At 34.7% G+C, this 127,322-nt stretch overlaps 3 protein-coding genes and 3 long non-coding RNA genes across 7 annotated transcripts; 1 reads left to right on the top strand and 5 right to left on the bottom strand.

The window, feature by feature from the left end:
* Positions 1 to 11,967: 11,967 nt before the first annotated feature.
* Positions 11,968 to 21,991, bottom strand: LOC127851350 (uncharacterized). Of its 2 annotated transcripts, none has more exons than XM_052385076.1 (8): positions 20,754 to 21,991; positions 20,242 to 20,554; positions 17,143 to 17,198; positions 14,821 to 14,962; positions 14,135 to 14,187; positions 13,304 to 13,349; positions 13,063 to 13,121; positions 11,968 to 12,883 (listed from the first exon to the last, which is right to left on the bottom strand). In XM_052385076.1, the coding sequence occupies exons 1-8, from the start codon at positions 21,154 to 21,156 to the stop codon at positions 12,765 to 12,767; spliced, it is 1,191 nt and encodes a 396-aa protein (XP_052241036.1). In that variant the 5' UTR covers positions 21,157 to 21,991; the 3' UTR covers positions 11,968 to 12,764. The 2 variants fall into 2 exon arrangements, with proteins under 2 accessions (XP_052241036.1, XP_052241037.1); XM_052385077.1 differs by having other exon boundaries at positions 14,135 to 14,169.
* Positions 21,992 to 29,425: 7,434 nt separating this feature from the next.
* On the bottom strand, positions 29,426 to 31,744 carry LOC127851362 (uncharacterized). The gene is made up of 3 exons (XR_008035742.1): positions 31,679 to 31,744; positions 31,243 to 31,342; positions 29,426 to 30,856 (listed from the first exon to the last, which is right to left on the bottom strand). It is a non-coding gene; the product is annotated as an uncharacterized LOC127851362 (long non-coding RNA).
* A 21,803-nt stretch (positions 31,745 to 53,547) lies between these two features.
* Positions 53,548 to 54,472, top strand: LOC127850656 (uncharacterized). The gene is made up of 3 exons (XR_008035403.1): positions 53,548 to 53,625; positions 53,967 to 54,062; positions 54,343 to 54,472. It is a non-coding gene; the product is annotated as an uncharacterized LOC127850656 (long non-coding RNA).
* A 12,894-nt stretch (positions 54,473 to 67,366) lies between these two features.
* Positions 67,367 to 78,026, bottom strand: LOC127850933 (uncharacterized). Its single transcript, XM_052384335.1, has 3 exons — positions 77,800 to 78,026; positions 72,362 to 72,555; positions 67,367 to 70,629 (listed from the first exon to the last, which is right to left on the bottom strand). The coding sequence occupies exon 3, from the start codon at positions 70,546 to 70,548 to the stop codon at positions 68,665 to 68,667; it is 1,884 nt and encodes a 627-aa protein (XP_052240295.1). The 5' UTR covers positions 70,549 to 70,629; positions 72,362 to 72,555; positions 77,800 to 78,026; the 3' UTR covers positions 67,367 to 68,664.
* On the bottom strand, positions 72,412 to 93,578 carry LOC127849948 (visual pigment-like receptor peropsin). The gene is made up of 9 exons (XM_052382689.1): positions 92,922 to 93,578; positions 90,620 to 90,744; positions 90,026 to 90,056; positions 89,522 to 89,632; positions 88,858 to 88,963; positions 86,134 to 86,321; positions 85,421 to 85,525; positions 84,983 to 85,066; positions 72,412 to 72,555 (listed from the first exon to the last, which is right to left on the bottom strand). Exons 1-9 carry the CDS (start codon positions 93,576 to 93,578, stop codon positions 72,412 to 72,414), a joined length of 1,551 nt encoding a protein of 516 aa, XP_052238649.1.
* Positions 93,579 to 106,754: 13,176 nt separating this feature from the next.
* LOC127849520 (uncharacterized) lies at positions 106,755 to 107,893 on the bottom strand. Its single transcript, XR_008034890.1, has 2 exons — positions 107,795 to 107,893; positions 106,755 to 107,245 (listed from the first exon to the last, which is right to left on the bottom strand). It is a non-coding gene; the product is annotated as an uncharacterized LOC127849520 (long non-coding RNA).
* Between the last annotated feature and the right edge of the window lie 19,429 nt (positions 107,894 to 127,322).

The raw sequence follows: 127,322 nt of genomic DNA, 5'->3' as shown, positions 1-127,322 counted from the left end.
AATTTGCATTCACCATCATATTAAATGAATATTGTTGGAATATCGAATACCTATCTCACTAAGAATATAATTTCATGATGAACATTCACTTTTGATTTTTGACACCATATACAAATTCAAAATATACAATAAGATCATTGATGAAAATATATAAATAATAAATCTGCGAACAATACTTTTTACTCACGAATTAGGTAGTCATCAAGACAGCCCTGTTGACCCTTACATTGTTGTTTATGCATTACTTGTAACCCTAGCAGTGCACACGGTGTCAACAACTCTTACCTAAACATAGGTATAGAGCACTCATGCGCTTTTTCGGCATAGCTGTTTTACTCAGTTTTTCATCTTAATGACTTTTACATAACGCCAGCAGACACGCATGAATATTTTCGAATATTTCATAGGCTGATTCGAGATAAAACCTCTGAACTTTGGCTACATCACTGTGTCTGTGCTCAGCGCAAAGGATGTAGCACTGTTCAGTGTAAGGAATTCCGGACTACTATCTGAATGTTCAAACGACACAAATTGTGGCCCAGTTACAATTACGCGTTAAAATCTATTCATCAGAATTTCAGTTTTGCTTTCAAGATGAGAAAACAATCATTACCAAAATTGTATAATGTCACGATAAGAAGAAAATCGTTTAATTATCAAACCACAATGTTTGCCGTACTCCTTCAGCACGTCTGGAAATCGTTCCTGAACGCCTGGATAGGCTGCCCTTATTTACAAGTTTGCTAATTTTGAATTCAATTTTGTATCGAAAAGCATTGTGCTAAAATGTGCCATTTACAATTCGCAATGACCTTCGTCATGTGAAAGTGGGTCTTATTCCATATGCGCCCATCATATATATATTTAGCCCACTCAGCCTGTTCATCTCTCAGCCTGGTCAGGAGATACATAATGAGACAATAACATACATGTATTGAGTGATTTTATAGCGAACAGCATAGCCTCTGACCAGACTGCGCAAATGCACATGTTGAGTTTAAGAAAGGCTGGTCGAAACGCATAAGAACCATGTTCGCATTACGCGGCTATGAAAGTGTGATTTAAATGTGTCGAAAGCGTTTAAATCAAACATTAACATACGATATATTTCGATAGTGAAGAAATATACTTATAACAAGGCATATGAAGACACATATGATGTGCACTCCTGTAGTATAGTTTTTATTCTCTTACACTTATGTGTGGTTTGACACTTACAACACACATTTCATGCGGTGAATATGCAACTTATAAGTGAAAAAACCCACAAAAGTTAAACTTTTGTTTTCATTTTATTTATTTATTTAGAAAAGTAAATTGCAAACTTTAGTTCAAAGTCAGCGTTTACGCCGACTACATTTTAAAAAGATATTTCGTGTTCTATTTAGTCGTTTTCGGTTTTAGCGATTATAAAGCATTTTTGATGTTGTCTATAATATACCTTTAGTAATTGGTGAACTCATGTCCAACGTTTCATAAATTGAGAACTGTGAATATAAACAAGCTTAACCTTCTACTATTGCGTTGTTAGCACTCGTAAAAACAAAAGATCGCCGCTATCTGTTGAGAACAAAAGAACGTTTCCCAGAAATCTCCGCCGAAGAAGCATGAACGAGGCTAAGAAACAGATCATTCGTGTTATATTTAATTGTTTTTTATATTCGGTTTTAGGGATTATAAAGCATTTTTGTTGTTGTCTATCGTATCCCTGCTGTTATTGTTGAACTCAAGTTCAACGTTTTATAAATTGAGAATACAAACAAACGTAACCTTATACAATTGCGTTGTTTTCCCGAATCTATTAATAGCCTCAGATTAACAAGCGTAACCTTCTTCTATTGCATTGTTATCACTCGTGCAATTTGACTCTCCCTTGTTTATCAGCAGCCGCATCTATTAATAGCCTCAGATTATGAATGGACTGAGCAAAATACTACGTCATGAAGACGCAGCAGAAAGCGGACTATTTTAATCATTCATAAACAATCTTAATCATTCATTCATAAACAATCTCTTCCGCGACATGTATAATACAATCATTGTTTAATGATTCTTTTCTATATCAGCTCCGTTCGAAACTATTACATTTAACACGATATTCATATAATGTTTCCATTTGTGAATGAATATAGTTGGAGAACTCAAACCTGTTGCATAAATTATACAACTCTTTCTCGCGCGGATGTGGCAGGTAGTAGGCTCTCCGTAGATAAGCTGAACCGACTAGAAATTTTGAGTAACAACATTAGCTGGTCACTTTGCAACATTATCGACACATGTAACATTAAACCAGGATTTATGACTGACCACTCTCTAGTTGAACTTAAACTGCACAAAATACAACCTGAAAGAGGCCCAGGATACTTTAAAATTAATAACAGCATCTTATTAGATACACAATATCAAACACAAATAAAGCAGGAAATATTAAACACAGTTCAAAATAATAAAGATGCTAACCGAAACACCTTATGGGAAGTAATTAAAGGAAATATACGTACCACAACAATTAGATACACATCATTTAAACAAAAAGAAACACACAAACTTGAAACTGAAACCATCAAAACCATTGAAACACTTGAAAAACAATTGCATCAAACAAACACAAATGATACAACCGACATTGAAAATGAAATAACATTAAAAAAAACAAATATTAGATGGAATCTATCATACACATCTCAATGGAATAATACTTAGAGCGCGTGCACAGCATGTTGAACACAATGAAAAAAATACAAAATACTTCGCAAACATTGAAAAACGTAAGAGTGAACAAAAAACTGTACACAAATTAGTAGTCAATGGCAAAGATATGACAAACAGAACTCAAATACTAGAAGAACAACGTTTATTTTTCGAAACCCTCTATAAACGAAATTTTTTTGAAAATAACACCCTTTTTAAAAATACACATCACGTTTTAAATCAAGAAGAAAAACTATTGTGTGACGGATTACTAAATGAATATGAATGCGGATTAGCACTTAAAGAAATGAAAAATAACAAAAGTCCAGGATCTGATGGCATCACTATTGAGTTTTATAAAATATTTTGGACTGATATCAAAACACATTTAATTAATTCACTAAACTATTCATATAATAATGAAAACCTAACTACGCTTCAAAAACAAGGTATATTATCACTCATTCCAAAACCTGGAAAAAACAATAAGTTTACTAAACAATGATTATAAAATTGCAACTTAAAGTATAGCAAACAGAATAAAAAAATATTACCATCAATCTTTTCAAAATCTCAATCTGGTTTCATAAAAGGACGTTACATTGGTGAAAACGTTCGTCTTATCAAAGAATGCATAAACTATTTCAACAGTTCAAATAATCCTGGTCTAATATTCTTTGCAGACTTTGAAAAGGCATTCGATTCGCTTGATCATTCATATATGTTCTCTTGCTTAGAAAATATTGACTTTGGTGAAAGTCTCATTCAATGAGTCAAACTATTCTATACCGATATTAACAGTATAATCATTAACAATGGCTTCTTTTCAAACAGTTTTAAAATCGAACGAGGGGTTCGACAAGGATGTCCACTCTCATCATCGCTATTTATTATTTGCATCGAGTATCTATCACATCACATCCAATCAAATAAACACATAAAAGGCATATCACTTAAACCTGACAAAGAAATCAAACAGTCCCTATTTGCTGACGATGCAACTTATTTTTTAAACGACAATTACGATTCTTTCCATAACCTAATAGAGTCGCTAACCCTTTACGGGTTGACATCGGGTCTTAAACTAAACAAAAGTAAATGTACTGTGCTACGAGTAGGTAAATTAAAACAAAGTAATGTCCAATATAAAAAAGAATTTAAATTTAATTGGACATCCGATGAAGCCACAACGTTAGGAATTACTTTCACAAATAATGAAAAGGATACAGTTCTTAAAAACATACTGCCTAAATTACAGAATTTTAAAAACTGCTTAAAATCATGGCATCACCGTAAACTTACACTAATCGGAAAAAACACAGTATTGAAAACGTTTGCACTTTGTAAATTAATTTATGTATTAACAGTTCTCCCAAATCCACCAAATGATGTTATTAACGATATAAAATCAGCAATATTAATTTCATATGGGACGGTAAGCCTGATAAAATAAAACGAACTCAGTTAATGCAATCTATAGAAAATGGAGTTATCCAATTAACGAACATTGACTCATTCTTGAATGCAATCAAATGCAGCTGGGTTAAAAGATACCTAGATAATACCAATACGAGTAAATGGAAATTATTCTATCAGAAAATCCTAAAAAAATATGGTGACTCCTTACTCTTTGCATTGTTTTTGTTTACCGTATAAGCTATTTAAGTTTTATATTAGGAGGAAGTTGTATTTTATACTATATATACATTTTAGGAAATCCACATATTGGTACTATTTATACAATAATAGGGAACCCATATTTAAATTTCCAATGGCTTATCGACTCAAACGATGATATGGTTACATGCAATCAAGATTGTGCTCTATTCAGCGTAAACAGTCGTCGTTTCGGTCAGACAACGCAATATTTGATAGCGGAATAAAACTGGATTTAAGCGACTAACATGTTAACATTTTGTGAAGCCTTATTTAACGTTCATGTCGGTAACACTTATTATGTAACCGTGCAGTTTCATATGGACTGTTAAAATTTAATTGAGGCATTTTGCCACAAACATGTCTTCTCAATTAAAAAAAAGGTTATGCTAAACAATCCAGTTGCAAAATCATATATGCAGTCTTTATAAGGTCAAATATTCTGTATGCTTGATACAGTTAAAGAAATCTAAATGTCAATAATAAAACTGTAAAATATGTTTTGTTCTATTTTGTTATTAAAAGCCATTACACATTCAAAATCAACGTAAATTTCGTACAATATTTCGAAAAATGAATCTCAAACATAAAATATTTATGTTGCTTATTGCAAAGGCCAAAAGTGCAACGCTAGATGTGGTCTGGTAACAAAGATTGAATGCGCCAATGAGCGATCGCGAGTTTGACTTTATTAAGCTTCGGAAGCACGACGTAGTTCTCGTGAATACGTCGTTCTTGTGAAGTTGCCCAAAGCCAGTCTCGCCTTCGCTCGTAAATGTTCGGATATAGTGGCAAGTGCATAATTTCTGTAAAAGTGTTTATGTGGCAATGTTCTTGTTGCATTATTAAACTTTCTATGAATAAACTGTGTCATAACATTACAGGGAACCAATAAGAATATGGAGTTCTAGCGCAAAATTGTTGTACAGGGAGACAATTGTGGCAAGCGTTCGATAGTTTTCGGGATGTGGACTACTTTTGTCGAAACAATAATAGTTGCGTCAAAGCTACCTTTTCTGATATTACATTCCGTAAAGAGATGTTTCTCGTGTAATAGAGTTAATAAATAAATAATAGTCATTTTTAACTTGCAAAACATACGGGCGCTTCGACGTACGACCCTGTGTGTGTGAGGGTGTACGTGTGCGCTTATATGTGCGTTGGCGAGTACTCAGTGTTTGTTGTTGTATGTGTGTGCTATTTTCGTTCACCATGGAGATTTATTGCATTTATGACAGATGTTAATGAAAAAAGCACCATGTCAGAAAAGGGACGGACTTAGTGTGTACTTTCTTGTTTATCAGGTACTTCAGCTCCTGAGGCTTCATTATGGGAGGATCCGGATTGTGTCTCAACACTACCTTATTAACTAACTAGACTAACGAAAATTGGGACAATTATAAATCAGAACTGCTATAATAGCTTTATTTTTTTAAATAAAATATTTTCTGTTTTGTGCTGTGTGTACATGTGGGGAATATAGTCTGTTCGGTATTGCGACCACAGGCCACATTCGCATGTTCTGTTAGTTGGCATTGAATCCGCTTCTACGAGGTGAGGCGGACGGACGGATAAAGCAGCGAATATCGTAGCATACAATATTTTCATTTTATATTGCAAGCATTTAGAGCTCTTTGCTTACTTTCATTGGTAATACTTGCTATTATAGTTACTTTTATTAAAAGTAACTTACATCCGATAGACTAACGTCCATCGCATAATTCCTTGTCACAACTGTGGTATGCCCGATATGCAAACGTGCGCTTGATCTTCTATGATATAAGGTTGGTAGCCAGTAAGTCTCTACAATTAGTGCGCACAACGTTATAACTTATGCAGGCAACATGCCATTTAAATTTCTTAATTAATCTTGGATATCAGTTAACTGCGCAAGGTCGGTACAAGTAAAAAACACATTTGCGCATCTGTGTATATGTTAAAAGTTTTTGCATTGACAGATAAACGTATAAAACGTGCATCGATTCGCTTGTGCACAAAAAGAAGTAAACTCTGAGACTTTGGATTATGTGTCATGTAAAGAAGGTACCTTTTGAAGCTTAAATCAAATGTTAATTTCTCCGAAGCTTGTAACATTAAAGGTGTTTCCGCACGGTATCTAAACTACTATATGACCTCAGATCATGCGCATTGATATGCTTGATAATTGTTATAAATATAATATGTCCGTTGAGTTTTAGGTCACCACGTCTAATATTAACGTAAGATCTGTACATTGAAATTTGCTTTCAACTGAATAAGAGAACGCGCTTTCACCTACAAAGATCCAAATGATATCCATGTGACTCGGATTAAAAGTAAAAGGTGAAAGTTCGATATCACATGAACAATGTTTTCTTCATGACAATTGTTTTTCCGCAATATATCAAGACAAAAACATCAAGTCATTGAAACTATAACGATGGATACGTTGCAGAATAGGATACCTTTTGATTTTTTTGGTTAAGCCGCAGAGAAGTCACGGTTAAGGTCGGTTAATATGAAGACAACACATTTACATATGATCAAATAAATTAATATGATGCATGGTCTTAATGGTTGGATTACCTCTGTAGATTTTGTTTTACTCCAAAGATTAAAGGTGAGAGTATCAGGGGCATGTTCTATGAATAGTCTATGTTGAAAGTTTAACATTTTGTCGCTTGCTAAGTTCGGGAGTGGCATGAACGTTTTGAAAAAAGCTCTTATATGATGAGAATTAACTTATTTTCAATGATTATTGAAATATTGTTAAGTCGTGTGCTGTGGTGATTAAAATCAAAAAGTAAATCACGTTCATTGATTTGTTATACAAATATCATAGCTACAACGAAAATTTGCGATTCTGAAGCATTTTCTTTTAATTTTGTAAATCTACCAAAACGTGAAAAGGCTCCTTTAAATATGAACAGTATTTCAAAATTAAAATAAACTTCATATGTTCCGTATTGCTATGTTCCAAACCCACATAACAACGACATTATGAGTAAATGTTCTATATATAACTATTTTTACAGTGTTCTATACAAGAGGGGGGATTACGTGATAGTCTGTAGGGGGACGTCCATGCCGAGGCATGCATTTTCGCCGTTGTAAACCCTTTATTGCTTTAGTTTAATTTTTAAATGACGCTCACTTTCCTGCCATATCATTAAGAAAGCGATATGCGTTAATGTCGTATTAAAATTCACGTAATATCTCAACTTCACTCGCTGCGGATTTGCTTAGTAGATCTATAGTAAAAACTATCGAATGGGTAGTCGTTCAATGTCCTGAACACACGTACATTTACATAAACACTGTTGCGATCAGCAGACGATCTAGTCTATATATAACCCAATTGTCGTATGCACTTAATGTAGCCCGAGTATCGTTATCTTCACACATATTCTTATACTGAGTCATTAACTGCGATAACGCACGTAATCATATTATTGAAGAATTTCCTTGACCTACATGTACAAAACATAACACGGATTGTATTACAAGCATGTACAGAAAGTTCATAAATATTTGGGAACCCATAAATTAATTACCAACTACATATTCACTTAACGAATTTCTAAGAGGAATTTGTTGTTTTCGATCAATATTTTTATCTAGTCAGCATGTATTCGTTTCGTTTTAAAAACGCGGTAATGGGACAAACTGGATTGTACGCGACTTACAGGTGAACAGCACTGTTAAATGCAGCACTGTTTGAATGTGACCTCTATGTTTGTAATATTGAATCTGTGCCAAATTCCCGGTTTGTATACAAAACAACAACTATATCTTTGCAATGCCAAACGAGTGCTTTATTTTTGCATAATGCAACCACGACAAATATGCGATAATTTATGTAAACTGACCGACCAGGAAATAACAGAGACTGTTAACGCTGGGAACATGTGCACATTTGTCAGGTGTCAGTCCTAAAAAATAATGTTTGGCCTAATTCAATAGCATGTATTACAGTATCTCGTCTTTAACGTAAATTTTGGTTGGTTTAAACGATATCAGACAATTGTTCATTTGTGAAAACAATCCATAATACGTCCTTTATATCAAAATTGATGTTTAAAAGTTAGAACGTCTGGTCGAATGACTGTACACAACCTAAAATTGTATCACAATTTCCTCATGCAAAAACTGACAAAAAGAAATCCCTTATATTTTACTGCAAACTTGTTATAACGCGTATGAAAAACATTTTACATTATAGATCTACTTCGATACGCGTAAAAATAGTATTATTAAAATGTTAAGTTTAATGTATAAATGAGCTATAACTTTGTAATTGAGTCACCTTTGCTACATCTATAAATTTCTTTGTCGATGTTAAAAATGATATAGTTAAATAAGCTAGTTAATAAGAGGTTCGTTTGTAACGCATTTGTGTATGATTAGTTTTGCAAAATTCGGATGATATCCTATACATGTTGCTTTTAAAAGTTCAAATATTGTGTAGTTAAAAAATCTTGAAGTCAGACACGTGAACAAGCTTGACAATACTTGAAATGGAAAAAAACAACTTTTGTTTCTATTTTAACCACATGTGACACTAAGTTCATTTGTGTAATTAAGACTCACATCTACAATTGTATAACACAAATTAATAACATGTATCTTAAACAATTACCACACTTTAATATATGTTTGAGTTATTATAGCATGTGTTAGTCGCTGCATAAAGCAATCACATACATGAAATATATACTTTATCATAGTTTCAGTGTATGTATATAAGCGCATCATCATGAATAGGTACTATAACAATATGGCTTATACAGGGTGCAGGATAATGTGACGTTGTGGTGTTTACCATTAAACGTTAATGGAAGAAAATAGACCGGTAAGTTTTTTTTTCAAATAACCTTTTCACGCATTTGTTTCTTACGAATTTCAACTAGTGCATACAATACAGATTGTATGCTGCTTACGGCAATGTGAGAAACATCAGAATTACTTTACTTAAAAAGCAATTGATCTTGTTAAAAGATCGATGTGTATTGCACGATGTGTATTGCATGATGTGCATTACACGGTTATCACGCTGGTAATGCGGATACTTCGATACTAGATGGCACTTCGATAACAGAGAACAATCTGGAAACGCTCTTATCTCTATTTTGACCAACACCACATTACATTACCTGATTTACTGACTTACTTTATGTCGCATATAACTTACTTAAAAGGTTGTAAATAAAGACCTCATGGATAATATCAGTGCAAAAAGAACCATATAGAGTAATATAATATGTTATGTTATGTATGTCTTTAAAAATTCTCGTATCGATACACGGTGCATTTGATAGTATTATATACCTGATTGTACCTGCCATAATTTAATTGTGTCTTGAATGTACTAAACCGTTTTTCTAAGACACATATTTTGAGGACGAAAATCATCAACCAAATTTTCCACATTCCTTAAAAAGAAAAACAAGTCGTAAAGCATGACGAGGCTTTAAAATAATGAAATCATGATAAACATGAATACTCGAATCGTGTGCACAATGAAATGTCCTTTATTGATACTTTAAATTTCTATTCTGTTCATAAACTTATTGAGAATATTGGTAGTCGTTTCAGCTCATTATAGGTATGGTCATATTAATTTATTCTTGTTATACAGTCGTTTAGGTTTTAAGGTTTAAAACACCGCGCTTAGTGTTAGCTTCTTAACCACCGTGCTAAGTCACTGACCAACGTTTTGTTAATTGTGATGTTTATTTTCTAATCGTCCGTTTTGTATTTTATGTTTTTAATTCTCGTTTCTTTAACAGTATGTTTTTGACATTAATACAGAACCGCATCGTATAAAAAGTTTTCTCCACTCCTACCAGCTAAATTTTTCTGAATATTTTACACCATTTTACTCGATATATGGATACATGCGAATATTGTTTACTTGATGAGTTCTGTAATAAATGGTAATTGTTATCATACTGCTTCGTTTGTGTGTCCGATTTAAAGGGGCCTTTTCACGTTTGAGTAAATTGACAAAATTGAAAAAAGTTGTTTCAGATTCGAAAATTTTCGTTTTATTTATGATATTTGTGAGGAAACAGTAATACTGAACATTTACCATGCTTTAAAATAGCCAGCGTGTGCATCTTTTGACAATATAAAAACCCGAGATTATTAAGCGTTGCAACGCGAAACGAATTAATACTTTGGAGAGTTCTGTTGTTGTTATGTTTTGTGAAACTACGAGGATTGCTTATATAAAGTATAAAATACATCTGGCATTGTATTCGGAAGAATGGTCGAGTGGTCTAAGTCGTAGACTTTTTACTCCAGGACTCCAGGGGTCAGTGGTTCGAGCCCTGATGAGGGTTACCTTTTTTTCTTTTTTAAAATTGTATTCTTGATTTTTTACTCGAGCTTTTTGTATCCAATGTTTACATTTATCAATATAAAGCATTTAATGAAAAACTTCAAAACATGCTAAACTCTGTGAAAAGGGCCCCTTTAAAACATGTGTATGTATTTTGCATCTACATGCAACATTAGCCTTAACACCGTTAACGTTTTGTTAGGCTTTGTTTACATAAATGACATCTGTCTTTTTCGACAAAGTTCATGTGTTTATTGTAATAAACTCCGAAAGAGCTCAATTGTTTTTACAAGCAATTCTTTTATCTGTATTGATTTACAAATAATTTAAATTATAAGTATTGTAAAAGCAACAGCGGTTTATTGTAATAACATATACACAGTTCCACAATGTAAAGGCAAATTCTGAAGCAACATAAATATAAACCTAAGTGATCAAATCATACTAATAAAAAAGATATGTAAACGTGCGTACCTGCATTTATGTGAAGCTCATGTATGCAGAGCATTGTTATTGTACAAACAACCGCAAATCACACGTATTTTCATCCATGAATATATGAAGTAAAATTACAACATGCATACATATTGTCTTCATTAAACGTATCGTGCCTTATGAACAAATGCCATATTTTGAAATGATAATTGTAACGACTTAAAGGCAGCAATAATTATATACATATTTGCTAGAAGAGCACATTTCCGGGCTAAAGTTAATTTCAAAAGACGAATGCCTGCTGAGAGGACAGCTCGGATTCCTGCCTATTTTGGACAATACATAAGCGTTAACGAGTATTTGTTTACTTTGCCCAATACATTTATTTATTCGGTATATTTTGTCCTTTCTATCAAATACTTAGTGGTTGTTATAAAAATTGTTCTTATTTCACACATCAATGCTTATACCGTTTCTAAATTTCATATGTGTCGGTCAAAGATTTTAAAATTTCTTTCCAACGAATACAGAAAAAACTGTGCTGTTAGAATTAACGTTACCGATTGGCTTGACCATCGAGCATTACTACGAAATCTAAAAACATAATTTAACGCCGATCGCCTCTGTGTACCTCAACCTTACTGATATATAGTTCCCGATTACTTTGTTCAATATCAATAGCGTGCGTGTATTGTTGTTTGTACTGACATTCAATGCGTGAACACTCTTTCATTAATATACAGTAATATTTACCTGAAACAATAATGCCTGATAAATCTTTTCGAAAGGTATGAACTATAACTCGTAATCAACTATAAAGTCATGATTGTTGGTAAACAAAAGTAGCAAGACAAACAATGTGATGAGATGATGAATTTTATTTTATACACAACACTTTAAAAAGCAACATACATCGAATTTAAGAAATATTAAACTCAATCGCTCATGACTTGATAATGAACACGTTCAACCCCATACCTCTCCGTTAATGTATTTTAAGCCTCACCTGATATATTACAATTTGTTATATTCTCTATATATTACTGACCTTTATCATTTATTTGCACATTCCCATTTAGAGTTTTGATCTACAATTGGATTTCGAATGCAGACAAATAACAATGTATTACATATGTGTATGTTAAAATTATGTATATTAATGCCATTCTATATAACAAAAATATGTTCACTTGGTAGCATTAATTATGTTCAGGTGTCTTTTATAGTACCATTGTCATATCGCAAATCATAATTATTTAAATTTACCGCGTTGGACACCTGAAATATTCGGTTCATGTTTATTCATTAAATCCAAAAACTATACCGATGAACCGTGTACTCGTTTGGTAGATGTCCACTATTGTCGCTGATACATGTTGTTTAATTACATTTTCACAGTGTTAAGGCGATAGACTGGCCTGTTGGCAGCATTCCTTCCACTTCGACTACGGGATTTGCTCTTTAGAACTTTATTAATACCTATGTATGACTGTTGAATAAGGATGAATGTCAAAAAGTGACACGCCGTTTACATCAGATCCGCACTTATCACTTCCATTGTAGGTTCAGTCAATAAACACCAAAACAAATCCTACAACAACAATACCGGCGTTTTGCGAATTGCGAGTTACTCAATACCACAAAATAGTACTTTGCTGATTTATAAGTCACGCATTTGAAATCTTATTGTTAGATTCGCAGCTGCTGCAGTGAAAATACTAGGCTGCGAAGCAAAAAGGTTTTGTGTCTGACTACCACTGCTACTTTGTCCTGCTTCACCTGGTGAAGATATTAAAACAACAAAAATTGTAACATTGAGCACAATCATCTCAAACATATTAACTCAATTTTTGCATCGTTTGTTAATACCATGCATGTAATACACTTATTTAGTTACGTGAAAACAAATGCATTGACTATTGCTGTAAATAACTTAAACAACCGTCAGGAAAACCAACCTTCTGAATAGGATCTTGATCTTTTAAACATTCTTCTAAATGCCCCTTCGCCATTGAATCTGAAATGCAACACATATTTAAAATTGAAATATATTTACTCACACTCAAACACTGAATTCCCAAGTATTGCAGTCCATTTAAGTGCATTTTTTTGTAATAGTGCCAAAAGAAATTTCCCAAAGGTTTAAACCATTTTACTGTAGCTGTTATTACAAACTATATAACAAGTAAGTAGTCACACCTGAGCATGATACTGGGTTTTGAACAAACGGGAGCCTGTGCATCGCCTAAAATAAACAAAAGGTTATGTACTACATCCATGTTACTCTAACATAATATACATCATTGTAATGCGTTATTGAAACTTTTAAAGAGACTATATTTGTTGGATTTGTTGGAACATCAATTTTAATTTACGAGTGATCAAAGAAAATGATATTTTAACGAGTGGCGCAACAACGCTTTAATTAAATTCGATTGACGATTGTCTATAAACGAAACTAAATTATAGTATTTAAAATTCATTTATTTTGGATAATTTCTGTAAGACCTGTTCGAACAAGTGTCATCATTTCAAGCAAAACCTAGCTAGTTCTTTAAGATGATGGTATTGTACAAAATAGTTTCGATTTTCTTTGTTTCTTTGAAAATATATGACGACTTATAAAATGTTATCCAGAATTGTAACATAGTTACGACAAGGAACAGTATGTTATAAGGCAAGTATTAACGATAATTGAAAATTGTTTCGATTCTTATGTGAGTGTTGACATAAGTATTAAAAATAAATGTAATCATAAAGATGCATCTTGCCGGGTATTGATAGAAAACAGTCACGCGTAATTTGGGGGCAATAAGCTTAATATTTTATTTAGTTGTCATAATGTTAAACATATTTAACTTGCATTTGTCGCGAGCACTTTTCATGATAGAATAAAAACCAATGTCCTCACACTATCTTAAAGCAGTATTGCTACAGCACAAAAGATAAAGCGCTAGCCCACGGTCGGATTGCAAACGACCTCTTTAAAGATGATAAGTGCATGCGTAAGTAATTCGATTAATTACTTACTTTCTGAAACACATCTCCTTCTTCCGGTTTGCAATCTATTCCACAGTGGGGGTCTTAAATAAAAATGTGTTTATTAAAACTTCGAATTTTATCAGGTTAGTAATAATTTGAAAACATTTTTACGCTATTTGTAAAGTTGTGTATGACTTTAAATAAAAACATGTTTTAATACATTACAAGCGTCTCGGGTAATATCAATAATATATATGCATCATACAATCACCTGCAAAGACACAGCGACTGTACAGTTTAGTAATGGTTGTGAAAGCACCATTTCAAGTAAAAACAAGGGATGTGTTTGTCAGAAACACAATGCCCCCTAATACACCGCTTTTTTACCTTTGACCTTGGAGGATGACCTTGACCTTGACCTTTCACCACTCAAAATGTGCAGCTCCTTGAGATACACATGCATGCCAAATATCAAGTTGCTGTGTTCAATATTTCAAAAGTTATTGCAAAACTTTACTGTAAGGTTAAAGTTTTGGGACAGAATGACGGAATGACAGACAAAAAGAAAGACAGGCCAAAAACAATATACCCCCGATCATTCGATCCGGGGGCATAAAAAGTCGATTAATTAAGACGAATATAAGATATTAGCATTCTCCAAGCATTCTCTCCATTGAAGCATTCTGAATCTTCTTAATTTACATTACGGTTGTTTAAAAAACGTATTTACCGACCTATTTGTTATTGGTAGTTCAACCGCATCGTCATTTTCACCGTCCTCGTCACTACTTGTTGGTAGTTCAACCGAATCGTCATTTTCACCGTCCTCGTCACTACTTTCTTGGTCGTTAACGCTCGAAACACCTGGATTATCACCTTAAAGGGATCTTTTCACGTTTAGGTTAATTGACAAAATTGAAAAAAGTTGTTTCAGATTCGAAAATTTTCGTTTTAGTAATGATATTTGTGAGGAAACAGTAATACTGAACATTTACCATGCTCTAATATATCCATTATATGCATCTTTTGACGATTTAAAAACCTGAAAATTATAAAGCGTTGCAACGCGAAACAATTGAAGAATTTGGAGAGTTCTGTTGTTGTTTCATTTTGTTAAACTACAAAGACTGTTTATATAAAGTATAAAATTCGTCGCCAATATATAATTGGCAGGATGGCCGAGAGGTCTAATTGGTTTTTACTCAAGGATTCCGGGGGTCACTGGTTCGACCCCTGCAGCGGGCTACTTTTTTTCCTTTTTTAAATTTTATTCTTGTTTTTTTACTGGAGCTTTTTAGACCCAATGTTTACATTTATCAATATAAAGCATTTAATGACAAACTTCAAAACATGCCAAAATCTGTGAAAAGGCTCCTTTAAAATACATTGAAAAGCAACTCGAGCTGCATTGATCTGATTGACACACAAGTATGCATAAGGGACCTATGATTGTTTATCACGGTATATTCAATTCTTTTTTATACGAGATCGGTTTAAGCATCAGAAGGCATTTATAATTAAGCTATTAAAACCAACAGCATAGACAATGCCATAATTTAAATGTGATACTCGTAGAATCTTGTTATTGCTAAATAATACAATAATACTAAAAAGGAGTAAAGAAATCATTTTTCAGGCTGACAAAATAACTTGTGTTAGTTTTATTTTTTGTATATTATCAACTACGCTATTTTATTAAAAGAAATGAACATCTCTTGCTAGAAATTTATGTTCATATGGGCCTGATTCCTACATGAATATGTATCTACAAAGCATTATTTGAATGCAAATCAACGAAAATTTCGTAAAGTATTTTTTAAAATAAAATTAACACCTAAACAATCAGTGTTCCTTATAGCAATAGCCACAATTTCAACGCTAGATGTGGTATGATAACATTGATTTTTGTAGATACAAAATGCTCGTTTTTATTTATTTGTGACCTAAATAAATTCCATGTTTATTTCCTGCGAATATATCTTTTGATACGACGCACGAACTCTTAAATGGTTCCTTGTTAAAACCATAATAAAAACGAGCATTTTGTATCCACAAACATCTATTTTACAAGACAAGATCTGTCGTTAAAATTTCGACAATGGCCATAAGGGACAATGCTTTTTAATTGTTTAGCTTTAATTAACGAAATATTGTACGAACTTTTCGTTGATTTTGAGTAGTAATGTTACTTTAATTTGTCATAATACCAAACAGGAATAAAGAAATCAGCTCTCAGACAGACAAAATAATTTTTGTAAGGTTATTTTTTGTGCACATGGGTCTAGTTCCTATATGAATATGTATCTACAAAGCATTATGTGTATGCATATATTCCAGGGTGTCATCATTAATGTGGACGGCACAACGGGGGGGGGGGGCGAAATTTACTAATATAACATGTGTTAAAATTTTACATGGATTTGAACGTCCATTTTTGTAGAGATTTCTAGTTAAATGTTACTTTGAAATATTATTTTAAGACAAATTGAAATAACATTTTTAACACAGTTCAACCATTTCACTTAAAATTAATATTTATGTTTTCAGTATAAATTAAGCTTTCAAAATGATGTGAAAAATAACAAAAAAAAAATTAAAAATAATACATTCCTCTTTACCACATAATCGATTTGTTTGTGATATAGATATCAAACTACATATATTAACTACAAGTGTTTCTCATTTAAAAGATCTATTATACGATAAAGTAAAACAAATGCATACAACATGGCCTCATCTAAAACATTTGTAAACATAATTAAACCGGTTCCGCTGAGCCATTCGGCTGGGTAGTGATATCATACAATCATATGTGATTTTGGAAAATGTACTTACAATTGTAATACATTTGTTAATTATACTTTCGGATCTATGATGATCTTTGTTACAACTAGTAGTACTGGTAAGCACAGTTGTTTGCCAGAAAAGCTTCACATGACCTTGACATGCTTTATGCATTCGTGCTACGAACCTGTGCACAAGCCCATGATTTAATTGCAAGCGACGCGATTCAAGTTGCCTTATTCATATAGTAAATGATACAATTGTTTACTTACTTTCTGAAACCCTCCTTCTCCTTCCGATGTGTAATCGTTTCTCCAAAAAAGGATGTCTGAAAGATAATGATTTTGTACCATAATAATGATTTAATATTTTGCATAACATTAGGTTTGTCCTTTTTGATATTAATGAATAAATACAAAATAGAATGCAAATAATCAGACACTGTAAAGTATTACAAGTCATACAATAATACTATGAACATGCTCGCGTTACTCTCTTACATGATTACAAAGTAGGCACACGTTTAAAGTAAGTTGTCTGTTTATCAAGATATTCGTAAGCTGTAAACATGTTTAAACATTCTGAACCCCCTTCATTGATAATATGGTTGATTAAAGTTTGGCTTAACTAACTTGGATTCTGTTGTCTATCAATTTAGTTACTGTACAGTTTAACATGCATAGTAAATATTTGAGGACATTAGAAGACATGGACCGTTATTTTTAATGAAATGTTGCCTTTGTGGTCAGACAACCGTTGTTTATAGTTAGTTGACCTGATGTGGATACACTTGTAGGCTTGTACGGTCATTTGATCGAAATAACGTATTATTCATGTTGACATTGCATTCACAAATGTTTGCAAGTGTATCTTTCCCGTTGGTTTAAACCTATTTATTTAAGCTCGATTGCATAGAATGCCTGAAGCTTATTTGGAAAGCTCTCGAGTCCGTTTCCAGGGAATAGAACCAGTACTTGGTGTCTATGGGGGAAATCTAAAGAACGCTTCCACAGCGGGGAACGAACCCGTGACCTAACGATCGCTAGGCGGACACCATATCCACTTCACCACTGCAATCTTTTCCGTTACTGGAGAGATCAAAATTTTTATACAAATAATCGAAAATAAAATGCATGATTTTATGATTTACGATTTTTTTTTTATTATTATTTTTTACTTATATATGTTTGTAGTGTTTTATTTCTTTTGTGTTATTAATATGGTCCGTTAACCGTTTTTTTTGACAGTCAGTTTGGCTGATTTGTAAAAGCTTATTTGACCAGTTGACTTTATCTGAAGGCCTGTTCAACTGATGTAAAAAAGCTACGTATCTTGTCTGTTAAGATGACCGTTTGTTTGAATGCAGTTTGCAAAATGTTGAACGGCCAGTTGTCCTTTGTGGTCATTGACATAATTGTTTTAAACCGCATGTTGAAATTGCCTTTACAAATGTTTGCAGGTTTTTCTTTTTAGTAACCGTGCAGTTCGAATAGTATTTTAAATATTGGGGGATATTACAGTAACAGGACAGCTTGAGAGGTATGTTAGATAGTGGACAATATGGGCATCTAAGTGTAGTTTCCTTCTTTTATGATTATTATAAATATTGATTTTCTCTTATATTCGAAAGCCCTGTTATAGACAACATTCCTAATATGTCTTTGGTAAGCAAATACCTTATTCAGATAAACAAGAATACTAATGATGTTTTCATTTATGCTGATAATATTGTTTCTTACGATGACGATAATCAGAGGGATTTTACAGTATTAATATATAAGAATATATAATAATACTTCGAATCATACCTATGAAGACATATTTTTGTTCCCTGTATCGATTGTTTTATTTAAGGCATTACGACATTTTAACAAAAAATGAACAAGTTTATCGCCTTAGATAAGGCAACGTAAAACAACATTAATCATAAAGATGTAAGCTTCGTACACATCTTAATAAAAGTCAAAGTAAAGCCATAAGGGTTTAAAGCGGAAGAAAATCATGCCGAACCTGACCTTGCATTCTCGTTGTCTTTACTTAAACATAAATAATGTGTGAATAGTCTTAGCTATTCAGTGTAAAAAGAACAAACTTATCATTTCTTCCCCGGGAATCGAACTCGGAACCTCTTGGAGCAAACGACAATTCGCTACGACTGTGTAAACACAAATATTGTGTTTCACATTAAAATCTAGTTTAACAATTTTGAACACATTCTTTAAAAACGTGAATTATAGTTTGTCAAACTTCTGGCAGATGAAAAAAACACTTGTGCTCTGTACTGTATCTATTTGTTTATTTGTTATTTCATGTAACCAGAATTGTGCACATCTCTGACATTTAAACTGTAATAATTGCTTCAAAATTAAACATTGTTCCTTTAACTAAACATGGTCATATGCATTTAATGATTGCAAATTTTGCATCATAACCATCTTTCGCTTTGGAAAATAATATATAATAAAGCGTTTTAACAATCCGTTCTAAAACTATTATCTATAGACTGTGCAAGGTCTGATGAAAGTATAAATAATGCAATGCACATCTGTCCCCGGGACATCACCTTTTTTGTTAATACCCCATGCTGGTTAAAGTACCTGTTTCTCATATTGAAAATGTGCTTTCAACTATGTTTATTGAATATAGTGCCTCAAAGCCTCATGGACATCAGCGATGTTTATGCTTTTACCATGTCTGTTATTTTCATGTACGATGTAAAATGAAACATACAGATTGCGCGCGCGTTTGTGTAGTGTTTTTGAAGACACGATTTCTAGTTACTCAAGGTAGTTCAAATCATCGATATACGTTTAACACGCATTCTTGTTTTACCGGTTCCGAATGATGATAATCCATTACCGACCTTTATTTCAAAATTATTATGAAACTTATTTTTGAAATCGCCATAATGTCAAATGGTGACGCAGTCCCTTTAAGGTAACGTTGGATAAAACATATGTAGCTTTAAACATTTATTGTGTTCCCATTCTTAAATAAAAACAATAGTATGTTTGTAAAATTGTTATAATACTTGGAAAACACATATTCATTAATAAAAAATGTAGTATTTATTAGTAACTGTTTATAACTCATTATAAAAATGTGGTATTAGTATTAAATATGTCAACAAGATAACAGAGACGAGTTTAAAATCATTAAATAGAAAAGCACGCCTTTATGTAATCTATTTTTAGATATGATGTGTTGTTATTTTAAGCGTGTCGTATGTGTTTATATGACCTAGTTTACATTGTGTGCAAATATAGATTAAGTAATCGAATTTTATTCAGTTCGTTTGTCGTTTAACACTATTCCATGTGGGTGTTTAGTTATACAAAGATTTTGCTGTAAACAAATTTAAATAAGTTTACCTCGTATTTCGGCTTTCACGAAATGTGTCATTTCCTTCGCAATCGGTTTGTTCTATTAAGGGAGCCGTGGGTTGTTCTCGTAACGTATGTGGGTTTGGGTCAGCAACGACTTGTCTAGCTTCAGAAGGGTCGTTTGAGCCGCTTTCGGGTTGATCTGCTACGGGAGAAATACGTTGTTCTCCTAAGATGTGTGATCTTGGTTCGGGAAAGCCTTGCCTGGTTTCAATAGAGAAGTTGTCAGGTGACTGGCTCTGGCCTACGTCAGCAGCTGTTGACCGCTCGTTTCTAGCTTTGGTCAAATCGACAATTTGACCTATGATAAAAGAGCACCGTCATTAGATCTTTTATTATATCGATAACACTTAAAACATTTCATCAAAACGTTTATTAATTTTAATATTGACATTATTTGATTATTATATATTTTGTTTTATTCTCATTAAAATTGTAAATAACATTACAAAGTTACATGATATATCTATATAAAATGCGTGTGTCATTTGTAAACCTACCACGAACATGGTAGTCCTTGTACCAAATCTGTAAGAGGTGAATTATTGTGCAATCGTCGAGTGAATCTTTGTCAGAATTACATGCAATGTATTCCAAGACACGCTGATTTATAATGTTGCCTTCGCCCAAGCCGGATATTAAAATATTCACAGAACCTTCGAATTCTTCTTGAGTTATGTCAACATCACTACCCACTTGACTTAAACGGTTTATCAAAGGAATAAGCCGTTCTTCTATCATGTTGACGTTGATCGTGTGTGAAAGCCATTCACCTCTCTGGACAGCAGACAACCTATTCACCAATTCATTGATCCACCTATTGGTTCTTCCTTTACTTTGCTCACACAGTGCAATTGCTTTCAGTAGAACTATTATCGCTTTATGTTTCCGGGAAATTCTCATTTTAGTAGAATTTAAACATCAGATCGTTAAAACAAAAATTCTTGAAAACAATTAATTTGTTAAAAATATCGTGTACAGGCGTTTGATGCCACTCAACTGTATCTTGCATTAGTTTTGAAAGTTTAAATCGAGATAGATCAAGGTTATAATTCCACAATAGATTTTCAACATCGTTGGTATTTGACCTGTCGTCCAGATATTCATTCATCCTAAGAAAACTATTTAAAATAAATACGATTCATTAATTGAAAAGTGTGTACGCGTTTGAACAATTATGTTGTATATTAAAACTTTAATATCCGTTATTATTCAAACATTCGAAGCTTGCTGAACTATAAGTCCGCATTTGTTAGGCGTTTGCTTAAAATATCGTGACATCGGAACTAGGTCATTTGCATTTAATTTTAAAACCACGTAATCCTTTACGTTTAAACGGCAAATTGAAAACTACAAATGCAGCTATTTACAATTATAAACGAACACAATAGTCATTATGCGCAACTTCAACGAGTATTTACCATACGATTTATTACAGAGTTTACACGCACTCTGATCTTTACATTGCAGCAGATTCGATAGTTGTAACCTTGATCCAAGCATGCGTGCAAACATTTGCTCTATTTATAGTTCGTCACAATTTTGCACTATCTTCTCCGATCTGTTTTCGACAACTATTACACATAATATTCGTTCTGTCGTTGTATTACACATATATCGTTCAACATCGATTTTAGGAATGTTCAATGATCTATTTAATAATTTTGATGTCTGCCGTTAAACCTGGCACTTATTTACCTGTCACACATGATTTCATCCAAAGCAATCGTAGTTAATTTTGCACACGGTGGCAATATACTTCCGTGTAATTGAAAATTGGTATGAGACAATACTTTCATATGTAAACTAGAAATGGCGCGGCACAGGCCGACGCGTATCCCCACGCCGCATTCTTGACCAAGCGCCTCCCCAGGGTTGGTAATGGGGCCATGCATAGTTGAGATTGACCGTATTGTCATAAGAGATGCTCAGTATCAATTGGAAGTAAATCAGTGTAGAAATGAAGAAGTTAATGTAAAATAACCTAACCAAAATGAGTGAAAATCTCTAACCCGGCCCCAACCCAACCCCCATAACTTTCGACCCAGGGGTCAGATCAAAATGCCAAATAGTGCGCGGTCGCACATTTGCTCATAGCTACCATGTTTTTAAGTTTCAAGGTTCTAGTGCTAATAGTATAGGAGGAGATAGTGGCCAGGACGGTAGAACGGACGAACAGACGGCGGAGATAACCACATAATAGATTTCGAAATCTAAACACGGACCCTAAGTTCAAGGTCAATGTCAAAGGGGTCAAAACTTTTATGCGCACGGAAAGGTCTTGTCCAGATACACATGCACACCAAATATGAAAGCAATATCTGAAGGGACACAGACGTTATAAGCTTTATTTGAATCGCGGTCGCAGATTTCGAAACGTGAACACGGACCCAAGTTCAACAAGAGATGTTTAGATACAAGTGCATACCAAATATGTAAGCAATATCTGAAGGGACACAGTAGGCTTTTTCGAATTGCGGTTGCAGATTTCGAAACCTGAAAGCTGACCTTAAGTTCAAGGTCACATGGGTAAAACATTGTATGCGCATGGAAAGGTCTTGTCCAGATACACATGCATACCACATATAAAAGCAATATCTGAAGGGACACAGTAGTTATGAGCCTTTTTCGAATCGCGGTCGCATATTTCGAAACCTGAAAGCTGACCTTAAGTTAAAGGTCAAGGGTCACAGGGGTAAAATTTTTTATGCGCATGGAACGGTGTTGTCTAGATACACATGCATACCAAATATAAAAGCAATTTCGAAGAGACACAGTAGGTATGAGCCTTTTTCGAATCGCGATCGCAGATTTTGAAACCTAAAAGCTGACCTCAAGTTCAAGGTCAGGTTCACAGGGGTAAAGAATTGTATGCCCATGGAAAGGTGTTGTCCAGATACACATGCTTACCAAATATAAAAGCAATATCTGAAGGGACACAGTAGGTATGAGCCTTTTTCGAATCGCGATCGCAGATTTTGAAACCTGAAAGCTTACCTCAAGTTCAAGGTCAGGGTCACAGTGGTAAAAAAATGTATGCCCATGGAAAGGTGTTGTATAGATACACATGCACACCAAATATGAAATCAATATCTGAAGGGAGACAAGATACAAGATACAAGAAAATTTATTTAACGTCGGACATGATAAACACAAACATAAGCTAAAAGCTTTTTCCCGACAAACAAGAGTACTTGGTATACATAACAAAATAAAAGCAGCTATAAGATGAAAGCACATGGTAATCATAAAACAAAGACATGCATATTAAGACATAGTAATACAATGACGGATTTAAGACATGATATTATCACAGTTAGTACAAATTAAATAGTTAATACAGTGGGTTAAAAATTACAAATGATAAGATAAGGGGAAGTAACTAGTACTAAGTTTAAACATAAGATGTAAGAGGTATAATGTCCCTTGCATTAGAAGGATATTTTAAAGTGTTGGATTAAATTATAAATAGAGGGTAAAACAGATGTATACTTACAATGACAAAATAAATAAATAAAATATAAATGAAGAACTGTAAAGAAGAACATGAAGAAGAAAAACATGCCTACTCGAAACAAAAAGGTAGGGATGGGTAGTAGACCATTCATGGCTCTAAGACCTACATATCATCAGTAGTGTTATGGTCCTGGACCCAGCTAGCTCTCTGTGCAGTGTAACATAGTATCTCACTACCAGCAGAGAGCCATACATCAGGGCGTCATACAATGTACCTCGTGCAGGTACTGCTAGATTGGGACCATAGCCTACAAGGATGTAAGTAGACACAAAAACATGAAAACATCATGCAAACTGGTGGGGGGGGGGGAAACGCTGGGTACTTAATAATATGTGTTATAAACCGAAGCAAAAAAGCAAGCAAAATAATAAGAAAACTACAAAGCAAATCAGGTATGAAACCCAAGCAAATAAACAAAAGCAAAGCATAGTAAATACATACAACTGGGAATGCAAAATAAAGCAAAAAAGCAGGGCATGCGCTACAGGCGACACAAAGAACATTTACATTTTGGGCCTGTCCAGGTGCGGACCAGTCTTCTGAACTCGTTGTAGTTGTCCGAGCGCCTTAAATCTGGGGGGAGACTGTTCCACACTCGAGCAGCCTCAAAACGGAAGGAATTTTGTCCATACCCTGTTGTCCTTACTGAAGGCTCCTCTATCATATGATCATACCTGCAATTGTTAACAGATTTGAATTTTGCTAGGTCTTGGATATATGGTGGGGATATTTTGTGCAAGCATTTAAAAGTCTCAATGGCAATGTTTTGTAACCTGTTTAAATGGAAATTGGAGTTTAACCTTTTGTAGGAGACTATCATATGATGATGTGTAGTCATTGTAGACAATGCGCAAGGCTCTGTACTGGAGTTTTTCAAGCTTGTTTGTGCTGGCCTTGCTGCAGAAATGCCACACAATAAGACAGAAATTAAAGTTTGACTTAATAAAAGACTTAAATATAGTGAGCCAAGTGGGGACATTAAGGAACTTGCTAAATCTTTGCAGGACATTTAACTGTTTAGCGGCTTTTTGGCATATTTTGGAGATTTGTGCATCAAAATTAAGCAGATAGTCTATCTCTACGCCAAGAAGCTTGACCTGTTCTTCACATTGTATGATATTGCCGCTTATATCAAAGGACTTAATTTCTTTATTAGATTTAAGCCCTACTGAGATGACCTGGAACTTCTCAGGGTTGGCTTGCATTTGATTGGATTTAAACCAGTCTATGAGGATGCTACTTTCATTTTCAAGGGTAGATTTGACAACATTCATATTTTTATTCCAAAAAGATAAGATGTTATCATCTGCATAATTATATAATTTGGACGTATCAATCAAATAGAAAATATCATTTATAAAGATGTTTAAGACAAGGGGCCCGAGTATGGAGCCTTGGGGTAGCCCTTTGATGATGTAATCCCATTGACTGATGCAGTCACCTAGTTTGACCCGTTGTTTCCTATTTTGGAGGTAGCTGCTCATAGGTTTACAAGCATTGTCGGCCAGACCATACGCCTTAAGCTTAAGGAGTATAAGGTCATGAGGAATACAGTCGAACGCCGTAAATAAGTCCATAAGAATTGCACCTATGTACATATTTTCATCTAATGCCTTCTTCCAATATTCCACTAACCTGAGCAAGGTATTCTGGCAGCCATAGGACTTTCTGAATGCAGCCAGAAAGGGGTGAAAAACATGTTCGAAGTGACCTAAAAGCTGGTCCTGAATAACCCTTTCATAAAACTTAGACATTGTAGGGAGAATACTTACTGGCCTGTAGTTTGTTTCGCTGAAGGGATCATCTTTTTTATAAATTGGTATTACTTGGGCTAGTTTAAGGCTTTCAGGGAATTGACATTTGTTCATCGTGGTATTGCACAAGTTGCTAATGGGCAGAGAAAGAGAGGGTTTGCCTGCAATAATAACTTTGGGTGGGATTTGATCGACTCCAGTGGCCTTCTTTGGATGTAGCCTTTTTATAGATATTGATATGGTAAGTTCTGTGACTGGTTCAAATGCAAATTGTTGACCTTCTGTTTCTGTGTGGTGCTTGGTTATCTTCTCAATGGTTGGGTGGAGATCTGTGTCATGTGTGTTATCTTCTATACCTATGTTCTTTGCTATATTGATATAGAAAGTGTTGAGTGTGTTAGCTACATCATGTTGGTCTGATTTGAGTTTCCCATCAGCCGACTTTAAAATAACTGGCTTGTCTGTCTTGTTTGTGGGTTTTTGTTAGAGGAAAGATTTCATGGTTGGCAAGAAGTCCTTTGATTTAGGGCAGCCCCCGCAACTTTCCTGAAAGTATGTTGTGATGGAGTCTCTTTTGACCTGTGTTTTCATATTTCTAAGTTTTTTGTAGTTTGACCAGTTTTCATAAGTTTTCATTAGTTTTATGTCTGTTGCAAGTGTTTCTAGCTTGTCTTGTCTTGTATATTAGTTTCCTGTATTGTGAGTTCATGTAGGGCGGGGACTGCCGCTTGGTTTTGTTAACTTTTACAGGAGCATGATCGTTAACAATCTGTTTCAGGAGACTCTCATGGGCCCAGTTTATATCATCAATATCGTCGAAAACATGGGCGTCATGGAAAGGCACCTGTTCCAGGTCGTTGTTAAAAGACGATGGGTCAAAGTTTTTGTACGAGCGAAAGTTCAGGTTTTTAGTTTTTGTAGGATTACAATGTCCCTTGATGCTCATACTAATCATATTATGGCAATCACTTAAACCGCAATTGAAATTGATTGTATTACACAAATAATTTTTTGAATTTGTAAGAATTACATCTATTAAAGTTGGCACATGATTTTTAGTAAAACAAGTAGGGTTCTTCACTAAATTTACCATATCAAAACTGTCACATATACTTTTTATGGATTTACATAACAGAAGACAGAAGGTATGAGCCTTTTTCGAATCGCGGTTGCAGATTTCGCTACTGGAAAGCTGAGTTTAAGGTCAAGGTCACAGGGGTCAAAATGTGTATGCGAATGGAAAGGTCTTGTCCAGATACTCATGCATACCAAATATAAAAGCAATATCTAAAGGGACACAGCAGTTATGAGCCTTTTTCGAATCGCGGTCGCAAATTTCGAAACCTGAACGCTGACCTCAAGTTCTAGGTCAAGGTGTCAGGTGTAAAAAATTGTATGCGCATGGAAAGGTGTTGTCTAGATACACATGCATACCAAATATAAAAGCAATATCTGGAGGGACACAGAAGGTATGAGCCTTTTTCGAATCGCGGTCGCAGATTTCGAAACCTTAAAGCTGACCTCAAGTTCAAGGTCAAGGTCACAGGGGTAAAAAATTGTATGCGCATGGAAAGGTCTAGCCCAGATACACATGCATACCAAATATGAAAGCAATATCTGTAGAGACACAGTAGTTATGAGGCTTTTTTGAATCTGGGTCGCAGGAAAATCTGTGACCCCAGCCCCCATAACTTTTGACCCAGGGGTCAGATAAACAATCCAAATAGTTCACTGTCGCAAATATGCTCATAGTTACCATGTGTGTTAGTTTCAAGGTTCTAGTGCTTATAGTGTAGGAGGAGCAGGTGGCCAGGACGGACGAACGGATGACGGAGATCAATACTATATCCCCACGTTTTCTCCGAAAAGCGCGGGGATAATTAACACCAAAAAAAATATAGAAAATTATGAAACTATAGACAAAAGCTTGACTGGAGATGCCGTTTTGTACTAAATTGTTTTAGATTTTATCACGACGTCTCAATGATGACCATATTTAGATGAGATATTGAGCATAGACAATTCAATGACCCGTAACTAAAAAGGGACATACGAACACAATTCGTATGGGATGTATGTTTCTAAATAACCGATTAGACTAAGGTTCTGAAATGTTCGAGTTAAAAGTTTACTCTGTCAAACTATATCCGTAAAACACCATACTAGAACAGTATGTCGGAAAGCTTGATTTTTTTTTAACAATTTTATGGTAACTCCAAATATCTATCAATACATGTACATGTTTATTGTAACAGGGCCAAATAGTTTTGAAGTCTTAAAAAAAGATTCTTCGTTTATTGAAAACTTTATTGATTTAGTAATTAAATGCGCTTCTTGTTGAACATGATCTATTTGGTGAATATTTTATTTTGGTTAAACAATATTGCATCTAGTTGAACTCATATTTTCACAGCAAAATGATGTGCATCATATATGTTTGAACATGATTCAGCACTTCCATAACATATGTGCAGTTGTTTAATCAATGAAATCTGTAGTTAGTATAGGAGGTTAAGCACGTGCTTCTCTAAAGTGTCCACAATTTGGTTTGTATGCAGCCGAAGCTTATTTTTCTAACGATACCATCCGCCTAATCATTTATTAAACGCCACGGTGTACAACACGTATATCCGCAACTCCCCACACGTCCGCAGTTTAATAATTAAACGAATGGACAGATTTAACAAAATTTTATACATGGAGTGGAGCAGCAAATTTGCTAGCTTGAAGAATTTGTATGGCTTGCAGAATATTTAAAGATGTGCGATAAAGCAATTTAAGTATAACATGTAAAACCTTGACCGATATCTCGACAAAAACTACAAGTAAACAGTACACGATGATGGTTGGCACATAAAGGTTAATGCTAATGATACGTAAAGAGGCATTTTATCTGAAGTAGTTCATTTGTCATTGAACGTTGTTAATATATATAAAATATTAATATATAACAATCTGTTTCGGATTTTTAATGAAACAAAAAAGGAAACAGAAAAAAAACACAACAAATATCCCGTTTTTGACAATTGTGATATTATAATACTCTTTTAAATAACTAGCCTTTTATTAAACAATATTCTTGACCACTACCAAATCTTTCTTTAGCGACTGGTTTTAGAAGTAAATTTGCGTAGATGAAGCTGTGATTCTGGAAATTAAAACATCCGTTATATACAACGAATATATCCCTCAAAGCCGTTTTAAAATCGACACCCGTTACAAAAATACTCGAAGAACTATACGCATTGACCATTTACTAATAATATTATAAATTGAAAGCTTTGCTCGGAACTACACTGCATGCCTGCAATTTAATTGTGCCATATCGAGGCATCGAGTGTCCTTACACGGATCCACAAGGCATTTCACTTTGGGCCCGCGTGGTGGACACGAACTATTTCCTGAAATTTGACCATCACATCATTTCTTTAGAGCCAAAATGATCTTCTCAAAATTATTTAGCACTACTTAATTTTTCGCGAATATGATTTTGTACCAAATAAGTGTATTGTAAATACAAATCAATCAAATTAGGGTATATATTTGCTTGTATGGCAATATAGTATACTTACTTGAATAGATATGTTGTTCATTCAAGCACGGCACATTTTGTGCTCCATTAGACCAGGAACAAACGCAGTGGCAGTTGCGATTTCTGCTGTACAGGAACGAATATCATTGGTTTTGCAGTAAAGAAGATACATAGACTACTTGAGACCAACCGAATATAAGTATTCGTCCATTGGTAACAATAAATGCTTTATGTTAAAAAAAACGTACGTATTTAACAACAGAAACGGAATCCATTGAGCATTGTTTCCTGCGAATTTCAAGCAGTCGTTGTTTATGTTGTAAATAATATTTTTTTATTTACTCAAAAGCGGACATCTGTTTAATGATTTACAGCTACAACAAATTTGCAATTAATGCTGATTTATTTGCTTTTTGTCTCAGTTGGTTTCAATGTAAGACGAAAAGAACATATAATTTAAAATGTTCTAAGGCTTCACTGTTAATGTATGTCACGAATGGATCGGGTGGCTAGAGCGCATGATGAAATACGTGTGATCAGAGAAAAACATAAACACATAATTACGAATGGAATGGTAGAGGGAAAAATTCCAGGCTTGCCACAAATGGATATAGTAGAGCTATTTCTGCGCTTTCAGACATCTCAACGATTTCGATCACTTTACACTACACGTATTACATAACGATGCAAAGTAATCACGCAATATGAATATTTGTATTGTATACACTTAACTGCACGTCAGATTTGGTGGGAACACACACACACGTAGCCTGCACATACATTAAAAATTGTTAGAAACATTGTAATTATTTTAAACCAGTACATGTACAATAACGTGTGATGAAAGCCCCAGGGAAAAAACGCCGCAGTAAGTGGTGTGTTCATTGTTATGAATTAATCAACATGCTTGTCAACTTGCTTTCTTTATAGACAGATGCAAAGTTGTAAATAGCTAAATTACCTGTTAGATTGTTTACGCTAGCTATACATAAGCAAAATGTATGCAAACTTTTATAAATTAAAACGATAGATCGGATGTAATAAAAGATGATTTATAATTGTACAAACCATTACTCAAGGAAATATGGTAAAATGGGGGAAATTTATGAGATATCAAGGCAAAGCGTACAGACAAAATACATGTTGCCAATAACATTTAGTGTATGCAAATATCTTAAATGGTGTATTGTCACATTACCGTACAGTGTTTACATGTTCTGACACAAATTAACAAAATACCATACGCGTTAACAGTTTCAATGATGATTCATCAAGACATGCTTTTAAAAAGCTTATTTATTTTTAGATATCCACGGATAACTTACAAACAAATGGCATGATGGACACTTTTGAAAATAAGTTAAAAATAACAAAATCTCAGCTTTGTTTATAGTTACATGGGAAAAGTAATACATATTATAAATATTTATGAATCATCCGTGACATATAAGCGATAACATGCCATTATGCCTGCGTTCGTTACTTGGAACATCTATTACACAGCTTTATAAATGTATTAAAACAAATGATAATTAATTTCAAAATAAAAAAGAACATATTAATTGTTTCTTGAATTATTATTTTTTGCTTAAACTGCATAACATTGAAACTTAATTTATGTTGTTTTTATCAATTCCAATTTATCAGTTTTGTAACATAATGTTTATTCGCACATTTCGTGAATAAACATCTCTGTAGCTTCGTTTCTTTCTTCAAGCATATTGACCTTCCACGCGGCATTGTTTTTGTACATTTCTGGCGTCGTACCAATCTCTTTTGCAACCGTCACAGCCGTTTGACCTGGTAGAATGTGATAATGAATATGAATATGATATTTGCACATGGGGTATTTGTATATATACGCAATATGACTTTATCGAAGACGTTATATAAATGTATAAGGAAATATACATAAATATGGCCTTTCACAATCAGCCATGATGAATATATAACTGGCAACATCCCGGTATTTCTCAGGAGACAATAATATAATTTCTGAACGAGTACCTTATTTACATGTATTATGTATTACATTTATATATTGTGACCTAAGTACTGAGATATTTGTGTCAAATGACAGTTCGTCAAATATATCAAATAATGTCGATCGAATAAGACACAAAAGGCGTAAATATATGTTTTTTGTTTCCTTTTTCTGCTTACAGTTGCGCTCAACATTATCATACCTGCAAGTAAGATTTGGAGGATCGTAGCATGAGTAGCCCATACATGGATCGATAAAACAGGCCACATGCCCGTTTGGGCAAACGGCAATGCCATCGCTTTCTGTAATTTGAGTAAACGCTGTTAGATTAATAATTATCCAAGAATCAAACATACTTGTCAACATTACAACAGAAACACCTATCTGCTTGTATATTTATATAAAGAGCGTGAAATAGCGAAAACTTTTATTTATCGAGACTTAGCAAACGGTGCTCACTAGTCATGTTTAAGTGGTCTTGTCTCGTTGATAAACACACACAATAAACGCATACATATGTATGTAACTCCTTTAAAACAACCGCTAATTAAAAAGTACCCAGTGAAAAATAAAAGTTTGTTACTTTTTAACTACCAATCTGTTTAATGTTTTTCAATATATTTCTTTCAATCAATTACCTATTGTGCAAATCCCTAGGAACACAAACATCACACTAAGTAAGGAATTCATTTTGAGAAATGGAAAAAACACGGTTGACATGCGTATTAATATACGTTGACAGATGAACCGAAGTTTTTATTTATGATTGATGCAATGTTGTTTACGGTAAAACCACATCCGCGGAGATAACGTATGAAGATATATACTTTTCAATCTTGTCAGACGGTTTTATGATAATTACGACTATAATATTGATACAAATAATTAATGGCAGAGAAATACAAAATATTGAAGATCATCTCAAACAGTGTAATAACTATGCAGACAATCATTCAGACATGTAACTATTATAACTAGATTTTGTTCTATGTCGTTAAACGCGTTTTTTCAAAATTAACATTCATATTATCAATGAGGTCATAACAAAATAAAATGCTAATACCAAGCCGAACCCAGCCCTCCCGCTTACCTAACCTTGCCCCTAGCCGCCAAGCGCGGAAATAATGACACATGCTTTCCCATATCCGTCTTAGTGCTACCCGTGACAAGATGTCCATGGTTGTATTGCTGTTTCTATAATGCCTTTCCCGCAATACATAATCGCCACTTATCATTTTATGGTGCATTCGGACAATATGGGCTACAGTATGCCAATTGATGGCGAATATATGGATTCTAAATACAAATATGATACAATTAATATTAATAATATGAATCGAGCGACGAGTCAGACGGACTTCAGCCCAGTGTCGACATCACTCATTCTTACCAATTGACGGCCGAACATCAAGGAAAGTTGCTTACAAGCAACGCCACCATAATATTTTTGCAGTAAAATTTTATATGTTAGGTTATGATTTATATACTTTGTTGGAAAAGTTGGAAAGAGTAACATCCGCGTTTAACGGCCCTCGATCTTAATTTGTCAAAGCAAGCATCAACGGTTAAAACAGTTACGATGTGTTGTGAGAACAGAAACATGCAAATATGAATTTACCAAGGCACGGTTTTTATAAAATTAGCCGAAAAACGTTAAGATGAATAACATGAATGATTACTACGTTGACTTTTGCATTCGTTTAGAAACACATAGGCGCTCGTATGTTTGTATTTTATGTACGTTTTGCATTTTGTCAGGTTGCGTATGTGCTATTGTACAAGCCTGATTAGTATTCTTAGAGTTCTTATAATATAATGGAAGAGTAATGGCAGCGTTTGTTCATTTGTTCTCGCTCCAAATGTTTAAGGGTTAATCGGTCCATAGGATGGCAATGTCTAGATCAATTCCTGTTTTCTTTTGGCGACAATTTAAAATATTATTTCTTTCTTTGCAACATAACTCCTGAGTGATATTGTTTTCTTGAGAAAACGCGTATGTTATATCTATGTTTGTATAGCTTATCAAAGTAAATGCAAGAATTATCGCTTGTAAGATAATTAGAGAAAAAGGATATGTAATGTTTAATTGTTCTGACAATTAAGAGCAATATTGCTGGCAATATAACAAGAACAGTGTTTTTGTAATGTGAGCAAAGGTAATATTATTTATTCGTAATTGACAGTTTGCTTTGAGTTTTATTACTGGTCATATTTTGAAAAATACCTACACAAGGAAACTGTTATGTTATCACAAGGAAAAAGCATGATGATGATAATGATTATGATGAAGACGACAACGACGATAACGGCGACTTCGATGATGATGATGATGATGATAATGATGATGATGATGATGACGATGACGACGATGCCGATGATGATGATGATAATGATGATATTGATGCTATTGATACAATTTATGCTGCTATTGGCGATGACGTTAAAACTTAAGATTGTAGTGGTGTTGATGGTGATGATATGATGGTGATACGAATGCTGCTGCAGCTGCTGCTGATGATGATCATGGTGATTACGACGACGATGATTCTGATTATCACTATGATGAAGACAGTTACAAATAATGTATTCGCAAAAAAGTGATTACATATTAAAATTAAGCAATACAATCCTTTTTTCAACAGTATAGTTTTTGTGACTGTGAAGCTCTGGGTCAATAATGTTACTACTAGAAGAAAGACATCTTGGCATGGATCTGAAATAAAGCAAATGACACGTTATTTTTCAATATAAATGTATTTGGTACGGCCATGTTGATATTTTCCCAGATGTTACCTGTATGGTACACGTTATAAACTCATGTTTAAAGGTTAAATTTGAAGATCATCCACGCTCGACAAATTCAATTATATTGTGCAAAATTAATAAGGTAAATCACACGATGTCGACTGACTACAAACAACGTAAAAAGGACATTTACTCCTCTGGCAGCATCAGTGAAATTAAACTGGAAGGATACCACAAAATAAAATAAAAACTCATACAATTTAAAAAACAAAAACGTGTAAGGCAAACATGTCGACAGTTGTGGAGACCAATTGGCAACCAGATTGTAACGTTCCCTTCGAAATAAATTCAACATATTGTCATTAATTACACATAAGCAAATCGTGCATAAACCGTTGATAGGTCCATTGACGAAATAGAAACTAACTGAAAAGGAAGACACACGAATGAGAGATACCATCAAGGAATTTCTTTCGGGTATTAGATACGAAGTCGTGAAGACACTTTAAAATCAAATCGAATGACTGGACTCAAGGATCTTTGAACGCGAAGTTGAAATGATTGCAGAACTTGACGAAGCTAATTCTAAGCTAGCAGATTTTTCTTCAGGAACGAAACTGAAAGGAAGAAAATAGCAAATGCGGCAAATCAATATAGCCGAAGAAAAAACATCTTAATAAGCGGAATAGAAATCGCATATCCAGGAATAACAATTCATGTGATTCTATACAGCGGTTGAAACTACTAAATACATGATTGAAACATAAACAGCAAACTGGGCTGCCAAATAACCATAAGCAAACTCGATATCGCTCATCGCTTGAAAAATGGACCAGAAGGGCAGAAGGACATTATTATGAGCTTTAAGTCCAGGATTCTTCGTAAGATAAAGCTCTGATAAAGTCGTGTCTTCCGCAAAGCAGGTATATATATTAAAAAAGTTATCACGACTAAAAATTTGGAGGTATGTATGAGTCTCCAAGGCGGATGAAAGGCAGTTCATCCCAGCCCTTCCGAATTAGGTGTAGCTTATTGTTATTTTTTTAGTATTCCTAGTTGCAATTCCTGGTAAATACAATGCGAAATATTTTAAACAAGACCGTCCGTAACACCGCATGAGTATTCGTTATTCTTTAAATAAAATTTTATGAAGAACGTCGAAAATAAGTTAAAATCGACGAAACTAACCATATATGAAAATATGTCTTTTTTATAACAGTCAAACGCACTTTTATTGTGTGTATATTATATATCTAAATAATCTAAGTGTATTCAATTCTAGTTAAAACTGCTCAGGGTGCAAAATAAATGTACATTCCTTAGTTATGCAATCTCTAATGCCGTTTTATTAACAAACAAACGTGTAAATACCTTACCTACGATGTAAATCCCGAGGCACACCAACGCCACAGTAAGTGTATTATTCATTGAAAGAAATGAAAATGACTGTCGACATGCATATCTACATTTGTAAAAAGTACGAAGACAACCAATTAGACGTACAACTTTTATAACTAGATTTCTGAACATCGTTTTAAGTCGTCAAAAGCAAATTATTGCCACTGTTAACATGATTATTATCCACCAGGATATATTAACGTGAAATGCTAATAGCGGAAATTCTTTTAAAAGGCTTAAGTTAAACAACAACTTCTGTTTAATGTCAAGTTCATGTACAGCCGTGGGCTTATGTAGGCATTATCAAATTGATCAACTTAGGAGAAATATAATTTTCCTAGCTTGAGCGCAGCGAATTAAAGGAAAATTATTTTCCTTTGCATACGAAAGTCTGCTGTAGGGGTCGCTCAGTGTATTGTTTTGGCGGGTAAATATGCTCGTAGAATAGCTATTCGGCTTTGCGATACGAACCAGAGAGCACGTTAATGTTCCTAATATTTTATTGGATATAAAATATTGACATGTTTTCTCATGAAAATGATTATCTGCAGGAATATAGTCTGTTGTTGTTTTTTGTGTGTAAACTATATGAGCGTTATATACGTATGAGTTATGAAACATATATAATCAAAATGTGAATTGTTCACATTTGTTTATTGTCTTACGTTATAAATGTGTCATCTGGTCGTACGCATAGATACCAAAATACAAGCTGTATTTTCAATTTATATCGTTGTGTTTTTTGTTTATTTAGGAGAGGTATAAGGTATAAGGAACTAGAACTTCAAGAGGGCCTGATAAATCATAGAAATTGCAATCGAGTACTTAATTTATATACTTATATTTTAATAGCATATATTAAATATAAGTAAAGTACTACAAACAATGCATGTAATATAAGCACAATAATGAACGGTTTGCAACAAGGAAGATAAACTTGATATGGTAGTTACTTCCCTGTTATTGTTGTATTTTCAGCTGCGAAAAAGCCAATATAATAAGTATTCGAATTTATAAACAAATGGCAAGAATATATTTTACACAGAAGAAGTAAGGAGCACAGGTACAGCAGTGTATGTTTTCTGTACATAAAGGGTTGATGAATGAGGTTAAGCAACAAAAAATAGGTTTTGAGTATGGTTGGCGGCATGTCCGATCAGTTTATTTGACTAGGCAGGATCAAATCGGAGGGTTGGGTATAAGCCATACGCCTTTTCAGTTGTAAACAAGGTGTAGTGGTCAGATCTTATTATCGCCAACGTTAACCGTGTACCAAGGGGTATACCAATAAAATTAAAATAAACAGATGAATTAAAAAAATGTAAGTAGCTTCTAATGGAGGACGTTTGGCTATTGTTTGAATACCTTTCGTATTAAGTTTTAAACAAGTAAAGGATAGATTGTTTGAATGCGTCTCAGCAGCCTAGTTTCCGGTTAAATGGTAAGTTAACGTGCCCCATCATAGCAAAGACAACACTCTTTACTATTTTAAAAAAGAAACGTGAGTTGTTAGTACATAGTTGTTTAATATCGTGTTTATGTTAGCAAATAAATAACAGGGCAAAATTCTATGATGCTTCAAAAAAGAAGCGACATCTAAAACACGGCGAATAAGGACATGGGTGCTATATAGGTATGACCAACATGAATAGGTGGTAAATTTATCTGTTAACTACAATAGGAAATCATCCTGCGCAATACAGCAACAAGAATTAAACAAGAGAGCCATAATGGCCCTGTATCGCTCCACTGCTGAAAAAAGGCTGAAACAAATATTCTTTGCATGTGCAAATACTTAAATATAGGCCCTATTTAAGCACATGTACACTTTTGTGACCCCTGGGCTTGGTCAAATTTAACCCCAGGGGCATAATTTGAGCAAACTATGTAGAGGACTACTATATATCGCTACATATTCATACAAAATATGGTAGCCCTAGGTCCTAGAGTTAAGGACAATAATATTTTAAAAGTTTTCACAAAATAAGCAAGATATAAGCGTATATAATGTTCAATTTGTGACCCGTGTGTCAGGGTCAAATTTGACCCAAAGGGCATAATTTGAACAAACTTGGTAGAGGACTATAAGATGTTACTGCATAACAAATTTGGTAGCCATAGTCTGAATGGTTTTCGACAAGAATATTTTTAAAGATTTCACAAAATAGGCGCTTTATAAGCGTTTATTCAATTTTGTGACCCCCCAGGGCAGGGTCAAAGTTGACCCCAGAGGCATTATTTGAACAAATTTGGTAGAGGTTTATTAGATGTCACTACATACCAAATTTGGTAGCCCTAGGCCCAATGGTTATGGACAATAAGATTTTTAAAGTTTTCACAAAACAGGCCCCATATAAGCGTATGTTCAGTTTTGTGACCCCCCGGGCAGGGTCAAATTTGAACCAAGGGGCATAATTTGATCAAACTTGGTAGAAAACTATAAGATGTCACTACATACCAAATTTGGTAGCCCTATGCCTTATTGTTAAGGACAAGAAGTTTTAAAGTTCGAATATGTTTTAAAATATGCTTAAGCAGCAGTACAGGTACAAATGTCCTCATTTACATGGTTAATAAATGCACAATGTATGGGACAAAAACGTGTTGTTTGTTTTTAAATACAATCTATCATTTCTCAAATGCGACGAAGCGAACGTTACATTACCGGTAGTACTGAAAATATTGTGCTATGCATTATTATACGACCCATTGGATACATGTAAGATTTATCACACACCTTGCTTTTACACAACGGCTAGTACATCTACATAGGGGCTACTTTTTCGGCCTTTCACCTCTGGTTAAAGGTCAAACGCAGTGACGATCTTTAGACGAATTTAGTAGTTAAAATATATCAAGATATTTAATAAGCATTTTATTTACCATATAAAAAAGGAAAATGTATATTATCTTGTTATTTCATTACATTTTATCAATAACAATAATCATATCACTACAATAAATAAATTAAAATATATCACTATTGAATGTTTAATTTTCACATCAATATACCGTATATAAATAAAAGCGGTTATTTATCAATTCAAATGTCGCGTTTCTTTGAAATGTGTTTAGCTAAAAATAAAAATCCTGAACGAAACTGGGAGCTAAACTAGTGTCTCCGGCGTGGAAACCAGACACTCTTACCACGACGCTAAGAAGCTTTAATAATTCCTCATATGTTTAAAAAGAGCTTATTTAACTACACAGCTAGACTTTATTTTACTACACAGCTGACAAAATCACTTGATTGCGTCATTCAAATCGAGGACGCTAATGTCTGCTTTTGATACGATTGTGTGTGTTTACGATGAAATATTATAAACAATGTGAAAAAAAGTGTTGGAATATTTTACTCGAATGAAACCGGTGAGACTGAATTTTCGATTTTTTTAAATGTCTAATTTACTCGAATAACGCGATGTTTTGTTGAACAATTGACGGATTTAGAAAAGTGAATTGTACTTTAACTTATCGAAGGAAATCGATGTTTACTTAAAATGGTAATTTCTTTGATGAATAATTCGTTCTTTTGTCAGTCGATCAAAGAAACACTGTCCGAAAAGAATTGCCTGCTTAACTCAAATGCTTTAAAATGGAAAAGATTGATGGAGATTAAGTAATGTACATTTTTATAGGTAAATGTGCGCAGAATTTTCATGGAATTTTCTCGTCATGGAAGCTAACAAAACTTGAAGAAACTAAACATGGCTGTTGCACGATTTTGGAGAGTAGAACAAATACCAGTTGATGTTTGACTTTAGTTTGCCAGTTAGTAAAAGTGTGCAAAAAGAAGAGTTGTTTTGTAGACTAAAATTAATGTTATTGGCGGGGATAAATGCTGAATCATGCTTATATATCTAAATAATTCGAATCGACATATTATTAAACATTTGCCTTGTTCTTCATGGAAACGTGATACAAATGATCATTTATTTATGAGGATACATCAAAATGTACACTTGGAGACTTTTCTAACGCAACACGTATTCAAATCAATTTAGCTTTATTATTGTGAACTGTTTTTTTTTAATTTGGACTCAGACTAATTCAACACATATCTAATAATTTAAATAAATTTAATTGAAATTGATCAACAACAAAAAATTTAACATAACACATTAAAAAATCATTGAAAGTAAAATTCTCAAATCGTACATCGTAATTTTATAATGTGAAATGTAAAACGCATTAACTTACACTTCTTAATGACCGACCGGCTTTTAACACTGCGCTCATACTAGCCATATTGTTTTTCTATTTAATGTTATGTTTTCCTGGTGTAAAAACCCACCTAAAATGATGAAATCGAAATTAAATTGGAATTATATAGCGCGCTGTACTACACTTGATGACTTTTCGAACGCAGCATTTTTCAAAGTATGTTTTGAGTCAATATTTTGATTAAAAAGTGTGCATGTGATCAATTGACCACAACATGTACAAGCAAACGATGAAATCATTCATCCGTGACGATCTGATGCTTCTGCTAGTTGGGAAGGTAGCTTGCAACATGCCGATCGCGCCGTTAAGCTCCTGAAATGTTATTCGAGACATTTTGCTGTGTAAATTAATTTTATGATTTTCTGGTGTACCAACCAACCTTAAATGAAGAAATTGAAATTAAAACAAAATCATATCGCGTTTCACCATATTTTCCCGTGCAAAAGCATGAAACCACACCTACCGCACGTGCAAAAGCGCTTGATTGTCATGTATAAAGGATTTTATCGTAATCTTGCACAGAATATAGTTAAATGATCACATATGAAATTTAAAATAAAAACTTAACTTATTACTGAGATATTCAAGTTTGAATAATGTTGTGTAAGAAACGTCTCCAATTACAGTCCGGGGAAAATGAAATACTTTCTAAACAAGCATAATTTCAAGTACATGCATTTTTTATTAAAAAGTTTTGTTTTGACATGATGAAGTTCACATTGTAATAAAATCAAACATTCAAAACAGTGTGATAACAAATGTATGCGTAATAAACTGAGTGAACTACCATTAAAGGTGTGTGTATATTAATTTTTGTACGTGCGTCTGGTAAATCGTGTCCGTGTTTTTTAAAGTACATTTGTCTTGTTTTTCAAAATTCTGCGATAAATATTTGGCTTATTTCACGAAGATATCTCCATATATGATTAACATGTACATATGAGTCGACGATGATATGCCGTAACGGGCAACAAGTCATATTCCACAGACTGGTTACTACAAAACGTGATAACTTTGGGCAACATATTTTCGTTAATATAACCCGTCTTAAATGTTTTACATAAATCCAGATTTCTTTCGAATCTATTTGCTTCTATATATTTGATTTCTGATTGTTATTATTATCCTCATAAACCGATAAATGCTTGTTTAAAATTAATGTCATTTAAAATATTATAGTCGGCATCGGTTTTCTCGCGGTATTTCAAATGCGCCACCCTACAGCACGTGCTGTTCACATGTCAGAGTTCATGACACAATTTGCATTCGCTATCAGAAAGGAGTTTTACATGTGATCATTAGCAATAATCTGGTAAGTTGCGGTTGAAATCCTTCAGAAACAAGTATATTTACAAAATGTATCGATATTGCGATTTAACTGTTTAGTATTTTAGCTTAGTTTCAACTTGTTAACATCTTGCTGCGTCTCACTTTGCCGAGGTTACATATCACTATATACAGATTAGGCCTACAACTCCCTAAATCTAACACTGTCGGATTTTCGTACCACAATATTCCAGATTGTTCAAAATTAAACAAAAAACTTTACAAAACGCCTGCATCATTTATCAAATTTTAGGATTTGTGCTCACTGTTGGTTCTCCATTTTAAGAAGCTGTTCTGCCAAGCACTGGACATCACACAAGCCATTCTTTTGAGCTTAACTGACAGTGTTGGTTTCCAGAAATCAACAAAGGAGGGATTCCTGAACTATCACAGTTTCCATGGAATGAAGTTTTTAGCCATGGTGATCTTGTTAATTGGTTCTGTAGGTTTACTTCAATTTCAAAGGAACATATGTTAACTTTTATAGAACTTTGTAGCACAGGTACTTGGAAAAAAATTGGTCCTTATATATATAATAAGGCCAAAAGTTTCACAAATACCACCCCAAAATGAAAGTGTGTAATTCCGAACCTACAGCTGTCAGTATTGAATGAAGGCGATTTTTGGTCGACTTTTCACAATAAAATAAGAACATTGCTGTAAAGGCCACAAATGTTTTTTCATTTACTACGTTTGTCTTCGAACTACGGCGTCTAAAGTCCCAGTTGAACGGTAAAAAGTCGGAAATTCAAAAGAAACAACAAATTTAGTGTAATTTCACTTTCACGACCATCATGTTGAGGCAGAAATCGGTGTTACGGACAGAAGACGTTTCCATTGGTTGAAAATAAAATTGGTAAACTTGTTCTATAATTTACGACTTATTCAACCAATCGATAACAAGATAAAAATTTACCGCGTTCCATCAATAAAATGGATTCAGTTTGAACATAAAATATAATCTTTGGTGTATTTTCAACTTTTTCTGAGTATTTTTTTGTTGTGCCGTTACCAAAGAACGACGTAGTTCGATGGCAAACTGAGTAAATGACAAACGTACGTGGAGTTTATAGCAAAGTTCTTGTTTAAGTGTGAACAATCGACCTAAAATCGCCTTCATTCATTTCTGACAGCTGGACGTTCGGAATTACACACTTTTATTTTGGGGTGCTATTTGTGAAACTTTTGGCTGTTTTGGATATACTTGGACGATTTTCATCAAATAAAAGGTGTTTTATCATAGATGGACCCTTCCTGCTGGCAACCTCAACGACATATGTGTTCATTGTTTGATCGTTTATGCTGTTGCATTGTGTTATTCAATACACCTGTGAAATCATCGTTGGATACCTTTACTCTTATTATAATTATATGTAAGGACCAAATTTTTTTTCAAGTACCTGTGCTTTGTAGAGTCTATATCTGTATATATACTCATACCAAGTTTCAATGAAATCCACCAAAGCACTACCAAGATATGGCTCCGTGCACAAAAGTGCCAAAGGACGGACAATTCCAAAACAATATCCCTTCACCTTTGGAGGGGGACAATAAGCTCATATGATTACTGAAATATATGTGTGTGTTGTTTGTGTTAAAAGAATGTATAAATTAAACATATAAATATGGATGATATAATCTTATGTTTGTTTGAATTCAAATATTTACCATACAGCTACAAACTTAGTGTATGCAGTTCTGACTGTGATTTTTGAATTACTTCAAAATGGCTCGTTTTTAGTGGAAACCTTATTTAAACTATGCGACAATAGTTTGCAAAAATACTGTAACCTTGAGAGATACCGGTATTAATGAAATATTTCAATTGCAATAAAAGTAAAATAAGAAAGATATCCCACAGTTCACATAATTATACATTGATAATCCTGTCAATCAAAATTTATCTGACACATTACATTATTTTGATTATTTTAAATCAGTTTATGATTGAATAAACAGCTTACTTTCACTTGAGACATGAGATGGAATAACATGTTGCCTGGGTAGGATCAGTACTTGGCATCTTAAGGGTTGTCTAAAGAACACTTCCACTAAAGGGATCAATGCCGAGACCCCCAAGTCAATAAGCGGACACCATATCTTCTACGCCGCAGCAACCGAACCAGCTTTAAATTCCAGAGGCTAAAAAAGCACACAGTTATGAGATATTACATGTTAAAGCTTGGCAGATGCTTTTTTTCCATCAAGCAAAACATATGATTTATTTTGGCTGATTTACTTTATAATTGAAACAGTTATAATGTGTTTTACACAATAATGTCCAAATATTTATTACGATACGTGGTTTTCAAATTATAAATATTTTTTTTAGCCTCTGGAATTTAAAGCTGGTTCGGTGGCTCATGCGTAGAAGATAAGGTAATGTCTCTTTGTATTTCAGAAAAGTGATACAAATTAACGGTCAACGCCCGCTTCGCGGGCTTTTGCCCGTATGACTAATATTCGCGAATAATAAGATAATAGGTGCTACCTAATGTACGGGCAAAAGCTGATTTGATGTTTGTTAAAGATAACACGGGTAATATATGTCTGCACATTATCATGCAACAAAACATTCAATTTCTTTACAAAACAATATGTAATTTAGCAAAGCAATAAAATATAATTTGTGTTCATCTTAAACAAGTTTATGAAGCTATGCTTTATGTATAGTAACCCCTTGTACTGTTTTCAAACTCTTAAACATGTATTTCATTTTTGTTTACTTTTAAAAACAATGTTAAAATTAACGCGAAACTGTGTTTTATTGATGTCTTCCATATGCAGGGATGCCATTTATGTTTTAGGGCGCGATTATTTCTAAAACGATTTTATTTAACTTAAGCATAAAAAAGAAAGGTGCCGTACTTCATTATTTTGGTCCCATGTCTTAATCATCGATATCATAAATGTATCCCCTGCATATGTAAATGAAAAACTTTTTGTACTTAATTAATGTTAATAAACATATAAATGCAACAATGCTTGCGGGAGTGTTTGCATCTATCTTGAAAGAAGTGCATAGACCTCATTCACTGCGCAAAATTACACAGACCAGAAATATCACCTTTTGCTTTGGACACAATACTCTTTGCAAATCTTCCGCACTGTTAGAGCTTATGTCATGAAATGTGGTAAACTTATTGTATTTTTCTGAATCTTCAGGAATGAACAGTTGGTAAAAACTATCGCTTATGGCATACACCGATTGAACATTACTAGGTTCGTGTTAAGGAGAAAATACTAGTAGCAAAAATTTAGATTTATGATGAAGACCCGAATCATAGCTTAACGCTAAATATATGAGTGTACCTGTCACTGTATGTGTGAGACAAAAAATAAACAACATGCTTATTATGACGAATTTACTGTCATCAACAAGAATTGTTTAACCAGTAAATAATTTACCAAACCATATTTAAATAAAATATAATCAAATATTTTTCAACTGAATTTAATTACCTTATTTCGTTTATGTTAATTTCATTTAATTCATTTTCATGTTTTGAAAGTAAAGATATTCAGTCATTATGGAATGTGGCATTAAACATATAGACAGCAGCTGCGTATTGCATGTGAATGAGGCAGTTTCCACATGAATATGATTATTAAATAACAACCCGATTATTAAACTGCATGTACATCCCAATTGATTAAAGTCAAGTTTGTGTATGTTCAAGCTTATAAACAAAATAACACATTCAGTATGTTCAGTTATTCCCTTATCTTCTCGCCCTTGTTTCTTTGCACTCAACACATGTAGTATTAGACACACTGTTATTAGTTTGCATATATTCGGATAAGTTCCCACCACGCGTTTGTTAAGTAAAAAACACGCGCAGTCATGGCACTAGATGTCAATGAGTTGACTTCATCAAAGATGTAGAACCAAAAAAAATACTCCACTCATCCAGTACGCCTTCTATGAAGAAATAATAACAAGCAGTAATCAAATAAAATGAATACCGTATCCTACACTTTCGCTTCCTATAAGGTCTTCAAAAAATTAATCAGAGACAGTTGACAAGACTAAACTTCTGCTTTTCGCTTATTTGCAATTTTTTCAAAGTGTCAGCATAATGTGCAAAATAATAATGGTAATACACGACATGGTCTTAGGTGTGTCAAATGAATTTTTAGGCAAGGATTATTAATTATAGGTATAATTTCAAGTGTACAACACACCCTTTTGTAATAAAAATATTGCAAAGTGTGCTACTGGCACTGCATTGTGCACATTTATATTTAAGCAAAAATTAACATTCATTTATATAATAAACAAGAAATCTGATACTTAAAAACCACTAAGTAGATATTGTTTAATGTACAATGTATTACTCAAAGTCATCATCACACAATGAGACAACACAATGGTCTCTAAACAGAGTGTGCTTTTTAATTGTGGCATACATTTTATGAAATAATACTTGTAATAGAAATACAGAACAAAACGTCTAAACCTGCCTGGGAACTATCATTTTTAATATCAACAATTCATTTGACATGACTGATTGCAAATTGTTAATTTCACTATTCTTTCACATTGTTTTCACACCTGATATGTGTTATGCTGTATATTCTTTTTGCTTACAGACATACCGAGTCTCTTCACAATAATTGCAGTTTCTTTACAGTCCACTAACGTTGAACATTACAGAGTCACAATTGCTAATGTTTCAGTCCCGGTCAAGCTTTATAGGTCCAGAATTGCTTCGTTGTTGAGTAGAAAGCACGCAGTCAGTTTTGCTCAGCAGAATGCTGCATGGAATGTGTGAAGTCCAGCATTTGACAGAGCAGTTTCTAAAAGAAAATTAAAGAGAATCCATAAAATGTACATATCAATAAGTCTATTTCCAATGTGTATGTAAGCACAGTTTAATTTTTTACAGTTTGAAACAGTTTGGTACAAAAATGATCGAGTATGAGTCGGAGATGCAATATTTTTTATCTATCTATCTATCTATACTGTCTAACTCCCCTTGCGGGTATTATTGACAGGTGCGCAGTCAGTGCAAGATAAAAGTGATAAAAGTGAATAAGTGAGAAAGATAAAAGTATGTTCGATTAATCATGCATGGTGAAGTGATTTAAAGTTAAAAGTGATAAAAACATGTCTCTCGGAGTTCAATGGGCAGAAGGGGAAAGCAGGGACCGCTTAAACCCTTCAAGATCAGGATGTAATACTGTAGTGGCAGGGAGGTTGTTCCACATCACAATAGCACTTGGGAAAAATGAAAACTTATAATAATTTGCAGTGGTATGGATCTGTCTGAAAGAGAGGGGGTGCATGTGACGAGTGAATTTGCTGGGTCGCTCGATATGTGATAGCAGCGGCACGGCTACTAAACCTTGAACAATTTTGAAAAAGATTAGTAATTTAGTGTCATTTCGTCTGTCTTGTAGGGTCTGCCAACCAAGTTCCTGTTGCATGGAGGTGACACTGTCATATGGAGAATAATTATGCTTGACCCAGCGGACTGCTCGACGCTGTACTTTTTCAATTTTTTGTATATTTTGTAAAGTGTGAGGACTCCATACGGAAGAAGCATATTCAACCTGTGGTCTAACTATTGTCTTGTATGCCAGCTGGCGAATGTTGGAATTTCTTGTCTGTATGTTCCTGCGTAGAAAACCAAGAGATTTATTAGCGTTATTTGTAAATCTATTTATATGGGTGTTCCAGGAAAAGTCTTTTGAGATGTCCACACCTAAGTATTTTGCATTGTCAACAGTTTCTAGTATTTGTCCATGGAGTCTGTAATTAAAAAAGAATGTTGATTTATTTCTGGTTATGTTTAAAACTTGGCATTTACTTGGGTTGAACTCCATGTCCCAAAGATGTTCCCATTTCATAAGTTTATCTTGATCTTCTTGAATAGTATGGCAGTCATGCATAGTGTTGATTGTTAGATTAACGGCAGTGTCATCTGCAAATAAGCGAACTTGAGAAGTAATAGATTTAGGTAAGTCATTTATATAAAGAAGAAAAAGTAACGGACCAAGCACAGACCCTTGTGATACCCCAGATGTCACTGGTACCTCGGATAATAATTCTCCATCTAGAGCAACACGTTGAGTACGACCTTTAAGGAATGATTTGATCCATGAGAGAGTATCTTTATCCGCACCATGTTCCTGTAATTTGAAAAGCAGTTTAAGATGGTTCACTTTTGTGGTAAAATTTACTGGTGTGTAACCGGAACAGTACGGCGGAGGCTAATCGATTGACCGAAAAACAATGCAGATAATCGACAGTCATACTGCAGCCATTATACCAGACGGACGTCTACTTTTGTATCTGTATTCATTTTGTGTAATTGTGTCTCCAAACCTTTCCTGAGGGATCTTGGAACAGAGACATCTCTATTTCTTGGTAAATACAACCAGTATTTACTTCACTGGCGCTGCGAGCAATAATTTTTGCAACTTTCGCAGTTCCAAAAACTGAACCTTTGCAGGAACATACCCGCCATTGTGGTTTGATTTTATAATTGTTTCCGCTGTGGTATGACTCATTTTGTTGTCAAGATTGTGCATAATCTGCACAATAGTGACGTTTAGTTTTGCATTTTATGAAAGTGCAACAATATTTTGATATTTGTGATATTTTTGTTATTTAGGCTTTCGCGGAAAATTGTTCGCCATCTTGTTTTTGCACGTGTCGTCAGTCATTATTGACGATTGCATTGTACATTTGTTCATTTATTCTATTAATTTTGTGAATTAACCTTTTAGTTCATTAGTCTGGAATAGTTGCATGGTTTCAGAATAGTTTCTGGACTAAACTCATTATTAAACAGTGAAAGTATGTGTACTTTCATGCATTAGTTAAACCCATCTTTAGTTTATCTGAAAGTTTAAAGATTTATTCTTTTGAGACGTGTTTTCATTAGAATTATTGATATTTCACTGGGAGTTTTTTAATTTCCCGGATTTAACAACCATCTATTAATAGCTCGGGATTCCCCATGTTTCATTGGTTGTTGCCATGAGCTAACCGGAAACGGAAATCATTCCATTGTTTACTTTCCGGTGATTGGAATTCCAGCAATTGCATCTATTGGTCATTGATATTTAGTGGAACCAAAAATTGTAATTAGTTGCGCTAGTTGATATTAGAGTGCAATAGCAATTGCAGTTTATTTCAACCGGTATTTTTTTTATTTTTTGAAACAAAAAATAAATACTTAGGAAATAGTGGCATTTGCATTTCTTTGTAAGAATATTACAAAATATTTTCAACTTGCTTTATTGCTTCATTACATATAAGTATCATTACTGGTGTATGCATAGTTGAAACTGTAAATTTTCTAAGCGACTGGATATATTACAAGCATATTTTGGTTTACCGTAAAGCTTTTCTACTTCCTAAAGAGCGCACCTGTAGCAATACCGTATTTACTCCAAAGCAATTAGTAAATAATTAAATACAGTAAACCAAATACACTGAAAATTATTTCAGTTTCTTTTCAAGCTAGTGCCATCAGTGTGATTAAAAACTTTGCCATTAATTGTTTTTGGAGAATAATCATGTTATGTCTTTGTTTCTACATTAGTTGTGTTCTAGCCTAGCCAGTGCACGAGTTCCTGCACCGGAGGTATCTGGCCTTGAGGGTACAGAGGAGACGTGCAGTGCGGTCGGGCAGTCACAGTGAGCAGAGGGACTATTTGTTCTCCGGCATCGCTGGGGATCGCGCAGTCGCAGTGAGCAGAGGGTCTATCGGTTCTCCGGAATCGCTGGGGATCGCGCATAACCTGCATCATACTTTACCGGCAGTGTCTGGTTGAGTTGAGGTTATAGGTATAAACCCAATCCATGTCTTGTAATAGTTGCCTATTATCCTGGAGTCAGTAAAAGAATCGCATACCAGTAAATACTATTCATACTGGGTCTCTATCAATACTGAGAGTTATCTACGGCTATAATACGCGGCATTAAATACTGGGTGTTATATTTTGGATACATAAATTTTTGGTGTTTATGGCCCGTCAATGAAGTCATAGGTACAAATATTTTTGTATATGGTTATGTTTAAGGTCGTTTAAAAATTATAAAAGAACATCGTAGCCCCTTTCCATTTAAAAGAAGAAAACAAACATGGACTATTGGGTTACTTAATACTGGGCAGAAGTATGGAGGTAGCATACAGATTTATTGATTATTTATTAATAAAACACTATTGGCGCCTATATCTAGCCTTCAATTATATGACCAAAATGATTATTAATATAAAATGTCTACAAATATAAATATGTCAGGCGAAGGAGTCTTTGCCACTAAGCTTTTTTAAAAAAGGAGACTTTATTCTCGAATACAAAGGGGATCTGATAACACGAGTAAAACATACACGGCAATTAGAAAAGGAGTATGAAAAGGAGGGTCAAGGCAGCTTCATGTACTTTTTTAAATACAGAGACAAATCTTGCTGGTAACTACAAATTATCATTACTTTGCACATCCAGCGTTTAAATCACGCCATTAGAAGAAGAATTATCTTAAGTGTTTTCACCATAATAATTAAATATGGCATGCGCGTTATTTTAGTTTAAAGCATCAGAAGTGTTTATTTAAATGTCTTATTCAACATTGACGCTACCAACGATATATTTCATGAGGGTCGAATGATAAATGATGCCGAAAATGGAGACGCAAAACAAAAGTGTGTAATGAAAATAGTTGAAGTCAACCAAACTACCCATCTATGCACTTTTGCCGACAGAGAAATTGCAATTGGCGAGGAACTCCGATAAGTTTATGGAGTACCAACACTTCCATGGAGAAAGGTACATTCTATTGTAAAGGTGTCATCTGTGATGGATTTATCACTGATATTTATCACATTTTAAATTAGCTTTAAATGTCTTTTGAATTATTATTTTTATATATATAGCCAATCAGTTTTATGATTACATTCATGTTCATTCATGAGTTAATCATTTTAAATACAGATATTCAAATATCTTTTTGCCGTGAATTAAAATGTTTAATCATTGAGCGTCGGCAAGCTCTACTTTAATGCGGTCTGTCTGATAGTGTGTATTTGTTATTAGAATTTTCAGAAATGCACGGAGCAAAAAAAATGGGTATGTTTCACAGTGATTTGTTATTACTACACATGCATTAATACAAATGCGTTGTACCTAATGGTTTATAACTAACGAACTTTCTAACACTGACTAGATTATGTGTAATACCAATTTTTATTGTTGTTTTGAATAGGCAACACAATGCCTACTAGATCTATGGACAGCCAGGAACCAGGACAAACAACATCCAGACACACGGAAGAAGTCAATGAGACGGTTTGTAATATTTCGCAAGGTCGAAGCTACTAAGGCGTATTTTCTGGTTGGTTTTGTCTTCAGTGAAATGGGCGTAATTTTGCCTTACTAAGGCGTATTTTCGGGTTAAATACCTTTTAGCCGTGAATTAAAATGGTTTATCATTGAACGTCGTCAAGCTCTACTTGAAATGCGTTCTGTCTGATAATGTGTGTTTGTTTTTTGCATTTTCAGAAATGCACGGAACAAAAAAGGGTATGTTTCACAGTGATTTTGTTATTACTACACATGCCTAAATACATATTATGAACATCATGAAATTATTGTAATTGTTGTACACGGAATTAATGTCAATGTGTTGTACTAAATGGTTTCACGAATAACGAACTTTTTAACTCTGACTAGATTATGTGTTATACCATTTTTTATTGTTGTTTTGAATAGGCAACACAATGACTACTAGATCTACGGACAGCCAGGAACCAGGATTAAACAACATCCGTACACACGGAAGAAGTCGATGAGACGGTTTGTAATATTTCACTATGTCGAAGCTACTAAGGCGTATTTTCTGGTTTGGTTTAGTCTTCAGTGAAATGGGCGTAATTTTGCCATAAATTATATTGTGTCAAGATTTATTCCGGGTGATGCTAATTGGTATTTGGGCTTAACATAACACGTACGTCGATGATCATTATATTAACATGTTATAGCACACGTTATGTGAATTTTAAAAGAATAAAACATTGTTTACAGGTTGTAGTGACTTTGAACTACTTGTCTTTCAAAATCTTCATATACACAAAGAATTTAGAATTTACATCTGTCAATGAAACTGGTGAGCATGTGTATTAACCACTGTAGTCTATAAACATTGACTTCATCATAATCACAAAAACGTTAATTATCGCTTATCCAAGAAGTGTAATATCATTAATTTTAATTTTCAGTATAAGACTTATACGCTGCCAATTACTGTGTATGAAACTCTGAGACATTAGAAAATTTAACTTACGTGTTACATATTGACATTGGTTGATATTTTATCTTAACGACAAAAAAACAACAAAAGCGTCTACTCGATATCTTGCTATACGATACATTCTGACCTGGGTAAGAAAAGATAGTTCATTTTATACCCACCACCGCACAATACATACAGTATTTACCGTGAAATACAGTCCGTTCACCAGTTCTTTTTTCTTCCAACACATTTGTCCAGAGAAGTACAATACCTTTCATTTATCCGTGCATACATTTTGTCTTATTAGTATCTGTAAAAATATTCCTTGTATACTTTTTCGAACATTGATAACATGTTTGGAACAACCTGGTATATGTTATGACATGCTACGTCGGTGTATTCAGCCAATCTTTAAAAAAGCTTGATACGTTCAAGATGAATAATCAAAGATATGTTAAATTTGAAACCTTTTTGTTGAAATTGATCATTTAAATGAAACCTTTAAAAATGTTTTATGGGTGTTTTTCAGTTTGTTATTATGTCGACAATACCAGCTATCAATCTGTTTCAAATCTTCTACAATGACAGTGAACGGCAAAAAATAAAACATGTGATGTAAAATAAGCAAAAGTAAACTATTTTGGACGAAGGTGAATTAAACTTGTATTATACCATTTACACAAAATTCTCATGTCACTTAGATTTTCTACATCATAATAAAAAGCCACATGAGACAAAGACTATATTCCGGAAGAAGGCGATGCATCGTCAGACGAGTCGGTAGTTGTCGAACTCATACCAATGATTTCAAAAGAAGACAGCGTCAACACTACCTCCTGTTGAATCCTTGCAATCTCGTGAACGTTACGAATCATCCGCAGAGGCACACAAAACCAACATCACCATCGCTCAAACAAATAACAGTGAATACAGACATTACGATAAGAGATTTTATTGCATGTTTTGCGACAAGGCTCAAACAAAACTAAACAAACATTTGCTTTCGCAGCAGAAAGATGAGAAAGATGTGAAAGATCTATCAAATGCGGAAAATTCAGAAGAAAATAAAAAATGCATGAAAAAATAAGGAACGTTGGGAACCATCTCCATAATGTTAAAGTATTGCGAGATGGCCAAGGACAGCTGTTTGTGTCATACAGACAACGTCACAATCAACGCGTAGCTGCGGACGAGTATGGACCTTGTCCTTACTGTAAAGGGTATTACCCGAAGAAAATCCTGTGGAGGCACAATAAAAAATGTAAGTTTACAATTGCAGCGGGATCAAGAAAACGACTCGCTTTAGAGAGCAGCCTGCTATTACCAAAATCAAAAGAAGGAAGCACTATTTTAAGACGAGTAATCGAGTCCATGAGAAACGACGAAATAAGTCGCATAGTCAAAAATGATAATACGATCCTTGCATTCGGTGAAAAACTCTGTACAAAAAGGGGCCATGATGAAGAGCAACACAATTATATTAGACAGAAGTTAAGAGAAGTTGGTATATTGCTGAAAGACATGCGATCTTGTTCAGGCAATGCTGAAAAGTCTTTGGAAAATTTCATGTATCCAGATGCTTTCAAATTTATTACACAATCTTGCAAAAACGTTGCAAGCTTCGACGGAAACACCAATACTTATGCTACACCATCATTAGCCTTAAAGATTGGCACAACGCTTCAGAAATGTCTAAAAATTCTAATTTCGAAAGGAATCGAAACAAACAACCGGGATCTGCAAACAAGGGCTGAGGAGCTTTCCAAACTATTTGAAATTAATTGGACGGATGACGTGTCTTCCAATGCCTTAAGAACACTTCATGAGGCTAAGCAGAAAAGTAAGAAAGGACTGTTGCCATTGGCAAATGATGTCAAAGTAATGTCTGAATACTAACGACATGAAGCAGAAACACATGCAAATACCTTACATGTTATCTAATAAATCTTGAAACCTTACAGGGATCAGCAAGTGATTGCGAGAAAAGGCAAGCATGGCATTAGTTGTCTGAAATCTGCTTGTGCCAAACTATTCTGTTTAATCGAAGACGATCAGGCGAGGTGTCAAAAATGACAGTCGAAGAATATTCAAAAAACAAATTGATAAATGACGATGGAGAATTAGATGGATGTTTAACAAAACTGGAAAAAGACCTGTGCCGTTATTTTTACCGTACAGAGATTATTTCAAAACGAGGTCGAATAACTGCAGTACTGTTTCCAAGACAGTCGAAAGAAAATATCGACCTCCTCATACGCAGCAGAAATTCTCTAACAAACTGTTTCAATAGTAAATATCTTTTCGCAACAAAATCTGCATCATCGCATATTCGTGGGACAGATGTATTGCGTTCGATTGCAATTGACTGTGGAGCTGATCATCCGGAAAGGCTTCATTCTACAAAGTTAAGGAAACATATTGCCACAATGACTCAGGTTTTTAACTTGTCTGAAAATGAATTAGACATTCTAGCTAAATTTCTTGGTCACGACATTCGGGTACATAGATAATTCTACAGATTTCCAGATGGAACCATGCAGGATGCTAAAGTCAGCAAGCTGCTCATGATGATGGAAAGTGGACAAAATACCAGAAATTCTGTCAATTCGCTAGACGATATTGATGTTGACGACGAATGTATTGAAGGTATGTCGCATTTTCAGTGTTAAATTCATACAGTAAACTTGTATAATGTAAATAATGGGCTCATTACCGAACTTGATAACATGAAGTGATAAAAAGAATTACAAACATTTTCTGAAATATACTTGTGTTATGCAAGGCAATTCTTTTTAATCGGAGACGACCAGGTACGGTGGAATGTAAAGTCTACACTCATTTTGTGCTCAGTAAGGTTTACATTGGCTACTTCTAATTTTTCAATTTCAATGCACTGACTGCATATTTATTTGGTGTGCTTCGGTTGTTTCCATCATTGTTATATTACTAACTATATATAATGTTTGATCTTGTGATTTACACGACAGATGAACAATATTCTTCTGAATCATCAGAAAATGAAAATACTGAAGACCTTGAAACTCTGCTTCCCAGCACCAGTCAACCAAAAATAACAGACAAAGGTATGCATACACATGTGAATGCATTTAAGTTATGTATCTCCAAGTTTCTTATGTTTCTTAGAACATGATTTGCTAACATGTAATTGTTTGATTCATTAGGCAAACTAATGTATCCAAATTTGTCGTGTGACATCGATGTCATTATCAGGTGCCGTAAGTACCTGGACGCTTTTGTCGTAATTTTGCTATGAAAAATTGTACTGAAGTATATATATTTTATATGAATATCTTACACATGGCAGTTAGCGACGCCATATGGTGTTTTATTATCCATGTACAGAAAAGGGTACTTCAGATACCAGGAGAACAAAACAAGCAGCCAAAAAGCAATGGAGTGAAAACGAAAAAGGAGCTGTTCACAGACACTTTGATCGTTTTTTGATAAAATGTAAATTACCAGGGAAAAAAGAAATACTTGCATGTATTGAAAGTGAGAATGACCTTCACAACAGAAGTTGGAAAAATGTCAAAGACTTTTGCGGAAATTTAATTGAAACAAAAAGCGACGGGGACTTTTAACTTAAACAAATATTACACATATAATGCACGTTTAGGAGAATACGTTAAAGGATGACGTTGCCACATGTGTTTTGTGTGTTTTCTTGTTCTATATACTCTTTTAAAAAACGATATATGTGTGCTTATTGTATTTGAATGTTTTATTAATACGGTTCAGTCAAAAACGATATTTGTTCATAATCATATCGCCGAACAAATAAGGATTGGTATATAGTTTGGCCAAATAGTGTTTTTTTGCACTTTGTATTACGAGTTTCTACGAGTTACTCACTATACTAGTCATTTTTACCCTAAACTTGGTGAATATGAATGAATATAGCAAACATGATAACAAATCAATCTAGAAGGCTAAACGATCAGAGAAGGCACAAAAAAACTCAGTAGGATAAATGGAGACAAACATTTTGTTCAAGCATAACAAACACCTTTAGATGTAATAAGATAAATGTAAAAACATAAAACTACTGCAAAACTACAGCTACGATGTGAAGAATACAAATGAATATTTTGTCAATTTTACAAAATTTGTTTGAATGACAGGCGTCTGACTTGCAGTTGAGTACTTAATAGTTTTTTTAAAGTAAAAATTTACCAAAATGTAAATTATTGCGTAAATATCGCACTAGAATTAATTAAATAGTTGTTAAATATTACAATAATTTCCTACACAGACTTTTGTGCATTTGTTTTGCGTGTTGATATTCACATTAACTATCAATTCGCTTATTTGCTTTGTGTATATAATTGGTATGTTGATATGTTTTTCATATCAAAATTGCTTGATCTACAAAAATTCGCGAGGAGTTATGCATTTTTTCCATGTTTTTAATTGAAGTTTATAATTCAACGACGGTGAAAATTACTTAGATGCCAGATTTAGTTATGTTTTTGTCTCATTTATGGTTAAAGATCAATTAACATACCCATTTCCCAGACTAAGATATTGTTTAAACAATGTATCGCGTTTGCGACTGACCTCTTTTATGCATTCTAACACAAGCTTTTACTTGTTTTTTCGAAAACTCTTCATATACACACACTTGAACAAGCTGTAGATTACCTAGAACAAAACACATTTGAAACATATATTTATATGTGATATGTAAATGCATGCACAAAGCTAATAATTAATCATGTTTATACACTTTGCGATATGATGCTATAATGTCGGTTGTTTTAAGCGATTAACCATTATGTTAACAATGTTATCTGCCATCTGGAATGTAATTAAGTGTTTTGACATGTATGCGAAATTAATCTTGTTCGATTTGGTGCGGTATATTCAGAATTGAGTCACACTGTTATAATGTTCCTGTTGGTACATATTATTTTTAAGTTGGCACCAACAAGGGTCTAACAATTGTCAAAGTCAGCGGTGATTATACGTGTATAACAACATTTATTATAAGTTTTATATTGTTTTCAACAAATAATACATGGTTGTCACATCGGCATAAATTTTCAGTGCTTAAAATACACTCTTTCTATTATATTTTATGCAAAAATTAGGTACAAAAGTTGGTTAACATAAAGGTTGTTTGAACAAAATACGTGAATTCAAATCTTGAAAAAAGGTGTTTGGTTTGCAAGGGAAAACTAAGCGATTGCCAGTGACTATTTTCCTTAAAATATAATCTGTTATTTCGACAGGTAGAATTAAATGTAAGTTCATTATTAACGTTAACCCGTTTTTGGCATTCTCTACTCAAACAAGTGCATACATACTGTATTTTTTTAATACAGCACATGTGTAATGGTATCACAGTTGTAGAATTTGAATTCATATATTATAACAATAAATACTTATCATTATTCAGATTGACCTACCGCCGTAGACTAAGTCACTGGCGCATCAAAATGCATTGTTATCAAGTCGTTTTGCTAGTTTACTAAACTATTTTGTTTCTCAGGCCTTGCCACATTCGTTGTGAAACGTTCATGATTGTTCAAAGTTACAGATTTTATTATTTTTGAAAAATGCAATAAAATTATTTAAGACAATTTAAGTGAAGTGGAAGTTGCCATGCGTGTGAATGAATTTTCTGATGTTTACCTGTTTCAGGGGATTAAATGCATGAGTTATTTTATAATGTCAGAGTATGGACAAAGTAAATTTACACTACTCAATCTACATGCATATGGGCAGTTCTACTTTTAGGATAAAAAACTTCATAGTACGTGAAAATCGTGAATATTTTTTTCTGATGGAAAAAAGGAATTAAACAAATAAGCCGCCTCCCCATTTCCTTCATTCGGTTTGACAAATAGCGTGGCCTGAAAAAAATAACATTATTTTTTAGTTTTTAGAACGAATTGTATTCATTTGTAGTCGGCTTATAGCTAATAAAGTTATAAATATATTGTTTGATTTGCGTTATGTCTCTTATGCTTATTTTGATGTGAATAATATTTGAGTCAATCAAATGAGGAATTTTTGTAGAACTTATATAAGGTCATATAATAAACATATTTAATTTAAATATTGTTTCATACATATTCTTTTCAATTTTTGTACTAACTTAAATATTATCCATGAACGTGCACGCCATTGTCCTATTAACAACGGTACACACTATTACCCCTGTTGGTAAACGCAAGTTCCCCGTTGGACATTATTGAAGTTCCACAGTGATAGCGCGCTTAAGTTCCTCTCATGGTTAACACAATTCCCCTGTTGGCTCACATTAAAGTTCCACGGTTGGTACGCACATAGTACCCCTGTTGGTATACACCGTTCCCCAGTTGGAACACATTGAAGTGCCACAGTTGGAACGCACTAAGTTCCCCTGTTGGTATACACCATTCCCCTGTTGGTACACATTGAAGTTCCACAGTTGGTACGCACTTAGTACCCTTGTTGGTATACACCGTTCCCCAGTTGGCACACATCGCAGTTCCTCATTTGGCACTCACATAATTGCCCGGTGTGCATATAAAATTTTCTTTGATTTATTACCCTATTTATCATAATTTTTATGTCATAATCGTATTTTAGGTTCGAAACTTGTCTGTTCTTTATCACTTTCAGCTTTCTAGAATATGTGGAAATGGTGGTCCCCGGTTGGTAGGTTTAGAACACATTTCCCCGGTTGGAAGGTTTTACAAGTATGTGTGAGAATGTGTGTGTGTGCTTGTTTGTGTTCGGTTCGTGTGTGCGTGTGTGTGCGCGAACGTGCGTGCGTGTGTGTGCGTACACGTATGCATGTGTGCGCACCTGTGAATGCGCGCGCGAGCGCGTGCGTATGTGTATGTTTGCTAGTTGCGTAAAACGCGTGTGTGTGTGTCTGCAGTTTAGTGTGCGCGTATGTTCGTGTGTGTTTGTATACGTGTATGTGAGTGCATGTGTGTATTACCACTGTTCACTGTGTGTAACTGTATCTCGTAAGAAAACGTGGTAATGATTAATAAGCTTAAGATGCAATAACGACTATAACATGACTATTTTAAAGACAAAAAATATTTATCCTGATACAAAATATGGTTGTGCTATTATTTGTCAAGAGGTTCACGACAATTAAAAAGAACCTATGCAACTACTACACACAAAAAATACTACATATACATACACGCATACACACAAACATACACATACATATACATTTACACAAACATACATATATGTATACACATAAACACCAAAATAAAAGTGACACTCAATCTAAATATTCATAAATAAACTAATGCAAGCAATTTAATTTCACTCGATTAAATCAGCAGCAGTCAAAAGCTTTTATATTAACACGCTGGAAATAAAATCGGAATCATAAAGCAAGCAGAAAAAAAATGCATTTGGTTAATTGATAAGCTGGGTCAATGAACTCGGTCAATGAACTCGGTCAGTGAATTCGGTCAATGGACAACAATGAACATAAACAACACAACATTGAGCTGAGACAAATGACAACACTGTCGCACAGTATTCTAAAGAAAACTATTTAAACCACACATTTGTTCAGTGCAATATAATTTCTCGATTGAACATTCAATAAATTTACACAAAAACTGGTATGGAAATTTCTATAAAAACACATATTTCTAGAGACTGATATTTAAGTCAATAAGAATACAGTGAATGAAGAATGTCATTCAATATTTAAACAAAACAGGCATTTAAAAACAACAACAAAAAACGGTTATGAATCGATGAAAACTGTTATTTAAGTCAATAAGAATACAGTGAATGAAGAATGTCATTCAATGTTTAAACAAAACACGCATTTAAAAACAACAATAAAAAAACGGTTATGAAAACCTTGCAGTAACGGACCAAATGTTGGATACCGTTTGAATGATGCAAAAGGCACATTTTTTTAAACCAGACAATAGCAAAATGTCAGAATTTCTTAACACTACATGGAAATTACTTCCTGGTCGCAAAATTATTTTGCAAATCGGAATTAGAATACAGATGTAGATACACTGGCCATAGAGGTATATTAATCAATGGAAAATATACTTCAACAAGTCAATTTTATTTGAAATATTCTGTATATATATCGATTTTAGCGATCTAGAAGAACTTGTTTTGTTTGATTTGTTTACCTGATGAGTACAATGCCGTCCCGAACGAACGACAACTCTTGGTCAGTGTGAAAAGGTTACAACATACCAATATATACACAAAAAAATTCACATTGAAAAATGATGCATTATTGTGTATTACATACAGAAATATGAATAACTGTTGATATTTGATTATGCATGTTTTTTTGTATATTCTCGTGGTGGTTCCGTATGTTGTTATGAGTGTTTTTCATAATGCGTTTCCTAATTGACGCTTTTGCGCGCATGTGCGCAAAGGCGGCTGTTAAGTGTGCGCGTGTGAGTGTGAGTTTGCGTGTAAGTGCGCGACTGCGTGCGCGTACGTACGTAAGTGCGTGCGTTCGTGTACGTGCGTGCGTGTCTGGGGTTCATGCGTGTGGTTGTCAGTGAGTCTGTGTGTATGTGTTTTGTAAGTTACATGTCAGAGTAACAAAAACGACAGTAATTAAAAACACGTGTAATATATGCAACAGAACAACATTTCTGTTGGGGGAAAGAACGCACTGAGTATACAAAGGAATGAATGCAAAGTCCGGGGCTAGGTTTGTTGCCACAATTCTATTGTTTATGTTTTGTTTGATTATCATGAGTTGTTGCTATCTGACACTTTTCGGGCGTATGTTGTTCTGGTATCCCCGTTGTTTTTGTTTGGCCATGGCTTTGCAAGCCATAGTTTGTACATGTCAAAGGACACAAGTTCGTTGCGGTCTTGTCCTCGGTATCGAACGAACAATTTTCCTTCGCGGGACCAGGCCCTCTCTACCAACGTGGGTTCTTTAGACGCAATGATGATAGAACTTCCGCATTGATCTTTGTTAGGTCCTCATTAATGAAAACGCCCGTACCTTTAAGAAGCTTGGCACGTTGCATTATGTCGATTTTTGTTTGCCGCCTGACAAATTTCACGATTACCGGTCTGTTTTTATTCGGGGTATATTTTCCAAGACGATGGGCAACGTCGACGTCTTTACTTTCGAGTTTTAGGCCGAGCTTTTTACTTAACAGCGATATCGTTTCGTCGGCCACAACCATCGGTGTTTGTTGGTCAGAGTCATTGGCTAGACCAGAAATTCGGACACTGTTCCTTCGTCCGTATTGTTCCAGATCGTTTAGATTGGAGTTGTGGATGTTTTCTGTGTCTTACTGCGCTTTTTAGGGCATCAATTTTACTCCTTTGTTCTTTAATTGTTCTGTTAAGGGCATCTTTTTCGTTTTTGCTTTCGAACACGCTTCCCTCCATTACTTCTTATTTTTTAAACACACTACCAAGGAACTTTTCTTTAATTTCCTCAAGGGTATCCTTTATTATTGTTTTAATAAATGCTGTTTCCATTTTTTGTCAGCATATGTGACAGTTTAGCACTAATTGCGTCTAGGCGTTTTTCTATTGGTGTTTCGGTATGATCTGTCGTGGTTTTTGATGCACCGCTTTGTATAAAGTCTGTCATGCTTTTTTTGATTTTGCTTCTCGTTTTCCGTTTTCGACTTTTTACTATTCTTTTTGTTCTTTTTGTTTAGTTTATTTGCGTCTGGTGTTTCGAACACATGCACGTCTATTAGGCTAGTATCGGCTGCATCGGCTGCGTTGCTCTCACTTGCCGTGGATGAGTGTTGTCTTTTGCTCATTGTTGTATTGTTTATAATGTTATAAGGTAAAAATCCGAGTCTCTCTGTGGTCTTTATGAGTTTATAACGGTTTATTCGGAGTGATGTACTTTATTGTATTCAATTAAACGAATTAATCATGCGTGACGAATTCACAGGACATAGCGGGTAACAGATAATAGGCTGTCAGGCTAGATCTTGTTTGTCACCTGTTGATAAGTTTTGTGATTGCTATATATAAATTTGATTATTTTGAATATTAAAATACCCCACCCGCGTGAATACAGAGCGGGGGGAGGATATATCTAGAAAAGTCATTTAAAGCACATTTAACAAAAGTTCTTTACTTGGCTCTCGTGCAATAGTCCCTATTACTATAATCCATCCATTTGAAACACAGATTGCACTCAGATCACTCGCGTTTTTTTGTTATTTTATAGATCTCATTTTCGATGAACGTGCTGACATTTTAACCGGAAGTCTCAAAAACTCAGCAATAATTTTAGTTATGGCAGTGGCTAGAAAATAGTTAAGCCGTACGGCTTTGTACGTATAGCCTTTCCTATGGAGATTGTCAACGTTTAAGACACGACCATTTTGAGTGTACTGATATATTGCTTGTATGAAACCATATATTTATCCATTGTCTAAACGATAATTAAATCATTTGTGTAACTTAATTTCTGAGAAATACCTTTGACGGTTGCCGTCATTGAATTTCATAATATCGATGCCGAAACTAATTAAAAACAGTTTTCACGCGTTACATAGGAAAGTCGGCTTATTAAAGAATCACATTAAAAACAGATTTAAATTATTTGTGTAACTCGATTTCTAGGACCTAACTTTGACGGCTGTCGTCATTGAATTTCATAATATCGATGCCGCAACTCATTAAAACTGTTTTCACACCTTACTTAGAAACGCCGACTAATTAAAGAATCAAATAAGCAACCGTATTACATGAAAGGAAGCCGTAAAAGATTAAAAAATTTTAAAGCGAGATTATACGATTTTGTCAAATATTTATTAATTTATATAAAATGTGTAAAAAACTTATTAAACATATGTTTCAATATAAACTAAAATGTCGAAATAGGCCAGATATTTAATTCTGAAATAGTAAATGTATGTACAGTCGAATTCGCCAGCATGTAAATCATGCATGAACGATGGAAATCTAAATTTAGTTTAACGGTTCATTTTTTTGTGAGCGTTAGCTCACGCTACAGTTACAGAGCACATTTTGCAAATCAGTTTGCGCCAAGAAGCCTTAACTACGCATTGGAAAGACAACCACTGCCTGCTGCAGCAGACGACAAATGCTATTAGCGTCTGCTAGGAAGAACAGAACAGAACAGAACAATACTTTATTACTCCCAGGTATACATAGATACAACATGGGGAACATATAATATACACAATACAAAATACATTGTTTGTTTCCGGTTCAAGTGTGGGACATTTTGGTATAGGGGGAAGTCATATTAATATAAGCAGTTTGAATCACTTAACAGTTTTAACAGTTACATTGATTGTTTGTAAGTTTTAAATTAAGTTCGCAAAATGGGAGAGATAAAAATTAACATTGGTTTTCAAGAATAGCATTTGTGATTAAACAATAATTTAGTTATAATAATAGTAATTAAATAATAATAATAATAATAATAATAATAATAATAATAATAATAATAATATACATCATCATCATTAACATGAAACGATATCATAATCAAAATATTCATATTCACAATCTCGTGCATTTTAAGCAGTGTCATAGTCATTGGTAATATACATCAACATAATGTTAGGAATAATTTAACAACAGATAATGTAAGTATACATACATAAATGCTATTCATTGTTCATCAGAGAAGAAACATCACACAATTATTAACGTGATTGATAACAGTGTTTTATTTACTGGTGTATGGTACGTCTACATAGATTATAATTGTAAGTGTTTATAAGAGTCGATGCGGATCATTCCGTATAATAGCCTCATTTGCGGACTATAGTAAAACACAGGTGACGTCACTGCACTACTGCAGTATTTAACATACGGGTCTTTGCGACCTAGTTTGAGACCGTGTACAATTAAAAGTTATGGATCACCTCGTATGATTATTATCGGCTTAGACAGACGCGTGTTTTTAAGATGGTAAGCCATTTAACAGTTGGAGAGTAAGTAATATATCATGCTTTAAAGTTATACAGTAGGCGTTCGATGAACTTGCATCGTGAATAATTAAAGTAAGTGAGTTCGGAGGCATTGGCGTTTTGTTGTTGTTGTTTTTCGAAGATATAAAACTCAATGCAATAGTCTCATGCCTGATAAATTTCTTCATTATAATTCTGCTGAATTTTGAAAGCTCTTTCATTTCTACTATTGATGACGGCGTCATGATTTCGTTAAATGTTGCATGCCTTTCTATTTGGTTTCCTAAATATCGATGCTGTTCGTTATCAAAATAAGGGCATGTCATTGAATAGTGTTTTTCAGTAGCTATTTCGTGTGTGTTACATAGGTTGCAAAGACGATCATGGAATGAGATGCCTTCATAGCGGCCAGTTTCTACAGGGAGGAGGTGGTTGGCAGTGCGGAATCTAAAGATACTTTGGGACTCATCTGGATGAATTTTAATCAGGTAAGGCTCAAACTCATGGTTACTTTTAAAACTGATGTAGATGCGCCCTTTGTTGCTTATTTGTAGTTCAGCGTTCCATGATTGCTTAAATTGATCAATTAGTGTTTATTTTATTTGTATGTGGATGTTGTTTTGTGTAATTTGTGTTTGGTTTTGCCAGATGTCTGGTCTTCCAACAGATGTAAGGATTTCTTTAATTTTATTTAACCATTTGAAATTTAAATTTGGTTGTGACAACATATGTTGGTAAGTTAGTAAAGATATTTTGCTTTCTTTACCTGTTATGAGTCTATTCCAAAAGAAGATCATTTTTGTTTTAATATTAATGCTTAAAGGGTAGCGTCCTAGTTCACCATATAGAAAGTTGATTGGTGTTGACCGACGAGCTTTTGTGATTTTTCTCATGTAATCTTTGTGAACCTGTTCTAATATTTCTAAATTTTCATATCCAAATATTTCTGAGCCATACGTAAGAATGGGTAGAACAGTATGATCAAAGAGTTTAAAAGCTAAGTCAATAGGTAAATTTGCATTGTTAACACGAGTCCAAAGAAGGTGCATGGCTTTTGAGGCTTGTTCTTTTACATGTTTGCGGGCGTTTAAGAAAGATCCATTACAAGAGAATGTGACGCCAAGATAGTGATAAGTTTTTGTTATTTCAATTGGGTTATTTCCACATTTAAAATTAAAGTTCCTTGTTTGTCTAGCGCCAAAGATTATAACTTTTGTTTTTGTAATATTAATATTTAGGTACCAGTTTTTGCAATAATTATGAAACGTGTTAAGGCTGTTTTGCAGGTCAGAGGCACTACTTGAGACAATGACGGTGTCATCTGCATACAATAGGACCAGAAGCTTAAGCCACAATATTGCAGTATCTGGGTTGATAAGTTCAACCCCAAGTCCCCAACAGATCCATTTATATGCAGGTATGAATGAAGGTCATTGAAGAAAAGCGAGAAAAGTACTGGGGATAAATTTTCTCCTTGTCTTACTCCTATTTCTGACAAAAAGTACTGGGAGCATTCTCCATTTAGGGAAACGCATGATTTTATGTTACTGTACATATTTAAAAGGACTCTGAAAACGTTGCCATTAATTTGCGTGCCTAGTACTTTATGGCAGAGGCCTAGCTCTCCACACTTTATCGAACGCCTGCGAGAAAATCAATGAAGGCGCAGAAAAGTTTTTGTTTACGTTTTTTAATTATCTCTATTAATGCATGAAGGGTGAAAATATGGTCTGGGCAAGAGTAACCCTTACGGAAGCCAGCTTGATTTTCCTCTAATATGTAGGAAAGATAACCACATTTGCCTGTTTATAGTCCACCACTCACTGGTGCACTGCAGTTGGTGTATATGAGTAATAGTGTTTAACAGCTTGTAAGACGAGATTGGCCAGACTAGTGTTTATCATTGGAAATCGGTACATATCGGGCTGCTTTCAGGAAAAACGGGGCTTAATGCTTGTCAAATAAGATTAGCATGTGTATACTGATTAGCCTGTGCAATGCAAACACAAGAATCAAGGACGACATTTATATTGTTTTTCGTTTAAAGAGAGTCTCTTGTACTGGGAAGAAAATTCATGCATAAGCATTAAACCCTTTTTTTCAAAATTAAGCTTAAATTATATTTCTATTGATGATTAAAAAAACACACATCTGGACCTGTGCTTTAATAAACACTTTTTTTTTATAAATTTGAATGGGTTGTGCTCATTTAAAACTTGCAATATAAAAAGCTATAAACATAATTTTTGAAACTGAGTTGCGTCTAAACTTATACAACAGCGAACACCTACAGTGCCTTCGGCGTTTTGATAATTCCTGCAACCATATCTATTTATACGGCAAACGGAACACTAACTAAACAGACGTATGCTTCAGTTATTGTAGAAAATATGTACGAAATATCTTCGTCACAATCTGCTCGGGCGCTAATGTGTCTTTGCTGCATATTACTGATATATAATATTATATATATTTCAATGTTATTAAAATAAAAGTTAAGAAGAACACGTGTCGAAAAAATGCGAAATAAGCCAGATATTTAATTCTGAAATCGAAAATGTCTGTACAGTTGAATTCGCCAGCATGTATATCATGCATGTACGATGTGAATCTAAATTTAGTTTAACGGTTTATTTCAAATTCCTGCAACGATATATATTCATACGACACACGAACACTTGCTTTGATCCTCATAAAAAGACGAATGCTTCGGTTATTGTAGGAAAATATGTATGCAATATCTTCGTCACAATCGGCTCGGGGCGCTAAATTGTTATTGCTGCATTTTATGAAATCCGTCTTGAATGTATAATTTTCTTGCATATGTTGTGTTATTGTAACATATTTTATCAATATATAACAATTTAACATATATAACAAAAAATCGTATAATCTCGCTTTAAGTCATGATCGAAGGTGATGTTTGTCCGTCAGTCTGTACGTGCGTGCGTGCTTTCGATAATGTTTATTCTTAAAACGTCTCATCCTGAACCGCTGGATCAATTACCTTTTTAAAACTTTCACAGAAAGAATCCGTTGGTAACTATTATTCAAAGTTGTTCATATCGTTGCGGTATGTTTCATAAAAAAACTTAACATATATTTTAAAAATGAAAATCCAAAGTGTCTTCTCGATAATCGTCAAGGCTTCAATAATTGGTGTGCAACATCCTGTAGTGGTATTCTGCTAATTTTGAATAAATTTTGGGTTCAAACTCATATGTCCCAAGGGTAAAATGATGTTATAGATATATGTAGCCTAGGAAATATCGATATACTTCAAACTCTTCCTCTCGGAAATCGCAAGGGTCAATGTTTTGATATTTAACTTTGCCAATTTGGTCACATTATTTATAAAGACTTATATAGCACATTACTTTTCAAAACCTTATCTCTTCCACCGTAAGTGTTAGTGTGTTTTTTTTAACCCATTTATGCCTGATGGACTCTCACATCCTTCTAACTTGGATCAATTTATTTCCAAAATTAGGGATGTCTGGTATATTTATTACTATATTTAGAATATTTCTTACAGAAATTCCTTTAAGCAAACAGCGCAGATCCTGATGAGTAACGCATTATGCGGCGTCTCATCTGGGTCTACTCTGTTTGCCAAGGCCTTTTTTGTAGACGCTAGGCATAAATGGGTTAAATGGCTGGATGGTCCGCTGATACTTTCGATCATGTTGCTGGGATAAAACTTGGTCTCACTCTAACTAAATGTTTTATAAGAATCCATGCAATGTTTTATTTAAACAAAAAGAACATATTTTAAAAGAAAATGACGCTATAACGGTTTTGAAATATATCCCAAATTTCCTCCTAACAGTCCACAACTGCAAGAATGCGTTGATTGCTAAACATGTGTTACCATTTAGTAGCTTGTATAATTAATCTTGGTAATGGATACACTTATATATGATTATATTTTTGCTTCAGTTCTGATGAATGAAGCGTATTAAATGATATACAATTGACATGATTTGTCTTTCAATATTTAACCGCACTACAAATGGATTTGGCTCTGGGGTTGTGACATCCGCTGATATACATGAGAACACTTCATATTTTAATTTGAGAAATGAACGCTTATAATGTTATGCGTATTAAAAAATGCCCTACGTAGTATAGAACTACGTCAGTCAAATTGTCCTTAATCCAGAATGTTTTTGTAGACAATGGTCTTTACATTTTTAAATAAAAGCACTTCAAAAAGTGAGAGTAGTAACCATTATTGTTTTCGAAACAAATGAATGTTATGGTTATCGCATTTACTAAGCTTATGAATTTGATTTTCGAAAGGGAATAAAGGAATACGGGCTTTATATGGGTGTATTGACCTAACTCCATTCAAGAAGGCTCTTTGCGTTTTATGAGAGAAAGCGAGAAGAACAAACTCGTTTTAACTTGTAACTTTAATTTCGAGTTCAAAACAAAACAAACAAACAATTGTTAGCATTTCAATGACAACGCTTGAATATAACTAATCTTCGAAGTAAATGTTTTTAAAATTGAATAAACAGCCTAATACAACTTCAAGTCTTTACAACACAATCATAACTGATTACGGACGAATAAAACGGTCGTTCAATGGACAAATCATTTGTTTCAAAGTTCCGATATCAAGAGAAACCAAACAATTTAACTATCACAAATATTATCCAGCCATGACCACACAATTTGCAAGTAATACTTTTCACAAACTAAATAAAATGTATAAATTAAATTATTTAATAAAAATAATATAAAAGTAAAAAGTAAACTTCAGAGCAAATCTATAGATACATGTAATCATAAAAAAACTCATGACCAAATATCAAGACGTCCAAAGCATATCAAGAATTAACATAACAATTACAAAGTTAACTAGAGACCTAACAATTAAAACCAAAGAAACATCTGCACGGTCAAAGAAATATTATACTACAAAATGACAATTAATATACAAGTATGGCCTTTAACTCTAGAAAGTGGACATCACTCGCGCATGAACACAGTTCGGGTACTGCCAAAATGGCCATCAGCCTGATCTTAAAAACACCTTGAGTAAAAAGGACATTTTGATTAATATATGCTGCTAATATTATTTATATTTGGAAAGTATAAAGGCCAATAATTCCATTAAGGTACGTAGATACATATGAAAATGTGAACTTAGCGTGTATGCTCTTTGAGAACTTGTTATGTAGTATGAATACTTCGTTCTATATTTTAGAGATTTCATTTGTTTGAGTCTTTTAAATTAAGCATCTTTATAAAGGTTACGTTTTTAACATGCCAAATGATCCCATTTTCAGTAGGAGCAGTGTCTGTGTTAGGGATTTTTGAGGAAAGCATGATCCAGAGTTAGAGCTCCTGGTCGACATATTCACATGTGAATAAGGATTTTCACTACCAGGGAGATTTAAAGCCTCATATTTGTTGTTTTCGTTTTTATCCGCTGGTTTCGGAAGTTTCACGTGTATTACTGACACGTACTTTTAAGAACGATTAACGCGCAGTGAATCACCATTTCTTAAAGGGAACAGACTTAACATCTGACCGTATCGTTCGGATATCGCAATCATATTTTCTACGTCCTTTGACCATGACACATTATTCTGTTTATTATTGTTTGGAAACTCTGTGCTGTCATCAAACCCGTAATTTGTGTACATGTTTGGCGTCAACGCATTGTCTATAATTTTGTTCATTTCAATAATGGTTTCAGAAGTGTTTCCAATGCTATCGTATATATGAGGCCCAGCAACTGCATTTACATGTGTACATGGTCAGATTAACTTCTAGGCTTACAGCGTTTGAAGCCTGTGGTTAACGATGTTGTCCCAGCGTAAATAGGTAAAACGACTGTTGTAATCAGCATAGCTAAGAATAAAATTGCTCTTTCAAGAAAGATAACAACTAAAACACCTGCTACTAGGGAAAACACTGAATAACCCCAGAGATGCTTGAAACTTGACAGAAACGGATCAGAACATTTTAAATCTTCCTCCACGGCTCGTTGGGGTATCCATTCTACATTGAGTAAAATATTGGCATAAAAAGCGCGCCAAAGGCGAACACAACCAACTAGCGCTTCAGGCGTGAATAGGAGAATGGAAGCCATCGTTTCCAAAATGACAAACTTGTAATTTTTGCGATTACACGTAGAAAACATTGGAAAGACTAGTGCACAGAACATGACGATGATGATGGACGCATATCTGTTGCGCAGAAAGACGAAATATTCAAGAATGATATATAATAAAAGAGCAGGCTTTATCAACATTTGTCGCAGCGATGAATGTACTATGTACGAGGTCACGAAGTCTAGTTTTGTTTCTGTCCTGACTTTGGTCTTATTAAATTTCGACCGCTGGAGTTTTTTTTGAAGCCATCGCATAGGTTTACCGAATGCGTTTTTCCAGAAATACATTGCTAGAAGTATATTACCTGTGTTCCATCGTCGTTCACGTATGTTCCATGTCACATAGTTAGTGCTCGGTGTTTCTAGCAGGAAAGTACTTCCAGCATACAACGGCTTCAGCAGCGCTGCTTCAAAGATGTCATGACTAAGTACGTCAACTGGCACTCTTTCGATGAGATGGTCTTTGGAACCAATCACGTAGTCAATATATACTTTATTTTTAATTAATGCTTTTCCGAAGAACGAGGATTGTTCAAAAAGGGCGTTTATTGCGTTCGTTATTGGTTCATATATGCTTTGTCTCATTGCCTCCAAATGCATGAACATTGTGCTCCCTGAGTCGCAATGGAGTTTGATTGATGGTTGAATGATGCCTCTCTCGGGATGCGCGGCCGCAATGCTTAGTAAATCAAAAACCCCGCCCCGAGGTACACAATTGTCGGCGTCTAAAACAAGTGTGTAGTCAAATTTCCTCTCTTTTATATTAGATGCGTCTTCGCTTGTGTGAAATAACGATTCGCCGGGTTCACGAGCTGATCGGCCGTAATAAGATTTGTCACAATACGAATATGCTTCGCATTCCCCTTCTGATAGGAGCATAAGGTCTTGATACTGCCCACATTTCTTCAGGACGCGGCTTACTCGATGTACTACCATAAATTCACGGGCATATCGGTCACATATTTCCTCAAGATAATCATTCATGAAAACATTTCTATCTACATCAGCATACATCGCCCAGACATGTTCAAGGTGTAGGCAATCAACGTGTTGATATTCACCCCGAGCAAACGCCTGGCCTTCTCTGTACAAGTCGTCATACAAAATAGCACGATACTTATCCCGTATCTCTATTTCATATTCCTTCAGTTTCTCGTCGTTAGTAGCACTTAACAGAACAGCCGAAACATTTGGACTAAGGTTTCCGACATACGCCTTGTACATCATTTCAAAACATTCCAGAATATCGTCTTTTCCCGTTGCTAGTAGATTGTAATTGAGGATAGCAGTCAAACGATCACATGGGGCGCGTTTATCATCACGTCGTTCACCGCCAATGAGTAACGTGGCAATTGTCTGTATGGGAAACTCAAGCACAGATACTTGAAAAACTCCAAGAACTATCACGATTAGTATACCACTCGCGGTATCTGTTATTTCCCAATCTATATTGATGAAGTTCAATACTATGCATATCAATGCCATAAAAAGCCACGCCGAAAAGTATAGAATAACCCGTATCTTCAACATCATCGCGATATAAGCTTGGTGTTGCTTTCCGGTTCTTTCTGTTTTAGACCTTTAGAACGCTGCAAGCACGGACCCGTAATTTGTCTGAAAGGGTATGACAAATTATATGTACACGAATTTTAAAGAATGATATACACAGAAGAAAATTATCATTTGGATCTAAATATTTAAATGTAAGTTTTGGAGATAGCACTTATCAATTTAATAGTAGCAGAACACTTGGAATTGCAATCAAAACATTAAAAAAACACATAAACACGTTATATTAATCTGAAAGAAATATTAAGCTATTATGTAGGTTCGACAACTGTCCTAGAAGTTATATAACTGAAACAACTCGCGCCTTTGAATCGCCTGTATTTGTCCATGCAATTGTACAATGTATAAATTCTGTAACATTAAGTCAAACAATCCTGATGGTTTGATTTCTAAAAAATATGTTGAATGCATTGTGAATAAAGCTTCTTACATGTAAGTAAGTTTTACTACTTTGAGAAGTGTGTGAATATCAGACGGTTTCAATGTTTCTCCACACACAGCTGCATCACACTGTTGACGTTTGAATGAATCGCAGTGAATGGGTGTTTTTAAGCCTCCGGATCGAATGATCGGGAGTATTTTGTTTTTGGCCTATCTGTCTGCCATTGTGAGTGTCTGTCCAAAAACTTAACTTTGGTCATACAGTTTTGACATTGGGCATGCATGTGTATCTCATGGATCTGTACATTTTGAGTGGTGAAAGGTCCAGGTCAAAGGTCAAATTTAAGGCTTCAAAGCGGCGCAATAGGGGGGCCTTGTGTTTCAAAAACACAGCTCTAGTACAATGCTACTATCCTTACCTATTACAAGTGTTTGTATGCATAAAGGGGATTATCAAAGGCTCTATGTGTTCATTTCGACGAAAATCTAAACAAACCCTTAGGCTTAATAATACACGTAGTTTTTGTTTTATTTTTCATGTTAGATATTTTATTAAAGTGGATCTGTAGCATTTTTTTCCATTACATAAACATCTGGTTGGAACGACAGTAGTCTTTCTGAGTGTACGTTAGTTAGGGTTGACCATCAAAATATTTTCATTTTAATTTGATACATGAATGTTAAAAAACGTATCTCAAACGCACATGCATATGCAAAACATTATTTACTTAGCATTCTGCAGTTCGTATCATATCAATACAATAAATAAGCCAGTATATGTATATTGCTCATTTTTATGTATGTGTACATGTATGTATATAAGTTTATAACAGTTGTCCATCATCGTACTGATGAGGAAATGGTGTTTGTGTTTGTACATTTTTCTGCAACGGTTTCATTTCCTCAAAAGAAGCTAAACTTAAATCAATAGTTCTCTCAGCCATGGTCTGTCACGTAATGTCAATTTACTGTCCAAGTAGTCTAAGTATTTCACATAAAGTACACCACACACACACACATTTGCAATTGAAATGCAATGATATGTAAAACTAATAAAAACAAGTATTTATCTACTATTCCTGGCTCACAAAAACTTTTTATTTCAATATTTATCACACTCACACCCCACCATACAATCAATTAATACTCTTTCTCCACCCAATCAAAAATGGGAGCAAATGAGCACAAGTGTAAAAAAACTAATTAATGGCCATCACAACTCAAATAACATATACTAGAAAATGTAACACCCAGTATTTGGTACCGGGTATTTGTTCTTTAGTGATTGTGATTATAAAGAGGTTCAAGTATAAATATTTTTCAATAGTGTGTGGTTATCTTAATGACTCCAGTGTAATAAAATTAAATTGTTGAAGGGACTTGGTTTGGGTTATACCTATAACCTCAACTAAACCAGCCACAGCCGGTAAAGTTGATTTGCGAATGTTAGATGACATCTCCAGCAATGCCGGAGAACCGAGTCGACGTCTCACCGCAACTGACGTAGCTCCAATCGCACTGCAGGTCCCCTCTTATCTCCTCAGATACCAGAAATACCGGGTTCAGGAAGCTGGCTAGGCTAGAGCACAACTGATGTAAAGCAAAGACAATAAATTATCATTCTCAAAAATCATTAATGCCAAAGTTTTAATCACACTGATAGCACTTGCTTAAAAAGAAAATGAAATTTTCTTTAGTGTATTTGGTTAACTGTACTTAATTATTTACTAATTGCTTTAGAGTAACTGCGGTATTGCACAAGATGCGCTTATTATGAAGTAGAAAAGCTTTACGGTAAACCAAACTATGCTTGCAATATGTCCTGTCGTTCAGAAAATTTCCAATTTTAACTATGTATAACCAAGTTATAATCCTAATCAATGGTGTAACAACAAAGCATGATTAAAATATTTGTAATATTCTTAAAATGAAATGAAAATGACACAATTTCCAAAGTATTTATTTTCTGTTTCCAAAAAATAAAAATACAAACAATACAGGTTGAAATAAACTGCAATTGCTATTGCACTCTAATATCAACTAGCGCAACTAATTACAATTATTAGTTACACTAAATATCAATGAACAATAGATGCAATTGCTGGAATTCCAATCACTGAAAAGTAAACAGTGGAACGATTTCCGTTTTCGGTTAGCTCATGGCAACAACCAATGAAACTTGGGGTATCCCGAGCTATTTATAGATGGTTGTTAAATCCGGGAAATTTAAAAACTCCAAAACCCCCAGTGAAATATCAATAGTTCTAATGAAAACGAGTCTCAAAAGAATAAATCTTCAACCTTTAGATAAACTAAAGTTGGATTTTACTAATGCATGAAAGAACACATACTTTCACTGTTTAATAGTGAATTTAGTCCAGAAACTACTCTGAAACCATGTAACTATTCCAGACTTGTGTAATAAAAGATTAATTCACAAAATTAATAGAATAAATGAACAAAAGTACAATGCAATCGTCAATAATGACTGACGACACGTGCAAAAACAAGATGGCGGACAATTTTCCGAGAAAGCCTTAATAACAACAAGGGCTGTTTGTAAAACACGCATGCCCCCGAAATGGGCTGTCAGTTGTAGTGGCAGCCATTGTGTGAATCTGTTTTTTGTCACTGTGACCTTGACCTTTGACCTAGTGACCTTAAAATCAATAGGGGTTATCTGCCAGTCATGATCAATGTACCTATAAAGTTACATGATCCTAGGCCTAAGCGTTATCATCCAGAAACCATTTTACGGTTTTGAGTCAATGTGACCTTGATCTTTGACCTAGTGACCTGAAAATTAATAGGGGTCATCTGCCATCATGATCACTGTGCCTTTGCAGTTTCATGATCCTAGGCCTAAGCATACTTGAGTTATCATCCAGAAACCATTTTACTGTTTCGAGTCACGGTGACCTTGACCTTTGTCCTAGTGACCAGAAAATCAATATGGGTCATCTGCCAGTCATGATCAAAGTACCTATGAAGTTACATGATCCTAAGCCTAAGCGTGCTTGAGTTATCATCCAGAAACCATTTTACTGTTCTGAGTCAATGTGATCTTGATCTTTGACTTAGTGACCTGAAAATCAATAGGGGTCATCTGCCAGTCATGATCAATGTACCTATGAAGTTTCATGATTCTAGGCCTAAGCGTTCTTGAGTAATCATCCTGCAACCATTTTACTGTTTCGAGTTAATGTGACCTTGACCTTTGACCTAGTGACCTGAATATCAATAAGTCATCTGCCAGTCATGATCAATGTACCTATGCAGTTGCATGATTCTAGGCCTTGAGTTATCATCTGGAAACCATTTTACTGTTTCGAGTCACTGTGACCTTGACCTTTGACCTAGTGACCTGAAAATCAATTGGGGTCATCTTCCAGTCATGATCATGGTACATATGAAGTTTCAGGATCCTAGGCCCAAGCGTTCCTGAGTTATCATCCGGAAACCATTTTACTGTTTCGAGTCACTGTTACCTTGATCTTTGACCTAGTGACCTGAAAATCAATAGGGGTCATCTGACGGTCATGACCAATGTAACTTTAAAGCTTCATGATCCTAGGCCTAAACATTCTTGAGTTATCATCCGGAAACCGTTTGGTGGACGGACCGACCGAGGGACGGATCGACGAACGGACCGACCGACCGACATGTGCAAAACAATATACCCCCTCTTCTTCGAAGGGGGACATATATAATATTATATATATATATATATATATATATATATATATATATATATATATATATATATATATATATATATATATATATATATATATATATATATATATATATATATATACAAGTAACAATGTTGTTAAATGCAGTTTGCGCAGATCCAGCTAAAACTGGTGAGGACAGATTACATGTATCTGAACATAGGCAGTTGCAAAATTACATCAACAGCTTGGGCAACAACTTTGTGTAAAGCGTGGCGTCAGCATCACATTAACATTGATGCTAATTGCATTCATTAATTTCACATATAATTTTATGAGATACTGCTATATCTGCTCAAACGCAAGAACGCCTCAAGAAAAGTAGAGGTAAGCGTAGGTCTACACATGTCGTAACCCCGAGCTATGGAGATGACTCGGAGTTAGGCGAGATTAATTAGGCGACGTGTTTATAGCGCAGTGATTCATCGGATAGTAAAGATGAAATACCTTTGGCCAAGCGTAGGTCAGAGCGTATGCGTGAACACGAAAGGTCAAATTAGGGTGATAGAAGTGATGGAGGTTAATGTAGTCGAATACGCAAGCCCGCGGTCGATTAAGAAACATTACTCCGATAAAAATGACGTTATATTTGATTAAATCAAAAAGATGTTGAAGTAAATTCAAACAAGTTTATACGTCAGAAGCGAACTTTGTTTGACATTGGGTCGGATATATTAAGAGCAGTTTTTGGTGTTGCTAAAGATAGCGATATTCAGCAGATCCGTTCTGTTTTAAGCACCCTCTATCAGAGACAATTGCGTTTAATGCATGTCAGTTCCCAATCTCTAACGATATTGAATATCACACAAAACGCTGTAAAAGAAAATCGCAACTCGTTAAATGACGTGATTAACACCCTTAGCAAAGTTGAAGTAAGATTACGTAACGTAACTGACGAGGTTCACGCCAGGTTACTAGAAACTAATAATTTCATGGTAGCATATTTTCATTTGGACCTTTCTTATTCAAGAAGTAAGGGATTTAATGTCACGAGCAACCCTTATGTTTGAACATTGAGATAATCAACTCACTGCCTTAAGTTTAGGACATGTGTCACCAAATTTAATTCCCCCTTATCAGTTAAAGGATTTACCTTTATAAATCAAGAATTACCACCATTGAATACGTTGTCGTTTGACATCGAGAAGGAAATTATACTATAAATATCTTCCATTATCGGGCGTTATCGAAAATAACAAAATGGTTATTGTAGTAAAAATACCATTAAATGAGCAGTATGAATACTATCAAATGTGTCAAATAATGATGAGAAAATGGGTGAAATATTTGGGTTTTCTTTATGTACGAAATATTGACAAGTATATCAGTAGCGAGTATGCATTAACAACAAAGGGGTAACAATGCTGTTGACACAAGCCTTAGGCTGTATTTGCATTATTTATTATTTGTACCACAACGCTCATTAACGTGTGCATACTTGAATAGTGACTTCTCCAGTAGGTTGAAATTCAGCCAATCAGGAACAAGCACGTATAGAACACTGACCAATGGGATTCATAACTGAGTTTCACGGGTCAGATGTTAGAGGGAAACAAGACAGTTAGCGTTTAGACTTGGAGACGTACGGATCGAGAAAGATACGATCATGTAGCAATCACAACGTATTTGTATAACTGAAAATATTAAGTATGTTAGACATTAAATTGGACTAGAAACTGATACATGGTGTTGTTGAATATTTTATCCTGTATTATGCAGAGAAATTAACATAAATAGAGAGGGACCGACTTGTCCCATGCGCGGCACGAGAAAATGGGAGTTAATGCAAAACTCGTCATCTTGGCAATTCGCGCATGACGAGATATCGAATGATAGGCTACATACCGGTAATTTAAGAGTAATGAACATTGTTAGTAACTATGTGACGTCCATGAACAATGAACGATTACGTGACAAATGTACAGTATCATTAATATCCCGCTCACATTGGCGAATGCGACAAGAGGTCAATTAACGTCGAATAGGGCCGTAGGGAAATATGACATTCCATACGCAGGTACATGTATAGCGATAAACTATTTGTTTTACTATGATATGTTAATTGTACATATGTATATTTTCATAAACTGCGGAACACTGGAGACACGTGCGAGGCGAAAACGATTCATCACTAAGGCGCCAGGGGCTATGACATTCCTGGCCAGGCAACGAAGGCGATTAGTGAACCTAATGACATTTGTGGCACGTGTAGACTCTTGACTTAATAGTGAACTTGTGTGACTTACACACAAGTTCACTATTAAGTCAAGAGTCTACACGTGCCACAAATGTCATTAGGTTCACTAATGGCCAGGCAACGAAGGCGATTAGTGAACCTAATGACATTTGTGGCACGTGTAGACTCTTGACTTAATAGTGAACTTGTGTGACTTACACACAAGTTCACTATTAAGTCAAGAGTCTACACGTGCCACAAATGTCATTAGGTTCACTAATCGCCTTCGTTGCCTGGCCAGGAATGACCTATGCATGTAGATTACAACTGGGAAAGTCGGTCGTATGACGTCACAAAATCCATAATGACATAATGACGTGAACAAATCCCAAGGGCAGTACTAAATAAAAATATTCATGGGGCTGTGCTACTAATAAAACAAGTTTAGGTGATTTAATATTAAGAAGCAAATGAATAAAAATGGTAATTCCATTAAAGCGACTTTGACCTAGTGACCACAAAATCGATAGGATTCATCTGCGAGTCATGATCAATGTACCTATGCAGTTTCATGATCCTAGGCCCAAGCGTTCTTGAGTTATCATCCGGAAACCACCTAGTGGACGGACCGACCGACAGACCGACATGTGCAAAGCAATATACCCCCTCTTCTTTGAAGTGGGGCATAAAAATATCACAAATATCAAAATATTGTTGCACTTTTATAAAATGCAAAATTAAACGTCACCATTGTGCAGTTTCTGCACAATCTTAACAACAAAATGAGTCATACTACCGCGGAAACAATTATAAAATCAAACCACAATGGCGGGTAAGCTCCCGCAAAGGTTCAATTTTTGGAACTGCAAAAGTTGCAAAAATATTGCTCGCAGCGCCAGTGAAGTAAATACTAGTTGTACTTACCTAGAAATAAAGATGTATCTGTTCCAGGATCCCTCAGGCCAGAAACGTAGACACACAAAACATAGGATTATAATCGATACAATATTAGACGTCCGTCTGGTATAATGGCTGCAGTATGACTGTCGATGCTCTGCCTTGTTTTCCGGTCGATCAATTAGACTCCGCCGTACTGTTCCGGTTACACACCAGTAAATTTCACCACAATACCATGCTATTTTATTCTATGTTGTTACTAAAACTTACAAAATGTGCATAATTTGTAGGGTTGACTTATTTGTGAACGCAAATACACTGCATTTGCTTACCACATAACAAATAACAATCGATAAATGTGTGCTCTATTTGTCTAAATGTGTAACTTTTAAATCATAAAAAATTGTTAGCATGATGAATTGGCCATCACATATCAAGCCACTCAATTGTATCATTAGTATATACATATAGTTTTATCATGTGTAGTAACCTAATTCCTTGAATTAGATTACTTGACTAACATGAGTCATGAGTAGACTTACACACTTATTAAATAAACATTGGTCAACTTTACACATGCGCCTTAACCTAACGTTTTGATTTCGGGTTAGGTTGTCAACTTTGTAAAACTGTACTACACTTACAACGTTGACTTACCATGATAAAATCCATTTAACTATATACACGACGGTAGTTAATCGGATTATTTTCAGACACATTGCTCCACTTATAATTCGATTGTGTAACGGAAGCACGAGTTAATATATCTGATAGTAATATCGTTATGAGCTTAAATATGAAAGGCTACACAACACCAACATCAATCGCAAAATACACATGCACCAATTACATTACCAAGGTTGTAAAAATGTTATATGATACCACATATTTGTATACATGTGTGTGTGTGTGTGTGTGTGTATATAACAACTGTTATTTTGTAAACTGTTAAACATGTATGTAAATATATATGTAAATAACTTTTACTGTTAAATGCACCTGATATGTACATGTACCTGATATTAGGGATGTATAATAGATAGTATACATCCCTGCTGAAATCAAACACTATGGCATGCCTACGTGAGTGTTTCTATATTTTTGGCTTTCTAACAAGGAATATACAATTCCAACCCCCCCCCCCCCTAAAAAAAGGCTACCTAGATCTAATATCTTTTTTGTGTTAACTCATCTTTGTGTTTCAAATATATACTAAATATACCGTTCATATCTTAATTTACACTTTTTAATATATAAACTCTAGTTACATTTCATTAGACTAGAACTTAAATTTTTCTCCGAAATGACCCAATAACCCTGGTCTAAGACAAATACACGTTATATTATATTTTTTATATGTTTTCCTTCCATTGCCTTCAAACGTTTATTTATCTATTTATCTTTTATTGTATTTTCACAATCAAAACTACATGCTGATGTATCAGCATATATCTAACAGATATCTAACATGATGCAACATATCTCACCATTAACCGGTTATATATTTCTTTGTCATGTGTAACATGCGGAATGATGGGCATATTGCCTCTTTTCCTGAATAAACATCTACATTATGTTATATTTTCCTCCGTTCATTTATTATTCTGTACTACGTATTTTATAACAAATGCTATATTATCGGATTGTAAAACATGTCACTTGTTCAGATGTCTCTGTATTTTTATAGACAATATATTGTACTTCATAACATTGTGTAACAATATGCATGTTTTATTATGACCTTGACTTTGATATGTGTGGAACATCTTTTGTATACTTTTGTGTACTCATGGGCATTTCTGCCCCGATGTATTTAGAAATAAATCCTATCATCCCCGAATAAACAACTATAAGATCGCAATATTCAGTATTCTACGTTTATCAAACCAACAAGCTATCAACTTTTTACTGAATGCCAACAATAATACTTTCGTTGCAACAAGGACAAGCTCCACAAAATAGGCAATATATAAGCATATAATCGATTTTGATTAGAGTCAAGAGCAGAGTCAAATTTGACCCCTGGGGCATAATTTGAACAAACTAAGTAGAGGACTATACAATTTCACTACATACCAAATTGTGTAGCCCTAGGCCCAATGGTTATGGACAAGATTTTTTTTTAATTTTCACAAAATAGGCGTTATATAAGCATATGTTCAATTTTGTGACCCCCGGAGCAGGGTCAAGTTTTACCCTAGGGATAAAATTTGAACAAATTTGGTAGAAGACTAAAAGATTTCACTACATACCAAATTTGGTAGCCCTAGGCTCAATGTTTATGGACAAGGAGATTTTTGAAAGTTTTCACAAAATAGGCCTTATATAAGCGTATGTTCAATTTTGTGACCCCCAGGGCAGGATCAAATTTACCCCAGGGTCATAATTTGAACAAACTTGGTAGAGGACAATAAGATGTCACTACATACCAAATTTGGTAGCCCTAGACCCAATGGTTATGGACAAGTAGATTTTAAAGTTGTCACAAAATAAGCCCTTTATAAGCATATATTCAATTTTTTGACCCCCGGGGCAGTTTCAAATTTGACCCCAGGGGCATTATTTGAACAAACTAAGAAGAGAACTATTACATGTAACTACAAGCCAAATTTGGTAGCCCTATGCGATACAGTTATGGACAAGGAGATTATAAAGTTTTCACAAAATAGGCCTTATATAAGCATATGTTCAATTTTGTGACCCTCGGGGCAGGGTCAAACTTGACCCCAGGGGCATAATTTGAACAAACTTGGTAAAGGACTATATGATGTCACTACATACCAAATTTAGTAGCATTAGGCCCAATGTTTATGGACAGGAAGCTTTTTATAGTTTTCAAAAAATAAGACCTTTATAAGCATCTATTCAATTTTGTGACCCCGGGGAAGTTTCAAATTTGACCACAGGGACATAATTTGAACAAACTATAAATAAAACTATTACATGTCACCACATACCAAATTTGGTAGCCCTATGCCATACAGTTATGGACAAGTAGATTTTTAAAGTGTTCACAAAATAGGCCTTATATAAGCATATGTTCAATTTTGTGACCCTCGGGACAGGGTCAAACTTGACCCCAGGAGCATTATTTGAAAACATTTGTAGAGGACTATAAGATGTCACTACATACCAAATTTGGTAGCCCTAGGCCAAATGGTTATGGACAAGTAGATTTTGAAAAATTTCACAAAATAGACCCTATATAAGCATATGTTCAATTTTGTGAGCTCCGGGGCAGGGTCAAATTTGACCCCAGGTGCATTATTTAAAGAAATTTGGTAGATGACTATTAGATGTCTCTACATACCAAATTTATTAGCCATAGGCCCAATGGTTAAGGATGAGAAGATTTTGAAAGTTTTCACAAAATAGGCCTTATTTAGAATATGTTCAATTTTGTGACCCCCGGGGCAGGGTCAAATTTGACCCCAGGGGTATTATTTGAAGAAATTTGGTAGAAGACTATTTCATGCCTCTACATACCAAATTTGATAGACCTAGGCCCAATGGTTATGGACAAGTAGATTTTGAAAGTTTTCACAAAATAGGCCTTATATAAGCATATGTTCAATTTTGCGCCCCCCCCCCCGAGACAGGGCAAATTTGACTCCAGGGGCATAATTTGAATAAATTTGGTAGAGAACTATTAGATGTCTCCACATACCAAATTTGATAGCCCTAGGCCAAATGGTTAGGACGAGAGAATTTTGAAAGTTTTCACAAAATAGGCCTTATATAAGCATATGTTCAATTTTGTGACCCCCGGGGCAGGGTCAAATTTGAACCCAGGGTCATAATTTAAAGAATTTGGTAGAGAACTATTAGATGTCTCTACATACCAAATTTGATAGCCCTAGGCCCAATGGTTATGGACGAAAGAATTTTGAAAGTTTTCACAAAATAGGCCTTGTATAAGCATATGTTCAATTTTGTGACCCCCGGGGCAGGGTCAAATTTGACCCCAGGGGCATTATTTGAAGTAATTTGGTAGAGGACTATAAGATGTCTCTATATACCAAATTTGATAGCCCTAGGCCCAATGGTAATGGACGAGAGAATTTTGAAAGTTTTCACAAAATAGGCCTTATATAAGCATATGTTCAATTTTGTGACCCCGGGGCAGGGTCAAATTTTACTCCAGGGGCATAATTTGAAGAAATTTGGTAGAGGACTATTAGATGTCTCTACATAACAAATTTGATAGCCCTAGGCTCAATGGTAATGGACGAGTAGATTTTGAAAGTTTTCACAAAATAGGCCTTATATAAGCAAATTTTCATTTTTGTAACCCCCGGGGCATGGTCAAATTTTACCCCAGGTGAATAAGTTGAACAAATTTAAAAGAGGTTCACCCCAGGAACATTCCTTAAAAATTTCGTCAGAATTGGACCAGTAGTTTAGGAGGAGAAGACGTTTTAAGGAAAAGTTAACGCACGCAGGCACGCAGCACGACGGACACAGGACCATGACATAAGCCCCGCTGGCCTCTGGCAAGTGGAGCTAAAAATAATCACTGGGTTTAGGTGATCACTAAACTAGGTATTGTGTATCGTCCGATTACTAAATGTCCATCCATGTATAATAATCGGTATTTGTGTGATCATCCCGATCACCGAAATTTTCCGACCAAACCCGACCAAGCTCAACTAAAAAGGGTATACACGACTTCTTCTCGACCTCTTGTCGAAAACACACGACTCCCACACGACTCATTCACGACGTCCACTCAACCATCTTTCCGATTTCCGCTCGATCATCTCGACCTATATGCGAGCCCTATACGATCTCAACTACTACTACTACTACTACTACACACTATGCTGATTGAGATAACTGTTGTCCAACGCATAATAACAGTATCATTTAAGAAGCACAGAAGCGCATATACTATTATGTATTTTTTTTATAAATAAAACTAGGAATATCAACCAATGCCAGAATATGTTTGCTTATAATTGTATGTGATATCAGGATACTTTGCAGATAACCGTATAGATCGGCAATATGGGCAGAAATATGGAGGTTTATTTGTATATTCTTTTAACAAAAGTCATTACTTAATAATAATTTATTATAAACGTAAATGAAAAAATATCGCTTCAAATAAACTATAACCCATTTAGTATTCTTAAATCCACGAAAAAATGACCGGTAAAGTACTAGCGTTTTCGCAATATTACAATATGCAATAGCGGGTGATGGTTACAATCAGCATATGCTTAGTATCCAAGCGTCACGGTTACATAATAAGAGTAATAAAATAGTTGCATAAATAGCAATATACTTCATGATACATATGGTTAATTTATTTATATAGCGGTGAAGTATGCAAGTAACTATTTTCTAACGATATAGACTTGACAAAATAACCCATTCTCTATTTGAAGTTATTAGGTTACAATATACTAAAAAAAAATTGGAGTGCAATGCTATACCCTCTAAAAATTGGAACGTCATTAATTTGAAGACACAATTCTCTCTATGGGCACTTGCCATGACTTTATTTTAGAATATTTCTGTGAGCATGTGGTAGGGAAAACATTGCTGTATACTACAAATTCAGTGTTTTGCTTTTAGGTTTGAGGCTTCATTAGACTTTGACAGATGGCGGGAAACCATCATCAACTGAAGAAAAGCCGGTAAAAAGATGGCCTTAAAACAGTGACCGCTGATTCGCATCGAGTTCTTTCTTACATACCACATGACCTATCTTTTTTATTGTTTAAAGCAGTTCGGCTTGGAATGCTCTTGAAGGAAAGGTATGGTTATGAGGGTGTCTACGCGCACAAGGTTGACTTTATTTTTCGTTGAAGTTGTTGGTTTTACATTGAAAGTGTTAAGGAAATCTTTTGGTATATTGTGACCAAAACATAACAATCTAAATTGCAGAAGACATTAATTTCCTTTAAATTATTATATTGATTGCAAAATATGATTTTGCTGCGGTAACGGTGGGTATTTTTTTAAATTCATTTTACATTTATATATAAAAACATTATTGAGAAGGAATATAAGATTAAGAGGAACACTTGTGCTTTTATGTCCTAACATAAAGATGGTGCATTTTTAATGTCAGTGAATACCTCAAAACCACCGAACAGTCTGGAAATTTTATGGTAGGTAGCCTAAAGTTTGCAACTCCTAAACAGTCTCATGATGGTGGAGTTTATTTCGTGTATACTTACGTTGTGTCTTTTGTGGGCGCCTTAGAGCCGTTTGCTCTCTTATCGTTTCATGTTTATATTTTACAATAAAAAATAATATTGTTCGAGTGTTCAAGCGTATAAACGCTTCCAGATACTGAACTTTATTTTGATGTGTTGATCTTCCTGTATGACGTACAAATCAAATTCGAGTTTCGTTTCGGTCCATTGATTTTTGACAGTGTGACGGACCATGGACTTCTACATTTGCGCTAAAATATCCGCTATGAGGCTCCACAATGCAGTATGGGGAATTGTGTTTCACAAACACAGATCTTGTTTTTATTTTGAGATAGAAACAAAGCAATCGAAACTTAACAACATACCGTTGGCCTAAAATATATATGCCCGCATGTGATTGCAAACCAAATATAAGTTGTAATTAGCAGAAATACATAACAGGAATATTGAAACACATAAACCAAAGAGATAAGGCATGCGTCCAAAGTAAGAATTTGACCGATTATGCAGACTCGTAAATATCAATTTGTCTATCGACATATAATCCAATCTATTGTCAGCTATATTAAATGCAATCTCTTTATTGCTACATTCAATGCAATCTTAAAGAAGGATGTTCGTTTTGTTTTTCGGCTCGAATTATAAAAAATTGATGAAATGACGTATTTTTCATTAGTCAGCTATGAATTGAACATAATGGGTTACCGTTTACTTTCAATTATTGCACTGCTTTTGAACACCATAAATGATGCCGTGATGATGTGCCTTCGGGCCGTCATAGCATAACGGCCTAAACGAATCTTACTTCGGGCCGTCATAGCACAACGGCCTAAACGAATCTGAATGAAAACAGCTTCGACGTGTATGTGGGCTAGATGTTCGTGGTACAGAATCAGTGGAGATTTTTTCATACAAGGTATATGTGGTCTAGATGTTCGTGGTACAGGTTCAGTGGAGATTTTCCCATACAAGGTATATGTGGTCTAGATACTCAACGATCAGGTTCAGTGGAGATTACCGCTGTGAAGTTTGTTTATCTATACCTCAGTGGTACAGACTATGGTAGGGGCGACCTTGTTAGTGGAGGGAAGATTAATTGCGGATGCCGCTGGCTGACTTGCCTGCAACTATGACATTGTTGAATCATAAACATAATTCTATATATTCATATTATCACCATCATAATCATTACATTATCAGTATTATCCTTATCCTTATTATCATCCTCATCAAAATCATAAATCATTCATCATTTATCATAAACCACTATCATCATCATCACATTAATTTATTGATAACTCACTGTAATATTTTTAAGGATATGTCACTCTGCATTGAACAATTATGTGTTTTCAATCAAGTATAAAAAAGGAAATACAGTACGAATCATATCCGGATTTTTCTAAACATTTTCTCAGCATAATAGAAAGAAAATTACTTGAATGTATAAATGAAAAGACAAATCGGTGTTGGGTCTCTACCTTGGGTGTGGTCTGACCGGGCATATCGTCCGGTTTCGAATCTTCAGACACAATCTCCTTTTCTTGAACCTCAATCCAGTCTCTCAACCGGCTACATGGCAGGCTCTGTAGAAAGGTAATAACGCTGGGTCAACTTCACTGATAATTTAGCCGCCTCATGCGAAAATGTGTCTTATGTCATATGCAAAAAGCGTAGATCCAGATCAGCCTGTGTAGTCGCGAAGTCTGGTTAGGAGCTACACTGTCCACTAATGTGATTGCAAATTATTGCGTAACTGTATAGCAGACAAGATATATCGTTATCAGACTTAACGCATCCGACTTAAGACCCATTTTCGCACAACGCGACTCAAATTGAAGTTTAACCTCAGACTAACATTCACAAAAGTGACAGTTCATATTTCCCCTAATAGATAAGTGTTTACTACTTGAATTTAGAAGCGAGAGAATTGTTAATTGATTCTACTACTTTGAACTGTCAGTGTTTCGATGCATTTACAATTCGGATTCAGATAAAATGAAGTGATTCCATACCCGTTTTTCAATAAAATAAAGTATACAACTCATGATAGCTTTGTTTCTTGTATCATGCAGATTATGATTGCCAGCGGGTTTTACGCAAACATTAGCTTTCCACGGCAAATCAACCCAATCTTACGCCCATTTAATTATTGCATCATTTAAGTTCTACCGTGTGACACCAACGAACAAACTAACACCTGGTAAAATGCAACCATGAATTTCTTATTGGTGCCGACGTAGATGATGGGGTTCCAGACCACCTGGGACTTGGCCACCGCCGCCGGAAGCTCCGCCATCCATAGCGGCACGCTGTCCGGGTCGCCAAACACCTGGACGAAAGAGACGACTGCGTAAGGCGTCCACACGATCCAGTAAATTCCTGTCAGCAAGAACATTTGCAGCGAGTGAATGATATTATTTTAAATTTATGTATTATCAAAGTAATCGAATATAATCAAGCTTGTTTTGTTCAATTATGAATACAATGTTTTTTACAACAACAGCTTTTGTGTTTAAATACACAATTTATATTAAACATGTCAACAGTTTTGTATTTATCCGTCAATCGTTGGAATAAAAGGTACACATGTACTCTTTTTCCGCCTAAAACTGTATATTGATCCACTTCAGGATGAAGGATCAACGGGGTTTCAGGGGTTAACACGCGGGTTGGACAGGCTTTAAACACATCGTTAAGAACTTTATTTATGAAAATATCTAAAGTTATCGAAATACAATTGCAAAAAAGTTATTACATTAACGACAGTTTTTATTACAGTTTGTGTCGATATCTTAAGATTTCAGAATAAATCATTTTATATGTCTGACATCGATGTCAAAATTTCTTGCTGTGTGCTGTATAACCGTGTAGATGACTTAAGTACGCTACGGATTTTGACCAAGAACACAGGCTTATTAAACTAAGGACTTCTGAGGTATTTCAAATTACCAAAAGGAGCATTTAACACTGTCTTACGTGCACTAGTTAAAAGTCGTAAGAAATATTTTTTTTTTAAAAGTGATTTGAAAAAAGAATTCACCACTTACCATTGGGAGCTATTATAACAACAAACTATGATTTAATAATTACCAATATTTTAACTTCTAAAATATTTTATTGTAAATTTGAGGTGCGTTTAAAATGGCCATACACATTTTACCACCATGTTTTTATGCAGTTTGGTTTATCTACTGGTTTATGGACGAACAGATGGGTAATTGGCAATCCAAACAGTTTTAAATGTAGCAAAATCCTGTCTTGGCTTCTTATGTGTATGCAATGTTTGATCTTCATCTCTTATGTACTTTTCAAGTTTTAACAATGTTAGGGCACGGAAAGACCAACAGTTGGGGTGAACAGGAGAAGTGATTTAAACACAGACGAAAGGCGAGATTATGGGTAAATGTCACAATATGTCAACCAAGTTTTATTATCATCTCTACCTTTCATGATGGTATAAAATTATGTTTTGTTCCGTTTCTGGTAACAGTGACCTGCCCTTCGACCGCTTATTGTCCATAATCAACGCGTTGCATTTATAAAAACAGCACGCTTCTGAGTATTATCAGTCATTTTTTTGAAATCGATGTATCAAGTTTTGCTGACGGAAGAGTAACAGACAGACAGACAGACAGACAGACAGACAGACAGACAGACAGACAGACAGACAGACAGACAGACAGACAGACAGACAGACAGACAGACAGACAGACAGACAGACAGACAGACAGACAGACAGACAGACAGACAGACAGACAGACAGACAGACAGACAGACAGACAGACAGACAGACAGACAGACAGACAGACAGACAGACAGACAGACAGACAGACAGACAGACAGACAGACAGACAGACAGACAGACAGACAGACAGACAGACAGACAGACAGACAGACAGACAGACAGACAGACAGACAGACAGACAGACAGACAGACAGACAGACAGACAGACAGACAGACAGACAGACAGACAGACAGACAGACAGACAGACAGGCAGACAGTCGGACGGACGGACGGACGGACGGATGGATGGATGGATGGATGGACGGAACGGGCAATTTGGAGAGCGGACGGGTTGGCGCGCTGTCGGGCGGGCCGGCGGGCGCGATGTCAGGCGGGTGTGCTGTCGGGCGGGCGGGCTGTCACACCTTTAGTCTTCCCTTGTGGAAAGCCGGCGAAAAGTAAGCATAAGGTACATAAGACGTATTTTAGTGAAGCTATAAAGCTCAATGACAATGATACTTGTGAAGCATAAATAGCACACTTGTTCTCTGTGCAAGTAACGACTCCGACTCTATCAGTTGTGTGTGTGTGCACGTGTTTCGCAAGATGACAATATAATAGTACACGAATGAGATATTATTTGACTCATTGATCGAGTTCAGCTTGATAATTACAAGCAGACTACTACCTTTGACAAACGCTGCTTTATATCATGCAGTGCACAGATTTTACCGGGATAACAGTTTTTATGTGACAAGCTCATTAAACCTTGAACTTTGACATATTGACCTCAGATACAGAGTGCATCTTCTGTGCATAGCTTGTAGCCGGCATATCAATAATGATTATCTTAGGTAAAACACTTCTCCAGATACTAGTATCGAATTGAAACACAGTGTCTTCATCAAACCCCTGTGACAATGGCCTTCGAATTGTTGACGTCAGAATCAATTAGCGGCCTTTCCTTCTTCGAAAAGCCCAGCATGTCAGCCTATATGAGCTTGGCGTTCTCCATGCGGCAAGGAAAGTATTAGCCGTCATACCAACAAACAGACGAATAACAACGCAATAGAGTCATACTTCATAGCATATCAAGAGTGGCATATTTTTAAAACAGACCAAACATCGTTATCTATAACATAAGTATAAAACAAAATTCACATATAATTTAGACTGGTTTCATACCATACCACACATGATGACGCAGCTTTTCAACATTCTTCGCTCGAGTTTTAGGTTTTTGCGAGCCATTCTGCTGTTCATATCCCATACCGAACTGCTGTTGAGGCTCTTGACCTAAAACACAAATAGATGGTCCCCATTCAAAATAGCGAAGTTACAAAAACACACATTTTCAGGAGACGTTTACTTTTATTTTTTTTACACAAAATCCAATCAATATTATTTTCAATATCTTTAAAAGTGTCTTAATATGAAGCACGTTCGTATTGAATGAATTTGACCGTAAATTAATAAATCTGCTCTTAATTGTATCTTCGGCACTTAGACTTTCATTTATGTGACGTTTCGGTAACTTTGACAGTTTACTGTGATATATTTGAAAGGATATTCCTCCACTGTTTTTCTTTAAAAATAGCAAAGTGGTCAGTTTAAAACGGTAGCATCCGCAATTCTTTATTTTTATTGTGGTCTCAACTTAGTAACATTTAGGCACAGTTGTTAAAATTGTCAAAATAATGGAATAACTTGTGGCCTCACTTTAGTACGTTGTTCAAACAACTTATTAAGTTGAGACCTCAGCTTAGTAACTAGTGGCCACAACTTCATAACTTGTTCTCAGAACGTATAAACGTGTGGCCTCAAATTAGTAAGTTGTTCTTTCAACTTAATTACTTGTGGGAACCACTTATTAAGTTGAGGCCTCAGCTTGCTAACTTGTGGCGCAAACTTCATGACTTGTTCCAACAACTGATTTGGCTGCTGCCTCAACTTAGTAAGTTGTTCCTTCAATATAATAACTTGTGGGAACAACTTGCTAAGTTGAGGCCACAGCTTTAAGTTTAACCGATCAGATCGACCGTTTTATCTCAGTTACTACCCCCATACTACTAGGTGCTCGGGTTCGAGCGTCGGTCTGAGCACTACCCCTGCAAGCTATAGATCACGAGTATGAGCCCCTGTCTAGGCACTTGCCATTTTAACTATTGATTCCAGGTTTGAGCTCCTGTCAGAGCGATGGATTCCAGTTTTGAATCGCGACCTGAGAGTTCCCTGTGAACAGGATTAGTTTTCGGCTCCATCCTTTAGCACTTTTCTTATAAGCAGCTGGGACCAAAGTCTAAGCATTCCCACCCCGAGAAACAGGTGCCGGGTTCGAGGCCCTGTCGGTGCACTTACCCTGTATGCTATGGGTAGTTGGTTCCAGTACCTTTTTAAGCACTTACCATTTAAGCGAACAGTCTCTGCTTAAAGCCCTAGTCTAAGCACTGGACCCGAAATGCGGGATCTATAGCTTACAGGGGTAATACTCAGACCGGCACTTGAACTCGATCACCAATTGCTTGCGAGGCGAGCTCTCATGCTGGTGCTCGGTTTTGTATGTTAGCGACGGTTCTTGGTTCGAGTCCCGAGGTGAAACCGTAGCTTATGGTCCAAACGCTCAGGCTGGGGTTCGGAAACTGAATCCGTCGCTTACAAGGCAAGTGGCAAGGCATATGCTGGAACTCGGTATCCATAGCTTTCAGGGCTAGCGCTCTGACTGGGGCTCAAACCCGGGACCTGTCGCTTTTGGTGCAAATTCTCAATTCGGGATTCAAGCCGTCACTTAAAGGGCAAGTCCTCAAACTGGGGCTCGAAGCCGAGACCCAAAACTTTCAGGTCTAGTGCTCGTACCGTGATTCTAGCCCAGGAACTTCTAATCAGGTATCGCGCACTCGCCTCGAATGCGATGGTTCCCGGGATCGAGAATCGGGCTCCGGTCAGAGCACTCACCCTTTGCCAGAAGGGTCCCGGTTTGAATCCAGAACCATGGATAATTCTCTTACGAAGCGAGACTTTCGGAGTCGAAACCGGAATCCGACGCTTACGTGGCTAGTGCTCAGACCGGGGATGGAACCCTGAACCCATTCGCTCACAAGACAAGTGCTCAGACAGGGTCTCAAACTTCGGATCCATAGCCTACCTGGCAAGTTCTCAGACAGGGGCTCAAACCCAGGATTAATTTCTTACAGGGATAGTGATCAGATCGCTGCTCGAACCGGAACACACAGTAGTACGAGTAAAGGGTACTAACTGTGATAAAATGGTAAAGATGAAACGGACGATCTTATTGGTTAAAATAAGTTGTGGTCTAAAGTTAGTAAGTTATTCACACAACTTATTAAATTGTGTTCTCAACTTAGTAACTTGTGGCCAGAAGATCACAACCCAATAAGTTGTAGGAACAAGTTATTAGTTGTGACCATCCGTTACTAAGGCCTTAACATATTGTATTCTTTGAATCTTTGAAAGCACCAGACTTGATATCGCAGTTGAAAGCAAGACAATTGTGACGAAAAACTTCTCTATGATGTTTTTTTCAGACATAACTGGTTTTTTGCAACTTACGCTTTGGTGCCCATTTTATTTCCTATGGTTTCAAAGCGTTTGCGCTCATGAATATAGTCTCTCGACCAGCTTGTATAGTATGTTAAATATATAGAAGTTACTCGATACACATTAAAAAGATAGACAATCGTACTAATGTAAAAGGAGTTAGTCATACATGTTAACCAGAGAGATCTCTTTTTGCGTTCATCAATGCTGTAAAATGTACATTCAATTATTCTATAAGCAACATTTACGTTTCGTCAATTTATCTTTTCAAAATACATGTACATGACTATATTGATACTTTACTGATACTTTAGCGCGCAAAATGCCAAACTAACATTTTTTTCAGCTTCGTCGTTTTGACTACAATCAATTGAGGTTCGTCATTACATCACATGATTAATTTGTGCTATTGCGATTGGTTAACAAGTTCGTCATTTAAAGGGTATAAGCGCAAGGATTTCCCGCTTTGAACAGTATCAACATCGCGAAATTAAAAAAAAATGTGGATTGGAATTTTGAATGGGGACCATCGAAATAGTTTATTGCATTGTATAGAATTTTCCTACGTGCACACGGCACATTGATTTTTCAATGCATGCGGTAGGCTCACATGTCAATATTTTTGCCCATAGCCCTTTTATTCAATCGAATGGTTAAGTCAAGACAATTTAATTGGCGAATACATTAGTGCATAGCCAAAGAGCATTCATAAGACATCCAACGGTGGTGCAAATAAATGCTTATTTAAATGTTTAAATGTGCGACGGTAACGGCGACGGAATTTCGATCTAACCCCTGGGTCAATAGTAAGGTATGGGTAAATGTATGGGTAAAATGGATAAAAAAAACTCAGTTTACTAACAACATGCGACGCACATGATAATAACTTTTGATCCAGGGGTCAGATCAAAATTCCAAATAGTGCACCGTCGCACATATGCTAATAGCTACTATTTGTGTAAGTTTCAAGGTTCTAGTGCTAAAAGTGAAGGAGGAGATAGTGAAGAACCAAGCTCACACAAATTTTGTTTAAACATAACTTCTTCATTAATTCACCAATTGACTTCAAATTAATACTGAACATCTCTTATGACAACACGGTCTATCTCGACCATCCATGTCCACATTTCCCACCCCAGGGCCATTGATAAAGGTAAAGGCAGCTTGGTTCCCGTTCTCTTTCAAATTGATCGAGAGGTCCACGGGTAATTCTCCCCGTACTTCCATTTTTTTTTCGTACCCAAATTTTTTTTCGTACCCAAATTTCCTTTCCTACCCAGATGTTTTTTCGTAACCATTTTTTTCGTACCAAATTTTCTGTCCGTACCCACCTTTTTTTTCGCACCCAAATTTTTGTTCGTACCCAAATTTTTTTCGTACCCATTTTTTTTCGTACCCATTTTTGTCATACCAAAATATTTGTTCGTTCCCAAATTTTCTTTCCTACCCAAATTTTTTTCGTGGTCAAATTTTTTTTCATACCCAAATTTTGTTTCGTACCCAATTTTTTATATCTAGCAAAAAAGCGGTAAGCGGCTGTCAAAATGTTTAATATATAAATTGTAAAGCAACCACATTTATTTAAGTACATGCATTGACGTGATTTAAAATTTGCTTAAATTTGACCAATGATATGATTACATGGTCTGCTTTTTTAATTTAATCTTCGTGTATTGGTAACGTTAAATCTTAACCTTACCGTCATGAACACGTGATAGTAGCAGAAGATCATAATGCCGAGAGGGAAAAAGAAGCAGAAGATCGTGATCGTGATGACGTAAGACGTATTAGATACGCTGACGTCGTTCCAGTGAAGCCCACAAAATACACCCGATGCCTCTAGTCCATAGCTGCTCCAGCCTATTAAGGGACATACGGCCCAAAACAGGGCAATCCCAAAACACCCGGCAACGCTCGCACAGGCGACTTTGGTCGTGATGTTTGGCGTTAGTAGAGGCTTGGTTATGACGATGTACCTGTCTATACTGACCGCTGATAGGAGATAAAGCTGAGACAGTCCAAACAGGTAGACTACGAAGCCCACAAGAACACACGCCGCGTCCCCGGCGAACCAGGCTCCGTTGATAGCCGATGCCGATTCTAAAGGGTGTCCCAAACAGCACATGCACAGATCACCAATAGCCACGCCAAGGATAAAAATGTTTGTCGGGGACAGCAAGTGTTTGTTTTTGGTAAATGTATAAATTACCAACACGTTTTCTACAAAACCGAAACATCCAATTAACACTAAAACACCGCCAACGATTTGATGCGCCCATTTCGGATAATTCAGCCTCTGGATATCAAGAGCAGACAGGCCTGACCGCACGTCCTCAGTTGTATTGCTGTGCGACATCGTATGGAATTTTCGCGTTCCGTTTGGAGTTTTCAAGACTTGAAAATTTAATGTTTTTCGAGCAGTGAAAGTTCTTCCAACAAAGCTTGTTTCTCTTAATTACAGTATCCGCAAACCATGCAATACGATATTTAAATGACAAAGTATATCCGTGTGAAATATTGCACTTCATTTCTAAAACCATGCTCTAGATTCTAGACTCCGCAGCTGAATAATGATGTATTTGTTATTGCATTTTCGCGATTGTGTTATTTTTCAAAAAAGAAACTATTGTTTAAGTCGTAAGTCTCTACACATCTTTAATACTTCAAATATAACTTGTCTTATTTAGCTTTTGAAACCTGTTACGGCGGGCTGCATTCGCAACTGGCATCGTTTGGTCGCTAAAAATGACCAATACAAATGAAAGAAAAAACCACATTAAATATTGAACATAAACATGTCCTCGATCAGGATTCCTTATTCGGATACTGCTATAATAACCGGTATATTACATTTTCTCGATTATGACTCTTATGGCGCTAATTGTTTCACATGGTCAATGACTCTTATGGCGATAATTGGTTCACAAGGTCATATGCTCAATATACCTGACTCCGCTCTGGCATCACATCAGTGTTGTTATTGTTGCAAAGAGAGGTCAAGTACTTTTGATTTTAAAACTGTTAATAATATTCAGCTGACAATAAATTAATGTTATATTTACGCATCGGTATAGTGTAAAATTTTAGACGTCATCAATTTTTAAGCCATTTGTAGGGCGTACCATGAACTTCTATAGTCACGAATTCTTCCAATTCCAAATAAAGATTTATTTACTCCTTACGAATATTCAGTTATTCCGTAGAAAGATTCATTTATGAGTAATGAAGATAATTTTTGTTCTATAATATATGTATATATTCTTAATGACATTCATTGATTATAAAGAAATAATTTTTAACTCATAAGGTAAGGAATATCATTCGTTTATAAGTAATAAATTGTGTCTTAACAGCTAATCAAAATCCGTGTAATAAAATCAACGGATATAACGCGAACAACTTTCAAAATGTGTTGGCATTTATTGTTATTTATGTGAAAAATCATGAATTACATCTTTATTGATTGAAAACTTACTTTTATTCATGATTGAAAACTTACTTTTATTCAATTCTTAGATGATGTTTCATATTGTAACACATTCAATTTTTACACACGAAAGTAACTGATATGTAATTGTGTAATGCAGTTAGCTCAGTTTATTGTATGCTAATTGAAAGTTCAAAGATCAAAACAAGCACGTGTGTATTGACAATGCTTTTAACATTACCTGATCCCAATAATAAACTTTTCTTATCCGATACCGGTTTACCAGAAAAAAAATGTATCTACTGAGAGTTTAATCCGTAATACAAATATAACCAAAAATACCTCGCTTCCAAAGAAACTCCGAATCAGAACATTTGCATTATACACCATTCAAAGGTTAGCGCGTGTCTTATTATTCACACATACTCGACAAGTGAAGCCATATTATCAAACATTAAGGGATAATTACAGCTAATTTGGTTTATGTGAGAACAATTAACATTATAAAACTTATTGCCAATGCAGCAAGTACCGGTAGTTTGAATTGCATTAAGTGTACGTGAGTATATATTTGGATTTAATATTCGTTGTATTTCATATACATTATTGCTTATGTCTTCGTTTTGGTTTAACAGCAACACCATCAAAACAGTATTTGGGAGGTGCTCTGTGAAAAGGGGGTTAAATGAATGTGCGTAAAGTGCCGTCCCATATTAGCCTGTGCAGTCAGCATAGTGATATTCAAACTAAAGCAAGCCTGTGATATCAAAATCGGAATATAAGACATTTTGAATCGATATTTTTATTTAAGTTCTTGCATCATTCGACCCGGTAAGACTCGGTTGGTCGTGTTTTAAAATCAAACAAGTAATCGCTATGGCTCTTTTTACAAATATTATATTGGAAAAAAGGGACACAAATCAATTGTTACATCGCTTATGTTATATACCATTTAATCAATTAACATACTTGGGTTTCAACAGTCGTATTTAACTGTTCAAACCGATACAGTTATCTTCGTTTATAAAGAAATAAAAACGCTATACAATACTAGTATTTAATTTTAATCATTATTATGGAGTTTTAATTGATTAAGATTAATATTTTTCCCCATAGTAAAAAATAAGGCCAAAATATCACGATGTTTGCTTATGTCATTTACACGCTTTTGTTTAGCCGTTAAAATATTGGAAACAATCCTAATGGACTAAATCATAATTCATAAAATTAGACGCTTGTACGACATACCCGTGTTTATGGGAAGAATCCGCGCCGCAGTGTAAAACCACCTCGTATATATGACCCGCGTCATAAATATTGCGTCATGCAAACATGGGTCTTATATCATATGCGACAAGAGTAGCTCTAGCCGAGCCAGCGCATCTGCACAGTCTGATCAGAAACTTTTATTATATACCTGTTTAATGCTTTTAACAAAATACAGGTTGTACCAATCGTTGAAATAAAAAAATCCCGTATTACGCTACTCGCTGTTTCCAATTCCGTATAACCATACTAGCCGGACTACTTCGACCCATTTAATGACGTCACATTACACGCACCAAAAATAGAAATATTTTATATTACGAAATATATTACGTAGTACATCGTGTGATGTCATTTCTGTGACAAAACACAATAGTTTTATCTAAACTCTGTAAGGACATGTCGGACGTGGTGTTTTTTAACAGTAAACTATGAGTTAAAAACGTATTTTGGAGTGTGTGTTTATCATGCATAAATGTATATTTCGATAGGAATACAATACAATAGTGTGGTTTAAACTAATTTTCGATAAAGACATGGAAGATAGAAGTGGAAGTGCATATCGTTTTAACATTTTTGTTATAAACATCGGATTAAATTGTCAACTTATTGTTATAAAAATTGGATTAACGATGGCATTAAGGTAAGCGTTTCGGAAACCTGTGTTTTCCCGGTTCGAATGTTTACACGTTAATTTACATAAACAGTATTCAGACGCGTCTTAAATAAACTATGGCGTACCGTTTTAGTCATTGTTTGTCAGTTTTGTTTAAGTAAAAAATACATTTGTTAACTGTTTTCGTTAGTTGTTGTATATAATAAAAGGAATAAAACGCTAGTTTATTGTTCCAAGAGTTTGTATCACTCTCGTGGCTTGTGCTATTTCGCATCACACTCGAGGCTCCGCCTCTTGTGTGATACGTCATCACACAAGCCACTCGAGTGATACAAACTCTTGGAACAATTGACTAGCGTAATATTCCGTATTTATGTCCAGAAATACGAAAATGAAACATTGCGTGACCGTTTAGTGGACAGTGTAGCTCCTGACATGAGTCTGCGATTGCGCAAGCTGGTCTGGACCTACGCTTGCCGTTTATGGCATAAGACCCAATTTCGCATGACGTAGGTCATGAGTATTTCGGGCTCAATTTGTGCTGTCGCATGTTATTACACTGTCTGATTTTAAATGAAGTCTCATTAAAAAACAAATCCTGGCTTATTTTAACAAACATGATTTATTCAATTTGAAGTTGATACTTAACCCATTTAAGCTTAGTGGACTCTCCCATCCTTCTAAATTGGATCAATTTATTTCCAAAATTAGGGATGTCTAGTATATTTAATTTTTATATTTAGAATATTTCTCACAGAAATTCCTTTAAGCAAACAGCACAAACCCTGGTCATCTGGGTCTACGCTGTTTTCCAAGGCTATTTTTTTCTAGACGTTAGGCATAAATGGGTTAGTGGTGGTGGTGGCAAGGGTGATGGTAACAGTGCTGATAGTGATGTTGTTGATGTCTTGTTGTTATGATGGAGACTATGTTGATTCTTAATAAGAATTTCTTATTGTACTACTGCCGGCGACATTCTTATGTTGCTGATGATTAACGATTGCGGTGCTGCTGGCCATAACACTACTGCTTCTGATTAAAGAATTGCTGATGATATGAATACTGCTGATTTTAAAAATGCTGATAAAGATGCCGTGGTCTTGCTACCGTTGATGATTCTGCTGGTCTTACCATACACGCAAAGAAACTACATATGCTAAGAAAGAATTGATATAAGTCGCGCTGTGTGATAACCGTTCTGTATGCATCTCCTGTAGTTATCGTTCCAAATAAGCCTGTATACGGACGACCTTTTCTGCATGTGTTTGTTCAGATGACGTTTCTTCTTAACACAATCCAGTTTATACGAAACAGTCGTGCCCAACAGCCATCTGGGCAATACTTTCCGTGCATGCATTAAGCCCAGTTTTCACAAAGACCGACTCAAATAAAGTTTAATTGGTCCTTTACAACGAGGATTCCGTTTAATGCAATGCCATATGGAAGTAAAGATCTGATGTCTGAACCAATAATATACTCTATATAGAGAGGGAGTGAATTAATTATTATAATACGCAAACAGCTGCATGGGTTGGAATGGTATCGAGACGACCATGACATTAATTAATTCCACACATGCGTTTTATGAAAACATGCGTTCAGGCCGCTCCTTAAATCACACTGTCACACTCAAATATGTTCGTAATTGTGAACAAACGCTTTAATTGGCATGCACTATGCATTTCTTAAAGGCACGCTTTACCGATACTAGCGTCGCGATTTACATCTAATGCGAAATACTCGACATAATAAGGAAGATGTAATGTACGGAATCCGGATAGTGCCATCTATAATATCGACCTTCTTTTTATCAAGGGCGACAAACGTCACACGAAGCGATACACGATATTTTGCTAACACACGAAGCGACACACGATTTTTGCGCGATACACGAAGCGACGCGCGAGAATGTACCAAGAAATATCGCCCTTGTGTAGGAAGCCCAAAATGCGATATATCGTGGTCAATATCACGTGCCGCTTCGTGTAACGCGCAAACTATCGTGTGTCGCTTCGTGTTTCTTGTGTCGCCCTTTGAACGCGAGACACGATATTTTGCGCGTTACTCAAAGCGACACACGATATTTTGCGCGATACACGAAGCGACACACGATATTTTGCACGCACAATATCGGTTGTCGCTTCGTGGGTCGCACAAAATATAGTGTATCGCTTCGTGCGTCGTATGTCGCCCTTGATGAAAGAAGGTCGATATTATAGATGGCACTATCCGGATTCCGTAGTAATGTGACATTTTGTGGTATTGCGTCGTTTTTGCAACAAAAAAGAAGCAACTGGACTAATGCACTGGGATATTTAAGTATACCGTATGTAAATGGGGTAATATATGGTTCTAGCAAAAATATGCGAGCGTTACTAAGTCCGAACACACAGGATTCGGATAATCTTTCGCACATGTTACAAATTCGTCGATGCTAAGGTATAATTAACCTTATTTTTACGGCACGTGTTATAGTGTTATGGTAGTCTTTTCCATTGTCTGCGCAGTAAATAACGCTGATACCCAACACTATGTAAATACATGTAGGGATAGATACACAGCTGGCAGATCATTTCGAATTTTTGCATCAAATACAGTGAAAGAGCTTTAAATATTTCACAGAAAGTTAATGTTTATCTGAAAGTATCGAATTTTTATTCCACGTAAACGAAAAAAAAACTGTTCACAAAAGTTTAAAAAATCTCCATCAGTCACAGAAATCATGATAATGCTTTTGTAAAGAAAATTAATTTGAATGTTTGCAAAACTTGTTATGCAACCAGTCGTTCATCCTCCGTTTCCATATAAAGGGAAGTAACCAGTTACTACTAAGCAACATACTTCAAGCAAAATACCTTTAAAGTGGATGTTGTATACAACCAATAGTCGGGATGTGTTTAAAGAAGTATCTTTTTTTAAAGCTTAAATTGTCACCAGGTAGGAAGTACCACGTGTAATGCTTTGACAATTGAAACAGAAACAAATAAATAAATTCTAATAAAAAGGAATTAAATAAATGTGATTGTTATCTACAGTCAACAAAACAAGAACTATTAGGAAATCTGAGTACATGTGTATTATACACAATACGTTTCAACAACATAACATGGCGCTTGGGTGCAGCTTATGTCATTTAAATGCTTTTGAATGTCACACAAAGGTTTAGATCCCCTAGGGAAAATATTAACCAAGCTCTTGCGAGGCGGCATAGCAGCGCCACCATCAGCCTTGTTCTCGCTCGCGAGCATCCGGGTCTTGTTGGAAATGATTGCAATGCCAACCTTCTCCCGGAACTTCCTGTTCATGAACGTGTAGATGACGGGGTTGATACAGCAGCTGGCCATGCTGAGGCTCTGGAAGAAGATTTTTAGATTCTCCATGGGTCGGGTAGTGCTGGCGAGCTTCTCAACGGAGTTCACCACCATGATGGGGCTCCATCAGACGATACACACCAGCATGACGATCAACAGCATCTTGATGAAGCTTTTCTTCATGTCGGCGTTACGGAGAAAATTATGGCGGCTGCCGACGGACTTCCGGAACCACAGCTGGTACCAGATCAGGCCGTACGAGGTGGGCATTATGACAAGATGGACGATAAAGAGAACCACCAATTTCACACAGAGCTCAAGCGGAAACTGGCTCACATGTTTTATGTGATTGCACTTTCTAAAGTCGTCGACGATCACGTCAGTTTAATCCACACTCTCCATACATTCAGCGATCGTCGTTAACACTCGTAAAACTCGGCGATCGAGCGCGTTCAAGTGTTTCTCCGCAAACACAGGGGAAACCGGGTCACGTGACATAGACTCTCTCATAAGGTAGCTAAGGTGCTCGGGGCCCAGGTAGAGCTTGGCGAGCTTGATGAACGTGTCGGACCATGCAGCATTGGAATCGAGGGGAAACAATCTAGAGCTCGTCGTGGTCCGAGCGGCCAAACCAGCAAGAGCTACCTCCCTTAAAATAATTGTAAACAATTCGCGTTAACATAACGTTTAAAAATATGATTGGTGAATAAAACATTCTAAATGCTTTTATATTTGTTAAACATTTAAAAAAAAGTTAAACAGCGTGTACAGTGTCTGTTTGTGAATATCTGTAATCTATATTTACGAATAATGAATGTTTAGTCAGTTAGTCAGTTAGTCAGTCTACGTTACATCTCGGCAATTGTCCAGATGGAGCAGGAATGTTTTGTTGCCGAAGTCTGCAAACGTCTCATAATGGTGGCGGTCCATGTTGCCTGCAGATATAAACCATGGGTTCACTGATTTAGTCAAGACTTGCAGTCGACCAATGGACTTGATATATACGTCAACACTAAATAGTTATAGCTTGACTTGCGGATTCTACTTCACGCAAATTAAGTTGGAGGTTGAAGTTAGTTTTCTTTTTTTGACAAGGGCAGTTACTAAACAGTTTTTAATAATGTTCGATAAGACATTAACTTTAGTTTTCTCCATTAATATAATACATGTTCTATCACGCAATTCTGTCGCTATCATTTAGTACATAGATGAGGTAATTAAAAACATATTTGTTTGGTATGAAATTAACAAGATTTAACGTTTTGATACAAACCGTATCGATCACATAGGTAAACTTAAAGTGATTACACGTATGGGTATATATAAGTATGGGTGTTGTAGTTTAAAGTAGCACACGGGTCAAACAACAAATCACTAAGACGAGTTTGAGGGATATAGGCTTAGCGCATGTGCTTAAAGTTTATGCGGAAATTGTCGTCAAAGATTCATCAAACTTGATTTTCGCCGAGAACAGGCTTCCTTTAAACAAACAAATATCATAAAAGCGGAAAATGTCGTCCAGGATGATATCTGCCTTATATAACGCTGCATGATATATTTTGTATCATGTTCAACAGGAAGGTCATACATCAGCCGATGTGTCCTAAAAATCACATTACTTAGATTTAGTAAATAAGTTATATTGTATTGTGCACATATATCGGATTAACTAAAAATCAAAATATGAACTAAACATACAGTTATGTTTCAACTAGATATGTCGAATTTACGTCCCCAGCCTTTAATGCGTTTCTTTTCATTGGAAAACACAACCTGCTGAACCAGTTACATGTAACAACCCTTGATGCGTGGACAAACACGTGTCAACGGCAACTTATAATGCGTATTTTATGAATTTAAATATAGTCTCGTCGTAAATGGGTAACGATTAGCAGCTTGATCTGTCTTGATTTGTCTTGATCTTGATTGAAACACACACGTGATTAGTTGAATGAACTCACAAATTAGGCCAAACGAGAATAAGAAAAGTCAAGCATTGTTCATATGTTATGTTTATTACGTAACACAACACATTAATACAGAAGCAACATTGTAATATTATTTGTTTCTTACAAATTGTGTTACATATTCATACAAATGCTACGAATATATAATACATTATACACCAATTTGTTTAGGTATTTTACACAAAAGAACATATATGCTCAACTAAACAAGTCTGGATTTTGCAAGCTCACACATTCATACAGTATGCCATAAAACAACTACATCACATATATGTTCAATTGAATCCACATTGAACATTCAGCGACAGTCAGCAAACACATCGGGCTGCCAGGAGACGCCGTACCAGCTTCAGAAAAAAAGATAGCTATTAAGCAGAAATGGAGAAAGAATAATGACAAGACCACAAATGATCGAAATACAAAAGTTGTAGTTAAGTATAACTGTTTGTGTGTAAGGAGCACTATGTGTTGAATTGTTGATACCCAATTTTGCATAAATAACACGGTAGCAAACAATAGATACACATCAAGATTCGTACATCATTTCAAAGCGGCTGCCGTACTAGATGCCACAGGATATTGATATAAATTGTGGACAATAAAAATAAATAAGCATGGGTAGAAATTGATTATCGGGTCACGATAAATAATATTTAACAAAACAGCATTGAGTAAACGGAATAAAATTATAGTGAGTTTTGATAATAAGCTACAGGAATAAAGATGTATTAGATCCAAAGTATGTTTGTATTTCTTAAAACATCCACAATGGGATTCACAAAAATAAAGATGAACACAACTTTGAGACGGCCAAGTTGGTGCAAAAAATATGACCACAGGATAACTTACTACACAAAAAACATGTATAAAATCCACAAACGGACAACAGTCACAAAGGGCTGCCAGGAGACGCCGTACCAGCTACATACCATAGAAGATCAATCGAGATGGTTGACAACAAGAATAAAGTATATAGTAATGAAAGATATATTACGTTTACGTTAAGAAATGAATCTGTCTGTATTCATTAACACACATGTGTATATGTGCATGTCATTAGATTGTGGCCGAATAAAATTGCTAGAATGTGTCTATAAGTTACCAACATTCAAACAAACAATACAATATGCGTGTAAAAGATAACCAACCATCTGTATAATATTAACGATAGCAAGCAACGTTCAAAGTACAACACTTTATGAATACGGTGTCAAATAAATTTAAAATAATTATGACATAACCTTAAGCACAGTACTATCGAGAAATAGCAACCTTGATATCAAATAAACATCTAAAATAAATCAACCGCAACTCTAGTTTGGTTATATACTACAAACACACATTTTAAACACTTTGGTCCTATGCTCATGATGATGGCAAATGTTCAACAGTTAGCACCAAGCACCGCCTCGCATATTCTCAATATGTGTTGCCATGTTTAATGTATTTCTTTCGAAATAAATATGATTTCGATGACGCAATGTCCCTTCCACCTTATCATTTAAGTAGCATCGTTCATGTGTATAAGGGCTACATTTAATCGTGGCCTCATACGATGTAAGCATCACGACCCTTCGGTGATGCATAATTCCAAACCTAAACCCAAGCATCGACAGATTTCCTCAGCAGGTATTCATCAGCACGTCTGAAATGTGTCGATTTATCTCTTATATTTAACTCAGAATACATTAGAAAACATCGGTTTTATATACATCTATTTTTTTCCATCTATATAAGAGCCATTTGTGTCCACCAAATATATCTAACCAAATATACCAATCATTGGCAGTTTACATCAGAACATGTCTAAATATATACATACATGCATGGCTGTAATTTTACGTAATAGAGAAAGAAAATAGTTGCATATATGTTACAGAGCTATAAACATGTAAAATATCTTTGAATACGACCATGGAAATTTTTATTTTATTTATGTTAGGTAAATCATTTGAAATTTAACTTGTTTTATGAAGATTAGAAAATTTATATCAATCAGTTTGAGATCCCATATCACCTAAAGTCACAACACATTATTAATCTAGAAAAATGCTTGCTTTATAAGCAAATGATTAATTTTGTATTTTGTATTAAGTATTAAACTTATTATTCATTTTACAAACACAGTATATGTGTACACTACGGATAGGAATCTTACCTTAATAGGCGTCATACAGTTTACCAATAATATTTGAAGAACAAATATGGTTAACCTTATACGCAAAGATGTTTTAATGCTGATCCTCTGTTTTAAATATTCTTGAAAGATAGTTTTATTAGGTGGTCCAGCAACATACCGGAATACACCTTTCCGTTTTTATCAGTTTATAAAGATATGAGTAACTCTGTTTCTAGTCTTTTTGTATCCAATCATGTTTCTGGATACAGTCATCCAATCAAAAATGTCAGTTGCCGTCTATCATCAGATGATTGACACGCGTGAGGAGGAGTCACATGATAGCTGTTATCTTTTCGGACGTGTGACTACATTCAGACACGCGTTGTAGTCGTTTCTACATTATGAAAACTGCAACGGTATATTCAATGCATATTTTAATTTGAAAGTCAAATTCTTGCAAAAATAGTACTACTTTGTCGCCTTGACAGTCTAAACAAGGGCTGTGGTATTTAATTACTCTGTGACAAAACCAAAGTTGTTTGTTATTCGTGGTTCTACTTATTCGAAAACACTTTCACAAACTTATATACACTCGTACATAGAAACAAACTACATCCTTAGCTACAAACATGGTACTTAGTTGAAAGCATTCCCATATGTTTTGTCATTAAAATAAAGGTGTTCTGAGAAGAAAATAATAAACATGCGGTTGAATCACGACAATGCGAATCACAATCATTCGAAACAAACGGTATACGTGGCGGTACCTTTTTTATGTCTTGTTTGTTTAATATTAATATATTTGATTAAACGAACCATTAAACATAGCCTGAACACAATAAATGGTGTTTGAGAAAGATGTGATTATACGAATAGTCGAATTGCAGTTGTCACCCAGATCTTTCCGTATCAGTTCTTGTCTACTTGTCTTGCAGGACACAAATGCTAAATGCTGGCTGTATTAAGTCCAGTTAATAAAATAGATGTGAATTTATCTATTTAGATATACACATGTTATTCTTTATTTAATATTATTGTAAATACAAGAGGGTCTTAAGGTCCCCGGTAGCTCACCTGAGAAAAAATTCAACTTACCTGATATGTGTAAATTTTGTGATGCTGTTCTCATAATGTTTGGACTGTTTCAAGGTGTTTTGACCAGATACACGTTTGAACACATTTAGAAGATGACATCTATACGATGTCGCACTTGATAATAAATCCTTTATCCCTAACTATTGCGGTTTCGGAGGATAAGATTGTAATGGTATTTACAAGTACACATAAAAAGTGTAAACACGGAGGCATAACTTGTTTTCATCCCATGATTTGAACACACTTTGTGAAGGGCTTCTATATATTGCTTAAAACCAAATATTAAACCCAGTAGTGTAACTGAAGAATATTTCTAAAGTTATTTATGATATAAGTCTATATAAACCTTGTGACCGTTCGGCGAGGCCAGTTGTGACCCCAGAGGCATGTTTTGAACAAGTGTATTTAAAGAGGACTACAATACATCATAAGTGCTAAATAACAAAGCTCTATGAATTGTGATTTCAATAAATGTTTTTCAAAGATTTTGGTATTTTCACTGGTGTACATAAACAAGTAAACCACAAGGGTGGGACAATTTGACCTCAGGGGTATTATTTAAAACCATTACCCTTGCAGTGTCCTAAAATAAGAATTCGAAACTAAATAAGTCTATATAACTCAAGAACATTCATATTACCATCAGGATGTGAAAAGCTTCAATCCAATACTTAGACAGGTACAAGACGATGTATTTAAACATACCAAATGTTTGCTACAAGAAACGGTTATTTATACGAACAAGTTGTTCAACTTGTTATTTTTGTAATGTTTATGTTTAAATATATATTGCCTCTGGTCGCTCAGTGTTCATAGTATACAACTGTCGGCTCCAGTTCATATATATCGATGCAGCATATATGCACTCACTCACGAGCATTTCTTCAGTTAATCATCTTGAAAGAAGCTAGCAGGTTATGGTCGCATTGACGGAAAATATTTGATGATAGACCAAGACACCATGATTGGCTGTAATACTCGTACACGCCATAGATCGATGATTGAATAGACATCAAAAAAAAAACGCGCTTACACCCACTTAAGTCGGTCAATTCATGCGACAGCATGTGAAGCATCCGAAAGGGACGCTTCTTGGGATGCACATAAGGCGTGTTGCACTTAAATTGTATCATGTTTTTACAAATTGCCTATTGTTTACGAAGATTGATATTATAAAACATGCACTTTGCATTAACCAAGTAATGTTCAGTGAAATTAACTGTCACTTAAAAAAATCTGGTCCTTTCAAATGGATGACATGTATTTTCTATGTAATTGACATTGGCGAAAATGATAACGTGTGTACTGAAAAATATAGGTCAATATTACTCCGTCGTGAAAGGTTGTACACACACAATATATATATATAAGCTCGCTACGAAAATGACATATTAATGACTATTAGCCAAGTCTGCAACACGTGGGTTTTGACAAAGCGTATTCTTAAATGTTAACTGTCATTTGACATGTTGGCAATTTAAATACATTTCTTTAATTATTAAAGTTTTTTTTTGCTATTCGAAAGGTTAGAAACAATGGAACCTTATATACCGAATATTAGAACTGTTAACAAGTATATTATTTATTACTGTCCATTGTATGTATTAGGCTTAAAATAACACACATTGACACTGATAAACAGCAATCGTCTGACAGTTAAGTTTAATGTTGGTGTAGTTTTCTTTCTTTGTTTGGAAGAAAACAATACGTATAATACATAAAAACACACTATCTTCTTACATTTTATTAATTAGTTGTGCAAATACTTGATTAAATCACGTATCCATAGCAAGCAGTGTGTATTTGCATATGTGCTGCACATTTGGGCCAACTAATAAAACACGACATACGAGTATGTTAATGGTAATTGAGGATATTTATGCGCACAAGGCGTGGATATCTGCATGTTAAAATCGATTACTGCAATCATAATGGAAAAATGTAATTCAAAATTGGCTTATACATACGGAAAAAAACAAAGTTTTGGTGTGATCATGGCCATTAACATTCTTAATGCCATATTACACAGATGTTTGTTTGAAAATACATTGCTCGTCTTTATCACGACAAGCTTTTAACGAGTTCACAATATATAACACGGAAGTAACTTAACATGTAAAATCTCCGTTTAACCATCGAAGGAAGTTACGTCTTCTATCCAGCAGGTGGCTGGCTCAGTGCCAGAGTACCACACCCTGGTGCATTCTCCACAGTAGTTAGGTCTGAAAAATAAAAATGATGCCTGTCTAGCAAATCTCCATACTTACATTAATACTCGACCTAAAAAAATCACGAACATCATAATTCAATCTCTTCTTTAAAACATCAATTTCAATAACATATACTTTAATTACAGTTATAATTTTAATAACTTAATCCATTTACCCGTGAACATTTTTTCCAGTCAATGTAAAATGGTATCAATATTTTTTAACGTGCGTTTACACTTTAGTTTAAAATAGCTTCATATTCATTATACGAACATTCTCATTAACTAACACTAAGAAGTTAATACGTTTAAAATTATTTAGTTTCAGTTTGCAAAATTTAAGCGACAAGATCATGATGGTGAATTTGTTTTGATTAGGTTCCATTTTCTGTCCAGTTTGTGTTTATGTGTGAATAGATAACTGATACATCAATGATGTCTCTCCGTCCATTTGTGCGTGTGCTTTTAACCATTTATGTCAGCAAATATGAAACACGATGTACTTGTGTCAATACATCCATGTCTCCGTATTTCTGGATGTACGTTCATACATTTTACTTACTCGCATTTTAAGTCAGCTGGGCTAAGGCAGATATATCTTGCACACGGGTTAACCGGGCAGTCTACCAAAACCTCACCGTTGGGACATGGTGTCGATGCTACAAGAAACAAAGACAAACATATAGAAATACATGTATATGTAATGTGTACACTCTATGAAAGCTCTTTGATATAACAAATGGAAAATGTATTTTAAATTCAATTTAAATTATAGATAAGCTGATACTATGACTAAACACGGACTGAATATTAACAAGTTTTACTGTAAGAAGATTGATATAGCTTTGAACGTTTGGATTCGGGTTTAATGTGAATAGGCAAATAACGTGTTGTACAATAAATAGCAATATAATACACAACACGTGATTCAACGGATGTATTGTATATAAACTTGTATTCAGAAATAAATACTAATCATTCTTTCGAAAGAAGTTTCACGAACAAACAATCCAACATACATATATGGAAACCATGACACTGAGGACTAATTATATAATCATCAATTAAAATAATTACGACTTACCGCTACGAACAATGCCGAGTAAACATACAAATACCAAACACAGATACGTGCATATCTTGCTTGGTATCTCTGTACGTTGAATGTTTTAACAAAACCGATAGGTTGCTGCTGTTGCGCGTTTTGTATTCATGACCATATGGTATTGTAATGTCGTGGCACTTACCGGTTACACGATGTACCTTATGACGCGTGCTTATTACCAATCCATATGTTACTAATCTTCAGCTTTATTGTACAAACGTTTGAGCTGACGTGTTTCGCCATGCTTGAGTATTATGGATTGAATATTAAATGGTAAGTCGGCGATTAACACGAATTATAATCAATAATTTGAGTAGCGAAACACCAGGAACACAACTACCAGATACATTATTGTATTTGTTTTTAGAAAGACAAAGAATAGCATAATGAATGCGTAATAATGAAACAACAAAAACTCGTATAAATCTCGGCTATATACATCGTCATCATCATCATCATCATCATCATCATCATCATCATCATCATCATCATCATCATCATCATCATCATCATCATCATCATCATCATCATCTTCATCATTATCTTCATCATCATCATCACCATCATCATCATCATCATCATCATCATCATCATCATCATCATCATCATCATCATCATCATCATCATCATCATCATCATCATCATCATCATCATCAATTATTTTATTGACGACTTGATAAAACTGGTAAATCATAATCATCGCCATCATCATCACCATCATCGTCATCACCATCATCGTCATCATTATCATCATCATCATCATCATCATCATCAGCAGCAGCAGCAGCAGCAGCAGCAGCATCATCAGCATCATCATCATCATCATCATCATCATCATCATCATTATCATCATCATCATCATCATCATCATCGTCAATTATTTTATTGACGACTTGATAAAACTGGTGAAAAACAATAATTACAATTTAAGATCGATATCAAACAATGATTTGACGCATAAAACACCTCACTCAAATCTTTTAAAAAAGTCGCTTAGTTACTCTGGTATGGAAATATGGAACCACATACCGGTTAGTATTCGCCAATCTCTCACTCTCACCACTTTCAAACATAGGCTTAAGAAATATTTCCTCTTTGAGGCGCAAAATGAGTCTCACGCGAAGTAACATTTTTCTGTTTTCTTATTCAAAAGTCAAATACTCCTCCATACGTGTCGTAATGATTACTGTAGATTTAATTTCTGCAAACAAATATACATATTGCTTTTTCAACTATTTATATAGCAAGGAGGTGCAGGCTATTCTTCATTACAGTTGTGTAATTTCATATCCTATTGTGAACAACACTGGTCATGAATATTGTTTTCTCTAATATTAATATTTGTATATATCAGCCACTTCTGTCAATCGTAAACTATTTCAAGAATAATGTATTCCACGTTTTTAAACTCTGACTTTGTACAATAATGTACGCGGCTGTTTTCGATAACTTTTTGTTATTGTTATTGGTCGTGTTAATTAAGATATGGTAATTGTATAAGTGTGTGAGTGTATAGGTGTGTGTGTGTGTGTGTGTGCGTGTGTGTGTGTGTGCGTGCGTTAGAGTGTGTGCATATGGGAAAATGTAATCAACAATACATTTATATTCTTTAATAATTTCTGTTATTAAATATTTGTTCCTTGAGACCATTTCAATATTGAAAAAGAAATAAACAATATAAGAGAAGTCATATAATATACCTGCTTTTTATAACACTTCTATTACACTGTTACAGTACTCTTATGTCCGTCAAAGTCTACATGTTTGCATTATAATGTAGAAATGCTTTAAACATACCATAGTTGTTTGAAGGCCTCATTAAAAATAAGATTGCCATCATCATCATCATCACCATCATCATCATCATCATCATCACCATCACCATCACCATCATTATCATCATCATCATCATCATCATCATCATCATCATCATCATCATCACCATCATCATCATCATCATCATCATCATCATCATCATCATCATCATCATCATCATCATTTATGCTTGACACTGTATATATTTAGTTTATGGACTGATCACAGTAATGAATCGATTTACTTTAAATGCGATTAAGATCTACTTACAAATCACAAAAAATATCTACAAATTGTCATGTGGCGCTTAAGGAAAACAACTCGTATGCAATATTATCCAAACTTTTTTTATAGTGTAGCACCCCACCCTATGTATAGCTTTAAACAAGTTCTCAATAAAATGTAGATCATACCCGTAGCCAGGGGGTGCGTTGGGTGCGTTTGCACCCAATCTTTTTTGACGAGTAAAAATAATTGTAATATAAGTTGCAACCAACTTTATCTGACGCAAAAACGGTAATAATTTTTTTTCCAGGAACCCAGTGAGTCTTCGTATTTAAGCGTTAAAATAATGTTGAATTCAATATGCAACCGACAGGTCATCATACATTTAATTTCTCGATTAAGTCATTCCCAAGATAGCGCGTGATTTTTTACAATGTTTAACCGTAGAAATGTTGAAATCAACAGAAGTTTTGACAGCAAACTTTGAGAAAATCTAGGAAGCCGGTCCACGCAAAACGGAATTGGAATCTTTGTTATAAATGGATATTTGTTTTCTATATAATGCTTAATTATTAACCTGGCACTTTTATCCGTATAAAATCGATACTTATGTATAGATATTTGATAGTTAATGATTGCTTTGTAACTTTTGTCATCGTTATTAATATCTGTTAAAGCCATAACTTAAATAGATATCATAACAAAATGATGAAGCCACCACTTATAACAATTACACATTGTGCACAGCATTTTCGACAGACTGCGTTGTCTTTTTGTTATATCAACGTACAACTATTTTCGGATCCCCTAAATTGTTTTCCAGCAACAAACATATCAGCTATGCTCAAGACAGGCTAACTTTGTTGTTGAATGGCAAGAACATAACTCATTTTTACAAAGCAATGTAGCTTTTTTGTAGTTTACCAACACTTAATGGCATCTGTTCTGCTCCACATACATAACTTTTCACAATGTTTTAATTATGTCAAACTTGACACTAGGAATGTCCTAATCTCAAACAATTGTTATTATGAATTTAAAACGTTATAACATATGATAAGGTGGACGTTAATGTTTAATGTTTATCAACTGTGCCGGATCTTGAGCATATAATGGGCAAATAAATACATCTTTTTTCTTCGAAGTCCTGGTTTATATTGTTAAGGACCATAGGGCCAGTAGTTTGTGGTTATAGGGTCTTAATGAAGCATTAAGTGTTATATTTTTTCTGAAATTCGTTTAGAAAAAAAGATAACTTATTTGTTAAAAATATTTAAAAAAAATAACTAGTCATACCATTTTTGATTTCTTGATTGATGCAGATTAGAGAAGACCCAGTTTTGTTAATCAGTGTTTGTTGTACAATACACTATAAACGTTTAGAGCAATGCTAACCCTCTGGTACTATCCATAGTAGCAGACAAATAATTGTTTTGAACAAAAAGTCACATATTTCCATTAAATTTGCTCGATTTATGAATGGTAGAATGCTGGAATGGTGAAACACACCAATTTTATCAAGATTCCAAGATTCCAATAAATAAAGATATTTTATACTGTTTTTATTGTTGTTTGATTAACATTCTATAATTTTGCTGTTGCATATGTAAACAAAGTGTGTGCGTGCATACTAGTGTCGGGTTAAACACCGTATGCGCACTAAAAGAAATGCAAAATAACAAAAGTCCAGGATCTGATGGCATCACAATCTAATTTTATAAAATATTCTGGAATGATATTAAAACACATTTAATCAATTCACTTAACTATTCATTTAACAACGAAAACTTAACTACGCTACAAAAACAAGATATAATATCACTAATTCCAAAACCTGGAAAAAACTTAGAATCCTTATCAAACTGGCGCCCGATTAGTTAACAGAACAATGATTATAAAATTGCAACTTAAAGTATATCAAACAGAATAAAAAATATTACCATCAATCATTTCAAATCTCAATCTGGCTTCATTAAAGGACGTTACATTGTTGAAAATGTACGTCTGATACAAGAATGCATAAATATTTCAACCAACCAGACAATTCTGGCCTCATTTTCTTTGCAGACTTCGAAAAGGCTTTCGATTATCTAGACCATTTGTTTATGTTCTCTTGCTTAGAAAATGTAAATTTCGGTGAAAGTGTAATAAAATGGGTTAAACTATTTTATATCGATATTTACAGCATAATTATTAACAATTGGTTCTTCTCAAACAGTTTTAACATCGAACGAGAGGTAAGGCAAGGATGTCCACTTTCATCCGCGCTATTTATTATATGCATCGAGAATCTATCACACTATATGCAATCAAATAAACATATAAAGGGAATATCGCTAGAACTAGACGAAGAAATTAAACATTCCCTATTTGCTGACGATGCAACTTACTTTTTAAATGACATTGACTCATTCAACAATCTTATAGAATCGCTAACCCTTTATGGAATGGCATCGGGTCTTAAACTAAACAAAATGAATGCACTGTGATACGAGAATGTAAATTTAAACAAAGTAATATCCATCTTAAAAAAGAAATGAAATTCAACTGGACATCAGATGAAGCAACTACGTTAGGAATAACCTTTACAAACAATGAAAATGAAACAGTTCTTAAAAGCATACTGCCTAAATTACAAAAAAAAATAAAAAATGTTTAAAATCATGGCAGCATCGTAGACTTAACATATCGGAAAAAAACACAGTGTTGAAAACGTTTGCACTCCCTTAATTAATTTATACACTAACAGTTCTCCCAAACCCACCGAATGATATTATTAAAGATATACAAGCACAAATATTTTATTTCATATGGGACGGTAAACCTGATAAAATTAGCGAACTCAATTAATTCAATCAGTAGAATATGGAGGTATCCGGCTAACAGACATAGATTCATACCTGAACGAAACCAAATGCAGTTGGGTTAAAAGGTATTAAGTTAATACCAATACGAGTAAATGGAAATTATTCTACAAGAAAATTCTAAAAACATATGGTGATTCCTTACTTTTTGAATGTAATATCAACAATAATATTTTAGATGAAATATCAACCAAAAATATTTCTATCGAATGTTCTATCGGAATAGTGTTAAGTTACTCATAATTTAGAAACCAAACCAAACAGTAACACCATTATATGGAACAATAAAGACATAACTACTAACAATAAAACCTTTTTCTATAAAAATTGGTTTGAACGAAACATAAAATATGTTGATCAATTGTATAATAACTAATAATCAACTAATACATCTAGAAAACACAAAATATAGCTAAACTTCTTAAGTGTTTACTTTCATCCGTGTTTAAAGGTTTTGAAAAAGTACCAATGACGGAAACAATAAAGAATGTAAAAGAGAGTACAAAATATTTCCGACAACTATGTAACTGTGCAACTATATAATGAGTAGAGCGTTAAATAACATTTCTGTTGCGCTTTTAGGTTGCGAATGACCATGACCAAATCCGAACATTGGTTTTAATATGTTATTAACTTCTTGAAATGGATTCCACATCAAAGACAATAAAAAAACTTTTAGCGACGGGAAGTATATGCCTTTTCTTGCAAATGCAGTCAATGTTAAAAACGTTATATGATAAAACGGTGTGTTATTTGGATTCTAGAACGTTGCTGGTAGGGGGCAAACCCGATATAATGTCATCTTAATGTCGATTCGCCATTTGTCTAACCTTTATTTTCTCGCACCAGTTTTATCTGTTTTGTTCTGTTTATACAATTTTAGGCTCCAAGTGTTTTACGTTTCCCGATGAATTGCATTCAAAAGGTCGTTTTCTTACGAAAAAGCGGTTAGGTTAAGAATCAGATATAACTAGCTCAGCTTACTGCCACAAACACTAAAAAAATCAACCAACATGATGTTTGTGGTCATATTTCTATCGTACATACTACGTACATTTTAACGATTGATTTGAGTGACCATTCTGTAATGAAAACTCAGAAAGATGTTTTTCCATTATAATGTACAATTCTGGGATCCTATTGATTAATTAATTCCATATCAACAATACATTACTTGCGCACAATGGCGAAAACGTGACTTCTATATTAGAATGAATAATCATTGTAATCAAAGTTAAAATGTGAATGTTTATGACAGCTGAACTGGTTTATGTTTTTACGTTTAATTCAAAAGCTAAAATAACAATTATTGGACAAATCCAAACTATTTTCGTCACAGTAACACTGGTCATTTAATGTATTGAATTCTATATTCGAATTGGGATCAATCATAATTATGTTTGACTGCTGGACAATATAAAACGCACTTTTATATATATATGGAAAGGTTTCAATGGTATTACGTAAAACTTTCTATTCAAATAGATGCTATATTTACATGTTTATGAAACAGACAGATTTTTACTTTGTTGTGCGGATGATATGTGACAAGTCTCAAAACTAACCAATATGTTTCCCAAATAACTAATATACATAACATTTGTATCGCTTTGACATAACCTTAGTACAACACATATACTTAGCATTTAACGGAACACATGATTGCAGTTGACATAAGAATAAACGAATAACTTAATAAGAGCAACCAAAGTGTTTAATTGATCATTGATTTTTTCTAAATTTTGAACTGCCTTATCTAGGAAACCCTACAATACATCATGTATAGTTATACATACGAAATCGTACATTATTATTACGGTTTTATATGTACAACAATTATACTTATATTTCAAAGAACACGCACTCAGTGCAAATACGTATAATTGCAAACATATTATTTGATGTTATTGTATTTGCAATAATTGTCGACATCAACATTCACTAGCAACAAAGATATTTCCTGATGTAAGTAACTCGTGCTTAAAGAAGCCATTAATACGTTCTAATTAATGTTATTTTTATCTTCGCAAAACATAAGAGCCATTCATTTAATGTTAGTTCTTTTATTATAGTATCATTTAGAGTACATATATTGCAAGAATAAAACCTAATAATAAGTTCATTTAGGAATAATATCATATTATATGAGCATACTCGTAGCCAGGGGGTGTGTGTGCGTTGGGTGCATTTGCACCCAACATTTTTCGACGAGTAAAAAACAAATTGAACCATAAGTTACACTCAACTTTATTATACGCAAAAACGATATTTTATTTTTTCCCGGAATCCAGTGTATCTTCGTATTTAAACATTACCATAATGTTGAATTTAATAGGCTACCGACAGGTCACAATATAATTTATTTATCGATGAAGTCATTTCCAAGATAGCGCGTGATTTTTATTTACAAGTTATCACACTTAGGCGCCTGCACCACTACTTGCTTACTTCTATGACACATAGTCGCCTTTCTTCATTGACACTTGTAAACATCCACCATGGATTCGAGCACACCTTGCCCGACATCATATCTCGATATTCCCAACTACATCCCCGCAAAATGGAATTGGAATCGTTGTTATAAATAGATATTTGTTTTCCAAATAAAGAAAAATTATCAACCTGGCACTGTTATCCGTATACAATCGTAATATTAATTTAGATATTTATACTAAATGATTGTTTTGTAACCTACGTCATCGATTAATTTGAATAAATAATCTTTTTTTAAAAAGAAAGTACCTTTTAGATGATTATTAACGGAATGTTATGCCAGCTACAAAAAATGACTGAAATCAAAAGGACACCCTGCCAACTATTGCGGAAGACCAATGAGTCACTGGTTAATAATTTTGCATTATACCATGATTTATAACAATTACACATTGTGCACAGCATTTCGACAGACTGCGCTGTGTTTTTGTTATATCCCCGTACAACCAGTTTCAGATCAACTAAAGGGTTGTCCAGCAAAGAAATTATCAGCTATGTTCAAGACATGACAACGTGTGGCAAGAAAACAAATCCTTTTTTACAAATTAATGTAGCTTTTTTGTAGTTTACAAACACCTAATTGCATCTATTCTGCTCCAAATACAGAAATGTCCACAATGTGTTTACTATGTCATACTTGACACTAGAAAATATTTCGTACTCTTAAACAGTTGTTATTCTTTATTTTAAACGTTATAAAATATTATCAGGTGGACGTGAACGTTGAATGTTCATCAACTGTGACGAATCTCGAGAATAATGGGCAAATACCTCCATCTTATATCTTCAACGCCCTGGTATACATAGTTAAGGACGTTGTGACCATAGGGCCAGTAGTTTGTGGTACAGGGTCTTATACCTTAGCCTTAATTGTCATATGTTTCTGAAATTCGTTTAAAATAAGATTTCTTAAATTTGTTTAAAATAGTTTAATAAAAGAAGTAACCACTTATACCATTTTGATTTCTGTTTAGTATTGCTGAAGGTTAGAGAAGACCCAGTTTCGTTAATCAGTGTTTTTTGTACAATACACTATAAGCACGTTTAGAGCAATGCTAGGCCTCGGGTTTTATCCATAGTAGCAGACAAACAATTGTTTTGGAAAAAAGGGTTATATTTCCTCTTTTTTTTATTTATGAATGGTAGAATTGTGGAATGATAACGTTCACCAATTTTATCAAGATTCCAAGATTCCAATAAATAATGATATTTTATTCCGTTCTTATTGTTGATTGTACATTCCACAAATTTGTTATGGCATATATGTAAACAAACTGTGTGCGCTCATACTAGTCTCGGGTTAGACACTGTATTTTTATACATTATTCATAATGTATTTCCGTGACTGATCGAAAAAGGTGGTTAATAAAAAACGGTAGTGGGCAATACATGTATGTCATATCATATTCATGTCGATCAGTCACTGAGTATGGTCAATGAAAGTGAAATTTCATATAAAAATGCTATATAACTTCAGTCTCTAAATACAGATAAAAAGTCACCAGAATGAAGGATTTTACCTTTCTTTTTCAATTTTTTATAGGGGAGGACCCCCAACCCACCCCCTCCCCCCCCCATTGCAGGAGGGGTACACCCCTCCCGCACCTACCCCCTTCTCCACTCTTCGCTCAATAACAATAGTTGATGGGAAAATTCGCACCCTTTTTCAAAACCCTAGCTACGGGCCTGATGAGTGGTATGTATCATATGATAACTAAGCAAATACATACACATCCAAGCTACATTATTTGGTATGCTTCACCCTCTATCTTGAAAATAGTGAACATTCACTTCGTATTCATTTTCAATCTAGAGTAACCAATTTTGGATCGTGGTATGATTTTAATAATCAAAATAGTTTTTACAAGTTTCAATAAAATCACTAAAGCCATTCCTGAGAATCCAGCTTTCAGAAAAACATTATTCTGCCAACATAGTGCAATGTTACATTTTGACGTGTATATTGCCTCCTAATTTTGTCGATTTTCAAACTTTAGTTACCAAAATTACCTATGGACAATTTTAATATGGAAATATGTGGGGGATTTAATCTTTAATAGAATACTTTGAAACATTCTTAGTACCACACAACGTTTAGCTATCTCGGACGCAGACGACAAGGCAAGCCGAATAACATTGTATCTAAATGTTGAGCTTAAAATGAAATATACGTAAATAATTTCATAATACGAAATATAGCACAAATATAGGTATTGTTACATGTAATACAGTTATCTTACTTAAAATTGGAAACAAAAATATTGCTATTATTTGTTCGTATCAGAGAAGAACAAACCCTATTTGTAACACTAGCAAAACTAGCAGACCAACTATCCGATTATTATCATCATCCGTGAAATCCCGCTATGTGTATAAATAAATGCTACTCTATTCACGTACTTTTGCAACGACGTTTAAATAACAAAACAGATGAGTTAGAGAAACATGTATATAGTTAAGTAACAGTTTATCGTATACAACGATTGGGAAACGGTAGAACAAATCTTGTAAATGAGAACACTAAGCTGAAATATGTCTTAAATACAAAATTTGAAGTGGCAACCAATATGTATTATCCATTTTCTAGCATTCCCGGTATACTACACAATATGGCATGTTTATAACAGCTTGGGTCTTGTTACATAGAGGTCATTCAATGACCTCTATCTTATGAATAACAGATTTAAGGATATTTGCTTCATATCTTTGAAATATCGTCGAAGTTTTATTCTGATCGACCCTCTCGTGTTTTGTAATCGCCTATGTCATGTTTTAATTGACTATGAGAATTGTCAGACTCAATGTCTCAAGCTTCATTTTAATTTCCACGTCTATGTCATCTTGTGATCGAGATTCAGTTTCTCTTTACATACTTTCAACGGGTGCCTGTTCCGCTTAATTCTTATTTTGTTTGCAACTTTTTTGTGTGTTTTACATAGACTTGAAATACTGAAAATAGACCCTTCTCGTTTTCGCACCTCCTCTTCACAAGAGTATTTGTTTATTGCAATTTAATCACGAGTGCTTCTGTCACTAGTTTAACCAAAATATTTTTTAACTCAACATGATAATTTCGTGATTCTAGAAAGACACTGTCATATAATTAGTAAGAACGCTTTCATAGATTCGCTGAAGCACTTTTCAGTGGCATTACACTAATCAGTATGTGAAAAGCAAATGCTGAATGTATCTTGCTATCTTTTAATAAAAAGAAATAAACGATTTAGTTGAAGTTCTTTTGATAGGAATTACTCCATTAAGCGTGTTTCACATTCATCATATCTTCCCATTGAATCGTAGACTTAATATACTTACGGAAAAATGCTCCCCTGCGTATTTGCTTTCATCAACAACAGCATAGAAGCACACTAATTAGTTGAGAAGCGACAACTACGGACACAATTAGTTTTATTGTAGTTTATAAATTACCATATGTTATTATTTTCATCAAGCATATAGAATAATGTTACTATAGTTTCAAAAAAGAAAACTCGGAATATTATTCCTTAAACTTCATCGGTCTACTTACGCACAAAACATAACAACTGTTGTATTCGGTGAATGATCCAATATTTATTTCACGCATGGTAATACAAAAACCAATGAATAGCAATTACTGTTTATATAATAATCAGTGTTAAACTTATAGTATTTATATGGAAATATATTCAACAATTACGACAAAATATATATATTTATTTTCTACTTATAAGAAATTATTTAGGTAAGAGTGATATCTATATTGCATACTTGTCATTTGTTACAGTGCGATTTCACTTCATTTGATATCGATTCCTTAGAGTAACTTAGGCTTTTGCCAGGAAAAATAATAATCACTGTAGACGCTGGTGTATTGATGGTGGCAATCGCGAATCTTTTATATCATTATTACGGTTGCCTTAATATCAGTTGCTTCAAGAGACTTTACAGCGAACGGAAGCTTAACGGTAAGTGTAATTTTTATTTTTATAAGATTTTTACTTTGATATATTTATATTTCTAAGCATATATGCGATATGTTTCTATTTATGACGAATTATTACTATTATTTTCATTACTAAAACTACCATGTCAAAAATGGTTGAAGACAGCAGTTAATATTTGTCTACAAACTTTGACTTTTCGAAAGATATATGAAATAAATACGAAACAATATAATGTGTACTAAAGATTATATAAATATATATGGACATTCTTTAAAACGAAGAAAATATTTTATGTTAGTTTGTTATAAAAAGATTGAATATGTTGTGTCAAGAAAAAAATCGATTTGTTTTATTCAATTTTCAAAAACTGCATGCAACTGATATTTCGATATAAAAGAATAAAGTAAATGTTTTGTATTTTACATCAATGAAATGTATTAAGCGAGTAATGTCGCTTCTTCGCTGGAACGCATACATCAAAAGTCACATTAACATGTAAACCATGTCTTATCAATTCGGTCTTTTCGAAACTATGGGCGATCAAGAGTTATCTCCCATTCGGGAAGGTATCGGGTAAAAGGTAAACAAACCAAACTAAAACAAGTGCTGCATCTCAGATCTCAGAAATTGTAATATTTACTGTTCATTTCAATCAAAATTTACGTATACAGTTATTTCTTCATTGATTGATATACTTATCGTTCTAGTTTGTGAACATTAGCATTTTAATGTTGTATTGCAATATAATTTCGCGACCCAGAACTTTCCATCAGTAAAAGATTAGCAACACTGATAATAGCATTCTGCTTTTTAAACTGTGTCAGTTGCATTATTCAATTCATACCCAACATTTATTACGTTTCTGTAAGGGTTTTCATTGATTCATACACCTCATTAATGTGGGTTTATTTTAAATATTGATTGATATTCTTCTGTCACTGTCACACTTGACTATCAGTTTCATATACCAGTTAAGAGTAAATTTATTGATTTTACGATTAATAAATTATGATGTTTTTGAATTGATTTTAAATATTTTCTTTATACATGTGATGTATAAATGTCTTAAAATTGATTTGCGATTTTTACAGTTTGCAAATTTTTCGACCACCTTAATTAATTTCACGCGTTAATCCGCTAATCAAAACTTTTTGACACTAGGTCTGAGGTGCAATTAACCGGCCCTGAGCGGTTTAGAGAGATACAATTACGTATGGAATTACCCAATGTTGATTCAAAGAATGACCGGTATTCGGAATTGAGGGGATTCCGGTCTTGAGGAGATATTTTACGCATGGTTTTAAAGGGGAAAAATGGGACCGGACCATTTGTCCGGTTTAAAGAGGAATCCGGTATAGAGAGGATCCGGTTTAGAGGGTTTCCACTGTAATACTGTGTGAGGGTGTAGTGATTGGTCATAGTTCAGTGTTGTGTTGTTTATTTTCAATGTCCACTGACAAAATTAATTGACCGAGTTCTTCTTCGGATACTGCACTCCTTCTAGAACAAAGATTGTGTGCTCCAAAAATTAGAGTTGATTTATTAAGCAAGTGCCTTTTTCGTCTGCTTGCTTTAAGATTCTGATTTCATTTCCAGTCGATTAATAATAACTCGTTTTACTGTTAATGATTTAATCACATGAAATTAAATTGATTGGATTATTTTTCATGAATATTTTCAATGAGTGTCTCCTTAATTTTAGTTTTTCATATTTATAGTATAGCTAGAGATAAATTGTATTGTCTTTTTCATAGAAGAATCTTGTTACATTGTACATTTATATTGCAAATCTGGGGGAAGTTTCATTTATTTCAATTCCATTTGAGCCTTTGTTAGTAGTGTAAACCTTTTAACAAAAGAAGTAAATGCCTTTTATGATTAAATTGTTCATTCAGCAATATGGTTCAAATCATGTTCGCACAATAGAGTTAATAGGTGTCTAGATAATGTTCTTAAACTATTAATAAAAAAAATTAAAGAAGAAATAACTTACACTTGGTGGAATTAATTGTGGTAAAAGTGGAAAATTCTCAAAATGAGCAATATCTCTTTATCCCATAATTTTTAGAATGGTCTGCAAAATTATGTAATTAGACATATGTTCATTTATAATGAACCAAATAAGTGTCCGTCAGTTTTTTACAGTTACCTGAAGTGTTTCATTCTGACATCAAAGAAATATTCTTATAAATACATCTTGGCAAAATAACAATGACAAATATTTTCATATTATTCTTCAAGTAAGTCAAGTCTTTTTTGGTTCAATATTTTTAAACGTGGCCAATTATTTAGTTTCAATCAATTGGGAAATGAAGATATACTGTTATTATACATATATCAATCTATACTTATATGGCCTATGAAATATGTGATTCGAAAGAATAGTTTACTGTAACATGTTACTGTGCATAGCACTCAAAGAACAAAAACACAATTAAAAGATACAACTCATTCAAAATTAAAAAAATGTTTTATTTATCAATACAGTACTAGCACTGAAGACTTATTTTCATTTTGTTGCATTAAATAATTTGTTTACTATGTCATTGAAACTCATCAACAGGTCTTAACTTTCTTTTACGCACTGTCTTAATCTCAACAATGTTAAGTTTTTTAGTATATAACTTGTCGGCACCAAATTCTTAAAATCTAAAAACAACGAATTAAAAATAACGAAAATTGACAGGCCAGTATAAAACATGATTTTATCGTATAAGGCATTAATGTCTTCCATTGTTATTTCTGATCTTTTGGATATATGTGGAGATTTCACGCTTGTCAGAAGATGCCTGTTCACCGACACTTCCAGAGCTGCCATTACCGACACTGGTGTCATCGGCATGTGACTTGGCATAGCTAAAATACATAAATTTTACATGAATGAATTTTAATTTTTTTATTTTATATATATTGTATCTTTTAATAATCTCGCTGTGGCATACTAGAAACGATACCTGCCTAGCGATTGGGAGGCCGTAAGTTTGATCCCTACCTGGAGAGCGTTCTCATGATCTTTCCAAATACACCATGTACTGGTTCTTCCCAGGAAACAGACTCGAGAGTATCTCAATAAGTCTAAGGCTTTGGATGCAATCTAGCTAAAACAAGTAAAGGTATGTTTATTATTATAAATACATAAATCTTAATGTTTATTTGAATGGTTTTCAATTGAAGTTAATGTTAATTTCCTATTCCTTTCAAATAGAGTATATTATGTTTTGTTCTAAAAAAGACAATTCACTTGCATATTAAAAAAGGGATGGTTAATCTTAAAAGTCTTTGAACTAAAGATATATTTATTTTGGAGACAATACATATTGATATCATTCCCCATAAAATAATTCAATCTGATCCCAGAAATGACTCTAACTCTGTTGACTTGAAGAATCATTACGACTGATCAGCACTTTCAAACACAACAAAAAAGTAACAGTAAGATATAAATTCATGTTTGTGTGCATTTTATATAAATACAACAACAAACAAATATACTGATTTAATGCAAATAACAATACAGTTTTAATACACAGGAGGTACATCACTCTAAAATTCAAATAACCAAATGGCTTAGTGATAAATTACTTAAAATGCGATGAAAGGCTGAACCAGTAATTCATTACCTTTATTAGAGATTTACATATCTTTACTTAGAAAGGATCTTCTGCCCAAGGTATTTTGTTAGCACCTTGGTTCTGTTCATGGAGTTTTAACCAATTCCACCCACAAATGATCATACCATACCCTGGTGTATCTGCAACATCTATATACACAAAATGGTAAATCTTGATACCGAAAAAATAAATTAAACAGCCAGTACACCTTAAATTTGTCATAGTGATAAATGAAAAATGCATGTTTGTGTGTAACATGGCAAATAAATTAATATACAAAGTGGGGCAGGGTGGTGGTGTTTAATCCACTGTAAGTGTACCAAGAAATATAGATAAAAAATAGCTCTATGTTGTATTAATTTTTTCATTATAAATGCCAATTAAGTTCATTAGAATACAATTTCAGGCATTCACGGAATAGAGTAGCTGATTGTGGGTATTTACATTGGTTTGGTCTGGAAACATAAATATTCAATACAATCTGCTCAATTTACAGTAATCATTCAAGTTTAAGATTAGCAAATCATGGTGTAAAATGTCAAAACATTAGGCCATATTAAATCGAATTTAATTAGTTTATTAACCGATTAATATTAACAAAATGTTTATAATTATACTGCTTTTCATGTACATGGTGTACCACTCCTACAAATACGATATTTATGTACATCGACATATAAGATGTCGATACACTAATGATACCTACCCGGTTGGCTTCCTATCTTGCCTGCTTATAGCTCTAATCGATGCGGTTTTCGTGGCATTATTCCTTTGCAATTTGTGCAGCGTTACAGGCTTGCCATATCTGCCAACGTGTCCCAAATTTTAAAATTCAGGCATACGACGGCTAGATTGAACTTTACCGGTACGCAGTTGTTTACCACTATCGACAAAGCGGGGGTTTGGGGGCGGTAGCCCCCATACTAAGGAAATATATAGGATAAAAAAGATTAGTTGTTATGTGTAAGGTGTTAAGGGTTAGGGTTAGGGTACGCTGTTAGATGTTAAGTGTTGCGTACCGGTAAAGTTCAATCGTCCCCATACGACCCCATGGTTTACTTTTTGCGCTGTTTACTTTTAACATAATGGAAGTGAGCGATACCTATCCGAATGGGAGACTACTCTAATTCGACAATTCAATTGACTTTTTACTGTGAGGTGACGTCATTTTTTGACGAAATAACGTCATAATTCCAGCGAAATTCTCCAGTAAAACTCTTTTACAATATAAACTAGAAATGGCGCGGCAGAGGCCGACGCGTATCCACACGCCGCATGTTTGACCCAGGGGCGCCCAAGGGTTGTTAATGAGACCATGCATAGTTGAGATTGACCGTATTTTCATAAGAGATGTTCAGTTTAAAATTGATGTAATTCGGTGTAGAAATAAAGAAGTTAATGTAAAATAAACCTACAAAATGAGTAAAAATATATGCCCTAATTTCTCCTCCTCATCCTGCTCTCCTAACAAATCTAATACTGAATCAACTTCACTGACGTCCATTATGTACATGTCATCCTCATGACTTATGAGATGGCTGAACATGCTCTCTTATAGCCAATCTTCTTGCTTCTGTTTTGGAAAAGTTATGTTTTGAGGTAAAATGGTTGACTTAATAGTAGCGTCTCAGAAATTTTCTTTCGCAATATTGTACACAACAATGAAAATGTTGAATTTCATGTCCGAATTTGATGTGCCTGTTCAAAGTCCATCTTCCCTTAAATTGTTTCTCACAATTTTCCTACTTGAACTTTTCAGTAATGAGTCTAAAAGTGTATTTGAACAAATTGAAAGTTTCAGCCCGTTTATAGATTTTTGAGGCTCTATTCCATCAGTTTCTCATGCTTTTTATGCTTGACTGCATTCTATCTCTTCTCTCATATATAGGTGTCCCTTTGCGTCAATATTTTATAATCCCTTGTATAAACATTAGATGGATGAGCTAAACCATTTCGCAGATGAGTTAACACAAAGAATTGACTACAATTACATCTCTGCGCCAATACTGTGTAACTCTATTTGTGTTTTCAATACACAAGCTTCATTGTTGAAAATTCCTTTGTCCGATGAAAATGCTTGCACTTCTTCTGATTGGGTAGATAACCACATAATAGATTTAAAAATCTAAACGTGGACCCTAAGTTTAAGGTCAAGGTCACAGTGGTAAACAAGAGATGTGTTCGTCAGAAACACAATGTTCCCTATTGCGCCGCTTTGAATTTTTTTTTTAACCTTTCACCTTAAGGATGACTTTGACCTTGAACTTCCGCAACTCAAAATGTGCAGCTTCACGAGAACGCCGCTTTGAAAAAAAAGTGTGTTTTACCTTTGACCTTTGACCTTGAAGGATGACCTTGACCTTAAACTTCTACCACTCAAAATGTGCAGCATCTTGAGATACACATGCATGCCAAATATCAAGTTTATATATTCAATAATGCAAAAGTTATGGCCAACGTAAAAGGTTTTATTCGGACGGACGGACAGACTGACATGCACACATACACACATACTGACATACTGACATACTGACTGACAGTTCAACTGCTATATGCCACCCTACCGGGGGCATTAACAATTCATGCGCATAGAAAGGTCTTGTCCAGATACACATGCGTACCAAATATAAAAGAAATATCTGAAGGGAAACAACAGGTATGAGCCTTTTTCGAATTGCAGTCGCATATTTCGAAACCTGAACGCTGAACTCAAGTTCAAGGTCAAGGTAATAGGGGTCAAACATTTTATGCGCATGGAAAGGTGTTGTCCAGATACATGCATACCAGATATGAAAGCAATATCTGAAAGGACACAGACGTTATGAGCCTTTTTAAAATCGCGGTCGCAGATTTCAAAACCTGAAAACTGGCCCAAAGTTCAAGGTCACAGAGGTAAAAATGTTTATGCCCATAGAGTGTTGTCCAGATAAACATGCATACCAAATATGAAAGCAATATCTGAAGGGACCGGTCGTTATGACCCTTTCTCGAATCACGGTCGCAGATTTCGAAACCTGAACGCTGAGCTCAAGTTCAAGGTCAAGGTAACAGGGTAAAAAATTGTTTGCGCGTGGATAGGTGTTGCCCAGATACACATGCATACTAAATATGAAAGCAATATCTGAAAGGACACAGTAGTTCTGAGTCTTTTTCGAATCGCGGTCGCAGATTTCGAAAACTAAAAGCTGACACAAAATTCAAGAGCAAGGTCACAGGGGTCAAAAATTGTATGCACATGGATAGGTGTTGTCTAGATACACATGCATATCAAATATGAAAGCATTATCTGAAGGGACACAGTAGTTATGAGCCTTTTTCGAATCACGATCGCAGGAAAATCTCTGACCCGGCCCCGCTCCAACCCCCATAACTTTTGACCCAGGGGTCAGGTCGAAATTCCGCCACTGTAACCGTCGCACATATGCTCATAGCTACCATGTATGTAAGTTTCAAGGTTCTAGTGCTATAGTGTAGGAGGAGCAGGTGGCCATGACGGACGCACGGACGGACGGACGGACATCACCGCAATATCCCCACTTTTTCTCCGAAAAGCGTGGGGATAATAAAAGTTGAAAAAAGCATAAAATATAAGGGCCGGATTAAGCTGTTTTGGGGCCCAAGGCTGCACATGTTACAGGGGGGCTCCCTCGCTCTGGTCCCCCTTTTGTATATTGGAAATCATGCTTGATACTACGTCTACAAAAATCAGAAAACTTTCATTTGTACACAGTTGGCAGTTACATTATATTTGAAGCAAAACGAGTTAAATAATGTATAACTATTTTATTAACTGAACTTAATACTTATGTTGCATGTAATAGATTCCATTCTATAAGTCACTTCTACGACACTTCAGCTGGCTATAGTCAACGATCAGCTGTGTGAAGTCTAGTTCTCGGAACACTTGAAATTCAATAGACAGTAGCCACAATGCTGTCAACCTTTCGCGACTCCTGGTGTTCCTCAGATAGTTTTTCACGCGTGTTAATGTTAAAAATAACCCCCACCTTGACAGTTATTAACTGGAATTGTGAGAAATCCTTGTGGCATG

The sequence above is a fragment of the Dreissena polymorpha genome, chromosome 11 (genome assembly GCF_020536995.1).
Source record: "Dreissena polymorpha isolate Duluth1 chromosome 11, UMN_Dpol_1.0, whole genome shotgun sequence".
Taxonomy (NCBI): Eukaryota; Metazoa; Mollusca; class Bivalvia; order Myida; family Dreissenidae; genus Dreissena; species Dreissena polymorpha.
This window is presented reverse-complemented; position numbering and strand designations above follow the sequence as displayed.

Coding starts and splice junctions, on each gene's coding strand:
- LOC127851350 (XM_052385076.1), bottom strand. CDS start 21,156: ATGAGAATTTCCCGGAAACATAAAGCGATAATAGTTCTACTGAAAGCA. Junction 13,350..14,134: donor AAGGAGATGTGTTTCAGAAA/GTAAGTAATTAA, acceptor TGTTTATTTTAG/GCGATGCACAGGCTCCCGTT. Junction 13,122..13,303: donor AAACCCAGTATCATGCTCAG/GTGTGACTACTT, acceptor GTTGCATTTCAG/ATTCAATGGCGAAGGGGCAT.
- LOC127850933 (XM_052384335.1), bottom strand. CDS start 70,548: ATGATGTTGAAGATACGGGTTATTCTATACTTTTCGGCGTGGCTTTTT.
- LOC127849948 (XM_052382689.1), bottom strand. CDS start 93,578: ATGTCGCACAGCAATACAACTGAGGACGTGCGGTCAGGCCTGTCTGCT. Junction 90,745..92,921: donor ACTATCACGTGTTCATGACG/GTAAGGTTAAGA, acceptor GAATGGGTTCAG/GGTTCCATCCCCGGTCTGAG. Junction 90,057..90,619: donor CGGGACCCTTCTGGCAAAGG/GTGAGTGCTCTG, acceptor GTGCTTAAAAAG/GTACTGGAACCAACTACCCA.